The 144,179-nt window shown below is 33.9% G+C and overlaps 11 protein-coding genes and 1 long non-coding RNA gene across 16 annotated transcripts in view; 7 read left to right on the top strand and 5 right to left on the bottom strand.

Moving 5' to 3' along the window:
- Nucleotides 1-12,739: 12,739 nt before the first annotated feature.
- LOC144556962 (receptor-like protein 6) lies at nucleotides 12,740-15,442 on the bottom strand. The gene has a single exon (XM_078305475.1). The coding sequence runs from the start codon at nucleotides 15,404-15,406 to the stop codon at nucleotides 12,878-12,880; it is 2,529 nt and encodes an 842-aa protein (XP_078161601.1). The 5' UTR covers nucleotides 15,407-15,442; the 3' UTR covers nucleotides 12,740-12,877.
- Nucleotides 15,443-29,785: 14,343 nt separating this feature from the next.
- LOC144556644 (uncharacterized) lies at nucleotides 29,786-31,604 on the bottom strand. The gene has a single exon (XM_078305030.1). The coding sequence runs from the start codon at nucleotides 31,310-31,312 to the stop codon at nucleotides 29,786-29,788; it is 1,527 nt and encodes a 508-aa protein (XP_078161156.1). The 5' UTR covers nucleotides 31,313-31,604.
- A 7,143-nt stretch (nucleotides 31,605-38,747) lies between these two features.
- On the top strand, nucleotides 38,748-41,325 carry LOC144556643 (receptor-like protein 6). Its single transcript, XM_078305029.1, has one exon. The coding sequence runs from the start codon at nucleotides 38,776-38,778 to the stop codon at nucleotides 41,323-41,325; it is 2,550 nt and encodes an 849-aa protein (XP_078161155.1). The 5' UTR covers nucleotides 38,748-38,775.
- A 12,610-nt stretch (nucleotides 41,326-53,935) lies between these two features.
- On the bottom strand, nucleotides 53,936-65,173 carry LOC144556904 (Insulinase (Peptidase family M16) family protein). Its single transcript, XM_078305398.1, has 22 exons — nucleotides 64,790-65,173; nucleotides 64,450-64,696; nucleotides 63,982-64,229; nucleotides 63,093-63,291; nucleotides 62,911-62,958; nucleotides 62,491-62,598; nucleotides 61,554-62,036; nucleotides 61,359-61,460; nucleotides 61,139-61,273; nucleotides 60,692-60,916; nucleotides 59,740-59,943; nucleotides 59,241-59,411; nucleotides 58,231-58,380; nucleotides 57,946-58,083; nucleotides 57,262-57,489; nucleotides 56,807-56,965; nucleotides 56,578-56,701; nucleotides 56,136-56,229; nucleotides 55,840-56,041; nucleotides 55,456-55,560; nucleotides 55,155-55,308; nucleotides 53,936-54,193 (listed from the first exon to the last, which is right to left on the bottom strand). Exons 1-22 carry the CDS (start codon nucleotides 64,972-64,974, stop codon nucleotides 54,108-54,110), a joined length of 3,795 nt encoding a protein of 1,264 aa, XP_078161524.1. The 5' UTR covers nucleotides 64,975-65,173; the 3' UTR covers nucleotides 53,936-54,107.
- A 9,498-nt stretch (nucleotides 65,174-74,671) lies between these two features.
- On the bottom strand, nucleotides 74,672-83,729 carry LOC144557049 (uncharacterized). Of its 3 annotated transcripts, none has more exons than XM_078305597.1 (9): nucleotides 83,627-83,729; nucleotides 82,715-82,800; nucleotides 82,196-82,258; nucleotides 81,480-81,555; nucleotides 76,479-76,733; nucleotides 76,157-76,221; nucleotides 75,801-75,944; nucleotides 75,289-75,368; nucleotides 74,672-75,048 (listed from the first exon to the last, which is right to left on the bottom strand). In XM_078305597.1, exons 5-9 carry the CDS (start codon nucleotides 76,677-76,679, stop codon nucleotides 74,936-74,938), a joined length of 603 nt encoding a protein of 200 aa, XP_078161723.1. In that variant the 5' UTR covers nucleotides 76,680-76,733; nucleotides 81,480-81,555; nucleotides 82,196-82,258; nucleotides 82,715-82,800; nucleotides 83,627-83,729; the 3' UTR covers nucleotides 74,672-74,935. The 3 variants fall into 3 exon arrangements, with proteins under 3 accessions (XP_078161723.1, XP_078161724.1, XP_078161725.1); XM_078305598.1 differs by having other exon boundaries at nucleotides 74,672-75,021; XM_078305599.1 differs by lacking the exons at nucleotides 74,672-75,048; nucleotides 75,289-75,368 and adding an exon at nucleotides 75,404-75,673.
- An 886-nt stretch (nucleotides 83,730-84,615) lies between these two features.
- Nucleotides 84,616-89,011, top strand: LOC144556728 (aminopeptidase M1-B-like). The gene is made up of 16 exons (XM_078305136.1): nucleotides 84,616-85,335; nucleotides 85,439-85,532; nucleotides 85,627-85,780; nucleotides 85,877-85,981; nucleotides 86,088-86,204; nucleotides 86,306-86,419; nucleotides 86,544-86,726; nucleotides 86,828-87,113; nucleotides 87,233-87,354; nucleotides 87,467-87,564; nucleotides 87,664-87,841; nucleotides 87,916-88,030; nucleotides 88,129-88,196; nucleotides 88,331-88,405; nucleotides 88,593-88,670; nucleotides 88,771-89,011. Exons 1-16 carry the CDS (start codon nucleotides 84,669-84,671, stop codon nucleotides 88,951-88,953), a joined length of 2,637 nt encoding a protein of 878 aa, XP_078161262.1. The 5' UTR covers nucleotides 84,616-84,668; the 3' UTR covers nucleotides 88,954-89,011.
- Nucleotides 89,012-90,956: 1,945 nt separating this feature from the next.
- Nucleotides 90,957-92,254, top strand: LOC144556984 (CSL zinc finger domain-containing protein). Its single transcript, XM_078305504.1, has 2 exons — nucleotides 90,957-91,298; nucleotides 92,023-92,254. Exon 1 carries the CDS (start codon nucleotides 91,045-91,047, stop codon nucleotides 91,285-91,287), a length of 243 nt encoding a protein of 80 aa, XP_078161630.1. The 5' UTR covers nucleotides 90,957-91,044; the 3' UTR covers nucleotides 91,288-91,298; nucleotides 92,023-92,254.
- A 1,232-nt stretch (nucleotides 92,255-93,486) lies between these two features.
- On the bottom strand, nucleotides 93,487-98,315 carry LOC144557425 (uncharacterized). Its single transcript, XM_078305992.1, has 5 exons — nucleotides 98,066-98,315; nucleotides 96,353-96,456; nucleotides 95,934-96,110; nucleotides 93,964-95,354; nucleotides 93,487-93,874 (listed from the first exon to the last, which is right to left on the bottom strand). Exons 1-5 carry the CDS (start codon nucleotides 98,209-98,211, stop codon nucleotides 93,731-93,733), a joined length of 1,962 nt encoding a protein of 653 aa, XP_078162118.1. The 5' UTR covers nucleotides 98,212-98,315; the 3' UTR covers nucleotides 93,487-93,730.
- Nucleotides 98,316-113,107: 14,792 nt separating this feature from the next.
- Nucleotides 113,108-116,394, top strand: LOC144557534 (cation transporter HKT1;5-like). 2 transcript variants are annotated; one of them, XM_078306115.1, is made up of 4 exons: nucleotides 113,111-113,696; nucleotides 113,787-114,305; nucleotides 114,520-114,753; nucleotides 115,945-116,394. In XM_078306115.1, the coding sequence occupies exons 1-4, from the start codon at nucleotides 113,131-113,133 to the stop codon at nucleotides 116,141-116,143; spliced, it is 1,518 nt and encodes a 505-aa protein (XP_078162241.1). In that variant the 5' UTR covers nucleotides 113,111-113,130; the 3' UTR covers nucleotides 116,144-116,394. The 2 variants fall into 2 exon arrangements, with proteins under 2 accessions (XP_078162240.1, XP_078162241.1); XM_078306114.1 differs by having other exon boundaries at nucleotides 113,108-114,305.
- A 2,627-nt stretch (nucleotides 116,395-119,021) lies between these two features.
- Nucleotides 119,022-120,879, top strand: LOC144556641 (cation transporter HKT1;3-like). The gene is given in 7 exon segments (XM_078305027.1): nucleotides 119,022-119,065; nucleotides 119,397-119,901; nucleotides 119,903-120,180; nucleotides 120,261-120,459; nucleotides 120,461-120,495; nucleotides 120,694-120,785; nucleotides 120,788-120,879. Coding segments are annotated over 7 exon segments (1,245 nt in total).
- A 1,004-nt stretch (nucleotides 120,880-121,883) lies between these two features.
- LOC144557532 (cation transporter HKT1;5-like) lies at nucleotides 121,884-129,997 on the top strand. Its single transcript, XM_078306113.1, has 3 exons — nucleotides 121,884-123,205; nucleotides 123,428-123,661; nucleotides 129,621-129,997. Exons 1-3 carry the CDS (start codon nucleotides 122,031-122,033, stop codon nucleotides 129,817-129,819), a joined length of 1,608 nt encoding a protein of 535 aa, XP_078162239.1. The 5' UTR covers nucleotides 121,884-122,030; the 3' UTR covers nucleotides 129,820-129,997.
- A 12,540-nt stretch (nucleotides 129,998-142,537) lies between these two features.
- LOC144557270 (uncharacterized) overlaps nucleotides 142,538-144,179 on the top strand; it is a 3,298-nt gene continuing 1,656 nt past the window's right edge. The window contains exons 1-2 of one of the 2 annotated variants that reach the window (XR_013512585.1): nucleotides 142,538-142,956; nucleotides 143,819-144,179. The exon at nucleotides 143,819-144,179 is cut by the window's right edge and continues 766 nt beyond it. This is a non-coding gene — a long non-coding RNA (uncharacterized LOC144557270). The remainder of the gene's footprint in view (nucleotides 142,957-143,818) is intronic. The other variant, XR_013512584.1, reaches the window with a different exon arrangement.

Here is a 144,179-nt window from a genome sequence, read left to right as displayed (position 1 = left end):
GTATTCGAGGCATTGACAAATTCAAATCTCAGATGAAAGGTTTATTTAGCATGAGTGATCTTGGATTACTTAGCTATTATTTGGGGATTGAAGTGTGTCAGACTCCAACAAGAATCACCTTAAAGCAATCGGGTTTTGCAAAGAAGGTGCTGGAGAAATGTGGGATGAAGGACTGTAACTCAACACAGATTCCTATGGAGCCTCGTCTAAAATTGAACAAGGACAGCCTTGAACCTCCTGTAGATGTAACTTTGTATCGAAGTATCGTTGGCAGTTTGAGATACTTGCTGCACACACGTCCAGACTTGGCGTTTGCTGTTGGAATGGTAAGCCGATTTATGGAGAAACCCACGCTGGAACACATGGCAGCAGTAAAGCACATACTAAGGTACGTGAAGGGAACATTGAACTTTGGTTTTGTGTACGAGAAGAAAGAAGGAGATTTGGAGCTGATCGGGTTTTCGGACAGTGATCTGGCTGGTGACAATAATGACAGAAAAAGCACTTCAGGATTGATATTCTTTCTTGGGGCAAATCCGATCAGCTGGTGTTCACAAAAGCAGAAAGTGGTGGCGCTGTCTTCATGCGAAGCAGAATATATTGCTGGTTGTGCGGCAGCGTGTCAAGGTGTGTGGCTGAGTCGATTGCTAAGAGAATTGTTGAAGACTGAGCCTAAGGAAGTGGTGCTAAACATAGACAATCAATCCGCAATTGCTCTAACCAAGAACTCAGTTTATCATGAGAGGAGTAAACATATTGATACTCGGTTTCATTACATTAGAGACTGTGTGGAATCGGGATTGATTAAAGTTCAGCATGTTCGCACTGAAGATCAGTGTGCTGATATTCTTACAAAGTCACTGGCAAGGATGAAGTTTCAAGAGATGAGAGGAAAGATTGGTGTACTGGACATCAGTAAAGAACAACAAGCTTAAGGAGGAGAATGATAGAATTAATCTTGTTGTTATGTTTCAGTTTGTTTTGTTTATGTTTTGTTTTAATTCTAGCAGAGTTTAAGTTTTCTGTTTTAGATAAAAGTGTGCTGTCAGAGTAATCCTAGCGGATGGCTAAGAATAGAGTAGATGTTATTTTTAGTGAGCAGTTATTTAGATTCCAGTTTTTATTTAGTGGATGTAACCTTTCATATAGCAGTTATGATTTTGTATGTGTTTCTATATATATAAGAAAACCAGAAAATGATGCAGCAAGTTAAGCATCACAAATCTCCTCTGTTCTAAGTTGCATTGTTTCTTTTCTGTGTGATTGTGTTACTGGCCGTAAGAAGAAACAACATCCGCATCTCTGTTGGTTGTGCACGATGCTAGAAGCCAAGTAGCACTGACAACTTGGCCCGAGCACCAAGCACCAAGCACAAACCCTCCCCGCTGTCTCTCTCTCTAAGGACCGATCATCTACCAGTTCGCTGCACTCTCTCTCTAGGTATGTTATTTTGCTTCAATAGTTACTTGATTTTTCTTGTGCGAAATTTGTGAAATATTTTTCTTGTGTGAAATTTGTGAAATATTTTTGTGAATTTTGTGAATTAAGGGTTAGGAACTTAGGATTAAGCTGCTGTACAATACTACGGTAAATTTCTGGACTTAATTCACATTTGGTTTGTCTCCTGAACCTTTGCTGGACAAGGTAAAGTATTTGCTTTCTACTAGGTGTGATTTGTGCAATTTGCGAAATTTGATCTAATTTGCATAGATAAACGTTAGCTACGCAATAATGCCTCATTTATTATCTATTTGTCCTCAACTTACCATAATTCATCATTGAAGCATGAAACAAGTCAGTAAACAGTAAAATGTCAATCCTTAGCTCTTCTTACACATCTTCATTATCTCATAAAAGAAGTCTTTGGTGCTTGGCTCTGGTGCATACTTGTAGGATGAGAAGATGCCTGAGAGTTCTATACATGATCTGGCACTTGATCTAGTCCTTGCTCTCCAGTAAGTACATCTGTTCGGGTACATTTACTGTTGAAACTTTATTTTATGGGGATTTGTAGGATCACAATATGGCTTTAAAGTATAGTACAATCTGAACTTCTTAGGATTGATTTGTTGTTTTGGATTTTGATTCGGGCCGTCTGATCCTTTTGTTTCTGAAGGTCTAGTATTTTCATACAGATACAAGGTCTAGTATTTTCATTGTTAATTTCTTAAATGAGATCATATTTTTGTTTTGTTCTTCTAGGGTTTCAGCTATCTTGACTACCCTGATCCTGAGAAGGTAATTAAATTGTAAAGGTCGCGGGCCACTCTTATCTTTCTGTAGATCAGGTGCTTTAAACCCCTCTCTCTGATTCTTTAGACTTGACCTGGTCTCTCTCACTCCAGTAGCAGATTTCTTGTTTATTTGCAAAATAACAGTACTAGATTCAAAATTAAAAAATTACCTAAGTCCAATATCTTAAAATAACAGTACTAGATTCATCTTATCCCATAGTCGAGTTTTTTAATACTACACTTAGGTAAATTGTAAATATTTGACTATTCAGGTCGGTTTTCCTTCAGCTTTAATCTATAGATTTCAATTTGGATGGTAGAGGACTATCAATTGGAGAAAAGAAAATTGTAAATATACCATGAGGTAGAAATGTACTACTTAACATTTACTGGGAGGTTCTTATTTTAGCCTAGTTCAGAGTGCTTGTGTTTTGTTACTCTTTTTGTGGTCTGAAGACCATGTAGTTGTTCATCTTTATATTTGCTTTCTATTTATAGTGGAATTTTGTACACTGCCATCTGTTTTAATTTATTCCTTTATCCTCTGATAGCAATTGGTAATATACATCAAGATTGTGCTAACGTGAAAGTTTTTGAATCAGTCTGTTACTGGAAGTATAGGATACTGGTACAGCATATTGCCTAAATACAACAAATACTGGTACAGCATATTTCGCCGAGAAAGGTATATTTTCTTGTAGTGGCGATACATTGATCAAAAAGTTGAATTAGTGGTATGGGGTTTGAATATTTATTATTCTATTTTTGTTACATTTAACTATTCAATTTTTGTTTTCTGTTTGATTAAATGAATTTTCAGACTGGCACTAGTGGAATTTTCAGACTAGCAAGAAAAAAAAGAAGGCCCTGCAAGAGTTAGGCCGGCTGAAGCAGCACTATGGTAACCTTTTTTTCCATTTCTTTTGTAATTATTTGTTAAATTTCATGCGGAGAAATATAACAAATCTCTTGTTGCATACTTGTACTTTTTTGTCGAAGCGATGAATGTGAGTGACTTCTTAATTTTTTCACTGCTAGATGTGGTAATTGGTTTATTTATATGATAATTTGATGTGGTAATTGGTTTATTTTTTCACTGCTAGATGTGGTACTCGTAAGAATCAGTCGGTACTTGAAACCAGTTGGTACTTGTTGAAACCGTATCACTGGTACATAAACAGGGACAGTGAATCTGATCAATTGCTAGTATGGCGTGAGGAATCCCTCGTTCTAAGATTTCTGATATTTGCTTTTTTTCTTGTTATAATATGTAAATCTTTTTAAATATTTTTATGGATGATCATTTATTGCCTAATATAAATTCCGTTGCTAAGCAATGTTTTATAGTTGTGCTATGAAATATTGATGGTTTCTTTGATAATAATCCTGTGTAATATCTTTTTATCCTGATGTGTAATATTATTTTTTTTGGATTTAAATAGGCTATCAATATATAAATATCAATAATGCATTATATCTGGATTCACAAAATGATGGTTCTGCAAGAAAAAAGAAAAAGGAATCAGGATCGGTCAAAAATAACCACCGTTCTTAATACTTAAAATTTGGATCGTTCAAAAATTAATAGCCAATCGTAATGGTTGGTATTTAAAAAAAAAGTCCAAATAACCATTAGGATCGGTTGTTTAAAATTACCAATCCTAATAGTAGTAATTAGGATCGGTTTTTTGAAATAACTGATCCTAATTAGTACTATTATGATCGGTTATTTTAAACAACCGATCCAGATTAACACTCATTAGGATCGGTTGTTTAAAATAACAGATCCTAATAGTACTAATTTGGATCGGTTTTTACAAATAACCGATCCTAATTCAAACTTTTAGGATCGGTTGTTTAACCGATCCAGATTAGTTTTGTATTAGTATCGTTCAGATCAAGATCAGTTAAATTCCGATCCTCATGTGTGTAAATAAACGATCCTAATTTCAGTGTTTCCACTAGTGAGACACTCGTTTCAATTATAGAAAAAATAACACTTCGGCTCATCAAAAAGGAGAACGTGGACTTGTATGAGTTTATAGCCCAGTCCTCAAGCCAGGCAAAAATATTAGCAGCTTAGTCATCTCACGTCAACAAACAAATAATTGAGTTACAAAAAACACAAATTTAATAGCTAAAGCTATATATAATTATGTATTGTTCGTCAAAAATAAAAATGAATCAAAAGTAGTTTTTTTTTTGGGGAAAATTTCCAAATTTTTGAAATAGCCAATATACCCTTCAAATCACCATAATATTCAATATCCCATCAAAAATTAATTTACTTTCTTCAATCCCCTTTTATTTATTTTTTATTTTATTTAATCATTTAAAAAATTGAATTGACCATAATACCCTTTGAAAAATCTGTAAATTGAGATTTCTTTGCCTCTGACAGAATTCTTTTATCCTTAGAAATTTATCCTTCGAGTTACCAGTTGACTGACTCTGATTTTTGATTGACTCAGAAAGGATCAAGTAGCAAGAAAGAAGGCCTATGATGTTTATGGCAACAAATAAATTCATGTGCTTGTTTGATCAAAGTTATAGTGGAGATACTTTTTCAATTATTATAATCTTCTATAGAAGGAAGAAGACTTTGAGTCAAAAAATGTGTTTGATAAAAGTTATAATTAAGTGGAGACATAGGCGGACCCAAGGAGGGTTAGAGGATTCGAAAAAAAATTTAGATTCAGTGGTATGTTATATTTGTATCTACTTCTGGATTTAATTTACAGTTCAGTAGAAAAAAAATACACATAAAAGAAAGCCAGTCCAGACTGATTCGCATAAAAAAAGAAAGAAAGGAAAAGACAGTCCGATTCGCTACGTACTCCACTTAGAAGAATAGTTGATTTGTTAGGAGAAAAAAGAAGTTTGCTACGTACTAAGGATATAAATATGTGTTGTGACTAGTCACGTCGTTACTTAGATCACATGTCGTGTCATGACTAGATTTGAAAGGATGGTCATAGGAGGTGAATGGTCACAACATATTAATCACGCTGTGACCACACACGACGTGTCCAAACGTGACCAATCACATTTATCATGTTTAACTATTTTTTCATAATTTAGGTTAGTTTATTGAAGATTCATCATTCGATTAAGATCTAACGGTTCTAATTACACATGATTAATATGTGTTGTGCCGTGATTAAATCTTTTATGCAGTCTGCTCAGATCGATCCAGCTGCCCACATCTCTCTGAACCAAAAAGAACCACACTTTCATGGGTTTTTGTATGATTTATTTTTTTGTTTCAAAAAATGTTCAATCTAATTGAGTTTTTGCATCATTTATGTGATGAAGTATCTAGCTGACTGGATGACAATGTTCATTAACTGAATCAAAAAGATTATTTAGTTGAATTGATTGATTTTAGCTGAATCAAAAAGATTATTTAGTTGAATTTGATAAATCTGTAGATCTGATATTTATATTGTATTATCATTAATTTTTTAACTTAACAAGCAAATATGCATTTTGTAGTGATTGTATGGTCCTGTTTGATAAATTATGTCGAAAGATTTGGTCATTGTTTTAGATACCATAAATAAACGAGATATTATTTATCAAATTTTTTTTTAAGTTTTTGTATGCTCTAAATAAAAGTCTTGCTATAAATAAAGTTCTTGGGAATAAATATTGTTGATGATGCATGGGTTTATTTGTTTTTGATTTTATGGTTTGTTTTTTTATTTTATACAGAATCATTTGTAAAAAAATATTAAACTAACATACTTTACAACATAATAGTTCATATTTAAGATATAAGTATGAATACTTTTCTCATTACCTATCAATACGTACAAGCACCAAACATATTAATTAATTTAAGTTATTTTGCAACATACAAATTTATACTTGCACATGAAATATGAATATTTAAAATTTTAGATATTAATATTTTTATATAAATACTTGATATCTTAGATGTGAATACTTGCTATGTTATATATTAATACTTGCGCACATGGGTATTCATATTTGTATGCAGTTTTTTTAGAAATATTTTAGAAATATATTACGTAAAAAAAATTAAACTAAGATATTTTTCAACGTTACAATTCATATTTTAGCTATAAGCATAAATACTTACATTATGAGATATTAATACTTACAATATTTGATATTAATACTTTCAAACGTCATCTAATACCACAAGGAAAAAAAAAAGAATATGTTAGATACAAACACTTGATACACGAATTATTCACACTTGTATGATAATGTATGAATATTTGCAATACTTGATATTAATACTTTTAGATATCATCCAGTGTCATATGAAAAAAAAAAATAGAATTTGTTAGATACATATACTTGATACATTAACTATTTACACTTACATGAGAAGGTATGAATACTTACATACTTTATATTAGTAGTCAAACGTCATCTGATACCATAAGAAAAGCTGTTGAAAATATTTTAGATAAAACTCTTGATACATAAACTATTAACATTTGCATGACAATGTATGAATACTTGCAATATTTGAAATTAATACTTTCATACATCATCCCATGCCATATGAAAATGAAAATAAAAATAAAAATTTCATAAATTATGTTAGGTACAAACACTTCAGAAATGAATTATATACAAATGCATTACGATATATGAATACTTGCTCAACAAGATATGAATACTTACACAACAAAGTATTCACGACGATGTATGAATACTTGCACGATGAACAACCCGAAAGTACGTCATCATGGATCTCATTTGAAAGAGAAAATTACATAGAAGACGTCCATAGTTTTAGATTTGCATATTTTCTCACAGATCGTCAGAAATATTGACGAAATTGAACGGAGAAAAAAAAACTCAACTCTAAAAACGTGTAAAAGAGATGTGTGTGATGTGTCCAGTTTTTTTTCGAAATACTTGGTATCTTAGGTATGAATAATTTATATATTATATATTAACACTTGCGCGCATAGATATTCATATTTGCATGCGTTAGTTATAAAATCTATCAAATATTAGGTGGTCCCCAAGTAATTAATGAAGTACAGTTAGTTAACGGTCCCTACAAGTAGTTATTGACTGGGGGATGAATGAGAGAAATTGACTGGGAAATAGTTAGTCAATCCTTTTTAATACATGGCAGTTGAAAATGCGCTAGCAACTTTCTAGAAAATGGTTCCGATAAAAAATTGTTAGTTGAGAAATTTGATCGGAGATTTAAGTCTTGAAAAAAACATGTCCATAGTGTTTGTAAATAGTGGGTACATTTCCGTTAAAGCCTTCAAGGCCCAACAAGCAAGAAAGGATATCACTCAGACTTGTGGCTTTTACAGAGCCCAAAGTAATTGTCACCTCACCTGGACATAAAAGGGAAACAGAGTAGGTCCGATGGACATCGGACCTACTTTGGTTTCAATGGGTTCACTCACCGTCGGATTGGCTTTAGGATTCGCGCCAGAACTTTCGCGTTTGCTTTAATATTCATGTGCACAAATCCTGAAGCAAATTAGACGGTAGATCTGTTCATCAGAACCAAACTAGGTCCGATGGACATCGGACCTACACCTTTCCCACATAAAAGACATAAAAGACTAGGTCCAGGTGAGAATCAGACCAATCTCTACTCTACTCTGCCTCTCTTAAATTCAGATCCAGTGAAGTCACTCAATTTTTGGGTTTTAAATCGGAACCGTCTGATTCGAATCCACGACAATCCATTCCGAAGTGGAGTGCACACATCCCGAGTGACGGAATCTAATCGGACGGTCCCGATCCAAAATCCAAAAATTGAGTTACTTTAGGAGATCCAGACCCGCCTCTCTCTTCTCCCTGTTCTCTGCCATGGTAGTGAGGAGAATTATGGCATTGATAAGATCAATATTTTGCCTGATGATGTTCGCACACATATCCTATCTTTTCTTGCTACAAAAGAGGTTGTGCAGACATGCATCTTGTTCAAAAGATGGATAAAAACATGAGCTTCTGTGCCGGATCTGAAATTTGACATTAAAGAGTTTGGGTTGCCAGCGTTTATTGATGATGAAATGGCAGTAGAATTTGTGAACAAATTCGAACAACCTGTGAAAAATGTGTTGGAGAAACGAGAGACATTATGTGTTAACATATTTCGACTTTGGTTGGATTCTAGGGTTTGCTGACCTTGCACTCAAGCTATTGCCGATTGTATTGGTGATGTGTTGAAGTTGGAGCCTCGAGAGTGTTTAGTCGAAATGGATTTATGTGAAAGTTTGAATTTAAACACTGGTCTCATTTTCACTTGTTCATCACTAAAATATCTCCAGCTGTGGTTCTTTATAAACTTTGATCCTTTTGTAGCTATAGAATCCAACTCAGTAAATCTTCCTTGCCTTAAAACCCTTAACCTTTATGGTGTTATAATGAGCAATGAATCTTTCAATAAGATTTTATTGGGGCGTTCTATGCTTGAAGAATTAGCAGCAGAAAGTTTTTATATCCGCATCATTGAGATATGTTCTAACATTTTGAAAAAAATTGTTTCTTCGTTGTAGTGATTTTATCGGAATGAGATCACAGATTTCCGCACCTAATCTCCTTTATTTGGATATCTACTATGTTGCTAAATATGCCATCGCTAGTTGATGCCTCTCTCTCTTTCTCTCGGTAGAAAAATTCAAATTTTATCGAATATAAAAATGACAAGTTTCGAGTATTTATGGTCAATAGATAATATTATAAATGGACTAGATATGATAGTTAACAAGATAGTCAAGGCTGTGTAATACTAGCCTACTAGGTGATGTTCATACTAACACTCTCAATTAAGCCCTTGTTGGATTTAAAGCCACTAATCTTCAAAAAAAAAATTAAGCCCTTGTCAAAAGGGAAATAAATCTGCTGTTATTCCATTGGAATAACAGGTTCCTGTTATTCAAGTCCCAACCATTGCAAGGTTTCCATGAGCAAATCTAAAAAAAAAAAAAAAAATCTTTTCATGCACGGATCTCAATAAAGTTGAATGGTTGGGATCAAAATAATGGAAACCTGAACAACAAATTTATTTCCTGTCAAAAGATCTATTATCAATGAGACATATGTAACTTGTTTTGTTACTATTGAAGGGAATAGCCATGGAATTTGTTACTATTGAAGGCAATAGCCAGCGGGAGTTCCTTAAGACAGTTAGAATTTTAAATTTTAAAAATGATAATGGATTTGTTGATCAACTGGTCAACAAGTTGCTTGTTCATGTTAAGATTATTGGTGAAATTATTGTTTAAATTCAGTCTTTCATCTTGTTTATTGATAGCTTAGGGGAGTTTTCATTTATGACTAAGATGTATGACTAAGTTGTAACATTTATTAATATCATCTAATATGTAACATGTTGTGGGTGTATGACTAAGTTGTTTTTAATATTATCTAATGTAACACCGATCCTTGTTGTCTGAAGTTCACTCATATTTGTAATGTTTTGTGAGTGAGAGTATGGCACAATGCATAGTGTATATTAACATGCTATATGGACTGGTCAATTCGAACTGTTCAACATAATCTCCGTATGAAAATATACTTGCATACCAAATTTTATATTTTTGTTCAAATCGAAGTCTGTACAAGGTTTGCTAATGTAACATCCTTGTGACCTAAAGTTCTCCATTTATTCATTTATAGTATGTTTTGGTCTTCAATAATTCTCAGAAAGCATACATAAAGTTTAAAGGGAGACAAATAAATAAGAAAATACAGCAGGCTAAGTGATTCTGTCCTCAATTAAATAAACAATTACATGCGTTTTTAATAGTTAAGTTTTTCAGACTAAATGGGTGTTTTCTTTGACAAATGTAAGTGAGGTATCAATGGTACCATCATACTCTGCCAAACTATTTTATTTTGCAGTGCAATTAATGAACAGGAAAAAGAAGAATATACAAAACTGCCAAGACAAGAACACAACTCGGTCTAAACGGACGTTTTATTTTGCCAAACTATTTTATTTTGCATTACCATCATACTCGGTCTAAACGGACGTTTTTTACAACACTGCCATAAATCAAGCAACACAACACATAAATTATTTCATACACACTCCTCTGAGTCCTCTCTCCCTTCTCAGTGTAATAAAACGTGGTCTATACGGCCGCATATGCGTATTCAGCTGCAATCCGCATAGAAATCTATATGCGGTCAATATATGCTATTCCGCATATCCGGCTGTATATTCGGCCATATATTACTACCGCATATTCGGCCGCATATTATTACCTCATATTCAACCGCATATTTATTTGTATGATACTGAATTCTACTGCATTTTACCGTATATTACCGCATATAAGAGCATATTACCGTATACTGCATATTACCGCATATGACCGTATATGGCCGCATATTACCGCACACTTGTTTATATTTATATCAATTCTCATTTTAAAATCCGCATATATATGCCCGCATAAAAATCCGCATATGCAGCCGCATACCGTATATACGGTATGCAGTGGCCTTCCGCATACTGTATAGGAACTGCATTTAATAACATTGCTCCCTTTTAACACCCTTTTGTCGTTTACCTTGGAATTTGGTGAATATCTATTGTAACAATCCGAAATTTTTATTAATACATCCTCAAGAGGAAAACAAATTCAAAGTTTTATTCACTTTTTAAATTAATATAGTGAAAAGGAATAAAGCGTTGCGCCAGTGCGCCTTCCAACCGAGTAAAATATTACAAAAGAAAGACGGAGACGCAAGTCCCCGGTGCACCTTCCAACCGAGTAAAACAAAATTATATTTAAATTAATAAACCGTTGCGCAACTTCCGTGAAGTAGACCTTCAAAAAAATATAAAATATATAAAGAAGTTAGTGATTAGATGACTGACTAATGCTAGAAGAATATAACGACTCTAGATTCGAGATGTTGATGTCCCATCCAACGTACCTAACAATAAAAATAAAGTAGTGATTACATGACTGACTAATACTATAGGAATGTGAAAATATTAGAGGAATGTCGAATTAAATAAAATAGAAAAATAGAGATTTCTACTCGTCCAGGAACTATCTACGAATAATAAACAACATAAATTATATATATTTTCCAGTCTTCTGTTTGTATAACATGTGTACAGCTAGCGTGAGAGCGTGTGAGAACGTGAACGAATTTTCTTATGAACTTGCCGAGTTATATAAATCCATTTTATGTTCTCAATATCAATACACAAATTAAATCCATTTTATTCATTCTTCGTTCCATCAACCTACGTTGCAAAAAAAAAAAATAAATAAATAATACGGAGTCAGCTACAAAGTTCAGTAACCGGTTATTTAACGACGTTTCTTTATAATTGTTTTAATTAAACAACTATTCAAACAAACTGGATTAATCCATACAAATTATTGTTCATTATCCAATTTTCAAATAATTTCTTTTATCAGTGAAATTTGTACTTCCCGTCAAATCCTATTATTGAATTTAATATATATATATGTGTGTGGATTAATTGTTGATGCTATTAAGTCAATTATAGAGATGTTGGAGCAGTCAACTAATCCCAAAAAAATAAAACAAAAGAACGTTCAAAGGGCCAGAACTTCAATTTGACATATTCGACGAGTAAATTAAAACAAAATTAGATTTAAATTAATAGGAGGTTGCCACTTCCGTGATGGTAATCAGACCGATCTCTGCTCTACTCGCTCTGCCTCTCTCGAATTCAGATTCAGATCAAGTGAAGTAACTCAATTTTTGAGTTTTAGATCACGACCGTCCAATTCGAATCCGCAATAACCTATTTCTAAGTGAAGTGCACACATCCCGAGCGACGGAATCGAATTGGATGGTCCCGATCTAAAATCCAAAAATTGAGTTACTTTAGGAGATCCGGACCCGCCTCTCTCTCCTCCCTCTTCTCTGCATGGTAGTGAGGAGAATTATGGCATTGATAAGATCAATAGTTTGCCTGATGATGTTCGCACGTATATCCTATCTTTTCTTACTACAAAAGAGGCTGTGTAGACATGCATCTTGTCCAAAGATGGATAAAAATATGGACTTCTGTGTCAGATCTGAAATTTGACATTAAAGAGTTTGGGTTGCCAGAGATTATTGATGATGAAATGGCAGCATAATTTGTGAAAAAATTCGAACAACTTGTGAAAAATGTGTTGGAGAAACGAGAGACATTATGTGTTAACATATTTCGACTTTGGTTAGATTATGGAGTTTACTGGCCTTGTAATTCCTCAACAGAGCACAAGGCATTTTTTGTTTTCTTTGATTCACGTTTCCAAAAGGCCGCCTGTAACAATTTAATTTAATTCTCCTTGTAAGCCCCAAAGAAAAGCAAGCCACATTTGATTTGTTAATTCTAGTAAGTCCGAAAACCCAGTTTAAAGTTCTTTAAACTTTACGGCTAACTAAAAGCAATTCTTATGTTCATAGACAGATAATTATCACCTCAACGGTTAGCTCAATCAAGCAATTCTTTTGTTTAATATATATATGTGGTACCATTTAGACGAAATCCAAATATAACAGATAATTATACAAGTTCCAACCATACATCATGTGCCCTTTGTGGATTAAAAAATGGTATTTCATAGACAAGCACACACACTCAAGAAAATAGATAGTGATTCATACCCATTTATTAATACAAAAGCTCTTAGATATATCCATTAATGAAAATGTCGAAAGTAAAACTTATCGATAATTAAATTAAACCACCTTCTTCCATTCTCCCATGATATCGTAGCCCAAATTACAAAGGCAAACCCCACACCTAACCCCAATCCTATAGAACCAAAGAGCTCAATTATGTCAATAGAAACCTTTGAAGGCAAACCTTTATCAAACCCATGATTTGAAGAAGTTGTTGCACACTGCATTGATAAAGGATTACCACACAATCCGGGGTTACCCAAGTAAGAAGCATTTGAAAAGGTTGAGAACTGATGGGCTTTGGGTATATCTCCAACCAAATTGTTGTAAGAGAGATTTAGTGAAGCAAGAGCAGTGAGAGAGCCGAGTTCTTGAGGGATGTGTCCGGAAAGGTAGTTGGAGGAGAGATCTAGTGACTCAAGTTGCACCAAATTACCAAATTCCGTTGGAATTATACCAGTCAAGGCATTATGTGATAGGTTAAGCACATGAAGGGACTTGAGTTGCCCGATATCTTCGGGTATTTCGCCCCAAAATTTATTGTTTGCCAGATCAAAGGAACAGAATATGTGAAGTGAATTCTGCATCTCCATTTCTTGTCCTTTTGATGTGACCGTAATTGAATCCTCATAATACCACTCATAACTACGATCAAATTCACTAAAATCATCATAAGGCACCAAAGCCTTCATGTTTTCAAAAACAATTTTGGGGATGATGCCTTTGAAACGATTTGAAGAAAGATCAAGAACCTGTAGCTTAGCGAAATAGGAATTATTGATTTTTGCTTTGGCTTCCACATTTGAAATTGTGCCATAAAATTTATTTGATCCTAAGACAAGTACTCTTAGGTATCTGAGATTTCCGAACCAAAAGGGAAATCTATCGACTATTTGATTATTTCCAACATCCATGACCTCTAAGGTGTGGCAGTTCATTAGTGACTTGGGCAAACTTCCATTTATTCTATTTCCACTCAAATTTATTGTTCTAAATTTGCATCCTTCACTAATATTTCGTGGCAGTGGCCCACTTAATTTGTTACTTCTCAGGTAAAGAACTTCGCGAGATTTAGCAGCTTCAAGAAGGCAAGGTGGCATTGTACCAGTTAAATTGTTATATGAAAGAACAAGCACTCGAATTGGCACATTACAAATGGAAAGGGGGATCTCTCCCGCGAGGCTATTATTTGAGAGGTCTAATTTGTAAATTTTTGTTTGGAAACTTAGAAAAGAAGGGAACTTTTTTAAATTACATGATGCCGACAAAATTGTTGTCATTTGGGGGAAAGAAGCATAGAATGAGTCGTTATGGTTTTTGCCTTCTATAATTGACAAATTGTTGTATGAGAGAGACAAAATATCAAGCATCTTATTGTGCTTGATGATATCTAAGTTGAATGTACCATTAAAGTTATTTGATTCAAGATTTAACTCAAAGAGGTGGGGGGATTTGAATATGGAAATTGGCAACTGTCCTTGAAGATTATTGTAGTAAAGGTAAATAGTTTCCAAAACTGATGATCCATTTGAGAACTCAGCTAGACATCCTGACAATTGGTTATTATTTAGATACAATGATTCCAAAGAAGGATGAGAAAACAATGACATGGGTATTGTACCTGTGAATCTATTTGAACTAAAGTCCAAATATTGGAGTCTTGTAAGGTTTGCTATTGAAGGTGGAATTTCTCCATAGAAGTCAGAGTCGGTAAGAAAAAATTCCAACAAATATTGTAGATTTTCAAATGAATTTGGAATTGGACCAGTCAAATTTGTACCTATAAGGAACATATATTGCAAAAAGCTTTGCTTCGTGAGTTCTAGCAGTTTACCTGTCAACATTGAGTTGAATGATAAATCAAGATATGTAAGATTTGTAAAGTAGAATATTTCATCCGGCAAATTTCCTCTTAATCCACAATTTTGCATGGATAGGGATACAAGAGTTGTGCCTACTTGAGAAACTGCGTCACCCCACTCAGATCCGTTGAGTGAAATGTCAACCCCATCCAACCAAAGACCTTGGAGCTTGGTGAGATTGCCGAGTAAGGTTTTTAGGTTTGTGTCATGAAGATACAAGATATTATCTGATAAGTCAAGTGAGATGAGGTGTTTGAGGGAAGAAATGCCAATAGGAATTTCACCGGCAAATCCAGAATATGATAAGTCGAGGTCAGTTAAATTACCGAGTCGCTCAAACCCGGTTTGTGGAAGGGTAATATTATAGTTGTTCCAAGAAAGGTCGAGGTACTGAAGAGAGCTGAGATTGAACAAAGCCGGGTTGAGTTCACCTGAGATGGACATGTAAGCAAGGTTGATTGCAGTCACCATACCAGTTTGATCATTGCATTCGATGCCATCCCATGTGCAACAGTCGGTACTTGAATTCCATGAATGGAGTTGAGTTTTGTTATTGAAACCATGCTTGAATTGAATCAAGGCATCCCGTTGGTCAGAAAGGCATTGTGCTTGTGATAGAGTGGTGGTTTTGATGGATAAGGAGATGAGAAGAAGTGATATGGAAAGGAGTGCAACAAATGTCATTGCAGGAGAGAAAAAGAGTAAACAACACAATTTGGAGTGGTGCTTGATTGAAATAATTGAGTATCCTTTCATATATATAAGACCATGCATAAGAATTTTTTAAAAAAAGGGCAAAATTAGTCATTTGTTCCTTTGATTTAATTAGTACCCACTATTTACAAACACTCGGTTGCTATTTGGTACTTTAACGGGAATGTACCCACTATTTACAAACACTATGGACATATGGTTTATTGACAAAGATATTCCCTTGAAGGATAGGTTATTGGTAAAATTACTTAGAGGAGCTGTGTTATGGTCAGTATGGTTAGCTAGAAATAAGTTATGTTTCTAAGGGATTACAACAAATTCCAAATTAGTAGGGGCTCAAATTATAGCTTTAGCGTATTTTTGGGTGAAGAATAAGTGTTCTGGTTCACTATTGAAGTTATCTTTATTGCTTCCTACTAATATTGATCAAATGGTGGTATATTATGTGAATACATCATTGCAGGTGGGGCAGCATGGGCAGGAAGAGGTAATCAAGGGTTTGCTGCCTATCGTTGGATCCGACCAAAACATGCATCAAAGTGAAGTAACAGAAGAGTAGCCTCAGTTTGGTTTTGATTTTGGTGACTTATAAAGAGTTGTTTTGCAATATTATAGTTTTGTGTGTTTAGTTGGAGATCTTTTTTTTTCTAGGTTAGATGCTATGTTGCTATTGGTATTGTTTTAGATGTATGTTTTACATTTGTAGCTTTTTTCTTACAGAATCTGGTACCAGAGGTTTGGTACCAACTCCTATGACATTGTAAGTTTCTTTATATAAAAAATCGGTGGTTTATCACTTTTATAAAAAAAAAAAAAAAACAAACAAACACTATGGACATGTTTTTTTTCAAGACTTAATCTCCGATTAAATTTCTCAACTAACAATTTTTGACCGGAACCATTTTCTAGAAAGTTGCTAGCGCATTTTCAGCTGACATGTATTAAAAAAAAATACACAGCTTTTGATTAAATTTTATTTTTGACGAACAATACACAATTATATATATAGCTTTAGCTATTATATTTGTGTTTTTTCTAACTCAATTATTCGTTTGTTGATGTGAGAAGACTAAGCTGCTAATATTTTTGTCTGGCTTGAGGACTGGGCTATAAAGTCATACAAGTCCACGTTCTCCTTTTTGATGAGCCGAAGTTTTATTTTTTCTATAATTGAAAGGAGTGCCTCCAATTATATTGCAGCTAAAGAGGACTAGAATTAATTCTAACTTTGATCAAACAAGCACATGCAGTTCTTAATTTGTTGCTGATTCAAGGTCTCCCTTTTTCTTTCTATCAACGAGTATAATATTTATGTTCACTCAGGGGCGGATTTAGGATTTGATCAGAAGTAGGAACAAAATATTGATAACACTTTTTTCTCCCAACGAATCAGAGCGGAGTAGTGGATAAGGATCTTAAAAAATTATGTCACGATCGAATATGTCACGACATATGTGCCGGTTACGTGACGTGATCATCTTTCAAAATTTTTGCACAATAAGGCACATCACACAAAAGATTTGATCATGGCACGACACATGGTCACGTGTAATTAGGACTGTTAGATCTTGATCGAATGATGAATCTTAAATAAACTAACCTAAATTATGAAAAAATAGTTAAACATGATAAATGTGACCAGTCACGTTTGGACACGTCGTGTGTGGTCACAACGTGATTAATATATTGTGACTGTTCACAACATCCTTTCAAATTTAGTCATGACACGACATGTGATCTATGTAACGGTGTGACTAGTCACAACCCATATTTATATCCTTAGTACGTAGCAAACTTCTTTTCTCTCCTAACAAATCAACTATTTTTCTAAGTGGAGTAACGAATTGGACTACATCTTTTCCTTTCTTTCTTTTTTTACGCGAATCAGTCTGGACTGACTTTCTTTTCTACGTAATTTTTTTTTACTGAACCGTAAATTAAATCCAAAAGTAGATACAAATATAACATAACACTAAATCTAAATAAAATTTCGAATCCAAAACTAGACACTGGTCTACCTCTACCCTTCTTGGGTCCGCCTATGTCTCCACTTAATTATAACTTTGATCAGGTACACGCATTTTTTGACTCAAAGTCTTCTTCCTTCTATAGAAGATTATAATAATTGAATAAGTATCTCCACTTAATTATAACTTTGCTCAAACAAGCACATGAATTTATTTGTTGCTATCAACATCATAGGCCATCTTTCTTGCTACTTGATGCTTTCTATGTCAATCAAAAAATCAGAGTCAGTCAACTGGTAACTCGAAGGATAAATTTCTAAGGATAAAATAATTCGGCCAGAGGCAAAGAAATCTCAATTTACAGATTTTTGAAAGCGTATTATGGTCAATTCAATTTTTTAAATGATTAAATAAAAAATAAATAAATAAAAGGGGATTGAAGAATGTAAATTAATTTTTGATGGGGATATTGGATATTATGGTGATTTCATGGGTATATTGGCTATTTCAAAATTTTGAAAATTTTCCTAAAAAAAATATACTTTTGATTCATTTTTTAATTTTGACGAACAATACACAATTATATATATATAGCTTTAGCTATTAAATTTTTGTTTTTTGTAACTCAATTATTCGTTTGTTGACGTGAGAAGACTAAGCTGCCAATATTTTACTTGGCTTGAGGACTGGGCTATAAAGTCATACAAGTCCACGTTCTCTTTTTGATGAGCCGAAGTCTTATTTTTTTTCTATAATTGAAAGGAGTGTCTCCAATTATATTGTAGCTAAAGAGGACTACAATTAATTATAATTTCGATCAAAGCAGTGTCTCCAATTATATTGCAGTTCTTAATTTGTTGCTGATTCAAAGTCTCCTTTTTTTTCTTTTTATCAATGAGTATAATATTTATGTTCACTCAGGAGCAGATTCAGGATTTGATCAGAAGTAGGCACAAAATATTAATAAAAATAAAAATATTTTTGTCAACCAACGAGTCAATATATGGTTCTGTCACAACATGTGCATTGGTTACGTGATGTGACCATCTTTCAAAATTTTGGCACAATAAGGCACGTCACACAAAAGATTTGATCACGGCACAACACATCGTCATGTGTAATTAGGACCGTTAGATCTTGATCGAATGATGAATCTTAAATAAACTAATCTAAATTATGAAAAAATAGTTAAACATGTTAAATGTGACCGGTCACGTTTGGACACGTCGTGTGGGTCACATTCACAACACATTAATCAAAATTATGTTTTTATTTAAATACATATCAGCTGAAAATGCGCTAGCAACAAAAATCGTTAGTTGAGAAATTTGACTGGAGATTGAGTTTGAAAAAACACGTCCCTAGCAACAATAAATGAGTAGGCATTTATGCGTGAGGAACAGTAGCCCCGTGCCTCCCCTCAGAAAATGCGTGAGGTGATGAATTTAAATGACTAATTAAATCAAAGGAACAAATGACTAATTTTGCCCCTTTTTTTTTTTTTTTGCAAATTATTATGCATGGTCTCTATAGCGCTACAATTAATCGCTACTTAAAATCTTTGCTCTAAGTAGCGCGCTATAGCAGTGCTATAGCGCTTTATAGTTAGGTTATGTGACAAGATGGGCTTGATGGATATCTTTTGCCTATCTTAAGGGGAGTGTTGAGATTTATTGTATGTTTACGCATTTATAGAAACTATAGGGACATTTTGGTAAGAAAAGATTATAGAGAATTATAGGAACTCGTATGTAAGATATAACACCTATATAAGCAAAAGAGAACAAGGAATAAAATACAACTCATTTTTCTGAAATTCAAAAGAGAACAAGGAATAAAATACAACTCATTTTTTTGAAATTTCACTCTTTCAAATTAATTTAGTATAAAGTCAAGCGGTCAAAATTAGAAGGTTAATAAATTAATTTTAATGCATTATTTTTTTTATGTTTTTTTACCACTTGACTTTATGCAAAATTAGTTTTAAAATTTAAATTTTTTGCAAGTAGATGCATCACTAATAAGGTAGACGGGTTTCAATAGTTCGGATTTATCATTTGAAACCGATTCGATGAGTTTTAGACTTGAGTTCACAAAGGACTTGGTGAACTTATAAGAACACCCTAGTTCTACTCTAATATTATATATGAAAGCTCCCCCCAAGTTATCAAGAACATCCAAACATTAAACAAGATAAAAGGAGAATTTAAACAATTATTTCACCAATGATCTTAACATGTACAAGCAACTTGTTAATTAGCCGATCAACAAATTCATTATCATTTTCAAATCCTACAATTCTAATAGTCATAAGGAACTCTCGCTGACTAATGCATCTCTCAGTCCCTCCTGAGTTGTCTCCTCATCTAAAATATTTCTGATGAATTTCTACGGTAGTAACAAAACCAGTTACGTACATATCCTTCTACAAGGACTTAATTGAGGGGGCTAATATAGAAAACACCCGGTATTACATGGCTTGTACTATATAGTTAACTTCCTGATCTAAGTCCATTTCTAGTAAATCTATTTATTGACTGTAAATACTCGAAGCTAGTCAAATTTTTTATTCAATAAATTTAGTGGCTTTATATGGTTGTCACCTCCATCAATTGATTGAGGCATCGAAAAAGAATTTACTAGTAGCAACATCGATCGATTGATCAAGAGAGAGAGAGAGATTACATGCTTTTTCTTATAGTGAGCTCTTGCAGTTTAGGTGAGTGAGGAGGAAATATGGTTCAAGACCAAAGACAGAGAAACTCCAACTTGCAAGTTCCAGGCACTTTAAGTTGTTGAAGACTGGGCAACTAGAAAAATCCTTCTTCTGTATTTATTTTCATTACCAAGTAAAATAAAAACTATGCTCCAGAGAAAAAACAAAAATGAAAATCACAAAGCTAATTAAAATGAAAGTCATGCGAGTTAGTAATAAATGCCCTAATAAACAATTATGTACTGGGCTTGGGTAAACATTGAAGTACATATAACAGGAGCAAGGTTTTGTTTAATTCTGAACTACCTAAAATAAGGCCAACAAAAGGACATATGCAAAAGTAGAATCATTGCAGATTTTTTGTTTCCATATTTTGCAAAGAGAAAATACCTTCCGCATATAGGGGCAACCCAAATCAAGTCGTAAGCTTTCGACATTTGAAAGGCTGTGAATAAGCTCGGGCCCCCTAGTAACATATTGATCCCGATCATACCAATCAGGAAGAAAGATGGAGGCATGAACTAGCAATGGCATATTTGTTAGCAACAGAGTATCCCTCATACCAAAATAAATATCCAAATAAAGGAGATTAGGTGCGAAAATCATTATGATTAAATCACTACAACGAAGAACCAATTTCTTCAAAGTGTTGGAACATATCTCAATGATGTCGATATAAAAACATTCTAGCACTAATTCTTCAAAGAGTTATCGCTGATTCCAACACCATTAAGGTTAAGGGTTTTAAGGTAAGGAATGTTTACTTAGTTGGGTTATATAGCTACAAAAGAATCAAAGTTTATAGAGAACCACAGCTGGAGATATATTAGTGATGCACAAGTGAAAATGAGATCAACGTTTAAATTCAAACTTTCACATAAATTTATTTCAACTAAACACTCGAGGATCCAACTTCAACACATCACCAATACAATCAGCAACAGCTTGAGTGCAAGGCCAGTAAACCCTAGAATCCAACCAAAGTCGAAATCTATTAACACATAATGTCTCTCGTTTCTCCAACACATTTTTCTCAAGTAGTTTGAATTTGTTCACAAATTCTACTGCCATTTTATCATCAATAATCTCTGGCAACACAAACTTTTTAATGTCAAATTTCTGATCCGACACAAAAGCCCATGTTTTTATCCTTCTTTTGGACAAGATGCATGTCTGCACAGCCTCTTTTCAATGCCATAATTATCCTCACTATAAACACACTCTTTCACTGCTAGAAATTATGTCGTTCTGGCTGGATCAATTCATTGTCGTTTGTATTATGATAAAAATGGAGATATTGTTGTCAGAAACCAAAAAAAGGAGACATTGTAGACTCAAATAAAGGATTGTTAAGATCTTCATATCCATATGCATATGGTGGCTGATAATGACCAGAATCGGATTCAAGTTTGGGTCTACATTTTCAGCATGTGCATAGTTTATACTCTATTTAATCAATCACAGGTTCAAATTTTCAGACGAATAATGACTAGAATTGGACCAGAATGAAATAAATTGGATGAAAAACACAAAATCCGCGAGTATCGAACCAATATCGGATCGGTCCCGGCCGATACCGATACGTATCAGCCGATCTGGATCGGTATCGGCCGATATTTACTTCTATGGATAGAACTGCCACTGCCATGTTGAGAGTGGAGAAAATAATTGTTATTGTATTATTATTGGATGTTGATCCTTGATTGAAGGTTATTACGAAAAAGAAATTTAAGAAATTAGCTGTTGTATTATTATTGGATGTTGCTCCTTGATTAAAGATTGATTATATTAATGGTGTATTGTCTTGTTGTCCTCACCTATTGGAGTTCGTTCAAGCTTATTGGATTTCTTTATAACTTGAATTAACATATTTTTGATATTTTGGAGAATTCTTATATATATATTTTTCTGTGGTAATTATTTATAAGACACTAGTGGAAAATATGGAATCAGGATCGGTTATATACGCATATTAGTATCGGAATACAACCGATCCTGATGAAGCCGATACTAATACTACACTAATCTGGATCGGTTATTAAATAACCGATCCTAATAGTATCAGGATCGGTTGTTTCAAACAACCGATCCTGATAGTTACTATCAGGATCAGTTGTTTCATAAACGACTGATCCTGATAGTGTAGTAACTATCAGGATCAGTTGTTTCATAAACAACCGATCCTGATAGTATACCTATCAGGATCGGTTGTTTGAAACAACCGATACTGATAGTAACTATCAGGATCAGTTGTTTGAAACAACCGATCCTGATGTTATATTGGATCTAAAAAAAAAAAAAATTTTATTTGGCCAGCTTCCATATATATTTGCTGGCCAGCATAAAATAGTTTTTTTCATTTACCATTGATTTATTGGAGCTCAAAACCAATTAAGAACACAAAATAAAATTCATGAAACACAAAAAGAAGTACAATAGTTGAAGAAATTTGGTGCAATAGCAAAATAAAATTCAGCCACATATATGGCACTCCCTCTTTTATCGTCTCCACCAGTGCAAACTTCAAAATGTGAACAAATATTTATATCATTAATTGCTTGCTTGTGCATCTTCGATACATGTATTATTTAAATTGAAAGACAAGAAAAACCTAGCTAGCATACCTCAAAGTGTACATCTTCACCGCCGATGGAATAATCTCAAAAGGCCTTGCTCAAATGAAAAAAAAAATTGAAACCATGAATGCAATTTAGTGTAAATTAAAAATACAAAAGATGCTCAAATGTACATAAGAGATTTGAGGAAATAAACAGTATGTACCTTAAGTATAATTTAAGGGCATAAGCCGGGGCATCATCCTTCATCTCATTCCATGAACTTGGAAGAGATGGATGGCACATTCTTGTCAGTTTTTGTCTTCTTCGCCTTTTTTTTGACATGATCGAGAGAGAGAGACGGACGAGTTGAGAGGCGGGTTTGATTTTTGCTAAGTTGAAAATGAGAGGCGTGAAATGAAAATAAGAACCCTAGAAGAGGGAGAGACTGAGACAGAGAGAGACGGAGGAGTTGAGAGGCGGGTTTGATTTTCGCTAAGTTGAAAATGAGAGGCGCGGAATGAAAATAAGAACCCTAGTGAGTTATCAGGATCGGTTGTGTGGGTACATTTCCGTTAAAGCCTTCAAGGCCCAACAAGCACACATCCCGAGTGAAGTAACTCAATTTTGTTACAAAAGATGGATAAAAACATGAGCTTCTGTGCCGGATCTTTGATCTTTGAAAGGAGTGTCTCCTTTTTTCTTTCTTTCAACGAGTTGATAGAAAAAAAATAAGACTTGAGGTAAGAGTTTCATAAAAAGGACTTGCTTTTGTGCCGTCTGTTCATATTTGGAACCATTTTACAATCTAAAACTGTCCAAATCCCGACAATTTTCGGAGATTATCTTTTGTTACTTTGTTAGTATCACCGACCAACTTTGCAAATTTGTACCTTGCCATGATCTTTGCAAGTAAATATTATAGAAGGCCAACAATTCTGTTAATTTCATTGTTATATTGACTCTCGTTTCTGTTGCTCAATCTTATGTAATAAAAATTACTAATGTAATCGTTAAAAATAATTAAAAATTACTCTTGAGCCTCAATTTTCGGTGAAATCGGCCGAATCACTGCAAATTTGGTTGAGTTTTTCATTAATTTTTTTTCAAAAATAGAAAAAAATAATGGAAGAGTAGAATGATCTGACGGTGTAACCACAATGAACTTATTATTTTTTTGTCAAAGGAATGTACCAAATTCTTTTATAATGAAATGAATGGAACTTAAATATAAAGCATAAGTTATTTTCTATGATTTAATTATTCAAAAATAGGTCGAACTTCAAAAGAGGAGTCTTATAAATTATACTCTAATGGACTATGCTCAAGTAAAATTTAATATTTTAATAGATTGAATCAATTTTTTTTTTTTTATCTTGACATATTTTTTCTAAATTTTTTGAGTTTTATCTGATTCATCCAATTTCTACTAATTCACTCGATTCCGATTTCATCATTAACTCATAATTAACATACAAATTTTGCTTCCGATGAAAATATAACAATATATTAATAAATAAATAAAATAAGATAACAAATAATAATAATAATATCTATCCTCATAAAAATCTGACTATATAATAGTAAAGTTTTACCTAAAAGAAATCCGATATTTTCATTGATTTTAATCCAACACGTCTTGAATTCTACCATTCTTAATTAAGGAAAACCTTCCCTTTCATCTTAATTTGTTGAGCTAACCAGTTTAATTCATACGGGTATTAGCAATGCCTACGAGTCACTTCATAGATTAAAAAAATGTTTATTTTTGGAATTTAGTCCAAATTATTCAAAAATTGATGCAAAATCAGTGGAAACCGCACCGATAATTTTAGAGATTGTTAAGTGGAGATGACAATTTTCATGGCTTCTCTCTCTGTTGGATTTTTTTTTTTTTTAAATGCAATCCCCAAGGACAGCTGACAAGTTTCATTTTCCAACTACCTAAGAGCATTTGCATAAGTTAATTTGCTCGTACATGATTATTAATTTATTTTTGGAATTTTGAAAATTTGAAAACGTGTTGACTGATACATGATTGCCTTCCAACAAGTTTTCTTCAGTTTTTTTTAATATTTTGGGTATCATTTTATCAATCACCACCAACCCACAAGGCCACGCCTGTGACGAATTCGGATCAGACAAGAATTAGATTAGATCCGAATCATTCAATACAAGTTGCACGAATCTTAAAGTGAGACCTTTATAATTAAATTAAGTCCGAAAGTCTTATGGTTCACTTGAGACTTCTAATATGTCCAGTCTGATATTTGTTGTTTAAAAAAAAATTAAATATACAGTTCACCGAATACTAATAATTGAATTTTCTCTTAATTATGAAGAAAAAAGTATTTTTAATTATTGTTTATTTAACTTAATGTATTGGTTAACAAAAAAAAAACACATAATCTATCTTTAGTCCAGTAATAAAGAACAATTGAAACATTACATCTATAAAATCCTGATAAGAAATATCACTCGTAAGATAAATCACTCGTAAGGTAAAAGAATTTTAACGGTTTGGATTTATCGTTTGAAATCAATCCGATAGGTATTAGAGTTGAGTTCACAAAAGAGCTTGGTGAACTTATTAGGATCACCCTAGTTCTCTCTCTCTCTCTCTGTCTATATATATATATATATATATATATATATATATATTATAGAGTATGGCTAAATTGCTACCGGTACCACTTCGACCTATGTGCTTACGGGGTCCAATTTTAGTATTTGATGTTCAAACAACAAATCCAAACCGTTAGATGTTCAATCTATATTAAAATGTGCTTGGAGACCAAATTTTACATTTTTTGAAATTTTTTTACTATTTATTAAGCTGGTCTGAAAACCGTTATTTTTCAGTGCTGCATAACTATTAAATATTTGGGTGTATAAATTGATAAATCTCGTTGAGCGTACAACTATATTAAACTGTGAAGGAAGGTTTAATTTTAGAGCTACTTTGTTAGAGAAGAAGAAACTGATGTAATGTAATTGCAATTGGAAATAAAATATGTGGGCAAAATTGAGGAGAGACTTGATTGCAATTGGAAAGAAATTGGTGCATGTATTTATTCCTTTTTTAAATGTAATTATTTAGAACTTTTTAGTTATAATAGAAATTTTAGACCCTTCAGTGCAAAAAGGTTCAATTTAAAAAAAAAAAAAATTAATAAATATAAAGTTTTTTAAATGTTGACTACTAGCTAATTTTTTTATGGGATCATATTATTCTTTATTCTCTATTCCGTTTAGCAACCCCATTATATGGAGTCAATATAAAGTGCAGCACGACTCTCTGCTTTTTGGCAAATTTTTCCATACGGCAAGAATTTTGGGGATATGATTGATTGATTTTCCATTACAACGACACCAGGACAGTGGCTCCTTGATCTTTCTCACCTTCACCGTGTTTATCCACATAAAAGATGTGAATATCTAACAAACATATATAATTAAACTAATAATAATTAAGATGATTTGATGCAGTCATCACAACTATGGTCTGTTTCTTCACATGCATTATCTATACCATGCAGATCCACGGTTCTTAATTAGCTTCTTATATATATACGTTATACTTGATAAAATAGATATATTATCCCTGTTCTATGTGCGAGTTTTGCCCGACTGCATGCATGCACATGCATGTTTGATCAAGTTATTGATTCTAGCTTGGGCCCAGTCTTCAAGTCAGGGAATTGTATATGACAGGATATTGTGACGCAAAGCGGTCCCGATACGATCTTGCCCGTTAAGCTCACGTAGTCGGTTTAATGATAGTAGAGAAGAGTTTTACCAATTGACACAAAATGGTCCCGATACTATCTTGCCCGATAAGCTCAAGTACTCGGTTTTATGGTAAAAGAGAAGAGTAAAGAGTCACAAAGAATACAATCAACAAAACACTCAACTTTTCTATTCAATAATCAACTGTCTTACAACCAAATACCCGTACCAATTTATAACCAAAGATTACTTAGTCCCTAAGAAATATTATTAAAAGCTATTTAATTAAAAACTCAAAACCCAACATGACCTTGTCGTCCAAGGCAGATATTAAATACTATTTATTATAATTTAAGTAAAACAATAAAAGTTTAATGCTTATAACATCCATCCAGTCAAAGCAATAAAATTGCACTCTTGGAAGACCGTCCATGCATGTATCCATATCCAGTCGGTAACTTAATTGCTTCTTGTAGTCCGCCAAATGACTCTTTGATTTCCTCCATCCAGTCAACATAATAAAACTGTGTAATTATTTAGAAGACAGCACCCATGCAGTTTTAATTATATGGTTCATATTTCAAGTTGCACATATAATTCTTTGATCGGTATGGATTTGTTGTGGCCATCGTTTACATCCGAATCTGAATCGGATATGTCTTCGATACGCACTGCGTCAGGCTCCCCGGGTTGGTTGAAGCTTGACCTCAAGCTTGCATCTTCTTCATAGTACTTGTGGAGATGACTAACATTGAACGTGTTGGATATATGCAAATCATCAGGTAATTTCACGCGGTAAGCATTTTCTCCAAATTTCTCCAGAATCTCACATGGCCCAACTTTTCTTTTTTTAAGCTTGTGATATTCACCACGTGGGAACCGTTCCTTCGGTAAATAGACCCAAACTAGTTCTCCCACTTCAAATTGTACGTCACGGCGCTTTTCATCTGCTTTAGCCTTGTATTTAGAGTAAGATTGCTCTAAATTTTCACGCACCGTTTTATGTAATTCCCTCAAATCTTCCAGCCTTTCCTCCACCCTTTGAACCTTAGACTTTGGCCCTTCAATAGAAAGAGTATCAAGAGGGCCTCGGGGAATATACCCGTACACGATTTTGAAAGGTGCGAATCCCGTAGAGCGGTTTACCGAACAATTATATTCAAACTCAATTTTCGGTAGCAAAGTATCCCACATGCCGAATGTTGTAACTTGTGCACGTAGCATGTTTCCAAGGCTTCTGTTTACGACTTCGGTTTGGCCATCTGTTTGAGGATGGAAAGTGGAGCTAAACTTCAAATTGGTCTTTAACTTTTTCCAAAGTTCCATCCAGAATTTGCTCAAAAATTTTGTGTCACGGTCAGAAACAATGGTACTTGGCAAGCCATGATGCCGAACAACTTCATTGAAGTAAAGTTCAGCTACTTTTGGTGCATCCACAGTGGTTTTGCACGCAATGAAGATAGCCATTTTGCTAAAACGGTCAACAACTACCATGATGTTATCGTTCTTTCTTCTTGTCATTGGTAATCCGGTCACGAAGTCCATTGAAATGTCACGCCAAATACCAAATGGAAGAGGCAATGGATTGTAGAGACCCTGATTTGTGTTGGTGCCTTTAGAAGTTTGACACACTTGGCAAGCTCGAACAAAGTGCTTAACATCCCGCCATAGACTTGGCCAAAAGAACCTCTCCCGTACCAAATGCAAAGTCTTTTCCAACCCGAAATGACCTTGGTTATGCATTTCCTTGATGATGAGATGTCGTAGAGAAGTTGCTGGGATACAAAGTGCAAGACCCCGAAATAAGTACCCGTTATGTAACAAGTAGTCATCCCGTGCCTTTTTCTTCACGTCTTCTAGTATTTGTCCGAAGTCGGGATCCTCCTTAAGAATCTCAGGTACGTGTTCAAACCCGAGAGTGTAGGTTGACATTGCCGAGAGCAGTGCATGCCGTCGGCTTAGAGCATCAGCGACTTTGTTGCTTGATCCTGCTTTGTGTACAATGGAGAAAGTGTACTCTTGGAGCGAAGTAACCCACTTGGCATGTCGGGAGCTTAATTTGTTTTGATATTGCACAAATTTCAGCGCTTGGTGGTCTGTGTATAGCACAAATTCACGAGATAAAAGGTAATGCCGCCAATGTTGCAAAGCTTTTACTATGGCGTACAACTCAAGGTCATACACCGGATAATTGGTTTTAGCTCCGCCAAGTTTCTCGCTAAAATATGCTACAGGTTTCTTTTCTTGAGAAAGTACGGCACCAATACCCACTTTTGAAGCATCGCATTCCACTTCAAAAATTTTATCGAAATCCGGCAAAGCTAACACGGGTGCATGTGTTAAACAATGCTTGAGTTTCTCAAAAGCTTGTTGTGCATTTTCACTCCATTCAAAGTTCTTTAGCTTGAGTAGCTCAGTGATTGGTGCAGAGATACTGCTGAAACCTTTGATGAAACGCCGATAAAACCCTGCTAACCCGAGAAATGATCGAACCTCAGTGAAAGAAGAGGGTTTCGGCCATTCTTGGATTGCTTGAATTTTGTCTTCTTCGGGTAGGATACCACTAGCAGAAATCTTAAACCCCAAAAATATTAATGTTGGAGTCATCCAGACGCACTTCTTCGGGTTTGCAAAAAGGCTATTGTTGTGGAGCGCTTCAAGAATTTCTCGCAAGTGTTGCATATGCTCTTCTTGGTTTCGGCTATATATAAGAATGTCGTCAAAATAGACAACAACAAACTTGTTAAGGAAAGGCCGCAAAACTTGGTTCATCACACGCATGAAAGTGCTAGGAGCATTAGAGAGGCCGAAAGGCATGACGACCCACTCAAAAAGACCTTCTTTTGTTTTGAAAGCAGTTTTCCATTCGTCTCCCAGCTTGATACGGATTTGGTGATAACCACTTTTAAGATCAATTTTAGAGAATACCTTGGCGCCACTTAGTTGATCAAGCATGTCTTCAAGTCGCGGAATCGGAAACCGGTACCTTACAGTGATGCGATTTATTGCACGGCTATCCACACACATGCGAAAACTTCCGTCCTTCTTCGGCACCAAAAGAGCTGGCACGGCACAAGGACTTATGCTTTCTCGCACGAATCCTTTGTCAAGTAGCTCTTGTACCTGACGCTTCAATTCTTCATGCTGTTGCGGGGTCATGCGGTAATGAGCCTTGTTGGGAAGACTAACCCCTGGTACTAAGTCAATTTGGTGTTGAATATCGCGAAGTGGGGGCAGCCCATCGGGAAGTTCGTCAGGAAGCACATGCATGAATTCGGCCAATAGGGGTTGCACCTTTTCAGGTATATTTTGCTCGGTTTCTGTTTTGCTGGAGTCGCATGAGGTAAGTGCGAAACAAATTTCAGCACCTTCCAATTCCTTCTCAAATTCTTTTCGAGGTACGCAAAACACCGTATTGGCTTCTTTCATTTCTTCTTGAACCGGGTTTATGCGTACCTTTTTTCGCACCAACATGAATGGTATATGTGTGCTTCCTTCCATCATAGACGGCTTGATTGTCATATTGCCATGGTCGACCGAGGATCAGATGTGAGGCATCCATTGGAACCACATCGGCATAAATAGTGGTAGTGTAATGCGGCCCGAGTGTGAGTTGAAAGTGACACCTTTTGTTGACATGAATTTCAGCCCCTTTGTTCACCCACCCGAGTTTGTAAGGATTTGTATGGTTGGTGGTGTTAAGCTGAAGTTTTCGAACTGCCTCTTCCGAAATCACATTCTCCCAACTACCTGAATCGATTATTACGAAACACTTCTTGTTCTCAATAACACACATGGTTTTAAAAATGGCATGTCGTCTCCAATCTTCTGTTGACTTCGGCCCCAAGCAAAGCCTTCTCATAACTAAGCTTTCTGCCGAGAGGTCTTCGGGATTGACCTCATGAATTTCTTCCTCTTCATACCCATTTTCATTCCACTCTTCCTCTTCCTCAAAACCTTCGTTGGCATATAAATGAGGTCGAACCTTTGGGCACTCTCTTGCATAATGGCCCATTTCACAGCAATTGTTACAGCGAATATTGGCCTTAGAGTTTTCTGGGAAATTCTGGTTTGGTTTAGGTGGAGATGGGAGTAAATGGGGTCGGTTGGAATTTGTAGTGTTATTTGGAGCGGGGCGAAAAGGAGAAGAGTTAGAGTTAGAAGAAAAATTACCACGGTTGAAGTTGCGGCTTTTCGTGAGCTGTTTTTCGACGGCTTTTGCCTTGGATTGAGCCTCGCCCACATTGTTGAAAGTGTGAACCACCAGCATATCTTGAATATTCATCCGAAGGCCATGCAAATATCGTGCAACCCTCAAATCTTCGGTCTCATTGATTTGGTTTCGTGCCTCAAGTTTATAAAACTCAAGAGTGTATTCCTCCACACTTTTCGCACCTTGAGAGAGAGATTGAAATTGTTGAAAAAGTGTCTGCCGGTAGTTAAGAGGGAGAAACTCACGGTTCATTTCGCGCTTCAAATCGAGCCAGTCATTGAGAGGAGGAAGGCTGTCGAGATAGCGGCGATACTTGAATGATTGCCACCATGCTGCTGCTCTATCTCGGAACCGTATTGTCACCAATGGCACGCGTTTTTCAAGCGGCACATCCTTCAATTCAAAAACCTCTTCCACGGTGTTGGTCCAGTCAAGGAACTCTTCGGGTTTGAGACTTCCTGAGAAATCTGGAATCTCTACTCTGAGACCACCATCCCAGTTTCGATCACGTTCACGCACTGGAGGATTAACTTGGTCTCGATTTTGGGGACCTTGTTCTCGGTTGTTGTTGTTCGGGTTTAATTGTTCCATGAGTGTGGTGATAAGTTGGGTTTGATTGTTGTCCATTCGCTCGAGTAGTGCGGTTTGATTTTGTTGCATTTGTTCAAGGATGGCGAGAAGGTTAGGGTCGGCCATGAAGGTTGGTGATGCTTGTAATAGGGGGAAATAGTGTGGGGTTTGTCGATGGAGGTGAATTTGGCGGTTGTCGAAGATACAACTTCACGCAAGTGCGAAGGTGGTTGTCGAACCTCGCTCTGATACCAATTGACGCAAAGCGGTCCCGATACGATCTTGCCCGTTAAGCTCACGTAGTCGGTTTAATGATAGTAGAGAAGAGTTTTACCAATTGACACAAAATGGTCCCGATACTATCTTGCCCGATAAGCTCAAGTACTCGGTTTTATGGTAAAAGAGAAGAGTAAAGAGTCACAAAGAATACAATCAACAAAACACTCAACTTTTCTATTCAATAATCAACTGTCTTACAACCAAATACCCGTACCAATTTATAACCAAAGATTACTTAGTCCCTAAGAAATATTATTAAAAGCTATTTAATTAAAAACTCAAAACCCAATAATCAACTGTCTTACAACCAAATACCCGTACCAATTTATAACCAAAGATTACTTAGTCCCTAAGAAATATTATTAAAAGCTATTTAATTAAAAACTCAAAACCCAACATGACCTTGTCGTCCAAGGCAGATATTAAATACTATTTATTATAATTTAAGTAAAACAATAAAAGTTTAATGCTTATAACATCCATCCAGTCAAAGCAATAAAATTGCACTCTTGGAAGACCGTCCATGCATGTATCCATATCCAGTCGGTAACTTAATTGCTTCTTGTAGTCCGCCAAATGACTCTTTGATTTCCTCCATCCAGTCAACATAATAAAACTGTGTAATTATTTAGAAGACAGCACCCATGCAGTTTTAATTATATGGTTCATATTTCAAGTTGCACATATAATTCTTTGATCGGTATGGATTTGTTGTGGCCATCGTTTACATCCGAATCTGAATCGGATATGTCTTCGATACGCACTGCGTCATATTGGTGGCAGCATAATCTTCTCAGGGTAACAACCAAAAATTTAATTCAATGAAAAATGTTGAACATGTTTTGCTAATGTTTTTTATAGTGTTGTTTGTCAAATATAAAAGAATCACATTTTGGGAATTCTTTCTTCTTTTTTTCTTTCACATGATCGAGGTCATTGATATTTATTTCTCTCTTATTAAAAGGTTAATAAACTTATATGAAATTTATTATTAGATACATTTTTTGTCAAAATTTGTAGTAATATAAGAACTATAATTATTTCCAAATATATATATTTTTAATTTTTTCAAATATATAATTAAATTATAACAAGTGTCACATACGACATTGAATAAATATTTAAATAAAAAATTAAATAAATTTGGATGGTAAATCAAATTAGACTCCTCTCACTCTCCTTAAACTAAACATGCAAAATTTTCTTGTAAGATCAATTTCAAACAAAGACTTACAATAATTCTTTGTAAGTCAAATTCGTGGGGCACACATAGTCAAGTTTTCAAGAGCCAATATTAGAAAATTCTGATTATTTTATTCAATTTATCTATTTAGGTTATAAACCTTCATCATTTTGCCTATGTATGTATAAAAACAACGAGCCTGATACACTAAAATCCAAAAAAAAATTGAAAAATAAAACGGAATAGAAAAACTATGTTATGATTTTTTTCAAATATAATACCAATATTCTTTACAGCGTTTATTAATTGATTTTCTCTGATTTCCAATTAAAATTTGATTAAGATGAAAACAAATATTTTTGTTAGATAATTGTTTTTTTTTGTTAAATTTAATATTAAAAGCATGTAAATATTTGCAATATCATTTTAGCACTTTTCACATAGATAATGAACTATATATAATTAGTTAGATTCACAGAATTGAAGAGCTATTTAAATACAAAATCATGTAACTTTTGCATGATACAACATACTAAACCTTTTTCCCTCTCTCACTCCACATACAAAATTAAAATTTGACGTTAATGATGACTTATAAAAACTTATTTAAATGAATATTTTAAGTACACACATGCTAGATCGCTTCACTAAAATAAATCAATAAATTGAAATAATTTTAAAAACCAGAAAAAAATATTTAATGAGAAATCAATTAAACTAAATGCGTTAGGGTTCGAGCATATTGTTTGTGGTTAATCCCACCAAGCATGCATGCTATGATAAATAACTTCTAAAATTATATATTTAGCAATACAATTATGTTCAATAAAATGAATATTAGAGTGAAATTTATATGGAAATACATAATTAATAAATCAATGCGGTTATTATTTAGAAGAATACGGATATGAAGTTTGTACCGAACATTAGATAATATAATTAAAAGAAGTTTCCACTTATGAGGCTTTTTAAACTGGATATATTTATAAGTATTGAGATTAAAACAAATTCTTATGCTATTCTAATTTTTTCACATGTGGGTATCCTGAGAAGGGCATTTGGGAAATTGTTAATAAAACATTACAAGAATTGTTTACTAATATTCTAAATTAAGCTAGAATATATGATCTTGCTATCGACAAGTGCATAACTTTACCAAATATTTATTTTTTTTGTAATTTGTTTATTAAAAATTTTCATTGATTTTCTCTAATGTCTCACTAAATGATTCTTCTATCAAATGTTATATTTTCATTGATTTTTCGGTAAATGTAATATTAAAAAGTAAAACTGCAAAGTATTTGCCCATATTTTTTTTTAACTCTTTTCACATAGATAATAAGTCAAAATTAGTTTCATTCACGGAAATTAAAGAGATATATTAATAACGAAGCAAATAACATTTGCATGATAGGTCACATTAAACTTACCTCTCTTTTTCTATGACGACATGCAAAATTTCTTATAACATCAATTTCAAATGAACACATCCAAAAATTGTCTTCAAGTCAAATATAAGTCAAATTTCAGTTATATGTGTGTTAGATCGACTCACTTAATGAGTACTTTAATTGAAAATTATTACAAAATCAAAATTCACTTTAAAAAGAATCAATTTGTGAAGAGACCAGTTTTAGAGAAAAATGTTTTATTATTTTTAATGAATTTATCTCTTTAATTTAATGAACCTTCAATCCTTCATGCATTTAATATTTATTTGTACGCATGCATAAGAACAATTTTCGCCACACAAACACCACGATCCAATGATTTCCTATTGAATTTATACTGAATTGTAAACTTTTTCAAGGAAGAGAATATGTGGTATACAGTGCAGTGGGTATAACTGAAGTTGGTATTCGTTTGTGTCATCACGTTAGTAAAATTACTGTTGCATCAGAAAAACGGTGGCCTTTTGCCTGGGTTTGTTGTGTGTTATACTATATATGTTAGTCGGATACTCCAGATTGGAGTCCGTACCCATGTCGGATACGTATTGGATACCGATACGTACCCGATGATATGTATTCAATACGCCAGCTGGCGTATCGGCCTACGTGACGTATCCTTACTCAGCCGATATGGTCACCGATACTCCGTTGAAACTTCTGAATACGGCTGGATACCCGCAGATAAAAAAAGGGAAGTGCATAACTCATATGAATTCAATTTGAGAGGAGATAAAAAAATTAGGTGATTTTTCATTATTTGAACATTTATATTTTAGAAAATGTCTCAAAATCTCATTTCCATCTAATTATACTTCAATGATTCATGCCAGCCAGATGTTTTTATTTGCTCTTCAGAACCAAAAAAATGTTTACTAATATGGTTCATGGATTCACATTGAATGCATCACTGTCAAAGCTTAAAAAAGAGAGGTATAATAAGTAAAACAAAAAAACAAAAAAAGTATAATAAGGTTTATGATTATTATATCAAGCAAAATATTCCAAAAGGAAGACGGAGACTAAAGTCCCCCGTGCGCCTTCCAACCGAGTAAAACAAAATTATATTTAAATTAATAAAGCGTTGCGCAACTTCCGGGAAGTAGACCTTCAAAAAATAAAAGAGAAGAAGTTAGTGATTAGATGACTGACGTCTAATGCTAGAATTAAGAATATAACGACTCTAGATTGGAGACGTTGATGTCCCATCCAACATACCTAACAACAAAAATATAAAGAAGTTAGTGATATATATATTCATACAATATCCCTAGTCTGAGCTTTGTTGCATCTAAATAAGGGCCTGTTGGTACAGTACCTTGGTGGTGTGGTACCTTTAAAGAAGCTTGCCTATTATGCCTCAATATTAAGGTGGCTATCAAGATACAGTAATACTGACTCTGGACCTGACCTGCTAACTATTGATACAAGGGATCATTCTGTTTTACAATTAATACAATGGATTGGTGTTGCAATTTTCCAAATTTGGACGCTTTTTGGATGCAGGTTTTGTATTGGTTTTTTCTTATTGTGGCTTTTCTATTGAAAATTTGGCGAACTGATAGTTTAAATTTGGTTATTAAAATAAAAATCAAGTGTAGACAGTTTTGGTTGGATGGATGAGTCTGTATCCCCCCAGGTACCTGAGGTGCAATTTAAATAAATGGACAGCCCAATTAATCCCAACCGGATCAAACTCAATCCGGTGCCTATAGAAACTATAGGGGGTCCACTTTGATATTCGTGCCAACTAAAAAGAATGGTTCAGATTTACTTATTGCACCTCAGGTACCCGGGGGGATCCAAATTTGGATGGACTGGATGGACCCAATAGACATGTTGAGTAGGGTCAGCAACTTCTACAAACTTTTTCTGCAAGACATGACTGGTACTATTTCTGGTTTTTGGTATACTTGAGACTGATTAGGGTTCTTAAACAGACAATGAGCTTGAGTTGTCAACGGAAGATTTAATGAAGCTGTTAGTAGAGAAAGAAGAGTTGCTAGAACAAAAACAAAAGGAGTTTGAAACAATGAAAGATAAACTCATAGTACCTGTTCGGCAGCACGGATTAAAGCTCCTTAGCCTTCCTTAATGTCTTAAGTGGGCCAAACAGTGGTTCCTTAGACAGGCTTAAAGCCCGTCTCCTTAGAGCTCCTTAGATCAAAACGTTAAGTCGAGCATCTGCCTTCCTTAAGAAAATGACCTCCTTAGGGCTCATTTTAATCCTTTTTTTTACTGTTTTACCCCGCATCTTTCAATTGTTTATATTTTCTATCGTCTCTCTCTTCTCCTTTCTTGCACGCTTCCCTAGTCACGCAAAAACGAAAATCGTTTCTCCCGGCCTCCTTCGCAATCTCACCGGCAATGAACTCATTATTTTGATACCACAGGGAGCTTCACATTAAGGTGATCTTCAAATTGAGATCCATTTTGATTACTTTCGTTGCACCTTTCGCATTTTCGTTGGACAACTTGGTGTAGGAGGCAGAGACGAGACAGAGCCACCACCCCTTGCTCTGCCGTCTGCTTGTGAACTCCGAGGTTGGTCAGTATGTGAGTTAATTTATATATGCAAGGCTTGCTGCCTTTTGTATTGTTCTGTCAACGATCGCTTGATGAATGCAATTTCCTTGCTTTGAATGAAATTTAAATGTGCAATTTCCTTGTTTTTTGTTGTTTTGTGAATGATTGCTGCCTCTTCGGTTTGAATGAATTGAAATGAAGACATGGTTTCATGGCCAAATTAGCTTGATTTTCTTTGCTTTTTAGGTTGTCTTGTTTGATCGATAAGTTGAGGGACTGTAGAAATCTTGTACCAGGCCGGTACTAACCTTGTTTGGATTCTGGTATCATTTTTGTAGTGTCAGGGGCCAATTTGCGAAATGCAAAAAATTATCATCAGATTTTCATTTCATACTTTAAATTTCTCAATGATTTTTTTCCTTAAGAATTTGGTTATTATGCAATATTCAAACTCAGTTTCTTAAGTTTGTAACCTCAGATTTTTATATAAGAAGGTATTTCACTGGTTGTATGAACAAACAAAGAAGTTGAGGATAATTTAGTCTTTTTGTTTATTTTATAGTAAAGTACATTTTTTATTCACACATTCTACATGCTTAATCCAGTGTGTTGTTGCCGAACACTCACTCCTTAGTGAGGCTTAAATTGTTAAGCTTCAATGTCTTAATCCATGCTGCCGAACACCCTCATACGGGGTTATGCTGAGATGGAGAATGTGATGAGCCGGACTAAAAGAGAGGCTGAGAATTCTAAGAAATTTGCCATTCAGGTTCTCTCTCTTTAGGATTTATATTTCTATTTTCTTATTTTAATTTTTTGAATAACTTTTACTGTGTTTGCTTTCAATCGTTGCAAGTGTGACTAGCATTCCCTGTTCTTTGAGATGCTTGCCAAGGGGCAGCTTTATATATTATGATCCGTAATTAGATTTTAATAATTTTATACTACCTTTAGTGAAGCGTGTTTTCCCTCCTTTTTTGGTCTCAAGTGGGATTGATCTGAAAACCAAGCTAGAATGATTTAAGATGTTGCCTTGAATTTGAGGTTTCTCTACTGTTTATTAAGCTATTTACTGAAAGCTAATGCCAAAATGATGGGGGCAAGATTTTTTTCCTTTTCAGAAAAAAATGTGTTCTGCCAGTTTTTTTCACAATTGAAAATGAGCCAGAAAAGTTTTGACTGTTACTTGTACATACAAGAATTGGTGATTGATATATGATACTATGTAGAAATTTTGAAACTGCAACACCCAGTTGGAAACAGTCAACTGTGTATATATATTGATTAAAAAATATTTTTCAATTACAAATTTTCTTCATCATTATGATTCTATTCTGGGTATGGAAGATTTAATATTGTTCTGTTGGACGGCATTCTTAAATTGTAGAGCTTTGAAAAGAGCTTATTAGACTCCGTATTTTTTTTTTTTTTTTTTTTTTTTTTTAGGTGTGTTGGATGGGACATCAACGTCTCCAATCTAGAGTCGTTATATTCTTAATTCTAGCATTAGACGTCAGTCCTCTCAAAAAAACAAGTCAGTCATCTAATCACTAACTTCTTTATATTTTGATAAAGGATTTGTTGATCAACTAACTTCTCCATTTATCCATTTATTCCTTTCATGGTCTTTTATATATATATATATATATATATAGGAATATGCTATCATGCTATGAATAGCATAGAGCCCCTCCATGCAACGCCTTGGATTTTGACTTTTCAAAATACTAACGGTCGATCCGAACCATTCATCTTGTTCTCCATATTAATACGTATTTGGAGACCAAATTTTAAATTTTTTAGAATTTTTTTACTATTTCTTTAGATTTATTGAAAATCGCTGTTTTTTTATGGTCCAGATTTGCTGAAAACAGCGATTTTCAATAAATCTAAAGAAATAGTAAAAAAATTTCAAAAAATGTAAAATTTGGTCCCCAAACATATATTAATATGGAGAACAAGATGAACGGTTCGGATCGACCGTTAGGATTTTGAAAAGTCGAAATCCAAGGCGTTGCATGGAGGGGCTCTATGCTATGCATAGCATGCTAGCATATTCCTATATATATATATATATATATATGAAAGGATACTCAATTATTTCAATCAAGCACCACTCCAAATTGTGTTGTTTACTCTTTTTCTCCCCTGCAATGACATTTGTTGCACTCCTTTCCATATCACTTCTTCTCTTCTCCTTGTCCATCAAAACCACCACTCTATCACAAGCACAATGCCTTTCTGACCAACGGGATGCCTTGATTCAATTCAAGCATGGTTTCAATAAAAAAAATCAACTCCACTCATGGAATTCAAGTACCGACTGTTGCATATGGGACGGCATCAAATGCGATGATCAAACTGGTATGGTGACTGCAATCAGCCTTGCTGACATGTCCATCTCAGGTGAACTCAACCCGGCTTTGTTCAATCTCAGCTCTCTTCAGTACCTCGACCTTTCTTTCAACAACTTCTATAATATTACCCTTCCACAAACCGGGTTTGAGCGACTGGGTAATTTAACTCACCTTGACTTATCCTATTCTGGATTTGCCGGTGAAATTCCGATCGGCATTTCTTCCCTCAAACACCTCATCTCACTTGACTTATCAGATAATCACTATGGTGACTCTAATACCTTGTATCTTCATGGAACAAACCTAAAAACCTTACTCAGCAATCTCACCAAACTCCAAGGTCTTCGGTTGGATGGGGTTGACATTTCACTCAACGGATCTGAGTGGGGTGACGCAGTTTCTCAAGTAGGCACAACTCTTGTATACCTATACATGGTAAATTGTGGATTAAGAGGAATTTTGCCGAATGAAATATTCTACTTTACAAATCTTACACATCTTGATTTATCATTCAACTCAATGTTGACAGGTAAACTGCCAGAACTCACGAAGCAAAGCTTTTTGCAATATATGTTCCTTTCAAGTACAAATTTGACTGGTCCATTTCCAAATTCATTTGAAAATCTACAATATTTGTTGGAATTTCGTCTTTCCGACTCTGACTTCTATGGAGAAATTCCACCTTCAATAGCAAACCTTACAAGACTCTTAAATTTGGATTTTAGTTCAAATAGATTGACAGGTACAATACCCATGTCATTGTTTTCTCACCCTTCTTTGGAATTATTGAATCTAAATGATAACCAATTGTCAGGATGTCTACATGAGTTCTCAAATGGATCATCAGTTTTGGAATCTATTGACCTTAACTCCAATAATCTTCAAGGACAGTTGCCAATTTCCATCTTCAAATCCCTGAACCTCGTTAACTTAAATCTTGAATCAAATCACTTTAATGGTACATTCAACTTAGATATCATCAAGCACAATAAGAAACTTGATGTTTTGTATCTCTCAAACAACAATTTGTCAATTATAGAAGGCAAAAATCATAACGACTCATTCTATGCTTCTTTCCCCCAAATGAAGACAATTTTGTTGGCATCATGCAATTTAAAAAAGTTTCCTTCTTTTCTGAGTTTCCAAACAAAAATTGACAACTTAGACCTCTCAAATAATAGCCTCGCGGGAGACATCCCCCTTTCCATTTGTAATGTGCCAATTCGAGTGCTTGTTCTTTCATATAACAATTTAACTGGTACAATACCACCTTGCCTTCTTGAAGCTGCTGAATCTCGCGAAGTTCTTAACCTGAGAAGTAACAAATTAAGTGGGACATTGCCACGAAATATTAGTGAAGTATGCAAATTTAGAACAATAAATTTGAGTCGAAATAGAATAAATGGAAGTTTGCCCAAGTTACTAATGAACTGCCACACCCTAGAGGTCATGGATGTTGGAAATAATCAAATAGTCGATAGATTTCCCTTTTGGTTCGGAAATCTCGGATACTTGAGAGTACTTGTCTTAGAATCAAATAAATTTTATGGCACAATGTCAAATATGGAGGCCAAAGCAAAAACAAATAATTCCTATTTCGCTAAGCTACAGGTTCTTGATCTTTCTTCAAATCGTTTCAAAGGCATCATCCCCAAAATTGTTTTTGAAAACATGAAGGCTTTGGTTCCTTATGACGATTTTAGTGAATTTGATCCAAGTGATGAGTACGGGTATTATGAGGATTCAATTACGGTCACATCAAAAGGACAAGAAATGGAGATGCAGAATTCACTTGACATATTCTGTTCCTTTGATCTGGCAAACAATAAATTTTGGGGCGAAATACCCGAAGAGATTGGGCAACTCAAGTCCCTTCTTGTGCTTAACCTATCACATAATGCCTTGACTGGTATAATTCCAACGGAATTTGGTAATTTGGTGCAGCTTGAGTCACTAGATCTCTCCTCCAACCTACTTTCCGGACACATCCCTCAAGAACTCAGCTCTCTCACTGCTCTTTCTTCACTAAATCTCTCTTACAACAATTTGGTTGGAGATATACCCAAAGCCCATCAGTTCTCAACCTTTTCAAACGTTTCTTACTTGGGTAACCCCGGATTATGTGGTAGTCCTTTATCAGTGTTGTGTGCAGCTTCTTCAAATCATGGGTTTGATAAATGTTTGCCTTCAAAGCTTTCTAATGACATAATTGAGCTCTCTGTTTCTATAGGATTGGGGTTAGGTGTGGGGTTTACCTTTGTAATTTGGACTACAATATCATGGGAGAATGGAAGAAGGTGGTTTAATTTAATTATAGATAAATTTTACTTTCGATATTTTTATTGATGGATATATCTAAGAGCTTTTCTACTAATAAATCGGTATGAATCACTGTGTATTTTCTTGAATGTGTGTGCTTGTCTATGAAATTCCTTTTTTTTATCCACAAAGGGCACATAATGTATAATTATGTGTTATATTTGGATTTCGTCTAAATGGTACCACATATATTAAACATAAGAATTGCTAACCGTTGAGGTGATAATTATCTGTCTATGAACATAAGAATTGCTTTGAGTTAGCTGTAAACTTTAAAGAACTTTAAACCATAGTTATGAAACTCGGAATTGGAATCGGAATTGGATGAATTGACCGGAATCGGAAGAATTGGATCGGTAGCTCGGATTTTTTTTGGCTGAAACTTGCTTTTTAGCCAAAATGTAGGAAAAAAATTTGATAAAAATAATTTGTAAAAAAACTATGAAAAGACAAAACATTGCACTCAAATAATCCATTAATTATATAATGTAATACAACATTACAAATATAACACACCTTTTATTGCCAGAAGCTATGCCGAACTGGCTGAATCATCTCATCGTCCTCTGTATTAAAATTATAATTTTGAAGTTCTCCTAGGTAACAATATAATACAAACATTATAACTAAAATAGATAACATTAAATAAACAAATAGTTTTTTAGGCAGATGAATAAGAAAATTTAGTTAATTTAAAATTAAATAGGATAAAAAATTATTTGAAAATCGATTTGTCTAAAAATAAAGTACATATGAAATAGTTAGAAATAAATGTTGAAGGTTAGAATTTATACGAGATAGACATGTTAGAAAATTTATACTCGAAATTTTTTAATCTTTTTTTACTTAATTGGGACTGATTTACAAAACCTTAAAATTTAAAGGTTGAAATTGTAAAAAAGTAAATTTTAATGAGACAGGTGGGACCCGAAGTCCCCATTCATATCCTTTCTTCCATCTCTCCCGTAAATTACTAGAAAATTAGAAAGAAAAGGATCTGTACTGGATCTTAGAGTAAATTAGAAAGAAAACCGCATTATAAAATCATATAATAGACTGGATCTTAGAGTAAAATTGCAAATAGTAAAATAGTTAAATGAGGAGGGTTGGATTGTAATTTTCCCTTTTACCCCTTTTTCATTTCCTTCTCCGATTAAAATCGAATGGGACTCGGATTCCTGCGCCAACTGAAATTTAAGCCGAATTTTTATTAATAGAAAATAAATTAATAAAATATCAAAATAGGAGATAACTTTCGAGTTTTGTCAAGAAATAAGAAGAACGGGTTTATTTATCCCATCCAACGGACAAGACTAATTATCCCGTCCGGTTAATCCCTAATCAACGGCCCCCCCTTAATCAAACTCAGCGGAGAATGAAAGAAAAAAAAAAAAAAAAAAAAAAAACTGGACGGTAAAGTAAGACCCCTCCAGGATAAAAAAATCCGGACGGAATAGTTAAACCCATCCGAGCACATAATGAAGTTTTAACCGTTCACGCCTTAATTGAAGTATTGCTCATACAATCAAGTGTCAACATGAATCATGTCAGTATTAAACCCTTGTATATAAATAAGTGTTATTTTGGCATCTAGATTGAATTTTCGTAATCTTCTAGTTCCACACCTATCTCTTCTTTCCTTTAACACTTTCAATTTGAATATTTATACTTCCAATTAGGGCTGGCAAAAAAATTTGTAGTTCGTGATTCGATTCGGGTTTGATTCGAGTTTAATTCGATTCGAAATGGGTTCGAATTGAAACGAACCAAACCATGTTCGGTTCGAAATTAATTCAAACTAAACTCAAACCTAGCCTGGTTCGATCGAAATGGGTTCACGAACTTTTATGGTTCGAATCTCATAATAACATCAACCGTTCATTTACCTGATAAAATTAAAACCCAAGATAGAAAGTCGTAATTTAACTTAGCCGACGCTCCATCGCTCTCAAATCTCAATAACCTAGTTCTCTCTCCGCCTCTCCCTTTCGCTCTAAAACCTAGCCGACGCTCTCAGCGACTGGCTGTCTCTCCGGCCGTCACTCCTCTCTCCGGCCTAGACAGCTGTCTCTCCTCTCTCTTCGACCGTCTCTCCTCCGCCTTCTCTACCTTTCAGATTCTCACTTCATTAGATGGTCCGAACGAGGGTTTGATAGAGTAAGCACTCGAGGTACGATTACTTGTTTTACTACATATTTCAGTTCTTGTACTTAATCCTCTTTTTACGATTATTTGTTGTGATGTATTTTTTCATAAACAATTTTTCAACTTAAAAACACTCATTTCATACATGTAAAAGGAAGCCATGTGAATTTTGTCCCATGAGAAAAAATTAATGTATAAACTGCCGGTATAACTAGGGCTGCTAAAAAATAATTTAGTTTGTGATTCGATTCGAAAAATATATAGTTCGCAATTAATTCGATTCGAAATGGGTTCGATTCGAAACAAATCAAACCAGGTTCGGTTCGAATCTAATTCAAACCAAACTCAAACCTAAGGTAAGTTCGATTCGGTTCGATTCATTGCCACCCCTACTTCCAATTAATCAAGAAAGCCATTTAGAACGAGATAATCAAGTCAGGATATAGTTTGTGTTTAACTAAACTAATTCTGCCTTTTTTATCTAGGAGTATTTCAGGCTATATGGGTACAAATTTAAGGTGGTTGTTTTGTTTAAAGAGGAGGATTCAAATGCCTCCATGTTTTTGTGCCTTCATCATGCCTCCATCTCTCTCCATCATTTTCAAAGTTCAAACAGTCGATCCGAACCGCTCAACCTAACCTCACTACTACAGAATAAGTGATTGTACACGGACATAAATAGGAGAGCTACACGGATTTCCTACCGTGTGGAATGTGAGGGTTTAGAAATCCCTGAATATTTACACACGGATATTTACCCGTGTGCGATTATCGAGAGCTACACGGATTATTACATAAATAACCGTGTACAAACGCTTGCCAGCGTCGCTCTCAAAATAACCGAGCTACACGGATATTTACATAAACAGCCGTGTATGATTACTCTTTCTACACGGACATTTAGCTAAATGTCCGTGTACAATTACTCTTTCTACACGGATATTTAGCTAAATGTCCGTGTAGCTCTCTTATTTTTTTTATATGTTTAAATACCTTTCTACACGGACATTTAGCTAAATGTCTGTGTACAATTACTCTTTCTACACGGATATTTAGCTAAATGTCCGTGTAGCTCTCTTATTTTTTTTATATGTTTAAATGCCTTTCTACACGGACATTTAGCTAAATGTCCGTGTACAATTACTCTTTCTACACGGATATTTAGCTAAATGTCTGTGTAGCTCTTTTATTTTTTTTATATGTTTAAATACATTTCTACACGGACTTTAGTTAAATGTCCGTGTAGAATTGTTTTTTTTTTAATTTTTTTAATGTTTAAATACCTTTCTATACGGACTTTAGTTAAATGTCCATGTAGAATTGTTCTTTTTTCCCATTTTTTTTGTGGCTAGCTTCCAATTTTGTTAGCCATTTAAAATTAGAATTCCAAAACAGAGAAACATTAAACAGAGGTCTTTTAAACTCATAATTCCAAAACTATACAACAGTATAAATAATTTATGTACACTAAATTATACAAAATTATACAAATCCATATTGAGCATTACAAAATTTAAATTGAAACTGCCTTGTCCACATACATCTGACATCGTCAATTTGCTCCTTGATGTAACACTTTTGCTTTGGTCCATACTACAATTATAATTTGGTATTAGTTAGTAACAAGAAAAGGTAGAAGATTACAATTCATGCAACATATATATATACAAAGCCTTTTGTACATGCAATCTCATGTGATAAAACATAACATATACTCCTCAGGATCCAATACAATGTTTGTATAAAAGTTATATCCTTACCACTTAGTAATCACATGATCAAGCTTTGGCCCAAAATTCGTTAAGTTGGGCTCAAATTGCCAAAACTCTTGGTTATGATCTAGTTTGGACCAAAATCTCATACAAACTAAGGCGTATTAGATCCAACATATCAAAAAAGGAGCTCACATGTGATCCATGACATGATGTCTCTTGGTTAAAGGTCTCCAACATATTGCATCTCCAATAAGAATCCATTGATCAACATATATGTGCATACATAATAGGGAATAAAAATTCTCCTTTAAAATTTTCATCCAAAATTATAAGAAAATATTTATATATAAAATTAGTTGAATCTGTCTAGCTTTTATACGAACCATTGAAAATCAATTTCGTAAAAAAAAATTATTGCATCTTATATGAATTTACGATGGCTCTGATACCAAATGATAGTCTTAATAATTCATGACATGTTTTGCAATTAAAAAAACACAAGCAATCTAGAATCTGTAAATTCAAAATAAAATAGCAAAGTAATTTAAATCTTACAGTTCTGAAGTGCAGACATCTTTAGGCGGAAGCGTTAGTACTGATCTTCAACGGTTTTTCTCAGATCTGATGATGGAGACTTTAGGCGTTTTCTTTACTTCTCACTTTCAAAAAATGGTCCACATTACACTAATTATTTACATTATCTTAACAAATCAAGCATGCATGCATTAATTAATAATTGACCTAAATAAGCAATAATAAGCTAGTAACAGAAAAGAGAAATATATATATATACATGACTAAGCTTAGCAAGATAGAGAGGAGAAATACAAATTAACTTCAAAGATCTCAGATCCTAGCTCTTTGTGCACAGAAATCATAATGACACTTCTGGAAGGAGAGAGAGAGAGTGTTAATTGATCAAAACGGCGCTGCTAGAAGGAGGTCTTTTATATAACCAAAACCCTAGAATAACCTTTCTACACGGATTTTTTACTTAAAAATCCGTGTAGCTCTCTCAAGGTTTTCTATACTGTTATTTAAACAAAAAATCGTGTACAATTTTCACCTTTCTACACGGTTATTTATTAAACGTCCGTGTTGCTCTCTCAAGTTTTCTACACTGCTATTTAAACAAACATCCGTGTACAATTCTTACCTTTCTACTCGATTCTTTAATAAATATCCGTGTAGCTCTCTTAAAGCTTTCTACACTGTTATTTAAATAATAATCCGTGTACAATTCCTAATAAACGTCCGTGTAGCTCTCTCAAGGCTTTCTACACTGATTCTTTAATAAACATCCGTGTAGAGATCCCACAGATATTTCGGGCTTCCAAAAAATTACAATTTCTCCACGGTTTTTAGGTAAAATTATCAAATCCGTGTACACTGTGCAGTGTACAATGACCATTTTTGTAGTAGTGTCTCCATACTAAAATATGTTTGGAGACCAAATTTTACTATTTTTTTAGATAGGTACAAAATCAGTAAATCTGAACCATCTAAAAACAGTATTTTTGTACCTATCTAAAAAAATAGTAAAAAAATTCCTAAAAATATAAAATTTGGTCTCCAAACATATATTAGTATGGAGGTTAGATTGAGCAGTTCGAATCGACTGTTTGAACTTTGAAAATGATAGAGAGAGATTGAGGCATGATGGAGACACATAAACATAGAGGCATTTGAACCCTCCTCTTGTTTAAAATACAAAGCACAAAGGCAACATAGCTCTTATTGGGCAATGAATAGCACCTTTTAAGTGGAAAAGTCTCAGCATGTAATTTTGGCTTAAATATCCGCAGTGTTATAAAATGCGGTTTCTATGCGGTATGCGGAAGACCACCACATACCGCATATACGGTATACGGCCGCATATGCGGATTTTTATGCGGATTTATATATGCGGATTAAAAAGAGTGATAAAATAAAGGGAAAATTGTGAAAATGCCACTCCAAAACCTTCAAATTGTGAAAATGCCACTCTAAACTTTGAAATTGTAAAAATGCCACTCCAAACTTCATTAATTTGTAATTTTGCCATTTATACTCAATTCTTATATTGTTTTTATTAAAAATTAATTGGAAAAATACTGTTTTGAAATACGTATTTCTGTACCGGGTTGTGCAATTTTGAAATACGTATTTCAAAACAATATTTTTCAGTTAATTTTTAATAAAAATAGTATAAGAATTGAGTATAAATGGCAAAATTACAAATTAATGAAGTTTGGAGTGGCATTTTCACAATTTCAAAGTTTAGAGTGGCATTTTCACAATTTCAAAGTTTAGAGTGGCATTTTCACAATTTGAAGGTTTTGGAGTGGCATTTTCATAATTTTCCCTAAAATAAAATATAACATAATATCTCATAATATTATAGATATAATAGAAAATACAAAAATATATAAGCCTGCAAATGTGAAAATTATACAAAATTCCTGAAGCATTTTATTTGAGTGAAGTGCTCTGTTAGCATTATGTTAAAAGCACTCAAAATCATTAGTGGGGTATTTTGAAGTATGGCCCAAAAATTTATTAAATCAAATAGAATTGCATTGGTTGGCCCAAAATACTAATCATTCAATCTATTGTGTCCTCTTGGGCCTGACGTCACTAAGCAAAAAAGCAACACAGGCACAGCCACGGGAAAGAAATTTTAACTATTCCATCTGGATTTTTTTTTTTTTTTTTACCCCGGATGGGTCTTAACTTTACCGTCCGGCTTTTTCTATCTTTTTTTTTCCTCCACTGAGTTTGGTTAAGGGGCCATTGATTAGGGATTAACCGGACGGGATAATTAGTCATGTCCGCTGGATGGGATAAGTAAACCCGTTCTTCTTATTTCTCGACAAAAATCAAAAGTTATCCCCTATTTCGATATTTTATTAATTTATTTTCTATTAATAAAAAATTTGAATGGGACTCAGACTCCTGCGCCAACTGAAATTTCTGCACCGATTGAAATCGAATGGACAGCACAGCGCCGCCGATTGCTCGACCTACTATAGCACAGCCGACTCGGTCCAGGTTAGTGTGACTCGGCCGGAATCGGCTCAACTCAGCTTGACTCGGCCGGAAAATCGGAAAATCGGCCGAGTCAAGCACTGTTCATCCGAGTTTTGCTGAGAAACTCGCCTAGGCCCGAGATTCGGGTAAAACTCGGCCCGGTCCCGTCCGATTCCGAGTTGACTCGGAATCGGCCGATTTTTCGAACTAGGTTTTTGGACTTAGCTAGAATTAACAAATCAAATGTGGCTTGCTTTTCTTTGGGGCTTACAAGGAGAATCAAATTAAATTGTTATAGGCGGCCTTTTGGAAACGTGAATCAAAGAAAAAAGAAAAAAAAAATACTTTGTGCTCTCTGTTGAGGAATTACAAGGCCAGTAAACCCCATAATCCAACCAAAGTCGAAATATGTGAACATGCACATAATGTCTTTCGTTTCTCCAACACATTTTTCACAAGTTATTCGAATTTGTTCACAAATTCTACTGCCATTTCATCATCAATAATCTCTAGCAACTCAAACTCTTTAATGTCAAATTTCAGATCTGACACAGAAACCTATATTTTTATCCATTTTTTGAACAAGATGCATGTCTGCACAACCTCTTTTGTAGTAAGAAAAGATAGGATATGCGTGTGAACATCATCAGGCAAACTATTGAGCTTATCAATGCCATAATTAATTCTCCTCACTACCATGGCAAAGAAGAGGGAGGAGAGAGAGGTGGTTCCGGATCTCCTAAAGTAACCAATTTTTTGAATTTTGGATCAGGATCATGCATCCGATTCAATTCCGTCGCTCGGAATGTGTGCACTTCACTTAGAAATAGATTATTGCGGATTTGAATCGGACGGTGCTGATCTAAAACTCAAAAATTGAGTTACTTCACTTGATCTCAATCTGAATTCGAGAGAGGCAGAGCAGAGATCGGTCTGATTACCATCACTTAATTTAAATCTAATTTTGTTTTACTCGTGGAATATGTCAAATTGAAGTTCTTTTGTTTTATTTTTTTGGGCTTAGTTAACTGCTCCAACATCTCTATAATTGACTTAATAGCATTACCAACTTGTAGAACATAAACTAGTCACACGGAAATTCACATGGACTAATGGTACCAGGTTTGCACTTCTAGATAGGGTACTGTCTACAGTAGCTTGGGATCTTACATATCCATCTAGTCAAATTTTAGATTTAAATAGTATAGGATCATATCACTGTCCTTTGTTGATTAATTCCAATAGTCTAAAACCTCAAAAAACATCTATATTTAGATTTGACCCCTTATGGCTGGCTCAAGAAGACTTTGTACAATTATTGCATAAGTGGTGGGATGAAATTCCATTATCACAACCAGATATTGCTTCCAGTTGGAGTAAAAAACTGAAAAAAATTAGACAACGAATAAAAGGATGGGCAAAAAATTTTTATGGTAAAAAGAAAAAGGAAAAAACAATGATCAAACAAATATTACATGATTTGGAAGCAATAAAGGAAATTAGACAGTTCACCACAGTAGAGGAAGAAAATTGGATTTTTTATACTAATAGGCTAGAGGAAATTCTCCAAGAAGAAGAGACTTCTTGGCAATTGCGATCTAAGCAACTTTGGTTAGAAGCAGGGGATGCCAATACTAAGTTTTTCCATACAATTGCCACACATAGGTCTAAAAAAAACCAAATACATAGCTTAGAAATTAATGGTTCTCTAAATAATAATATCGTAGATATTAGGAAACATATACTCTCTTACTATAAAGAACTATTAGGAACAACAGGTTGTAAATATGGGCATTTAGAACAGAATTTTTGGACTGAAGATGAAAAGTTGACCGAATTTGAAAAATGGAATCTAGAGCGACCTTTTACGGAAATAGAAGTTAAACAAGCTGTATTTGCTTCTGAACCAAACGGAACACCCGGGCCGGATGGTTTCACATTCCAGTTCTACCAAGTTTTTTGGGACGTAGTTAAGGTAGATTTAATGTTGCTTACACATTTCTTTTATGATAACCAACTAAACTTACATAAGATCAACAAATCATGTATTTGTCTTATACCAAAGGAAAAAGATGCAACTAAAATAAAAAAGTTTAGACCAATAAGCTTAGTTAATTGTAGCTTTAAGATTATCTCTAAAATTCTTACCATTAGATTAGAGCAAATTATGGATAGGTTAATAGATACTAGCCAGTCAGCCTTTATCAAACATAGGTATATTTTGGACAACATGATCTTAAGTCAAGAAATTCTCCATTCTAGCTTTGTAAACAAACAACCAGGAGTAGTGATTAAGATAGACTTTGAAAAAGCCTACGATAAGATACATTGGGATTACTTAATAGAGGTATTAACAAGTAGAAATTTTGGAACAAAATGGATTCAATGGATCACACAATGGCTGTATAGCTCACAGTCTTGCATCATTGTAAATGGAGAACTCACTGATTATTTCTATTGCAAAAGGGGGGTACGTCAAGGGGATCCTTTGTCACCTTTTTTGTATATTTTAGCAGCCGATACACTTAGTAAACTTTTTGCAAAAGGTAGAAGAGCTAATTTAGTTCGAGGCTTAGGACCACCATGTATAGAGAACACAGCTATAACTAACTGTCACTATGCAGACGACACAATTCTATTCTTAGAAGCACAGGAAAGAAATGTGGAGGTTGCATGGTGGACTATGCTTGCTTTTGAAGCCATCTCGGGTATCAAAATGAATTATGATAAAACAGAATTGTATTCACTTAATATCGATGTAGACAGTGCTATAACATTACAACAAATATTTAGATGTCAAGGGGGGGATTTTCCGATAAAATATCTAGGTTTACCTCTACATTATAAAAAATTGCAAGTAACAGATTGGGCGTTTTTAGTAGATAAAGTAGGCAGTAGGTTAAAACATTGGAAAGGGTCCATGTTATCAATAGGTGGTAGATTAACTCTTTTAAATTATGTTCTTACATCTATACCTTTGTATTCCCTTTCAGTCTATAGAATCCCAATTACAGTAATCAAACAACTTGATAAAATTAGGAGGAGATTTCTTTGGCAAGGTAACTCGAGGAAAAAAAAGTATATACTAATAGATTGGTATACATCTTGTTTAGCCAAACAATTTGGAGGCTTAGGCATTCTTAATCTTAGGCAAATGAATATATCTCTTTTACTTAAATGGTGGTGGAAATTGAAGAATAATGAATATTCTAGCCCTTGGAAAGCATTAGTTACATATAAATATATTTCTCACAATTCAGCTTCTGTTTCCACATTTTGGTCTGCATTGCTAAAATATAGTCATATAGGTGATATGAGTGTCTCACACACACCAGGGGTAAATACCCAGATAAAATTCTGGACAGACCATTGGTATCAAAACTGTGCATTAGCTATTAAGTATTATACCTTGTATACAAAATGTAGTAACAAAGAAGTCTTGTTAGCTGATGTAATTCATTCACAAGGGCAAATAGTTAGGTTTAGGGTTGACTTAGTAGGAGTAGACTATCAGGAATGGGCGGATCTGCTACATATTATTAGCACAACTTCTTTCACTCTCCCCCATGACTACATTGAGTGGAAATGGGAAGCTTCAGGGCAGTTTTCTACACACTCAATATATGCATTTCTTAATTTTGGGGGGTTAAAACCTAAAGAATCAATGATATGGTGGAAATTACCGGTTCCCCCAAAAATCAGAATTTTTATGTGGCTAGTATCACACAACACAATACTGACCAAGGATAATCTTAGCTTAAAAGGGTGGATAGGAGACCAAACTTGTCATTTTTGTACTGAAAACGAATCTATTGATCATTTATTCATCAAATGCCCTCTAGCACAACAAATATGGTTCTATTTAGGTAAAAGCCAATGGGTAATGCATAATTGGAATACATGGGATGATTTTTTACATTTTGCCCAATCACTTGATTATGAAAACAGAACTGGTTTCCTGATTGTACTTAGTGCAGTAGTTTGGAGTCTTTGGAAACATAGAAATGAAGTTTGCTTTACCAATTGTGATGTTAAAACTGCTAGAACTTTGATTTTACTAATTAAAACATTGTGTGGTTATTGGGCAGGTAATGTGAAGAAAAAAATCAAAGATGCAATTGGAGAGTGGCTTCCCGTCATAGAAGATGCCATACCCTTAGCTCAATTCATGCCGATGGAGATAGTTGCTTATCAGCCCCTTGATGGCTCTGGAGGGGAGGCACCAGAGTTGCCCTAGTGAATCATGAAGCACGAACCACAATTTTGTCATTTAGATATAAGTAGCCTTAACCCACTACTTAGTGGCCTAATATTAGCTACGTTAATATACTTTTGGAGTATTGCGAGTATTAGACTTTGGTTATTGTATGCCTTGCTTAGTGGCGTTTTGTTGATTTCTATGACTTCTAAGAACTTGGCTGGTTATGGCTATGGTTAACATAGTCCAGACAGATAACATTTTTGCTGTAATTATCTATATTCCAATCAATGGAATGGGCTGAATAGCCTCTTTTAAAAAAAAAAAAATTGACTTAATAGCATCAACAATTAATCCACACACACATATATATATCAAATTCAATAATCGGATTTGACGGGAAGTACAAATTTCATTGATAAAAGAAATTATTTGAAAATTGGATAATGAACAATAATTTGTATGAATTAATTCAGTTTATTTGAATACTTATTTAATTAAAACAATTATAAAGAAACACCATTAAATAATCAGTTACTAAACTTTGTAATGACTCCGTATTATTTTTTTTATTTTTTATTTTTTTTTTAGCAATGTAGGTTGATGGAACAAAGAATGGATACAATAGATTTAATTTGTGTATTGATATTGAGAAGATAAAATGGATTTATATAACTCGGCAAGTTCATAAGAAAATTTGTTCACGCTAGCTGTACACATGTTACAAACAAAAGACTAGGAAAAAATATATAATTTATGTTGTTTATTATTCGTAGATAGCTCCTGAACGAGTAGAAATCTCTATTTTACTATTTTATTTAATTCGACATTCCTCTAATATTTTCACATTCCTATCATTAGTCAGTCATCTAATCACTAACTTCTTTATATATTTTTTTTGAGACAGTTAGAATTTTAGATTTTAAAAATGATAAAGGATTTGTTGATCAACTGATCAAGAAGTTGCTTGTCCATGTTAAGTTCATTGGTGAAATTATTGTTTAAATTCAGTCTTTCATCTTGTTTATTGATAGCTTAGGGGAGTTTCATTTATGACTTGGATGTATTAATATCATCTAATATGTAATATGTTGTGGGTGTATGATTAAGTTGTTTTTAGTATTATCTAATGCAACACCGATCCTTGTTGTGAAGTTCACTCATATTTGTAATATTTTGTGAGTGAGAGTATGGTACTATGCATAGTGTATATTAACAAGCGCTATGGACTGGTCAGTTCGAACTGTTCAACATGATCTCCGTATGAAAATATACTTGCATATCAAATTTTATATTTTTTTCAAATCGAAGTCTGTGCAAGGTTTGCTAATGTAACATCCTTGTGGCCTAAAGTTCTCCATTTATTCATTTATAGTATGTTTTGGTCTTTAATAATTCTCAAAGCATACATAAAGTTTAAAGGGTGACAAATAAATAAGAATATACAGCAAGCCAAGTGATTCTATCCTCAATTAAATAAACAATTACATGTGTTTTTAATAGTTAAGTTTTTTAGATTAGATGGGCATCTTCTTTGACAAATGTAAGTGTGGTATCACTGGTACCATCATACTCTGCCAAACTATTTTATTTTGCAGTGCAATGAACAGAAAAAAGAAGAATATACAAAACTGCCTAGACATGAAATCAGAACCTAGAAATAATATTTGAACAATTACTTGTATTATTCAGTAAAAAGCTAAAAAAAAATCCTAAAAAAATTAAACCTCGTAATAATTTATTTAAGTAGTAGGTCTTGTCATGGTCGATCGACCTCGGCCAGTTGGTATTGTCCCATTATGTTCCATCTCTACTTCATCCTCTACAACTGCAAAATAAAAGTCAAAATTGTAACCTTGGAATTTTTATATTATGAAACAGGAGGAGGGATCAAGTTACAACACTTGAAAGTTACAACAAAGTTACAGCATCTATTTGTTTTATTTTCAAAGTCCAAATCGTCGATCCAAACCGTTAGATATTCAATCTATATTAAAATGTACTTGGGGACCAAATTTTACATTTTTTGAAATTTTTTTGCTATTTATTAAGATGGGTACAAAATCGCTGTTTTTTAATGGTGCAGAATTTTAATAAAAACAGCGATTTTGTACCCATCTTAATAAATAGCAAAAAAATTTCAAAAAATGTAAAATTTGGTCCCCAAGTACATTTTAATATAGATTGAATATCTAACGGTTTGGATCGACGATTTGGACTTTGAAAATGAAACAAATAGATGTTGTAACTTTGTTGTAACTTTCAAGTGTTGTAACTTGATCCCTCCTCATGAAACAGTTACCCAACATTTGGCAATTTGTTGTGTACCATCCAACTATCCGAGTCAACGGTTAAGTAAAAAATAGCCGATTTTTGTATTGATAACACCAAAAAAATAAAGAAAAATCCACCCATCCCATCTTTTTCAGCAAATTTTGATTTGTACCGAAATTTGTGTTATCATTTCAAATAATACCGGCTCTCTCATAAATCAGATTTCAACAGCTGAAAAATTCAACGGTCTTGGTATAAATCGGAATTTGCTGAAAAAGATGGTATGGATGGAATTTTGTTTTTATGCTACGGATGAAAAAAAGGAAAAATTAGCTATATAAATACCAAAAATCTCCATGACCTTTGTTAGAATGTAGTTCAGAGCCCTTGCCATATATCTCAAACAATGTTGAGTGCCAGATACAAACATTAAAAACATACTTCGTGCTATTTGCAAAAATAGATTATATTGGGGTGTTATGTGCAAAAAAACAAACAAAGGTCAGAAGACATACCAGGTATATCAATGTCAGGTTGGTTGGCACCAGAGATGCCGATGCATGCAAACAAAGAGGATTCGTCGATTCCAAGATGCGTGTATGCCAAGTTGATATCATCTATGGTTGCCCTTTCATACAGACTGCTCAACTCCCTTATACATGATACATCCTGTTTTTTGTTTTTTGTTTTTTTTTTTTAAATGGATACAGTCAGATAAAACAATCATGATAAATTATGCAGGTATCAAATTGGGTCCCGGGTTAGCATAATCCAAAGACACAACTAAGATAAAATAGAGAAATGGAGGATTTAGACCTTTCGAGGAACAGATTTAGCCTGCAAGTGGGCCATCAAAGCAAGCCAGTACACGTTATTTGACTTGCAGTCTTGATTATGCTTCATCAATAGTGTCTTCTTTGCCTGTATCAAGAAATGTAGATAACATAAACTGTTACTGTTTACAGTCCTATTGTAATATCACGTGGACTAAACGCATGTCAAGGACTATTATGTCAATTTCAAAGTTCAGCCATTTTATTTTTAAAATTAATTTCAGATGAAACAGAGAATAAATAAGATCCCATTTCTAGCAAACTAAAAAAAACACAACCAATATACACCATTTAATAATATGTTACACTAATATACACTAATATTCACTAATATATACGAGTAAATTAGTAAAAGAAGTGGCATTACCCGATCGAGTTCACGTTGGGAAATTCTGTTGTGGTCGAGACCTCTGAGAACAGCCTTGCATGCATCAACAGCCTTTTGAACCTTTTCAGGAGTAGAGGTTACTGAAATAACGTACCACCCGAGGCCTAATTTGTCAAAAAGGTTCACTTCAAATGACACATCATATGTTAACCCGAGGGAGTCCCTCACAGTTGTGAACAACCTGTCAATAGAAAATAATCATGTATAAATAAAACAGAAGGGAAATTTAGTGAAATAAGAGAAAAAAAACAGAGGTTTTGGGTTCCAGTTAATACCTAGAATTGATGATCTCACCGAGCAAACCCAAAGTGACACCGAAGAAAAGAGGGTGGTTACGAATATTCCCATCTGGCAACTGTGATTCTTCCCCTGAAATGCATAAATCCATCAGAGAAAGGTGCATGAAAAATGCACAACAACAATAATAACAACAGGACAAGAAAGTTTTAGGCCTCGGTAAAATCACCATTTATCCAACACAAATCGCGAGGCAATTTTAGAAAAGATCATCTGGTATTGAAAGAATACAACCTGCTGAAAAATATGCAAAAATACATTCCCACTGCTACCCCACAACACCATTCAATCATCATCTGGAAAAACTAAAACTATTTCTTTAATAAAGTAGCATTTTCCTGAGTTACTCATACCAGCCTTCTTAGTAACTAGGATAAAATAACTACTAGTAATGACACCAAATGTAAATTTTAAAAATACCATTTGAAGAAGAGTCCTTAATCACATGAAAGAGATCCTTCCCATCATGTGTAAATCCCCAGCGATTAGGAGCTGGGCCTGCAATATACGCGCAGGCCCTCTCATCTGTATCATTTATCCGTATCTAAATGATATATGAAAGTCAAGTAAGGACAAAAGTATGTATAGAGAAGACAAATGTGTATATATATTGAGAGAGAGAGAGAGAGAGATAGGGATGACTACATACTTGTTGAAAGTGGTAATCGGAAGGAGAAGGCCGGAACACAATAGGATCAATGAGTTCTAGGTTTTTCAAATTTGAATTTTGAGTTGCGCGAACTGTACCCAGATAATCCAAAATGCAAGACTCTAACTCCTCCTCGGTGAAATCTCCAGCTACGCTCAACTGCCATTTTATAGCTTTGATGTTAGTGTAATTGTACAAGCGAGATATTTGAGTTTGTAATTATAGTTTTCTCTACGAAAGAATATCATATTTTTATCTAAATGTACAAGTATAAAACTATTAATACAAATGTTCAACTACCTTTATGTTAATAAAGTGATAGTCTAATTCAGAAATAGAAGTTTTCACATACAAAATATTCGGATTTGGTGCCATAGGTGCAACAAATCCAAAAGAAATATAGGTGTTATAGATGGTTAATATAATTTAAATTATATAAATGGTATGATAGGCACCTCCATATTGTCCCCAACGAAGTGACTCATGACGGCATCCTTGACAGACTCCATAGTGAGCTCCTGGAGGGATTCAGGTGTGGGCTCCACAAAGCGCTCGTCGCCATTCAACATGGCTTTCATGAGCTTGTGAGCCGTAGACCGCTCTAAGCTACTAGGGATAGTACGGTAAAATGACAGGTATAGCTGCCTCGCTCGATCAAATGCATCCTCTAACCACACATTGTGCTGTCATTCCATATAGAAAACATTACAAATATACCAAAAAAACTGTTCATGCATACCATATAGACCAGAAAGAATCAATAAACATATCCTAATACCTTCTTAAGTTTCTTTCAGTTGATATACAAACAAATCTCTTTCTATATATAAAAAAAAAAAAAACCTAATTAATCTAGGTACAAAAATTAGAACTTCGGATAAGATGGGATAGGGAGGGTTCCAAGGTGACTTCATATGTTCTAGAGTACTACAGTAGTAGTTTCATATATTTTACAAACTGCACATTCTATTATGAGATTAGCACATTTCACCAGATATTACATACTAGGTATAGCACAATGCTTGCTCTTGAGGAAAATCACAAGCTACGACCAAATAACATAAAAAAAATTGCAAATCTAAATGAGCTCAATAGTAGTCTTTGCCAAAGTTTGATTATTTATTTGCCAGAATAAGTACCTCAAGAACCATATGAAGAAGTTGAAAGGCCGCACGCATGCCATTGTCACGAAGCGAAAATCTGAATTCAATATAGATACACTCCTCAGTGCACTCTAGCGAGCAGTTTATCAAATTGTTCACACAGAACAGCTCTACCTGCACCCATCACAACACATCAATAAATTAGCATCACAATTCTTTCTCTTAAAGGAATAAAAAAATTAAGGTATTTCAAGGGGCACCAATGAAATTGAAAGAAAATTAGGTTTTTATTATTACTAGAAGAGAAACATTAACAAATACCTGTTCTCTAGAGAAATTACCAACACAACCTCCTTCACTTAGAGCACGTATTCCTACAATAACTGAGCCTTTTGAGTCGGCCGTTTCAGTTGCCCGCCCTCCACAGACAATGAGTCGCATGACACCAACATTCTTCTCAAAAGGCGTTATCTACATGCAGAAGGACAATACTTGTATAAGTATATTTAGAAAGGGAAAAAGATAAAATCCTTTATTTTTGGCAAAATAAATTAAAATAAATAATAAGGAACACGATTTGTTTCTTCAATGCCCCAAGATTCCAAATGTAAAGTAACAAAATGATAAAAATTATATGAATCGAAACATGTTCAACATTCATATCTGAAATAAACCATGGAGGTTAATTAAAATGCCAGAGTCTAAATTGTTATCGAGTAAGAATTAACAGGTCTTGAGACCAACTTATAGTAGGGACTAAATCTTCTATATGTCAATGGACAGCTGAGCAAATGCTCAAAAGATGGGGGGTTTTCTCCTATTTCCTGACAATATAGGACTTCTTTTATTATGTCCAAAGACTACGTGGGGTAAGATTTAATATCAAAACAATACTAGAGCAGGATTCAAATGACTAGTGTCTTTCACGCCTAAATCGTGCCTCACATTCTCTCCGTTTTCAAAGTCCAAACAGTCGATCCGAACCACTCAACATGATGTCCATATCAAAAAGTGTTTGGAGAAGAAATTATATATTTTTTGGAAATTCTTTACTATTTTTTTAGATAGGTACAAAATCACTGATTTTCAGAAGATTCTGGACCATCCAAAAACAGTGATTTTGTAACCTATCTAAAAAAATAGTAAAAATAGTTCCAAATAATATAAAATTTGGCCTCCAAGCACATTTTAATTAATAAATCATGTTAAGCGGTTCAAATCAACTGTTTAGACTTGAAAAATGGAAATAAGGATGTGAGGCACAATTGAGGCATGAAACACATGAGGTATTTGAACCCTTGCTCATAAGACTAATAAAGGAACCAAATTACCTTGTAGTTGATGGAAATCCCGTTAGCAAGCCTCCGTTGCACTATACCAGTCTCCTTATCAAACAATTTTGTGGAGTTATCTTTCTCATTCAATGCGACAAAGGATGGTTTGTGCTCAAGTTTCATTTGCTCCAGCTGTTCAGTGCTTATAAGCTCTGTCGGCACCTCAAGCTATCATAAATGAATTCCACAAACAAAATAACAAATTATATACTGTAGGACATAGAGACTTAACTTTAATTGCACTCCAAATTAAGGTTTACAACTGTAACGCCCCTAGCATAATAAACAATGATAGTCCCAAAGTATTATAGAATCTTTACTGATTCAAGCATTTGATTAAATGATAATAACAGTTGCAAAATTAATAATGTAGGTGATGTTAACCACCAAATACACAGAAGAATCAACAAAAAAAAAAAAAATGAACAGTCAATATTTGGTGATTTGGTGATTCAATTTTGCTATACATTCAATTTAGTTGGGTCTCATAAAGTACCTCAGGCTCGGGATAAATAGGTTCCTGGAGCCCTTCTTTAATGGAATTAGTGATTTCTTCCACAGTAATCACAAAATCGGTTTCTCCGACACCGTCAACATGGACCTTCTTCGGGACACAAGCAACAATAGCAGTAGGAGGTGGGGCCAAGGGCTGGTCATAGTCTGAAATGAACTCCAACATTTGTTTACCCACTGTATTGACCTAATCATAAGAAATAAGGGAGACAAATATTGAAAGGTTACAAAATGCTGTAACAGAACAGCTCATGTCAGTATAGTTTGCATTCCCATAATGTATGACTATTCGAGAAAACAAGAAACACATCTTAAGCCCTTATGCAAAACTTGGAAATATCATATCTTCCCCTACTTCCGTTTATTTTTTTTTTTTTAAATCCATAAAAAACTTCTCTTTTGTGGCTCATTTGAATAGAGATAAAGGTAACAAAGGAGACACATATAATTGAGAAGTGAAGCATATAATATTTCCAGTTTAATGGGCGCCTGTGTGATATTTCCTATGTTTCTAGGCAATGGATGATATATCTTATATTGCATATTAAACAATGAAAAAAAAAAACGATTTTTGTAGCATTCATCACTGATTTAACATCCTTTGAGATAATTGTGAATAAAAACCCTGCTCTCAATCTATTATGGATTTATGATAAAAAGCAGTAAGTTTCATTAAAAAAATAACAAATCTACCAATGGATTTACTAGTGTCTTTTTACCAAGTTCAAATTGGACTACAAGCAGATCTGGAGGTTGGTATCCAATTTCATATGAAGAGATGTAATAGTTTTTTGAGTTCGACTACCAGTGGGACCATGCAAATAACAGTTGAAGCATTAGGTTTTAATTGCAAAAGAAGGATTTGCAATTAAAATAAAAAATAAAAAATTGGGGAAAAAAATAGTACATAGTAAAAGATCAGGAGGAACATATACCTCGTCTAGGGTTACAGTTTCAGCTACAGCAATCAAACACTCGTAACCCTGCGTTTGATCCATTACGGTATGACCTAATGCATCACTCTCCATTATAAAATCCAAATTATCTACCGATGGTATATTGTCAATCATGGAAGCCAATTGTTCACTATCTTTAATTAAAGCACCCATGTATCGGGTCATCTCTCCCTTTGTTACACCAAATTCTTTCAGTCTTCGGACCTAAAATCCAAAAGTCAGAATAACATCAAGTTTCAAGCCTAGATTAAATTGCATAAATCAAAAGCCAAAGATTCTGGGATCTCACTTTTACACCTACAAGTGCATCTAGTGTGCCATATTGTGCAGAGTCCCAAATTTCTATATTTGTTTTTGAAGGCATGGTATGAAAATGCAAAATACATGCAAACAAAATACAGAGACAAACGGAAAACAAGAAAAAACCTCATGAACAGCAACTTTGATAGCGTCACGCCAGCTCTTCGGTTCAGAAGTAATTGTAAGTGTGGTTACTGCACATCCTTCTCTCCCAGAATCACTGTGGTCCAGGTCTATGGAGGTGAATCGTGGATTTGAGCTCTACCATCCATGCAAAAATACATTTCATAAATAATAAAAACCTTGGATCAAAAGCAAATGTAATGAAATTTTCATAAGTAACAACCTTGTATCGGGTATTGATACGAAAATGTAGAGCAGAAACAAAAATTCTCTTCATCAACATCTCTCTCAAGTCTCGGTACGTTAATCCCTTAGTGATAGGAACCTGTCAGCAAAATCACAAAGTATTGATCGTAAGTTGTTTTAATAACTTTTAAAAACTTAACCCATTAAATAACAATCAGACATTACCAAATACCTTTGCAAACATGTTCAGAGAGAAATTTGGGATCATCTCATGCTGGAAAATCTGAGGCGGTTTAGGCGTTCGATTTAAGCCAGGCAAAGACCACTCATGCTCCACTGGTGGCCTAACCGCTTGTCTCTCCCTCTTCACTGCATTGCTATTTTCGAGCGCTTTAGATTTTGCTGCATTCTCTCTTTCTTTCGATAAGCTGGCACCCATAAAGTTGTTAGCAAAAAGCTTAGCCATGGGATTCTGAAGGGGTGAGAGAGAAGATGGAGGAGGGGAAGAGTTCTTGTCGAAAACGGCCTCGATTTGATGAATGGCGTCAGAGACAGAGGGGATGTCACCTACAAGGTAGAGGGTGGCATTGGCAGGGTAGTACCAGTGCTCATGGAATCGTTGGATTGTGTCCGGGTCCCACTTCTTAATCTGCTCCTCTAGTCCGATTGGGAACCGCTGACTCAGCTTGTTGTCAGCATGCAAATGTTGCAACAACTGAATCCCCCAGTAAATAAAAATTAGTAAATTAGTAAATAACTGGTACAATATTTTCTTTATTAAATGTATTACAAAGAGCTGTTTCTATGTGCTTTTCGGGCCTGTGTAGAATTTTGGAACTGCTTTGGTGATCTTTCTTTTCGATTTAATATTTTGAGGTCATTTTCAACTAATGTAAATTAGTAACCATATCCTTCTGCTCCATTATGTCATAAAATAACCAGTATATATTATGACAGAAAAACTCTCATTTTGATTTGGCATTTGCTTCAATTGCTTTGATCACTAGAGAGTAATATAGCATCTAGGCATATATTTTTTTGGTTGGTACCAGTTTAATCCATCCATATGCTGTAACTATCACAGAATAGTGACTAAAGGAATTCTCTGATTTTAATTGATTGACATGATAAAAAAATGAGTACTTCAAAAAAGAGAAGAATGTGCTTGCCTGACAATCAATGCGATATTCAATTGTGTTCATCATTTGGAGTTCAGATAGTATAGCTTTTCTTTCCTTCTCCACACGAGAAGGAAGAAATTTGGGATCAAATGCAATCTGCCAAAAAAGTTGCAAAATAAAATATTTTTAACCAAAACAATGACCATTAAACACCTTGTTCATCTTTTCTATATTATACCAAAACATGATTTTGTTATCACCAATAATACTTGTGTTTTTAACCAAAACACAAGGCTTTTCTAAATTATAACAAGGCTTTTCAATATCACTTTTAAACAAAAAAAACCTCGTCTTTTTGCGAATATTCCAAACAGTGTTCTATCATGAGCATGTTGAACAATATTCCTGGACATGTTTAAGATACACAATAACTATACAAAATAGAGAGAGAGAGAGAGTCAGACGCACCTCATTTAAGGCATCAAGAACCGAAGGAAGCAAGTATTCACCAGATTCCTGCCAACAAATGATATTAGATTTCATTTTCTACAATCTATACCCAATATTCTCAAGTATTTACAAGAAACAGTAACATTTTCATATTTGCCACAAAGGGAAAGAAAAGGTATGAAAGTTTAATTAATTAGCACCTTGGAATAGGTGGGGGAGTGGATGTGAAAGACGGTATGGTGGAAGTCGGTATAAGCATTTGACCTGGCGCCGGTACCAAGAAGCTTCTCTCTCTTCTTGCTCCCAAGGAAAGTGACGTGCTCTATCATATGTGCTATTCCCTGCTCGTCCTCCTCTTCATCAACTGACCCCACATGCACCTCCATGTGTGCCTCAAACCTTAAAGCATAATTACACCAAGCATCTTAGCAAAGAGATACAGAAATAACCCCACTTTTTCACTTGTTTTAGTGCAAATAACGTGTCTTAACTTCTTTTATGAAATACACTATGAATCTTTCTTCTTTTGGCAGGGTTACTTGAGATCTTTTGACATTGAAAGAGTATTTTTTTAGTTGTACCAACCATGATATTTGCCAAAAAGACCACAACATATCACAAACATTTCAATTAAAAATCAAGGTTCAGTCAAACAAAAATGAATAAATTGCCCCTCAGTATTCATAATTTTACCTCAACATAATAGCTTTATAGTATCATGCTAACACAAGAGTTGGTGCTAAAATTTTACTTCACTTCGATCTATAATTCTATATTAATAGAGAGGCTCAGAGAAAATTGACCATCCTAAGGTGCAAGGAAACATTTATTGAAAAAACCCTTGTTCAACAACTAAAGAAAATTGCCATAATTTCCCAAAGTTTCTACAACCAAATAAACCCACACCATAGGACTATAATGAACAACAAATTGGCAACACATAAATTTATTTTGCCTAGTTTTCATGAAATTTTTAATCAATTCAAGTGGACTTAGATGAGAGCTAAAACTAAGGTTGGATACTTATTGCACATAGAAAAACTTATAAAATAAATAATCTCTATGAAATGCAATCTGTACAAATGATACCTATCTGCGGGATTTTTATTAGGGAGAATAAAGTAGCGAAGGCCATTCTTCAATTCTCCTCTGAGCAGTTTCGGGTGAGATGGAAGTGGATAATTTAACAACCTCTCCAACTCCGCCTTCTCTAATTCCTGGTCCTGGTCCATATAGTTCAGGCCTGGTTTCTCAAGTAATGGATCAGACAGTGCCGGGCTTGCTGCATGGGGCTCGTCAGGCCCAACACTAGCACGTGTCAGATGAGAATCCCTCCCCTGAAAAAATAATTTAACAATTTAAAAAATATATATATAGGAATCACAACCATTGGTTGTTTAGTTATCCAATTCTCAATTACTTGGCTGATAGTACCAACCTTAGAAGAGCATTCTGATAGAGGTTATAAATTGGCAATATGCAGGAAACTCAAATACTGCTTTCAAACAATTTAAACTCATATGAACAAATTTCAAACTATTCCATGCATGCACTTACAGCTAGCCTAGCACCGATAAAACTGCTACGTAAAGGGAAGGTTGACTTGTCAGAGAATGCTCTGGGTGCTCCAGGTGTGAACCTTCTAAGATTTGACAACCCGGCAGTGACTCTACCATGGCTTCTAAAGCAAGAAAGGCAGCTACTTTCTGTACCAGTTACACTGGTACCATCTTTCCATGAACTGTGCAGCCTTGATACTGGTATAGAACCAGACCGGTTTCTTAGACCAGCATTTGACAGCAACCTAAATAAATTAAAAAAAGTTATAATATTTCTTCTCAGTGTCAGCTACTGGTAAATGAGAACCCATGAAAAAGATTGGGATTTTAGATTCGACCTGTGTTGGAGAAGTGCAGAGGAGCGCTGAGAACGCTTCAAACGGAGACAAGGAGCAGCTCCTGTAAAGGCGGCGGAGGCAGGGAGAGACACTAACGAGCGCCGCCGTTGAGATCTGCGGTGGTGGGTCCCGCTTGTCGAAGGGTAGAATTGCGGGACTGAGGTTGCCAGAGAAGAAGTCGCCATTAGAGAGGGCTTTGGAAAAAAAAAAAAAAATTGAAAAAGAAAAATGAAAAAGAGATAGAGAGAGAGGTGGAGGAGAGAGGAGAAGAAGAGAGAAAGAGAAGAGGGATCTTTTTTGTGCCTAGACCGGGTTCAATTCTGGTTTTAACAGAGAAGAAAGATAGTGAAGAAAGAAATGAAAATATCTCTTTGCAAATGAAACAAGTAAAGATTGTGGACCATAACAAGCCAAGTTTTAATAAATTTCTGAATATCTTCTGTGCCATCCCATGTGTTGTCATCCGTGTACAACTTTGTTATTTACATGTAAGCATAGTGACAAATGAATTATTCATGTTCGGTTTTACAGGGTCAAATATTCATAATTCAGATAGTGACAAATGAATTATTCGTGTTCGGATTGACAGGATCAAATATTCATAATTCAGGTATAATTTAGGTATAATTCGTGAATAACTTGAAAAGTTCGGGAAAATGTTCGTAAAATTAGTGAATAATTTGATAAAAGTTTGATCAACTGAATATTTCATCAGTACAAAAAAAAACGAATTATTTGTGAATTTTATCACTATGTATATAAGCATATAACAAATAGTATTATACTCTAATTATTGTTTTTAATTTTATTCCAAATTTACCTAGTTTTTTTTTTTATCTGTTGTGTATAAATATCAATATTTTAAGTTCTGTATATTATGTGAATTATAAAACACTGAACTATTAATTAATTATATTTATATTATATTTGAATTATTTTCAACTTTTAAACCTGTCACTGTGGATTCAAGAACTCGAAATTAATTAAAATTAATGAACTAACAATTGAATTTAGATTCGCAATTTATTTTTAAAATTTGTTAGAAAGTTGGTTTGAAATTGCAAAAACAGCACCTAGTATTGTATACTATTCAATGGTTTAAATAGCGTTTATCGCGAAATAGCGTACGGGTTAAAAAAATCGCGCTATGCTCAAATAGCGGCGCTATAGCGCGGAATAGCGCGCTATAGCGGCGCTATGTGGGCATAGCGCCATAGCTTTTTTGATCGGAAAACGCTATAGCGGTGCTATAGCGCCGCTATAGCGCGCTATTTAAAACACTGATACTATTTAACTGAACTTTCAACATTGTATAATTCTGAGTCAGAGAAGGAGACAATTAGTTAAAAGAAAGGACCGAAATTTTTTCACTTACCACCTCATACTTTAAATATTCGTACTTTATCATTAATTGTCTAAAAATTCATATTTTGTCACGTGCACGGACTATGTTTTTTTTCAAGAATTCTGTACCTGTTCAGTTGTACAAAAATATGAACTTTTGGTGCGGAGACTCAGTCTGCACACGTGACAAGAGATGAATTTTTGACAAATTAGTGATAATGTTATAATTTTGAAATATTGAGGTGGTAATTAAAAAAATTTGGGAAGAAAGCAAAATGCATGAAATATTATTTCTTTTAAAGAGAAGAAAAGACATGAGAAATTGTCATTTAGTTTGAATGATCTTGAAATGCTAGGGAGCTTCTAATTGTCTCTGATTTGTTCGAATAGGATTTTTTTTTTTTTGTAATTATTTATTGTTTGGACTCTTGGAGTAATATTTGAGCAATTATTGTCGTTTAGTTATATTTGAATGGGTTAGATTTGAATACTGAGGTTTTACTATTCAAGTTGCTAACACAGTCCCATTGCTTAATAGGAAAGAAATATTTATTTTTTTTATTATTTTTTCATTGCGGTCAACAATAGTGGTCTGAAACAGTGTTATCAGAACCGGACTGGAATGGCCGATTCGGCAAGAAAAAACCGGAACCGATCACCTGTCCGGTTCGATCCCTTTCAAATATTGCCTATGTTGTTTTATCGGTTAAAAACGGTTTAAGCTGCTAGTTCATATCAAAAATTCGCTGGAGAAAACCAGATTAAACCACGGTTCAAATTAAAATTTGATATATCTCGAAGCGATAATTTTGCGTTCTTCCAATTTCGCTATTTCTGTCTTTTCTCCACACGATGAGATGGAAAGAAATGAGAACTTTGCTCTCCTTTCTCCTTCAATCTGGCTTTCCGACTCTGAAACAAGTGATCCCCAAATTTTTTTTTATTTACCATCTTAATAATTCAAATTTTTTTGAGGTTTTTTATTTAATTTTAACTTAATTTGTTCATACTTTAGGATTAGGTTTAGGTTTATTGCTTAGAGTTAGTTAAATTGAACCTAAATTGCCTGAAAATTGCACCAGATTAGACCAAATTTGTACCAATAATTCTTAAAAAAAAAACAAATTATACCAGCCTTGATAATTTATCATATTTGAACAACCATAGTCTTGATAATTTTATTCATAAGCTCTATAACAGTACACCTGTGCCATATGAATCATGTATCAGAATTGAAAATCAAAGAATACATGAACCAGTAAAACCCCAAAAACAACAATATGAAATAGAATTAAAAAAACATATCAATAAGACTAATATAGTATAATTTAATGAAGTACACACGTTCATACAAAATTTACCATTTTAGGATTAACAGATAATTTAAAATTAATTTCTCAATCTCATTTGTTGATAATAAACAAAATGTCAACTTTATGGTCAACAGTCGAAGTAAAAATTGAAAATTAATTAAAACAAAAATAAACAAAATGAATTATCTAAATGTAAACCCATTAAAGACTAATGGTAAGCCAAAATGAAGAATTAAAATTCTCATATTATTGCAAAATTGTACCAAAACAACGGTTGACCAACATTATATTTATATATCCACTGGTTTGGGTAACTCTTTGAGGAAAAATATTGTTTATCACATATTTTTATATAATATAATATATATATTTCACATTGGACCCTGTTCTCCTCAATTCAATACTGAGAACTAATAGACATTGCTGATTTGTATCTACGGTTTACCCCATTTTCTGAGCTATCCCTTTTATCCAAATATTTATATGGAAAAAAAATTTAGTGTACCTATAATTTTTTTTTTTAATTTAATATTCAATATACCCATAAAAATTTAACATTCTTTTCTTTTTTTCCTTTCTATTCATTAAATTTGATTTTTCTATTCATTAAATTTCACGTATACCCCTCAAAAACTTCAAAGTTATGTATTTTTCCCATCTAAATTTTGAAATTACGTATTTCCCCCTCTAAACTTCAAAAACTCACATATGTACCCATTTTATTGTCTTTTATATTAAAACTCATTCTAAATTTATAAAATACCTACTTTACCCTTCATTAAAGTATAAAACATTCCATCAAAATCAAATTTGAATTTGGAGGGTTCCTCTACTGTCCGATCTGGACGCATCACAATAAGATTATTGCGTGTTTGCTTTAATATTCGTGCTAATCTAGCATGCACGAATCTCAAAGCATTTTTATTTGTGTGCATCGCATTAAGATGTGCATGTTGCTTCATTATTCGTGTGTATTCGCTTCAACATTTGTGCTGGTCTAGCACACACTGATCTTAAAGCAATTCGGACAATAGAGGAACCTTCAGATTCAAATTGGAATCAGATGGGCGTTTATGTTTTTTTAATAAAAGGATAAAATAGGTATGTTATAAATTTAGAATGTGTTTTAATATAAAAGGCAATAAAATGGGTAAATATATGAGTTTTTGCAATTTAAAAGAGGGAATACGTAATATTAAAATTTAGAAGAAGAAATACGTAATTTTGAAGTTTTTAAGGGGTATACGTGAAATTTTTCCCTTAAATTAGCAACAAAATTGAATTGACCTAGAGAGAAAATAAAAGAGTCGTTTCATCTTCTTCACTGATTTGTCTCTTTAAATTAGCAACAAAATTGATTTGTCCTTATTCAAAAAATAATAAAGTAATCTAAATCTATAAATTTTATTTTATAGTAAGATTTTGATTTATATATTACGTACTATGAACAGATTAAAACTACTATTGAGTTTCGGTTAACAAATTTAAGCTGAAGTATGAGTTTCATTATAGTTGTTTTAAGTGAAGAAAAGTTACTACGAAAAGTTTTAATAATTTATGAAAAATATGATTCGTTATTATCTTTCTTTCATAAATGATTTCATAAAATGTGACAAATTCTCACACAAATTACTTTATAAATTATAACACGGTTTTACCTTCCGAAACAATAAAAATTATGTCGATATCATATTTTCTTTAACAAATTATAGTTATCACAATTAAATCAAAATTTGTTATGTGATGATACCAACGATTAATTTTACAAGAGGTTGGAATATTCAGCGTTCAATTTAGGTCTTTTGAAATTTCACATTTCTTTAAAAATTTATATTAATTTTAGCACATGTTCAGGCAAACTAATTATAATCAAATATTTACAAACAAAAGTTTATTAAGTTTATTGATCAAATACTAAAGCATGTAAATAGAAAAGAAAATAAAATATTATAATGTTAAAAACTTATATATTAATTTTAGCACATGTTCAGACAAACGAATTATTCGTTTTTTTTTGTGATGGCGAACTGAATGCCGAATTATTCGGTTGACCAAACTTTGACCAAATTATTTGCTAATTCGTGAATTTTACGAACTTTTTCCGAATTTTACGAATTATTCCTGAATTTTTTTCTAGAACATTTTTTCCTCCCTTGTGGGACTGAGATCTCTGATCCAGATTATATCTGAATTATTTCCCAATCACGAATTTTGACCCGCCGAACCAAACCCGAATAATTAATTTGCCGAACCAAACCCGAATAATTAATTTGTCACTGTAGTCTCAGTGAATTCATATTTGAATTTGCTGGTATTTTTTTTTTTTGTTTGTTTTCTTGTTCTTATGTGTAGCTTATGAATTTGCAGATTGCTATGAAGCAGCCCTCTTTTTTTTATCTTAATGATATATACTTGCAAATATCAATTAATGAAATAAAAAAAAGTAATTCCACACATGGCTAGGCTTAAATTTAATTGAGTTTATTAGGCTTTTATTAGAATAGGGTTAACATCTAGAATTTATGAAAATCTAATTCAGGTAGCTGATTGCACAAGCTTCTAAGATTTGGTTGTATTTTGTAAAGGCTGAAATTGATGCACTTATATATTGTAAATGTACTTGTAGTCTATATTATTCATCAATATCTCTATTTTTAAAGTCCAAATAATCGATCTTAACCGTTCAATATAATCTTTATTTGAAAATATACTTGTACATCAAATTTTACATTTTTCAAAATTTTGTTTACTATTTTTCTTAAATAAAAAAAATTCACTTTATCTAAAGGAATATCTCCATTTGAAAGGAAATGATATATTTGTCTAAAAAACAAATATAATAAATAGATTGAGATAAAAAAAATGTTAATTTCTATGTGAATGTTGAATATTAAGATAGTTCCATGAGTACACTACAAATTGTCTCTATTTTTATTCTAAAAATAAATAAATATAACAAGAAAATCTAATTTGAGTTGCTTTCGTATATGTAGCATAAATATATATAGTATATCCAATCAAAATATGAACAATAAAATAAGAAAATAGAATGATAATTTTAGGCAAATAGAAAAAAAAAAAAAGCATAACACATTACTGCTTTTAATTTGGGTGACCAAATTAAGCGTTACTAAATAACAAAATTCACATAAATAGATTTCAGATTTATCGGAAATAAAATCTTCCTCACAAAAAGCCTCGCACCAAAAACCAAAACAGCCTCAATGGTTCCTTTGTTCCCTCTTTCTTTGATCTTCCTCTTGATCATAAACACTACTTCTAGCTTGACGCACCATGTCATTAACATCAATTCCTCCACCCTCCAATTTTCGAGTCTAGCATGGGACGCAACCGCGCGTCACTTTGTTGTTGGATCTGCGATGGACCCCGTTGTTTATGCCATTTCTGATGGAGGCACGATCAAGTGCCTCCTTTCAGAACATTCTTCCAATAGTAATGGTGTCTTTGTCACCGCTCTCGCTGTTGATCAGATACGACTCCGTCTGATTGTTACCTTCTCAAATCCTTCCTCTGTCTCTGCTTATGATTTGAAATCATACAGGAGAATTTATGCAATGCCTTTGCCACAGTTGGACGGTGCTCCTAGTGGGGCCGTGGTGGATTTGGAGAGCGGAGAGGTGTTTGTTAGCAGCGCCAGTAGAGGGGTTTTGTTGAAGGTGGGGCCCTGCGGAGATACACTACAAGAAATTGTTTTGTCCGCGCAAATAAAATTGCTTAACAATGTCAGTAATCTTGCGGATACTTCTGTCGGTAATAACCATACCCTCGGCAAGAGAATAATTTCTGAATTAAAAAATTTCGATGATGAAGGACTCGGTGGGATCATGTATCTCAGTCATGGATACATCCTTGTTCTACAGGTATGGAATAGATTATGTATAGAGATTGTTGCAAATGCTTGTCAAATTTAAAATTTATCAATCCATTTATCAATTTTTTCTTGATAAATTGGTGCAAAGGAGCACTACTTTTTTTTCTTTTTTCCTTTGTAATCCTTGTAGCAAGAACAAAAGGAAAAATCATCAACACACAAATTCTAAATTTATATATATTTTTCTCCCTTTACAGAAAACAACAGGAAAGATCTTCAAAGTGGATACGATTGACGGCACAGTGACAGAGGTATTACATAGAGATAGCTCAATACCGTTAGCACCATCCGGCCACGCCATGTCGTTGCAAACTGAGAAATCAATAGTTGTTGCTACAAATCAGAGTCTTCTGTTAATAGAAAGTGATGACAATAGGTGGGCACGAGCGGCTACTATCCGAAACAAGATGAATATGGAAGAGGGGGAAATGGTTGTAGCAATAGCAATGCAAGAAGGAGAGAAAGAGAATGTGCATGTGTTGGTGAAGTCAAAGAAGGGGTACAGAATAGAGGAGGTGATTTGGAGAGAGTCTAATTATGTTTCATGGTGCCTTGTCTTGGGTTTATGCATTTTTCTTCTCCTTTGGTTTATGTGGATTGAATACTTTAATGATAAGCCATTTTATGGTAACTGGGATTGGAAGGGGTACGATCATGAAAATGTTACATGGTGCCTTGTTTTGGGCGGCTTTTTATGGGTTTTGGTTCTCCTTTGGTTTTATTTGGGACGCATTCTTTAATGATAAAATTAAAGCCATTTTATGGCAAGAAATTTGTTTTTGGTTTCAGAAAAGGTGATAGTAAACTTAAACAAACAGAGCTAGTCATTGTACGTTTTATTTTTATGAAGTGTTTTGTTTTTAATATATTTATGATTTTTTTTGGTAAAACACACTTGAACGCTTCTTGTGTTTTATGTTTGGTTTTATGAGTAAGGCTTGGATGCTATGGATAGCATAAGGTCATCCCGTGCTACGGTCTCAAAAACTTATCGTATAACCTTCAAACTTCAATTTAAATAGCTCAATAAATTGGTTATATAATAAGCTTGTAGAATACTAATTTTTACTATTTTTGAATTTTTTTTACTATTTATTATGATTTATGAAAGATGGCCAAAAATGAATAGGAAAATAAAAGAAAATTTAGGCCATTTTTGACCATCTTTCGTAAATCATAATAAATAGTAAAAAAATTTCAAAAATAGTAAAAATTAGCATTCTACAAGTTTATTATATAACTAATTTATTGAGATATTTAAATCGAAGTTTAAAGGTTATACGATAGGTTTTTGAGACCGTAGTAAGGGATGGTCTTATGCTATCCATAGCACCCAAGCCTTACTATTCTTTTATTATGCATCTACAAAGCTTGATATGTGCTATCTTGTACCAATTCCAGTAAAATCAACAACTGCGTACAATACCCCAAGTTACCCTTAAGGAGCTATATTGAAGGTACTGGTACATTAACAGTATTGTTCTAGGATATAAACATATAAACTATGTTTCCTCTCATTTATATAAGAGTAAAAAAAAAGGCACTATCAATAGCTCCCTGAAACACGGTTTAAACTAAATGGCAATTTTTCACAATTTATTCTTCCAATAAATAAAGTACAATTGATACAAACTGAGGCAGACACGTTCAACAGGCTGACATAGGTGCCAGCGTACTAGGAAAAGGAGATGTAAACAATGGAACTGTTACGTGATTGGTACAGTCTGCTGGCCGGTACGAATGGTCGCACACTGGTACAGAACTCATTCTATTGACTGGTAAGGAAGGCATGTTCATACAAGTGATACAGATGCTTTGGAGATTCTTTGAACTGCACAGAGGCTCAAAGAGACACCTACAAAATTGATTTTAAAGGAGAGTAGGTACAGTCCTAGTCAGCTTATGGTCTACTAATTATGCATCTTAGTCCTTGTATTTTTTTTTTTACAATTATGGCAGTGAGCTTATATGGTGATGGAATCAAGTCCATCCATAATATTTATTGCTTTGCCAAATAATTTTATGCACAAGTGACCTCATATTTATCATTATTCATATATTTTTATTATTCAATGACAAATTGTCAAGTTTACACTATACAAATACATGATGTCTCTTCAAAGACATCTACCACAATTGAACATCTACTAACCCTACTACGTACTAAAACAAAAGTAAAAAAAAAAAAAAAAAAAATTCAACAAACTTTCTCTGAGAGGATCTCTTTCTACTAATCACTTTTTTCCATATGATAAATTGGTACTCTTCCTAAAACAAAGCAATTCTCAAACTACTGTTGCAAAGAGTAAGGTACTATAATCAGAAATGGCTCAGAGTTTGAAATGAAATGGTGGATTTAATCAGATAGTCAACATATGAAACTATTTATTTAGAAACAATTGACAGAAGAAAAGCTGGACTATTGATATATTGTAGGCGAATAAAAATTGTCCCATCTCTATATTTAACTATAAAAAGCTAAAAGGCAAAAATAAATTATTCCATGATTTACATCAAAATATTAAAGCCTTCAGAATAATAAGCATGGGGTGGTGCGATGACGTTTCTTTCTATCAAATACAAACCCAATTCATGATTCGTTGATTTGAAGAAAGAATGAATGTGATATATCAACAAATAAATATGATAAATATGATGTATAAGAAACTAATAGGTTTATTTCTAATTGGTTTTCAAATTATCTTATTTTTTAAATAGCATGTTATGTTTGTTTTCTAAGTTATAGCGCACCATTTGGAACCACTAAATCTTAAGTGGATTATAATATTTTTTTATTATTAATGTAAGTTGTGCGTCTCCAATATTAATTTTTTATATACCCTTCAACTCTTGTTTTTTTTTTCTTATTTACCCTATAAGACTTCAATATTATATCTCTTCTCTATTTCATCTCCTTCAACTAAAGCAAATGAGAAGTAAAATGCAGAAGAGTCATGAATCATGATGATGTAGCTCCAACAATGAGTAGGGGTGGATCCAATAAGGTCCTAAGAGAAACAACTCTCCTGAATTTTGAAATTTGTAAAACAAATTGATGGAAAGATGAATATTCTGAATTTACAAACAAAAAATCCGATAAGCTATTTGAATCTGATTAATTATAATTGTACTAATTCAATGCTTGTTTTCTTTAAATTACAAATAACAACCAGCCATACTATTCACTTCACAGGAATGGCTATTTTAAAATGGCGATTTAAAATAACATTTGTATATTTGTACTACTACAATGTTTCTAAATTGCTAGGGTTTAGGGTTATATAACGTGTGTTTTTTACAGTTTTATGGTATAATAATAACTATAATTTTTGCAACACCATAAAATAGGAATTTTTTTTTTTAAAAAACATATCGTCATAGAGACACCATAAAATAAATCCTAGCTAAGCCCTAAAATCCAGAACACAGCAACATCCTATCTCTATTTATTACAATTGCAAACAAGCAACACAATTCAAGTACAAACATTAGTACTTGCCACTGCTACCTTCCCTTTCCCCTTCCCCTTCTAGAGTAGCCACCGCAGACCCAAAACCGCCATGTTGTCCCATATGTGGCCAAGATGCACCAGCACAGCTAGTGCTTTGGTTCCCAAGCATCCCAACCATTTTGCTGTGGAGTGCTTTCATTTACATTTGCAGCCTCGCCATTTGCCTCCCAAGCTGAGTTAGAGTTGCTGTTAGTGACATCTACAGGACAATTCAAATATTGTCAGCTTTTAACAGAGCAAAATGTCGGACGCCTTGTGTAGTAAAGTGAGGTCTCAGGTCCAGCCAAATCTTTAATTTTTTTTTTTTTATCAACTACTTTTTTGTTTTCTTGCTACTGTTCCATACTCTTGCCCATGTGACTTACTAAGGTAACCAGGCTAAAGCCTGAAGCTCGAAAATAACTAAAAAGATTCACTAAGAATAAAGCAAATTCTTTACCTGGAGACATGAATCGGGGTTGACCAGGTATCAAATGGCCTGGTAGGGACTGTTGAGTGCCATTTCCTGGGCAAGCTTTCCTGAATAAGAAACTTACTATATTTAGCATGACCAACTACTCCGGGTAATTGTACCACTTTGAACCAATAGTACCAGTATCTGATTGGGACACAAAACACTTTATAATTCTAGATAATTATGCTCCTCAGAATGCAACACAAATTTTGGGACTCTTGCTTGAGAAAGAAATAAATTTTATATCGAAATCAGATGTAGACAAAAAGTTTTAATAAAACTAACTAGAGGAGTTGTTGCAGCTGGATATTTTCGTCTTTCATTTATTGTAACTGGTCTTTCATCAACCATCAGCTTTAATTTCTTTTTCCTATACAAGAGATATGATGACTATACCCAATTTCACAAATTAATTCATTTGCCATTGGAAACTCAGGTGTTACCAGAAAATAAATAAATGACAAAAAACAAATATTCATGTGGTAAGAGAAGACTACTTGGGGCTAGTGGGTATTTGCACTTCCTTCTGCTCTCTCTTTAACCCGGTCTCCTCTGGTAATGGCCTCTTCCTCACCTCCTTTATTTTCTTCTCAGTTGCAACAGCTTTCTTCTTTCTTTTCTTAATAAAATCACCCTCAACTCTGGAAAACAAAAATAAGAATGACAATTTTTTAACCAAGCAGAATTAAATTAGAGAATGCATCAAGCTGTACATTATTTTGTCCAGATCTCTGAAAATTGAGGTTGGCTGAAATCCGGGAATGGTAAATCAACCTCAACTCTGGATAACAAAAATAAGAATGACAATTTTTTAACCAAGCAGAATTAAATTAGAGAATGCATCAAACTGTACATTATTTTGTCCAGATCTCTGAAAATTGAGGTTGGCTGAAATCCGGGAATGATAGTTTCCTTCAACTGCACTCAAAAGAAACAAGTGTTAGTTCCTGAACATGTATGTTGCAAAGCAAATTGTTGTAACCACATAAAAAGGAGACATTTTTCAAATTCAAAAGGAACAATCAAAGAGCCCAGTAGTTTATCTCAAACCGCAAGGAATGTGATCACAGGAATGATTCCTGGTGAGATCAGAACATGACAGATGCACAGATTGTGTAAAGGCCAAACTTTTCAACAATCGCACTATAAGCACATTAATATTAAGATAAACCAACCTTGAGAATAGGGCCATGACTGGAAGTGCACCTGAGGCCCAAATGGTCACAGATGTCCTGAAAAAACTCGCTGACGGTATTCTTATTGGCGTGGATTAACACCATGATCCTATGAGCCCCCTTCATCTTCTGTTCCTTGGTCGTCACGAAATGATCGAACAGCAGTTGAACCCTACGTGGCGGCTTCTTTATTCCCTCCATTGTTGTCGGGTAAGCGAGAATCGAGATGACAAAATGTACTAATGTCTTCAATTTCTACAGCATAAATAATAAAACTAAAAATTGAGTTTACCAAGCTGTAAGGGATGACAACAACTAGTGAGAACAATCAAGAACACGTCAATAGAAATGAAGTCTTATGCAATAAAACTGTAAAAAAAAAGGATGTGAGAAGGGCTAAAATGTAACTCTTTCATGTGCCCCCTGTCAAATCAAATTCCATCTCTTCAAAATCAGAAAAGTTGGTCAACTCGGTGGATAAACAACATATCAATCGCAAAAAATAACGGTGGCAGTAGAGAGGAGACTTATCCGGCAGTAGAGAGGAGACAGACGGCGGAAGAGAGAGTGAGAGACGGCCGGAGACTCGGTGGATAAACAATATATCAATCGCAAAAAATAACGCAGTAGAGAGGAGACAGACGGCGGAAGAGAGACGGCCGGAGATAAGAGACGGAGAGGAGGAGAGAGAAAACCTTACTTAGGCTTCGTAGCTCACAGCAGAGTGGAGACGGAGAGGAAAGAGTTCATTTTTCAGCTTCGTAGGGACAACCTATGGACCGAGCTTGGATCGGACTGGACCACACTGTTTTCAGTATAAACTATTTATTATCCTCAACAACCACTCAACCAGCCATAATATTCACTCCAGAAGGAAACAGCCAGTGAGACTGGCGGTGTTTTAAACACTGATACTGTCCAAAAAAAAAAAAAAAAGAAGCTACCTAGTATATCGTTAGCCTTTCAAATTTATCTATTTATCTATTGGGCTATGTAATAAATAATATCAATATCTTATTGGGCTTCCATTTTTAGTTTCATTTGGGCCAGGAAGATCGGTTAAAAGTAAAGACACAGGAGGTGTCCTCTGATTAGAGGACAATAGTTTATTTTTATGAACACATTGATCATTCACAGCTTTCTTAATATACATGCTTTTAAATTGAACATTATGGACTTAATGTAGACTCTGTCTCCCCCCCCCCCCCCCCCCCCCGGTATCTGAGGTGTAATTTAAAAAAAAACTGATGGCCCAGATTAATCTCGGTTGGACTAAATTGATCAATCCGGTGCCTATTAAAATTATACAATCTGTTTTGAGCATGCCAAGTTCAAAGAACGGTCCAAATTTATCATTTGCACCTCAGATACGATACGAGGGGTGATACGGATTTCTTAATTTACAGCAAATTTACTTTTGTTTTCATTTTCATTATGTTTGTATAGAACTTGGTTTCAGAGATTGTTTTAGGTTATGCTACAATTTAGCTTTGGTTGTCTAACTATGCAAGCTAGACTTGTTTCTCTTTTAAAGGTATTTGAGTCCGTATCCCCAAAATAACCCAATTTTTGAGTTTTGACCGGACAGTCCGAACAGAAATTCGGGTCAATCCAGCCAGCCAGTGATGGAACGTGCGGGGCCCCTTTAATGTTCATGTTTGAGCAGAACGGACAGTCTGGATCAAGACACAAAAATTATGTTACTTTAGGTGATCCGAATTCCTGTTGTTTGGTATTGACCTAATTACTCTTCGGTTTCAATTTGACATGGTACTTACTTGAACCATTTCAATATTGGTAATAGGTGAAAGAATAGTTCGCTCAATGCTCACCATGCAGCTCGATGCCTTTTCTTTGACAACAAGCAAGGTTCATTTATAGAACTCGATCCAGTAGAGCGCGGAAGCAGGACAGAAACAAATGTGGAACTAAATGCCGCTTAATTAATTATTCACTCATTAAGAAGCCGGTTACGGTGGCCTCCATATACATTAATTAATTATATACTAGCCGGAGGCCTCGCTTTGCTTCGGCAATTGCTTTTTAAGGCATGAATAATTGTAATAAAAAAGTTTATATATAAGTACATTTGAACTCAAAAAGTTTATATATAAGTACATTGAAATAATTTCCAAATAGCTTCATGTGAAGTTATGTATCTACAATCTAAATATACTTTTATTTCATTTATTTCTTCAGATTCATTTTCTTTATTTCTCTTTGATTTTAATAGGCTAGTTAGTTCTGCAATTGTTCTGTCATTTCCTTTGCATATATATTTGAACAAATATTTGATAAGTCTTGATATATGACATTTTTCAACATTTATGTAAGCTTGGTATCTGACTATTAAATCAATGTTATGAGGAACAACAAAACGATTATCTAATTTTAGTCCTTTTTTCTCTACAAAGAATTCTGTTTTACGTCTTCTATAAGTAACTATTCCATCTTCATTTATAGTGGTTCTATCATTGTATTTCTTAGGGAAACTTTTCGAGCATGATCAATTTTTTAGGCACCCAGTTTCTAATGCACCGCCACTACATGGTCCATGTATCATGAACTTAGCAACTGCATCATATGCAATTGGGTCTGATGTTGGATCGGGTATTTCTGCTGATATGTATTGGTCAATGTCTTGTGGTGTTTTTAGTTTATTGTGGTGTGCCATCCACAATATCATGTGAACATGTGGAAGACCTTTTTTTTTGAAATTCAATTGTATATACATATGTTCATTAGTTAACAATTGTTAGAAGAAATAGATTGAAATATGTTGTTATAACTATTATTGAATAAGAAAATTTATGAAGAGTGGGAATTGCACTTACATGTAATGACTTCGCCGAAGTGCTTATTATCTTTGATATCTTGTAACAATTTTTTCAGTTTCATCTTGAAAATACGTGCAACAATATCTGGTCTATCTTCAGGTTTTTGGTATGGTAATAACATTTTGTATATTTCTTGCCATTGTGGATTGCATGTGAATGTGATAAAAAGATCTGGCATTCCTAATTGCCTACATATTGCCATTGCATCGTGATAGTTTTGGAGCATATATCGGGGACTTCCAACATGAGTTGCTGGTAATATTATTCTTTTGCCTATATTTCTACCTATTGTGTGACCTTGTTGTATTACATTTTGAATGTTGTTGTAATTTTCTGATCTAAGAAATTCTTGATTCTTTTGTATGAATGATAGCCTATCTAATTCAACTGATAGATATGCATCGACAATAATTTGTTAAAATAATCGTCCTGATTTGAAAATTGTGAGGGCATCACCATCACGGGCATGAAATCGATATGCATAAAATTCAGCCATTGTAACATATTCACGATTTATATTGGTTATCTACCATTTGTTTCAACATATTTTATTTTTGGGTGGTAACCATCCTCACCATATGGAAAAAGGAGTGGATATTGTAATGCCATGTAACTTGGATGATCAGGATGAATCCGTTGTAATCCATTTGTACGATGGTCAACAATGACATCACAATAATTTTTCTTTCCAGAAATATCTCCTACTATTAAACCAACAACTTCGCTTGCCTTTGGCATATAATACTGTGAAAATTTGGTTGATCAAGTACTTGTTAGTTTAAGGCTGAATTTTTGCATATCTGATTCAAGAAAGCGTTCTTTGAACATTCTAAAACACTGAACTATGACATTGTTTTCATTTAACATTTGCATCAATTCTGACACAATATCTGGACGTAGTTCATGCGATTTGTCTTCACTATGAAAATTGTCTAATCTATTTTTTAGTTCATTTGTTGTATCGTACATGTATAGTTGTGCATGTATTGGTTTACATTCTTCAGGAGGAAGAAGAGATCCTATTCGATGATAATTTTGACCTGAAACTCTAAAAACATATGGTCCATGTCCATCATTTATTTTATTATCTATGTTGACTCCCATCAATGTAAGGAAAAAAGTGAATTGTATGTTCTAATATTTTCTCTAAAATGATTTGATCTAGGATCTATAGAAAGATTTAATAAGTTTTCTAATAAATCTGGAGATTTTTTTAAAGGTGGTATCATAACTCTTCCTTTTCTGCAACAAAGATTGTACTGTGTTCTGCTTTTTTTTTCAGCAATCCAATAGTACGCTCCACAATAGTTACACATACAATTTGGAGCTCCCAAGTCTAGTGGGCACGTATATTTTCCTGGTAAATAATTTAGAATTTATGTTTGTAACATGAGCATGATGATAATTACAAAGTTAATATAATAAGTTTGTAATAGATATTTTATTTAATTCTGTAGTAATATTATAAATATGTAACTTTAAAAAATGAACAGAAAATAATATTTAGATAAGTGTTATGAAATTTACTTACTTTTTTGTAATTGGTTGTGAGAATGATGTTGATTTTTTTGTAGAGGTGTTTGTTCTTGATGTGACGGAGCTGCAAGATTTCTTGTTGTGTCTATATTAGAAAATCTCGATTCCGTTTCAGACAATGCTGAACTGGATGGTAATGACTCTTGGTCTGTTTTCAAAGTATGATATATTTTAACAAATTTTTGCACATAAAGAAATGTATTATTCTAAATTAGAATATGTCGATTTCTATAATTGTATAATGCTAATATACAATATATTCGATACTTACCTATTAGACATCCTGTAGAATAGATCTTCTGTTGTGACGTTTCTATATCGTTTGATAAATTTACTCCACTAACAGAATTATAGGGATCCGTTATGTGCATTCCAACACATCTTCGGAGCAAAGCTGAAGAATTATGTCGCACTCTTTTTTTTCTTCTAATATCTATTGGTTCATTTCTTTCCTCGTTACTCATGACCTAAATTAGTGTGGTGTAAATTTGATGAAAAAAATTGAAATGTTGTGTCTAAGAGCAAATATATCCTGCTGCCTATTATCAGTAAAGTTTCTAATGTTGTGGAACAAATTATAAAGAAAAAAAATTAAAAGTAACAAGTAAATAAAGGATTAACGGAATACCTGAACAGCTGTAGAAAGAGCAGTTTGCGAAGTTGAAATGCAAGTAACGAAGGAGTGGAGACCTTACGATAGATAGCTGTGTTGAGACTAATTGAATTAGTAATTATGAATAAATATATGGAGATATATTTTTACCAATTAAAAGAAAATTTAACAAAAGCTATAATCGGGCTCTGGAAATGAAAGTAATAAATTTATTTGATATAGGAATATAAATATGGGTTTTGATTCAAAAAACCAAGGAAATTATAAGAAAAGTAGAATAAGTAGAATTCATTGTGAAATTGTTGTGCGTATTGTTTTTACATTATCTACCATATTGTTTATTAATCAAAAGAATTAAGCTTTTATACTTGACAATTAAAGAAGAAAGAAAATGAGGACTTAGTTAAATAAAAAATTGTCAGAAAATGAATCATGCAAATTTGGAAACAGATACTTGTCAAAATCAATCATTAAAATTGTCTAAATGTTACATTATTAAACAGATACTCTTATTTGAACATTTATATTCAGGCAAAAAACCAGTGACAAACCTCTCTATGTCAGATTGTTAGAATATGCTGTAAGAAATTATTTGTGTCAATATATTACAGTTCCGGCAATAAGAAGTAAAGAAAAATTTATATTTAGAATTTAAGAGAAGAAAAATTTGATTTTAAGAACAATACAAAATCTAAATGAACTGTCCAAAAAATAAGAATAAAGAAAAGTACCTCAAAAGAGTTCCACGAACTACCATCTATCGCCTACTCAGTCAAAAAACCAGTCACAAACCTCTGTGTCAGATTGTTACAATATGATATAAGAAATCATTTGTGTCAATATATTAAAGTACCGGCAATAAGTGTTAGAGAAAAATTTATATTTGAAATATAAGAGAAAAAGAAAAATAGAATTTTGAGAACAGTAAGATAAAGGGTGCGATTTGAAAACTAAAATAACAATTATATTGATGAAAAGTACATATTTGGGTTTTGACTCTAGACAATGATGAAATACCAAATCTAATAAACCTTTTTTTCATCATTGTATAAATTCTTGTTAATAAACCTAATAAACTTTCCTTTATCATTGCAGGCTCAAGAATTTCTTATATTATACAACATCAACTTAATTAACTTGGATAAGAATAATTACCATAATAAGATTTATATTACATATATAGTATGTTTTAATAAGCATTTGCTAAAATCTAAATCAACTGTCCAGAAAATAAAAAGAAATGAAAGTACCTCAGAGTTCCAAGAATTGCTGTCTATTGCCTATTCAGTCGAAAAACCAGTTAGAAATCTCTTTGTATCACACTATTATATTTATCCTGTAATAAATCACTCGTGGCAGTATATTACAATATTGGCAATAAGAAATAGAGTAGAAATTATATTTAGAACTTAAGAAAAACAGAACATGCAGTTTTGAGAAGAGTAAGGTAAAGAATGTGATTTCAGAAATAAAATTACAATTGTATTGATGAAAAACAAAAATTTGGGTTTCGACTCCAGAGAAGGATGAAATACCAAAGCTAATAGTTTTTTTTCTTCTTTTCATTATTGTATACATTATAGTTAATGAACCTAATAAAGCCTCTTTCATCATTGTTGCCTCGGGAATTTCTTATATCATATATTATATAACAATAACTTAATCAACTTGGCTAAGAATAATTACAAAAGGATGTTCATTAAATTGATCATAAAGAAACTTCTTTTTTGTTCAAACACTTTTTAATTTGTATCAGATGTTGATTTATTTTGCATTTGCGTTGAGTTATTATAATAATGACATGTTGATGTTGGCATATGTCTTCAATAGCAGTTTCATTTTTTAGTTGTTTAAAGCGGTGTCAAAATCCTGGCTCATGTGAAAGGGTATTATGTGAAAGGGATGGTTGAACTGATGAAAGGGGATGTGCAAGAAAGAATTTTTGCAGGGTATATCGGGTTGACCTTTTTTCATTTTCTATTTTTAGCTTTGATTCAGTTAAATGGACAAAATTAATTGGGGTTGAGCGGAATGAAGAGGTGAAAATGGGTGGGAAGTGGAATCCAGCGAAAGGAGAATGAAGTAGAAGCCGGAAAACAATGAGATGTAAAATCGTAAGAAAAGAAGACGGAAAAAAAAGTAGAAAAGAGTTAATGGAAAACCTGCTTCCAGAAATCGAAGATAGCGAGTGAGAGTGAGTGACAGTGAAGAGAACAAAACAAAGTGGGAAATTTCTGGAATGAAGCGTTTGAGAGAAGCTAGAATGACGCCAAGGGTTTTCATTTGTAAAATAAAAATAATAAAAAAGAGACAAGTAGAACTTTCTAGCAACGCCAGCAAGGAAGAGAGAATAAATCTGATCTGACAATGGGACCTAACTGGAAGTCATACTATTCATTTTACTGTAGCACGCCATCAGAGATTAATTATATAGTAATAGATATTTTTTTTTTTTTTTTTGGGCAACGTTAAAAATGGGATTTAATTTGTAAATGAGAATGTTGCAAGGACAATTTTAATTAATTCATTCTATTCTCAACTCTCTCCTGAATGCGTATCCTCTCTATTAACTCGAAAGAGAATCTTTTGAATTGATGAATCTCAACCGTCTAATTTTAAACGGAGCTAATCTTATTTCTGTCTATAATATATGAGTCCTTTAATATTAGTGCAAATCTAGTCTGCGTGAATCTTAAAATAGTTCGGACGATTGAGATTCATTAATTCAAAAGATTCTCTTTTGAGTTAATGCAGAGAATACGCATTCAGAAGAGAGTTAATAAATCTCAACCATCTGATTTTAAACAGAGCTAATTCAGTTTTTGTCTATATTATATGAGCCTCTAATATTAGTGTAAATCTAATCTACACGAATTTTAAAATAGATCAGATGGTTGAGATTCATTAACTCAAAAGATTATCTTTTGAGAGGATACGCATTCATGAGAGAGTTAATGAATCTCAACAGTTTGATTTTAAACAGAGCCAATTTGATTTCTGTCTATAACATATGAGTCATTTAATATTAGTGCAAATTTAGTCTATACGAATTTTAAAACAGATCAGACGGCTGAAATTCATTAACTCAAAAGATTCCCTTTTGAGTAAATGCAGAGGATATGAATTCCTCTCTCCTTTTACTCGAAAGAAAGAAAGAAAGAAATCTTTTACTCGAAAGAAAGAAAGAAAGAAAGAAAGAAAGAAATGTGTGAGAAGCAAGAGAGCGGAGATTTCAGGGGGCAACCACGCCTGCCTCACTTCGCTGCTCCTCGCCGCTACGATCTCTTCCTCAACCCTGATTTATCGTCTTGCGAATTCTCGGGATCGGTGGCGATAACCGTTGACGTCATTTCTCCCACTCGATTTCTCGTCCTCAACTCCGCCGATCTCAGCATCGATGCCACTTCCGTGTCACTTGAGGGAAAAGCAATCTCTCCTTGTAAGACAGAATTGGTGGAGGATGACGAGATCTTGGTTCTGGAGTTCGATTCTCAGCTTCCCTTGGGAGAATCTGTTCTTCGGATTCGATTCACTGGTACACTCAATGATCAGATGAGGGGTTTCTACCGAAGTAAGTATGAGTACAAGGGGAATGTGGAAAACATGGCTGTCACGCAATTCGAGTCGGTTGATGCGAGACGGTGCTTCCCTTGTTGGGATGAACCTGGATTTAAGGCTCAATTTAAGATCACACTGGAGGTTCCATCTCAATTGGTGGCACTGTCAAACATGCCTATCTCAGAAGAAAAAATCAATGGGGATGATGGGGTGTTGAAAACCATCTCCTTTGAGGAATCTCCTCTCATGTCAACCTATCTTGTTGCTATAGTTATTGGCCATTTCGATTATATTCAAGGCATCACATCTGATGGTAATTTAATTTACTCATCAATTTTCATCTTACAAATTGCAAAATTTGTGATAATAAAAGTAAACAAAATTAACTACTTGTTTGAATCTGTATGTAAACAAAGGTATACAGGTTCGGGTCTACACTCAAGTTGGCATGACTGAACAAGGCAGGTTTGCCTTAGATGTTGCTCTCAAGTCCTTGAATTTATATAAAGAGTACGTACATCAAATCAATTCTTCCCTTTCCTTCCCCTCTTTTCTTTAAATCTTACCTTTGTACCATATTAATTTTTGACTGAAAAAATCAAAGTTATTTTGCGGTGCCGTACCCACTTCCTAAATTGGACATGGTTGCAATTCCTGATTTTGCTGCTGGAGCAATGGAGAACTACGGTTTAGTTACTTACCGGGAAAGTGAATTGCTTTACGATGAAAAATTATCGTCGGCTTCAAACAAACAAAATGTACATAATTCCTTTTCTCTCTAAATTTGTTTATGTTATATTTTACTTTGTAGAGGAAAGTAATGCCAATCGACTTGAAATATTTTTGTGTCTCAGGTGGCAATAACAGTAGCACATGAGTTGGCACACCAATGGTTTGGAAACCTTGTGACAATGGAGTGGTGGACCCACTTGTGGCTAAATGAGGGATTTGCCTCTTGGGTATGCATATATTCTTGTTTTTTGCTTTTTTTTTTATTCCAACTCTATCCTTGGTGCATCACACACCATTTGTGCTGTTAATGTGAGAATAGATTTTGACCAACAGATGAGCTACTTAGCTGTTGATGCAATATTCCCTGAATGGAAGATATGGACTCAATTTCTTGATGAGACGGCTTCTGGTATGAAGTTAGATGCACTCTCTGAATCCCATCCTATTGAGGTATTGATTTTACAATTTTTAAACAACCAACCTATACAAGTGTGATGAACCCTTAATTTGGGTAATTTTTGTTTTGTTTTTGAACTTGTGATAATCATAAGGTGGAGATAAAGCATGCAAGTGAGGTGGATGCAATATTTGACTCAATAAGCTATGACAAGGGAGCATCTGTTATCCGTATGCTCCAAAGCTACTTAGGTGCTGATTGCTTTCAGGTGGAACAAAAACTCTTCTTAGTTTTGTATATTCTCTACTTGGGAACTCAAGTATGATGGTAATGAACAGTGATGATTGAACAAGTCTTAGTTGTAGATGTCTCAATACTTTTTTTGCTTGTAGAAAGCACTGGCATCGTATATAAAGAAATATGCATATGGAAATGCAACAACAGATGATCTATGGGCCGTCCTGGAGGAAGAATCTGGTGAACCCGTGAAGGACCTGATGAACTCTTGGACCAAACAACAAGGTTATCCTGTTATCTTTATCAACATGGATTCCAACAAATTGCATCTTTACCAGGTCTATTCCTCCTCTCTCTTTATGTTTCCTTTTTCCTGTTCTATGTTCCCCTTGAGCTAGAAAATTTATGGAGAAGTATTTTTTATTTTTTTGTATTATAGGAACAATTTTTGTCAGATGGGTCCTCTGGCTCTGGCACATGGATTGTGCCTCTCACATTATGCTGTTCTTCTTATGATATTTCCAAGAAGTTCATTCTGAAATCGAAATCAGATGAGTTGGATGTGGACGATCTAATTTTACATAAAGAGGGGAGTCAAGAGACCTTTTGGATGAAGCTAAATACCGACCAGACTGGTTTCTATAGGGTAAAATATGATGATGAATTGGCATTGGGACTTAAATACGCGATTCAGGCTGATAAGCTTTCATTGATGGATAAGATTGGTAATTTCTGCAACTCTTTCTTACACTAAAAAATCTTTATCTGATATTTGTTCTAAAAAAGAATGTGGATATTTCTATGTAAAATATAATTTAAAGATATTTCTATGATCAAAATGCAGGCATAATAGATGATGCAAGTGCTCTGTCAGTTGCGTGCAAAGTGACATTGTCATCACTTCTTTCTCTCTTGGATGCCTATTCCACACAATCTCATTATACTGTGCTTTCTTGTGTCATCTCAGTATGTATTGCTTCATTCTTTTCCCCCCCCCCCTCTACAAAAATAGCATGCCATTGGTCACAAGTGCTAGTGAATTGTCTCAGTATCTCTTGCTTTATTTTGGATTTCTCAGGTGAGTCTTAAGATTGCAAATTTGGTGGATGAGGCCATTCCTGATTTATCTGATGACATCAAATTGTTCTTAATCAAACTTCTCAAGTCTCCAGCAGAGTAAGTTTTAGTATATTCCAGCCCTTTTGCTTCCTTCTATATGATATGTGTATTGGTTTCATATGTTGACTTTTCAATGTGTATATATATATGAAATAGGAAACTAGGTTGGGATGTAAAAGAAGGAGAGAGCCACCTTGACACAATGCTCAGAGCTGAAATACTGATGGCTCTTGTCAGACTTGGCAACAAAAGTACTGTCGATGAAGGAATAAGACGCTTTGCCATTTTCTTAAATGACAGGAACTCATCTGTTCTACTGCCTGATACCAGAAAGGTTTACTTGCTTTTTATCTTCTTTTCTCTTTTGGTTTTGCAAAAACAAAATAAAATTGATATTTTCTTTTGTAGGCTGCATATGTTGCGGTAATGCAACACTGCACCGTGTCTGATAAATCGGGGTATGAGTCCCTTCTGAAAATATACCGAGAGACCGATCAGAGCCAGGAAAAAGTGCGGGTTATAGGTTAGTCAACTCATAGATTGTATTTCGTAAGCTTTTGGTCTAAAAATATGAATTGATTTGGAAGCTTTGTTTATATATATATTCTTGTTTGTTTATAGGAAGTTTGGCATCCTGCCCTGATAAAGGCATTGTTCTTGATGCCTTGAACTTCTTATTAACTGATGAGGTTATCTTTCTTTATTTTTTTCTGTTAACTATTACTCTATGAATATCATCTCTAGTCTACTGTTTTGCTCATCTTTTTATCTTATTATAATTATTTGCTCACACCCGGAGCCCCTGCAATTTTCTCTACTTCAGGTTAGAAATCAGGATGCTGATTATGGACTGAATGTTTCCATTCAAGGGCGTGAAACTGCATGGGAATGGTTGAAGGTACATTCAACAGTGGCAATTCTTAATGTTATATAGCATAATTCTGAGGTTTTTAAGTTTTCTATCAAACAATATTTGACAGTGTCAGCAATGAAAAGCAAACTTGCAACAATAGGAAATTATACTACAAACTATCATGCTTATTTACAGAAGAAAATTTTTAAGTAATAAACTCTGATTTTGACAGGAAAATTGGGAATATATATCAAAGACATGGCCGTCAAGCAGCCTTATATCTAGCTTCGTCAGTTCTGTTGTGTCTCCGGTAATTAGTAACAGAAGCTCCTCTTTCTTTTGTAAGTTCTCTTTTGCTATACAATATTCGTCGACTTATTATTTTTGTTTCTGTTTACTTTCCACTGTAGTTTGCATCTTACGAGAAGAGTGAAGAGATTGAAAAGTTTTTCGCAAGTCGGATGAAACCATCATTTGAAAGGGCATTGAAGCAGAGCCTGGAGAAGGTTAAGATCAATGCACACTGGATCGAAGGTGTCAGGAACGACAAATCACTTGCTGAGGTGGTATCCCATTTGGTGCAGAAAGCATGAATTATGCGTAGAGGTGACTTGACCTTCACCAACGCAACACGTGCATTTATAGGAGAAACTGATAGTTGAATAATCATGTACTATAAAATGGCTTTTTATCATTAAAGTATTCCTCCCACATTAACCAAAGACAAAGAAAAAAAACATAAAGACCAAACCAAGACAAGGCACCATGAATCATGAATAGACTCTCCAAATCACCTCTATTCTGTACCCCTTCTTTGAGTTCACCAACACACACATTCTCTCTCTCTCCTTGCTTTGCTATTGCCACAACCATTTCCCCCTCTTCCATATTCATCTTGTTTCTTATAGTAGCCGCTCGTGCCCACCTATTGTCATCACTTTTGATTAAGAGAAGACTCTGATTTGTAGTAACAACTATTGATTTCTCAGTTTGTAACGACATGGTGTGGCCGGATGGTGCTAACGGTATTGAGCTATCTCTGGGTAATACCTCTGACATTGTGTCGTCAATTGTATCCACTTTGAAGATCTTTCCTGTTGTTGTCTGTAAAGGGAGAAAAATGTATATAAATTTAGAATTTGCTACAAGGATTACAAAGGAAAAAAAGAGAAAAGAGTAGTGCTCCTTTGCACCAATTTTTCAAGAAAAAGAATGATAAATGGATTGATAAATTTTAATTTTGACAAGCATTTGCCCCAATATCTATACATAATTTATTCCACACCTGTAGAACAAGGATGTATCCATGACTGAGATGCATGATCCCACCGAGTCCATCATCGAAATTTTTTAATTCAGAAATTATTATGAGGGTATGGTTATTACCGACAGAAGTATCTGCAAGATTATTGGCGTTGTTAAGCAATTTTATCTGTGGATAAAACAATTTCTTGTAGTGTATCTCCGCAGGGCCCCACCTTCAACAAAAACCCTCTACTGGCACTGCTAACAAACACCTCCCCACTCTCCAAATCCACCACGACCCCACTAGGAGAACTGTGACAAAGATGAGCAACAATCAGCACCTAAAGTGTCTACACTTAATTTGGTCACCCGAATTAAAAGCAGTAATGTTATGTTTTTTTTCTATTTGTCTAAAATTATCATTCTAGTTTCTTATTTTCTTGTTCATATTTTGATTGGATATACTATATATATATATATGCTACATATACGAAAGCAGCTCAAATTAGATTTTCTTGTTACATTTATTTATTTTTAGAATAAAAATAGAGACAATTTGTAGTGTACTAAATAAAACATGGAACAAGAAAACAAACAAAACAAAAACAATCAGCTGCAAATTCATATATGAATCCACTGAGACAAGATAAGCTGTCAGAATATAGATGGTAATTATAAGAAAAAGGAAGATAAATGGTTCGATTTCATCAATATCCGTGCAAAGAGCTCAAAACAAATGCCCAATAAAACATGAAATGCATCTCTAATCTTTTGAGTTAATGAATCTTGATCATTCAATCTGTTTTAAGATTCGTGTAGACTAAATCTGCACTAATATTAAAGGCCCTTATATCATAAGTAGGGACCGGATTTGCTTCATTTAAAATCAGACGGTTGAGATCCATTAACTCAAAAGATTCCTTTTTGAGTTAATGCAGAGGATATGTCTTGTCACTGGCTTCCTGTGAGGTTGGTCAAGAAAGGCTTCGCATTTACTGGTACTGTGGTACAATCTGTATGTATTTTAGAAGGAAATATGTAATTTCGACATTTTCGAAGGGCATATATGAAATTCCCGTTTTTATTAAACAATAAAATAATCTAACCGCCTCAAGTCCCCATCGTCAGCAATAACTCAAAAGAGCGTCTCGACCGTCTGATTTTAATCGGAGTCAATCCAACCGCAGTCTATAATTTAGACGCCCTTTGATATTAGTGTAGATCTAATCCGCACGAATCTTAAAGTAGATTGAACTGTCCAGACTTATTAACTAAAAAAATCTCTTTTGAGTTAATGCAGAGGATACAAATTCAATTTTCCTCCTCCGCTTCGTTTATTGTTTCCCGTCTCCGAAAGAACACCTACACGAAGCACCACCGCTAACTAAAACCCTATAACTCCGACCTAAAGAGAGAGAGAGAGAGAGAGAGAGAGAGAGATGTCGTACGACGATGTGGAGATAGAGGACATGGAATGGAAGGAGGAGTTGAAGGCGTACACCTACCCTTGTCCCTGTGGCGATCTCTTTCAAATCTCACTCGAGGACCTCCGACTCGGAGAGGAGATCGCGCGATGTCCCTCCTGTTCTCTCTTCATCACTGTTATTTACAACCCTGAGGATTTCTCTAAACACCCTCCTCCCCCTTCTCCTCCCGCCAACAAACCCATCCTTGTCGCTTGATTCCTTCTCAGGTTTCTTCTTCTTCTTTTTCTCAAGAAAGGGAGAATTTCATATATGCCCCTCAAAAATCTCGAAATTATGTATAATATCATATTTCTTCCTTAATGATTGAATAAAGAGTAAAATGAAAATTTATAAATTTAAAATGAATTTTAATGGAAAAGACAATAAACTAGGTAAATTTGTGAGATTTTGACATCCAGAGGGGTAAATATGATATTATAAATTTTAGAGGGGGGCAGCATGTAATTTCAAGGTTTTTGAGGGGTATACATGAAATTTCCCCCTTTTAAAAAAAAGGTGTATAATGGTAAATTTTGCCTTCTCTGTTTAAGTATATCTGAAGGTGAACATGCTTCAAAGTTCAAATAGATTTAGTTTTTGAGGCTTCAAATATTAGGACTTTTTATCTTTTCCCCCCTGGTTTAGCATACATGGCACCCAAATATGATATTTTTATACTTATTTGAGTTATTTATGACTTAAACAACAGCTAGGTGAAAAGCAATTGTTTCAAATATTTAATTTAATAGTATTGGAAACTGTGCTGATTGTGTACATACTGGTACTGCCTAATCAGGACATTTCTGGTAATCTTTGCCAGCACACTAAAATAAATATCCAATGCAACTATGCAATTCTCAAGTTTTATAGCATTCATTCACATCTTAAAAGTGAATTACACATTTTGCTTTGCTTTCTTTGATTGGAGTTGTTTTTTTTTTCATTGTGCAGCACATGAGAAAGCAGTTTTGAAGCTAACATATTTATGAATTCGGAGGAGGAAGTTTGCATATGATCCTCATAAAATCACTGTAGTAGAGTGTTCTACCACTTGTATTTTGTACTTTGAATATGTAAGATTTCGTAAAACATGCATGATATTCAGGATTTTACGAAACATTTGGATGGAAAGTGTTTTAAGTATTATTTTTGGCATTGCTCATATGATTAATGCCACTTTGTCTATTATACCTGATTTCAATACTTTATAATACATGTTTACGGTTAAGTTGAAGGTACATTTAGAGTTGTTGAAAGTTCCTTGTGGTGTCATATGTGATTAAGATATAACAGGGACTTTATTTGTGCATCTTTGTATATAATTGCCAAGTATTTACCAAACTGATCTGGTTAAAATGTCAGGCTAGGTCCCCTAGGTCTCTTGTAGTGTAGTTTCAAGGTCAAATCAGGGTGCATTTGGGTGCCAGAGGGTTAGCGATTATTCTACGTTTGGGTGAAAAAATAGCTATTTTCAATACTTGGGTTAGTCATTATTCCGCTAATCCATTGAAATGTTGGGTTACCAGTTATTCTGAATTCAGAGTTAGCATGTTATTCTCACTAATCTCATTCTCAATTCAAACGTACCCAAGGAAATGCTTTGGAGCTTTAATTTAAGAGTTCAGATCAAGTGTAATATGTGACTGTGTAGAATGAGATCTGAGCCGTCGGTTTTAATTTGGCACAAATGTTAAAGCAAATTTTTTATATTTTTAAACAAGCACTGAATTGATTTTGGTCTGGAAGGGAATTGTGAGATAAGTGCCTCTATCCTTTAGTAAAGATATTGACAGATCTGGTTTGGCTTCATGCAGCACACCAATCATATTTTTGTTTTCATCGTCTTGATTGATAGTGTGCTGCATGAAACAAAACTAACTCTGTCAATATCTTTACAATGTCAAGCTAGTGACAACGCCAAGAGCTACAATTCAGTTTCTTAATTGACTTTACAAGTTATAACCATGGATGCTGCAATCATATTTTTGTTTTCATTGTCTTGATTGATAGTGTGCTGCATGAAACAAAACTAACTCTGTCAATATCTTTACAATGTCAAGCTAATGACAACCACTACAACAAAGTAGACACTTTTTGCGAGGGAAAAAACGCATTTATGACAGTCATTCGTTGCAAAAAGAAAAAGCTGAACAATGAGAGTAGTCTGTCGCAAAAAATCACTTTTTTATCCTCGCGAAAAGTGTCTCATTCTTGTTGTGAACGTCAAGAGCTACAATTCAGTTTCTTAATTGACTTTACAAGTTATAACCATGGATTTTCAAAAAAGAAATTGAAAGTATATGCATGCTTCACATTCTTTTATCCAGCACGCGTTTATATAAAGAATGGTTAACACATATAAATTATAAAATTTGATATACAAAGAAGATTACGCTTGTTTATTTTAGGAGTAATAAAACAACTCGCAATTATTCTTCCAACACAACAACAAGCGTATTACAATATTTTCCTTGGGAAAATTTTGAAAACAACCAAATATATTTCATTTCTTTACATGTAACAATTGGCTATACAATCTGATAGCCTCTATCAAGATTTTTTAAAAAAAAATGGCTATACAATAATGAGGTATACACAACGGAAAAAAAAAAAAAAATAGGACTTCAAAATAGATAAAATAACTTGCATCAATCAAATCTTAAAATTCAGATAAGAAAATGCTGATTTTTCTCAGTTCCTCAAGAGCTGTCATTGCTCTTTCTTTCTTATCACATCCTTCCACTGTATCACCACTTATCTCTGAAATCAAATCTGTTCTTTGCTCAAATTCTGATTCAATTACCTACATGTACAAATATTTAATTTAATATACAAACCAAACATTTTGGGTTTTCTTTCAAAATAAAAGAAAGCAAGATAAAAGTTTCAAACCTGAATATTCTCTACCATTGATTGTCCAAGACTCCTTAATTTATCCATTCGTGCTTTATCGACCACTTCCATGTTACCACCTACCTCACAGTAGGGACAGTTATGACTGTCGGGTCCCACGCCATTTCTCATAATTTGGTTGTACAACTCTTCGATTCCCGAAAGGATACTTCTGTAATCTTCATTCTCTAATTCCACCTCATCTTCATTCTTCACATTCTCATCTTCATTCTCTAAGTTGCATGTAACTTGACTTGCGGTGATCTCATCATTCATACCGGGTACACCTTTTGTAACTGTATTATCATCAAACACCACATTCTCATCCAAAATAACACGCCTTATAGTGCTCCATCGATCCTTTTTAACATTGTCCTTGTTAATTTTGCTCTCGTCTTTTTCTCTCAAAAACCCCCATTTCAATTTCTCAATTACTGTCACCTTCTTTACTTTCTCAGTTATTAATCCATTGTCACTTTTCTTTTCATGTACGCTTTCATTTTCCTGAAATACCCTCCATTTTTCCTCCCAAAAATTAGAAGAGTTCAAAAAGCCCCCGCTCTTTCTCTTGCCCGGTTGATTCTCTGAAGTGAGATAAACATCAAGTGCAAACTCCTGTATTGACCTCGCTTTCTCAATTATTTTCTTAACATCTACATCACTTGGGAAATTCATAAGCCTCTGTAAGCAAGTTGTAGCATGTTCACTTGATAATAAAAGGGGTCTAAGGTATAAAAGCATTGCTACCCCCATAGATAAAATAATTAAGCCACGAGGGGATGAGCACAAAACCCTAGATATATGCTCCAAATCCCGTGTTAAGTAACCCTTTGGGGTTTCATTACTGTAAATGAAAATCTCATCCCAAATTGTTAAAAGATTATCTAAAGAGAACTCACGGCCGAATAAAACTCGAAGCCACCTCATTGCAAAATATTGAGGTTCCACCCCCAATTCACATAAATGTGAATGTAGAGAGGAGTCAACTAAAGATAAGAGGTGGTATAGTGAGAGAGCAGCCTCTCTAACAGGTGTCAAACCGGCATTTAAATCCGCTACGGAGATCATTGAGTAAAACTCTGCTATGGCAACAGGTCCATTCAAGCCGTGCATCACTGTGTCAAACATGGCAAAAGCATCATGCTCCATGAATTTATCCGAAAGGATAATTCCCAATTCGGCCTCTGCACCATAAGTGTCATTTAATAGGAAGAGTTCACGGATTTCAGGGTCTAGTATTCTAGGAGTAGGGGTATTTGTGTCCTTCTTTCGATGCGAGGAAGTGTTGAACTCAGTCAAGAAGTGTTTCTCATATAGGTTACGAATTTGAGAGAAGAATTCAAGGTCGATGTGAAGCACATATAACAAAGGGGCCAGTAGTTCGTGCATTCCTACAGAAAAAGGGAAATTCTTTTATTTATTTTTAAATTTCAATTGAAGTTTCTTTGGACATTTATAGAATCAAACAGAAATATATCATGCATTTCTACAGGGAACAGAAAAGTAAACTTAAGATCGATCGTGCAATTGAGGTCAAAACTGGGCTATATTTAGGATTAATTGAGGCAAAAAATGAAGGTTAACTTGAGGTTTGATAGCACAATTGAGATGCAACTGCTGCTTTATCTCATCATGTATGATTACTGAAACTTAATTGTCCAAACAATTATGATATCTACACTTTGAGGCTGCTATGGTACTATGCATAGCGCATAAGTAGTGATTTTCTACCTATCTAAAAAAATAGTAAAAGACTTAAAAAATATAAAATTTAGTTTGCAAGTATATTTTTATATAAAAATCATGATGAACAGTTCAGATCAACTATTTGGACTTTGGAAACAAAATTATTGATCTGTAGTACAAACCAATTTGCGCCATGCATAGTACCATAGCCTTACTCTAATGTTTATATGCCCTCTAATGTTTATATGCCTTTTTTCAGGGGTAAAAATGGTAAAAAAACTTGCCTTGGCGATATCCAAAATCAGGGTGTGTAAGGCACCAAACCAAGAGGATCCGACCAAGCATGGATTGACTCGAGTTATCATGGAAAAAATCACCAATTTCTGGATAAAGACGCGACAAATCTTGGTTTACTTCTTTCTCCAATTCAGCATTTCTGAAAAATTGGCCCCACGTGCTCTCTGTGTGTTAAAAAAAAAAAAGGAAATACAGATTCTTTATCATAAAGGCAAAATTTGTAATTTCCAAATTAAATCACAAAAACAAAGGTTTTTATGCTGGTATAGGTTCCTAGAGGATATGTACTGAACTGCGGTATCTTACTGTATTTTGTATTGGTTTTTGTTTTCTTGGTATATGTATACTATGAATTCTCTAGTAAATGTGAATTAAGGACATTTTATGGGGGTATATATGCATATACCTGGATTTTGAGAAAGAGGATTTTCAACAGCAGGATCTGGAATTATACTTTCATCCTTTGCAAGATGGGGATCAATTAAAAGCTGTCGCCTTAAATTCACATACCTACCAAAATGCAAATATTAGTATGGTATACAATACTATCAATTTTACCCCCTATAAAACCTAAATATATGGAAAACAACTGTTATTCACCCCTTCATCTGTTTTGCGATTCGTGTTTAAAAAAACAACTGTTCTTGAGATTCGTGCATTTCAAAAAATGAAGGGATAGATTCATTTCCATGCAAAAGATGAAAATCTCTCTGGGGATAAAGAATTTACTATGGTTTTAGCCAAGTCATTTATAATACTAGAGTTTTATTCTCATAATCAATCAATGAAGATCCCAAATCATTACAAAATTTGATTTTTTTCCTTTTTGTTATATAAAATTTCAGCAGTACCCAATAGAACCATAATTAAAAGCACTTAGAAAACCTTAATTAAAAGAACACCCCTGCATAAAAAGATACATTAAATTGGTTGTGGAGAATAATTTCATTTCATGTAGGGGTAAACCGAACATTTCCTATGGTTTTCTGCAACACCATAACAAACGAGTACCTATGGCTACTTTTTTTTTTTTTTTACAAAACCCTTATAGTGGCTATCACCTATGGCTATTTTTCATGGATATATTTCAAATGTGACCTCTAAAACCTAACCGGTAAAACTTTTGTACAAACATGAAATATGTCTACCTCTTTATATAGTATCGTCGAAAATTCTATGTTGCTATTTCCAATACAGCAGTAACTCATTAAAAGAAAACTTTATTCCCATAATAATTACAAAATCGAGAGCATAAATGTTTCATATGTACCCCTATGAAACAGGAATGTATTCAATTCATCTAAAGGGATCATAAGTGGAGAAAACGAGAAGAGAGAGGGACAGGAATTCATATCACCTAAGGTAACTCTAATTTTGAGTTTGCATCCGGACCGTCGGATCTGCTTTGACATGAATATTAAAGGGGCAGCATGCATTCCACCTCAGGCTGGATTGGCCCGGATTCTGATTGGTCCAAACTCAAAATTTGAGTTACTTGATAGAAGGTACATTTAATGGAATTGCCAAATGATCAAACTAAAAAAATTAAAGGGCCTTAACTAAACCAGACAATATTTCTAGGGCCTATTTTAGACTTTTCTCTTATTCTTACAAGAAAAATTCACAAACCTAAACAAAAATTACCTTATTTTTCCTAATGAAATTGGTAATACATAAAAGATTCGGTTATTTCGGTTTTGAAAATTTCCAAACCGAACCAAACCGAATTTATAATTCGGTTTTAAAAAACAAACCGAACAAAACCATTAAACTGAAAAAACTGGACCGTTTGGTCCAAACTAATTCGATTCGGTTCAAAACCGACTAAACCGGACCTAATTAACACCCCTAATTCTTACAAGAAAAATTCACAAACCTAAACAAAAATTACCTTATTTTTCCTAATGAAATTGGTAATACATAAAAGGTTTGGTTAACAGTTAAATTTTTGTATAGTCAAAATTTGCTTTTCCATTTTTATTTATTAAATTGTTACTTGCTCAATGTCTGGTTAATTGCAAAGTTGTGTAAAAGCTAGTTCTTGATTGATTCTCAGTTGAAGCAATAATTGCATGAAAATTGAAAAAAAAAAATTGTAAAAGCGTAGTAGCATTCTCACCTTCTCCTAGAATCAGCGGCCACTCTTCGAAATTCTTCAATTGAAGCAGGAGCACTTGGCAAAATGCCGAGATCAATTCTCCATCTGACCCCTCGAAGATTTGAAAATCTCTCTCTCGTAAAAGCTGGAGCTGTCATTTCTCCCATCAACAAGCTAAAAGGAGAACATGCAATTAAAAAAGATTGCAATTTTGACCTTTAGAGAAGGTGAAGAAGAACACAAGAAAAATTGCATTTTTGATCGGGCCAACAACTAAGAAGAAGAAATTCGAATCAATTCTCTAAGGTAACAGAACATTTATCTTTCTATGTGAACCGTTTGATTATTTCAATATTCGTGCAGATTCAGATCGAACGGTTCCGATCTAAATAGAAATATTATGTTACCTTAGGATATGAAGACATTTCGTAGACTTGCTTTGGGAAAGGCGGACTATGGTAACAGGAGGGAAACAAATTTCCGTTAGACCCCCTAAAAGTTAGAATTTACATATAAATGGGAGCGCGTATCCTCTGAGCTATTCTCCAAAAAGTCACGCAAAATATAAGATATCTCATAGGATGCGAATTCTATAAATGGTTGGCGCTTCAATACTCATAATCGGAAATAATCGGTCGATTAGTCCGAAAAATCCATAACAGTTTGATTACCGCTAACAACTAATCGGCCGATTAATCGATTAGTCCGTACTATAAATTAACTGGTTTTTTAGTTTTCAAAGTCTAACCAGTCGATTCAAATTATTAGATATGACCTCTAAATTAAAATATGTTTGGAGGCTAAATTTCACATTTTTTGAATTTCTTTTACTGTTTATCAAGTTAGTTTTAAAATTGCTGAATTTAATAAACAATGAATTTTTTTTATATAATTGAAAACATTGATTATAAAACTAGCATCATAAATAGTAAAAAAGTTTTAAAAAATGTAAAATTTGCTCTCTAAGCACATTTTAACATAGATTGGATGTTGAATAGTTTGAATTGACTGTTTAGACTTTAAAAGTGTAAAAACGAAACATTTGTTCCATTCCCTAATAATAAACATTTTGATATTAGCTAATCTCTCTCTATACATACATACATAGATACATACATATGAAAAAAATCTATTCATATGGTCATAATTCCAGTAAACATAAAAGTTCAATCTCCAAGCATTATTTCCCATATTGTGAGAATCTCCAAACATCTAATTATATTTTTTATATATTCATCCAGGGCTCAGAGCATAATCAGAAAATTGAGATTGAAAGATTGAATGAACAAGTATCATGTAATTTTATTTTATAAGGATGACTATAACATTATTTCCCATAAAATCATAATATCTAATATTTAGAGCACATCAATAAGAAATAAAAATAATAACATATTCAAATAACAAATCTAGAAGTCCAATACTTATAAGAAAATTATACATTTTATAAAATATATAAAACATTGTTTCTTAACGTAAATGTTCTCCTAAGCTAATGCAATAGGTAGAAAATGATAATGACTTTTGATTTTATATATATGATGCGTCTTCTAAGTAAAGCCTACGACTTCAAATACACGTCAAAAGAAATTGCTAACACGAGAAACATTACTCATATTTTTTCTGTATGAATAAAACTAATGTACTATGTTCTGGTGAGATAACAAAGAAATAATCAACATTATTTATTTGGAGCATGTCTAAATAATGAGAAATATATGTTTTACATGAATTTAAAAAATAGGTTGAGGAATTTTTGCTTCCCTTTACTCATCCGAAAAACATATTACCACATCTCAAATACACGATTGAACATATATATATAGATGCGCATTGGTGTGTGTTAAGTATGTTCATTTAGTATATATTAGTGCATATATAAGTTTTATTTTATTGATTACTTGTTCAAAGGAAACAATATGTCAATTTTTGTAGTAGTTCTTAGTCAAGTGGTTTAGAATTGATTAGTTTTTTAAATATATGCATTAATTAAGCTATATGGTCACGCCACAAGATATATGACACCATTAGTTGAGCGTCTCTATATAAATTAACCATCTACCTTGTTCCATATCTCATAAACATATTCAAACCTTCCAAGTCTCTATTGCCGTTGACCATATTTAAAATGACAATTTTATCTCATGCGTCACCCAATCTTCCTTCGATCGATGCTTGCATTTTCGTTGTTTTCCTCCACTGCGGCCGAGGAGCCATTGATGTCTGTGTATGAGAAATGGTTGAGCGACTTCGGCCGTGTCTACAAGAGTGATGCAGAAAAACTAGAGCGCTTCTCTGTGTTGAAGGCAAATTACCATTTTATTGAGTCCACGAATAGCAAGCCCCATCTTACATACACCGTGGGCTTAAATGAGTTTGCGGACCTCACTAATGAGGAGTTCCTTGCAAAGTATGCCGGGTTCAAGAGTGCGAGTGGGTCGAAGAAAACTACCCATTAATTTCACGGGTCCGTGTGGGACTAATCTTGATCATGCTGTGTTGGTAGTCGGATATGGCCCGTGTTCAACCGGGACAACCTATTGGATCGTGAAGAACCAATGGGGTACTTCTTGGGGCGAATCAGGCTACATGAGGATACAGAGAAACGTCGCTAGCACTGCGGGCTTGTGCGGTATCGCCATGTAGCCCTCCTATCCTATTATGTGATTTTCCAATAAATAAGTTATTTCACTGAAAATACGAGCTAACATTCAAGAGCAATTAATAAAGGCTTTGTCTCCATCTTTTTATGTACCAATTTCGAGTGTACTTGTGTTACAACGAAATAAAGCAACTGAAGAAATTATGCCTCAAAAACCAGATTGTAAATGCTGCAGTTTTTATGCATTGATTCTCACAAAATTTCCGTAAGTGACGGACATAGAATAATTAATAACACTAAGCACCCGCATCACTCTTACCATATTTCGTGATCACCGGTAGAGGTGCTACTTTTACCCGATTACCCAGATCCGATCCGGAACCGAACCGGATCCGACCCGGAACCGACCCGGATCCGATTAATTTGGATAGGGTATGGTTTAAAAAATATAACCGATTAAATTATAGGTATGGGTACAAAATTAATAATTTAATATCCGACCCGGATCCGAACCGGAACCAATACTGTAATGGGTAGGATATGGGTCTCATTTAATTATCCGACCCATAACTAGACCCGACCCGATACCCATATAAATACCCGATAAAATATATATTAATAACTCTGCATCAAGTTTTTGTGTTAGATAATATATTTCAGCTGAGCTATAATTTGATAAAACTTAACCAAATTTATGCTACTGTTTTACACTACCCTTTAATTACATCCTTAACTAGCCCTTTAATTACGCCCTTTAATTTTTGTTCTATATTATACACATGTGACACATGACACATGATTGTCAAATTTATTCTTCCATAACCAGCTTATTTTATACCTTTTTTCTTCTATTACATTCAATTCATATATTTTTTTGAATTATAAAAAAAGAAATCATCATCTCTAATATTTTACTTTCTAAAAAATATCTCCTCCATCCTCCTGAATTCAAAAGCTATTAACAAAAAATTGAATTCAATATTTTTTGTTACACCACGAGTACTCCAAACAACCAACAACCAACTAATAATTTAGAGTTATTATTTTTATTTTGCTATGTAGCATGATATATTTTATTATTTATGAACATGATTAATAGTATAATTTTTATTTTGCAGTAGTTTTTAATTTATATTGTAATGATTTATTATATGAGATGTTTAAGAAATTATAATTATATTTAAATGTAAATAATTTCTCGAATACTTTGGAGTTGTGACCTATACCCGCTCTGGATCCGGAACCGCCCCGTATCCGAACCGGACCCGATAATCCACAAACAAGTTACGGGTATCTATCTACCCGGAACCGAAAGACTGGACCCGAAATATCTAGGGGTAGATAGGTATCCGGATCCAGACCCGACCCGATTTGAAACAAATAATTATATGGATCGAAATTTGGACCCGAACACTTTTAGGGTCCGGGTCCAAATATAATAGTACCCGGACCCGACCCGACCCGACCCGATAGCACCTCTAATCACCGGACTTATTAATTTGGTTTTATTATACGGGACCAAATATAATATCATGATCAAGTTAGCTAAGTTTCTCATCGTATTTCTCCATAACCATACGTCGATAGACCATCCGTTGGTCGTAAATTGGGGTGTTTGTGCTGACATGAAATACAAATTTATGGATAATGGAAAAATGCAATGCGCTAATTTATTCTTTGAAGAAATGATCGATGACATGATCACATCTAGCACACAAGTCTTCTCTTAATTACCCGTTTCAAGAGTGAACGACGTAATTGCTATATTCATTTTATCAAACAAGTGAATTAAAGAACCACATTGATGACAACTCTGAATATAACTTTAAGTAATAGTGCTACAAGTGCTGTCCATTTAAGATAATCTTCTCAAACTTGGGAAATTTATCCATCACTTACGATGCTAAATTCAGCTTAGACCAGCAACTGTTCCCGGTTTTAACCGCACCAAAATTAGGTATTATTTTCATAAGTTTACTGAAATTCTTAGCACCTTCGATCAGCAAATGCCTTTTATTATTTGGACACTAGCACATTCATAAATTAATGAAAGATGCATTTATTACTATGGGGCACATGTAACGGTGAAATTGCTTCTCTCGAATTATTGTACGTGAGAAACTAGCACACTACGCATCTCAAATGAGCATTCGCGGAAACCTTTTTGTTTCAGGATTTGAAGCTGGCATTCAAAGTTGGTTAGTATGCGATCTTTGTGTGCCTCTTTGAAGATGTGAGACGTGTTGGCTCTGCTTCTCTTTCTTGCACCATTGGTAGAAATTAATTATGACACGATTAAGTTCTCTACTTCAACGGAAATTGTGTCGTCCGAATTTATGGTTGCACCGTGCTTCTTGTACGTTGTGTGCTTGGCCCTTGTTGTTCAATTTGTCAGATGATACTTAACCGTATATGATCAAAACAAAAGAAATTATCGAGGCGTGTCTACATTTCTCTAGTACAAGGGGCAATTATTTCTATAATGTTGAGTCCAAGAATCAAACTAATGTATTTGTTTAGAGCACATCGATAAGAAAGCTTGAGAAAGACAAACCGTTAGATGTTCTTATTTTCAAAGTCCAAACCGTTAGATGTTCAATCTAGATTAAAATGTGCTTGGTGACCACAATATTTTTTTTTTTTTGGAATTTTTTTACTATTTTTTGAAGATGGTTTGAAAATCATTGTTTTTCAATGGTGCAAAAATTTAATAAAAATAACGATTTTCAAACCATCTTAATAAATAGCAAAAATTACAAAAAAAATGTAAAATTTGGTCTCTAAGTACATTTTAATATAGATTGAACATCTAACGGTTTAGATCGACTATTTGGACTTTCAAAATTATAAAACCGAGTCGTTTGTTTCGGGGGCTAGGAAAAACCGTTTTGAGCTTAGCCAATCTCTATGTGTGTGTGTGTGTCTATATTTATATATATATATATATATATATATATATATATAGAGAGAGAGAGAGAGAGAGAGATGGGCTATGGTGCATTGCAATGCATGTGCACCCTTGTGCATTGGACCATAAATCACCGATTGAAAGTCCAAATGACCGATCCAAACCATTCATCTTGTTCTTCATATTAATATGTGCTTGGAGACCAAATTTTATATTTTTTGGAATTTTTTTGCTATTTATTAAGTCACTTTGAAAATCGCTGATCTGGTGGTCCAAAATTTTTTACTGTTTTTACAGTTCATTCGGATTTTCAGATTTTCAATAAATCTTAATAAATAGTAAAAAAATTCCAAAAAATGTAAAATTTGGTCTCCAAGCACATATTAATATGGAGAACAAGATGAACTGCTTGGATCGGTCATTTGGACTTTGAATCAGTGATTTATGGTCCAATGCACAAGGGGCCTATGCATTGCAATGCACCATAGCCCATCTCTCTCTCTCTCTCTCTCTCTCTATATATATATATATATATAGAGAGAGAGAGAGAGAGAGAGAGGGAGAGATAGGCTAATAAACAATCGATTGTTCTTAGCCTTCCGTGCAACCAAGTCGTTTTCTGATTTTTAAAGTCCAAATGATCAATCCAAACCGTTAAATGTGATCTCCATATTAAAATGTGCTACGAGACCAAATTTTACATTTTTTGGAATTTTTTTACTATTTATTAAGCCACTTTGAAAATCACTAATCCAACGGTGGCTTAACCAAACAGTAAAATCAGAAGCTACTGCTGGATCAACAATTTTCAAAGTGGCTTAATAAATACTAAAAAAAAAAATCCAAAAAATGTAAAATTTGGTCTCTTAGCACATTTTAATATGGAGATCACATTTAATGATTTGGATCGATCATTTGGACTTTAAAAATCAGAAAACGACTTGGTTGTACGGAAGGCTAGGAACAATCGATTGTTTATTAGCCTATCTCTCTCTCTCTCTCTCTCTATATATATATATAGAGTCCGGCTAATGTCATAACGTTATAATTTTAGCCTAAGTTATAACGAGTCAGTTCTTGAGATTTCTCCATATTAAAATGTGCTTGGAGGCCAAATTTTATATTTTTTGAGATTTTTTACAATTTTTTAAGATAGGCACAAAATCACTATTTTGGATGGTCGAGAATGATCTGAAAACAATGATTTTGTGCCAACACTATATATATATATATTTATATAAATATGTGCGTGCGCGCGCACGATTGAACACATGAGCTTCCACACGAGGTGTGAGCACCTATGTTTTTTAATTATTTTATTTTTGTGATGTTGGGATCACTGTTTGTTAACATAAATATTAGTAATTAAAATGATTAAAATAATAAATCTAGAGAATTAAAGTTGGAGTACTATATATAAAACGCTCTCCCAATTGATAACAAAATAGTTGGGTTTCTATATATTATACTAAACTAGGTTTAATTAAGTTAGATCAACTTGCTCTTAATAATTGATGGGTTGCATCATAAGCTAATCTTAATTGATATGTCAAAATACAAATAAAAGCAAAAAGAAAGGGAATGCAGATGTCTTAAAGCAGACAATTGAGTTTTTCGCACTGAAAAATGTAATGATAAGATTAACTAGTATATTATATAAACGAGATAATTTATTATATATTGGTGCATCTCCACAAATGCATTACTATATATTTAGAGTATTAAATAATATAGCACCAACTGTCAAAATCAAGAGTACTTTCAATAAAAGCAACCGTCACATCATATCTAACACCACTAGAAACGATATGAGAAGTAAGATCGAGATTAAAAGTACCGTATTCTTATTTTATTTAATTTGATTTGAGAAGTGGTGCAGTAACCGTTATATGTATATATTCCCCTTTCTTTATATATATATATATATATATATATACATGCTAAGGACTATAATCATTCAAATTATTTATTTTATTCACTAAATTAATATAAGATAGATAAGATGTTTCGTGGTTCTTTGGTATTGCTTTTAAAAGGCCTAGAACTATCATTTGATTAAAATTATGATTTTAAAATATAATTTTAATTTTAGGGAACATAAACAATATCAAAGAAATTATTTATTATAAGTTGTCCCTAGCTAGCTAGTTACGTTCAACATGTTGGTGATTGAGCACGAATAGAAAGATAGCTGAAACATATATATATATAACTATGGGACTATTTATGATAAGTAACAAATTAATAAATTGAACTATTTCAATATAAAAGAAAATACAAAGTGTCAAGTGGAAGAATAAGAAATATTCTGCTTACTCTGGTTGGATGAGAAGATGACGGAGACGGCCAAATTAATTAACCTCTGATATATATATACTTTTGTGTTTATCTTGGAATAATAGAGAGAATTAGAGACCCAAGGGAGGTAGAGAGAGACAGGGGTGGCGGGAGGAGGTAGGAGGAGGGAGAGGAATTCGGATCCTCTCCTCTCCAATACTTTTGTGCACGAATCTCAAAGCACAAATAATACTGACTCTCGATCTGCGCCATCCTGAATAGACATTGGCTGATATTATAATCTTTTATACATACCAGAGAGGATACTTGTTCGAGACAGAGATGGAAAAAACTAACAATATAGATTTTTCCCATCAATTAGGGATGGATCTACATATTTCTCTTACATAACGTACATAATTTTTTATTATATTTGTAAAAAGGTATAATGAAAACTTTATAAATTTAAAGTGAGTTTTAATAGAAAATACAATCTAATGAAGAGTACTATAAGTTTGTGAGTTTTTGCAATTTATAAAGGTAAATATTATATTATGAATCTTAGAAGAGGTAATACGTACGATAATTAATTTTGAGAATTTTGAAGGACATACATGAAATTTTTCCATAAATTATTTGTCTTAATTTTATAATGTTGATTTAAAAATGAAAATCTTTTTAATATTGACCGCCTGATCAAAATCGTGTTGCAACTGTTATTTCGTGCCATAGCATTTCATCATGTAGCACGTCAACGTGTGACATCACTTGACCGCATATATATACACTGAATTATTTAATCTTATCTTCAAAATTCGTAGAATATAATCTTCATTTTATATTTTTTTAAAAGATTATCTTACTTTTGTATTAATGTCAACTTCTAGATTTATCAGTAAACTATAAATAACTAATGAGTTTGACTAGTATAACATCAGTGTCATTTCAACCTACATAATACCAACTCTAAAATCTATCAAATCAATTTTAAACGGTAAATCCAAACCATTCAAACTGATCTACTTCATTAGTTGTACGTTTGCATGCAAAATTTATAACTTTTCGAATTTATTTAGTATTAAGTCAAGTGGTCAAATATGTGAGTTTTTAAGTTAATTTTAATCCATTAATTTTTCAATATTCTTTCCTCTTGATTTGATACTAAAATAACTCAAAAATATAAAAAAAAATTGTATGTAAACGCATCACACATAATGTAAATTGGTTTGAACGGTTTAAATTAGTCGTTTAAAGTCGATTTGATAGGTTTTAGAGTTGGTGTTATATAGACTAAAATGACACTGATGTTATACTAGCCAAACTCATAACTAATAATATCAGATGATCCCAACTAGAGTTTGCAAATCTTATCGGATCTTGATATATAATTGTCGAGCCGGGGGGGGGGGGGGGGGTTTCAAAATGAGAAAGAAAAAATATTCTTAATATCCAATAACCATGAATAAATGTATATACAAATATTGGAAATAAAATAATTTTGTTATGCTAATTTTAAGTTTAAATTTGGAGTATATATAACCGACGACAGTTTCTTGCACAACTTTCTAGAAGACCGTTAAATGTAGAATCATTACGTCTACTTTTTAGGGTTAATTTTTTATATATCCCTAAAGTCTTCTCTAATTAATTTCTTATATACCTCTAAACACTTCAATTTACCTCTGAACTCTTCAAACTCTTTCCTCTTTACCCATCACACAGTAACCATAGAGTTAACCATAGTTAAATCTCTGATTAATATAATAAAAAGACAAAAATACCCTTTTATGTCAAGAATTTGATCTTCAGCTCTGCGCCTCTGTCCCTCTTCAAACTCTTTCCTTTTTACCCATCACACAGTAACCATAGAGTTAACCATAATTAAATCTCTGATTAATATAATAAAAAGATAAAAATACCCTTTTATGTCAAGAATTTGATCTTAAGCTCTGTCCCTCTTCAAACTCTTTCCTCTTTACCCATCACACAGTAACCATAGAGTTAACCATAGTTAAATCTCTGATTAATATAATAAAAAGACAAAAATACCCTTTTATGTCAAGAATTTGATCTTCAGCTCTGCGCCTCTGTCCCTCTTCAAACTCTTTCCTTTTTACCCATCACACAGTAACCATAAAGTTAACCATAATTAAATCTCTGATTAATGTAATAAAAAGACAAAAATACCCTTTTATGTCAAGAATTTGATCTTAAGCTCTGCGCCTCTGTCCCTTGTTTTTCCGTCGTGCTTTTCATGACGCACCTCCGCCCCTTGCTCTCTCTTGCAGTTTCCCTGTTTTGCCCCCTCTACGTCTCTCTTGGCTCTTTCATAATCATGACTATATAGACCGAGATAAATAAGAAAAAGAAAATAAATAGCTGGAGAGCATGGCTTTGTCAACCCATGAGAATGCACATCCATAGTATTTACTAGGAACATAAATCATGTGCCATGAATTGCATTTTCTATTTTGTAAGATAGCAATCAGCGGAGATATCGATCACTGTCTCATTAATCCAGTGGCAATTTGCTGGTTGTTAGTTGTTACTTGCTTGATTTCTAGCTTGTTCTGTTGAGAGATTTACTCAATTTCTTTGCTTATCAGTTTTGAGATGAACCTTAAATTCTTACATCAGGTTCCTCATTGAATTCAAAGCCAGCAAAATCTCGGAATGCCTTCCTTCCACACTTACCAGACGTAACCTTTTCATCACATATAAAAGAGGGTGTTCCCAACAATCCAAGAGAATATCATACCCAACTCTGAACCGTACGAGCACGTCCTCTGTAATCCCCACTGCGCTTATGGATCTACCCCCAACCCAACTTGCTCTGGCTAGAGAAGACTTCTCCATTTCAGCGCAGATTCAATCGTTGCACCGTTCATCTTGATTTCATCCAGTTCATGTTCTTCTGCAATCGGCTCTAAGGTACTGCATTAAGTTTTCACAATTAAGAACTAAATCTGGGTGGTAAAAGTTTTTAAAATGAAATATTATTGATATTTTTTTAAAAGCAGGGATAAACCGAAAAAAAAAATAAGGTTCACTTCAATCCATTTGATACTTCCATAAAACGGTGTGCCAATCACGAGCTGTTGCTGGAGCAATCAAAATTATCCTTTCTTTCCTCTGTCATCCTGAGTATATAGCTGGTAGTGGTTCTGACTCGATAAAGGTTGTTCTGGTAAAGAGGGGACAGCTCCTTACCAGCAACAATCCCTCTGAGATTAATGTTATGGATTTGTTCATTTAAATTACATGAGAAGGATAAGGGTATGATGGGAAGAAATAATTAGACAATTATTTAATTGTGGATAATTAACTCAAAGGGTAAATAGGAAAGAAAAATAAAAGTTCAGAGATATATTAGATATAATTCAAAGTACAAGGGTAAATAGAAAACTGAAGAAGTTTTGAAGGACAAATAGAAAATTAACCCTACTTTTTATAGCACAAAAGAAAATATGTTTCTATTTCTCTACTTTTATGAGAAAAAGTTATAACTAATTTTTTAATAGAGAAATATTTCTCATCTCTCAAGTTATCATATCCGAGCGTGCTTCCCAACTAGTTTAACATAAAAAAAAACCTTCCAATTTTGTCTATTAATTTCCATTTTCAGCGCTCTTATCTAAGCATTTAAATCTCTATCTAAAAGCATTTAAATTCGAAATCTAATATAGTTTTAACTCCTAATTATTTTTTTCTTCAAGTCAAAAAAGAAAATATTTTTTTCACCCATATTTTTTTTATGTTTTCTATGATCATTCTCATATTTTTTTTCCAACGATCCGTGTTGAATTTTACGAATCTAAAAATACGAACATTTTCTATTCTATTTTATCTTTAAAAAAAGATCCATAAAGAAATATTTTTGAGTTATTTTCAAGTCATTTTTTTTAAAGTAAAGCTCGTGAGACCTTTAAATTTTTAAGTTTTCAAATCTCAGTTTACAACCACTTCAATTTTCAAGACTTTGTACATGAGGTTTATATGTTTTGTACATGAACTTTTTATATGAAGTGTTACTGTTGAGGTTTATATGCTTTGAAGTATTATTGTTGAGGTTTATATGGTTTGAAGTGTTATTGTTGAGGTTTAATATCTTTGTAAATGAGGTTTATCTGCTTTATTCTAGAGATTTGAAGCGTTATTAATGAGGTGCTTTGTACATAAGGTTTATACGAAAGATTTGAAGGCTTGTAAACAGAGGTATAAATGGTTTTGAAGCAAAATAAAATAAAAAACTGAAAGTCATAGAGATTTACAATGGTTAAAAAAAAATGACGACACAAATATAACTCGAAAATTATATATTCTTCTTGGATCTCATTTGACAAAGAAAATCGATTAAAAAACGTATATTTATATTTACAAAATTCATCATGGATCGTCGGAAAAATAAACGAGAATGATAAAGAAAAAAAATGAGTGAAAGGAATCATTTCTTTTTTGGCTTTAAAACAAAGTAGCTAGACGTTAAAACTACTCAGATTTACAATTTTAAATGCTTCTAGATAGAGGTTTAAAAGTTTTTCAGTACTATTATAAATATTATAAATAGAACTTTAAATGCTTGAAAATGAGCGTTGAAAATGAAAGTTAGATATCAAGTACTTGAGAGTACATTCGGAGATTTGTTTGGGGGTCAATTATCAGGCTCATTTTTTTATATTTATAATAATTATATGATTATATATGCCTTATCTTACAATTTTGTGATTTGGAAATCTAGCTAGAGCCTAGAGCGATTCAAATTTATTTGTCTTGAGGAAGGTCTTCAAGCAATATTTTAGTTCCTTCATGAATTAAATAATTGATCCAGGTTTTAGATCTTTTGAATTAACACTAAATGAACCGAAAGCATGCAGTATTTTAGCTCTTTCAAAATTTTATGTAATCAAACTTGTTATGATTAGGTTTCTTCCGTGAGATTAATTGATTGGTCACACTCGCAGGATTCTTTGTTGATTAAAAGCATGTCCGAAATTGTGCACGTTATATTCTTAGACAAGTAGCTAGTGGAGGACAGTATAAAGTTTAGCAAAGATTCATATATTTGTGCACATTAATTACTAATTGGACTGAGAGGACATTAATTGGTGTTGTCATGTCATGTCAATCAAGGTCCAAATGGAATTAATATATGTTTATCCACTAGGTCCCTTGCAAGCTAGTTATTGAAAATTATGTCATGAAAATTATTCTATATGGCTAAGGTCATGATTTTTGTGGAACATGCATACAGATCCCAAATTAACTAGATCCATCTATGGTTTCTGTGGAAGGGGGGGGGGGATTTTTTTGATAAATTATAATTAAGAAAATTATTTTTACTAATCCAGCATGATTGTTTTTTTTTCTTTTCAAAAACCAGAAGGACCGGAGGAGCTCTCCGGTCTCACTTTTTTCCTTTCCTCAAGACCGGAGGAGCCCTCCGGTCTCCCTATTTTTATTTCAAAATTTAACGGAAGCCACAGAAGATCCCACTAGTATATCTAACCAATTTTATTCTTCAAGACCGGAGCCTTGGTCCGGTCCCATTTTATTTTATTTTATTTTATTTTTACTTTTTTCACTTTTTTCCACTTTTTTCACTTTTTTCTGTGCGGCTATCTGTGTAGCATCTCTTATTTTATGTATATATAATATATGTATATGTGTATGTATAATATATGTATATATAATATATGTATAATGAGTAGGGTTCTAATGCCTCATCTTTCTCATACCTCATATTTTATATCTTCGCTTTCAAAGTTCAAATTGTCGATCCAAACCGTTCAACATAATATTTATGCTAAAATATGCATGTAGATAAAATTTTATATTTTTTGAAATTTTTTTACTATCTTTTAAGATGAGTACAAAATTCAACAGTATGAATATAGTGATTTTGATATATACACACATATATTATATATACATATATACTTATATACATATATTATATTATATTATATATACATATACATATACACATACACATACAAATACACATACACATATACATATACATAAACATATATTATATATACATATATTATATATACAAATATTATACATACACATATACATAAAAAATAGAGATGCTACACAGATCGCCGCACGGAAAAAAGTGGAAAAAGTAAAAAAAAAAAAAAAAAATATATATATATATATATATATATATATATATATATATATATATATATATTGAGACCGGATGGCTCCTCCGGTCTTGAGAAAAGGAAAAAAAGTGAGACCGGAGGAGCCCTCCGGTCTTTGTGGTTTTTGAAAAAAAAAAAAAGCAATCATGCGCGCTGGATTAGTAAAAATAATTTTCTTAATTATGGTTTATCAAAAAAATTCGGAAGGGGGTCTGCTTTGAGATTCATGCCAAGTAAAAATAACAGTTCATATTTAACACTTGCACCTCAGGTACCCCAATACGGATTCAGATATAACTCATATATATAAGCTGATTGTTTCAGCCAATTCGAGTGCGTACTATCCCACCACAAAATCTTAACTCTTTACAAGAAATATTTTATGAGGAGGGTTCAAATGCCTCCATGTTTTTGTGCCTCGATCATGCCTCCATCTCTCTTCATTATTTTCAAAGTTCAAACAGTCGATCCGAACCGCTCAACCTAACCTCCATACTAAAATATGTTTGGAGACCAAATTTTATATTTTTAGGAATTTTTTTACTATTTTTTTAGATAGGTACAAAATTAGTAAATCTGAACCATCTAAAAACAGTATTTTTGTACCTATCTAAAAAAATAGTAAAAAAATTCCTAAAAATATAAAATTTGGTCTCCAAACATATTTTAGTATGGAAGTTAGGTTGAGCGGTTCGGATCGACTGTTTGAACTTTTAAAATGATGAAGAAAGATGGAGGCATGATGGAGGCACAAAAACATGGAGGCATTTGAACCCTCCTCATATTTTATATCTGATGAAAGATTAACTTTCTAATTTTCATAGAAGTATTATTAGTATAATCTCCAACAAATTACTATACTGGGGAAATTAAAGAAATAACATATTAATTTAGTGAAACTAGATAAACATGCCATAATATAATTAATTAATCAAATCATCTAGGTCTCCTATTGTTAGTGTTGCTAGCTAGTTCCATTTCATATTAAACCTTTAAAAATATATATATATATATATATATATATATATATATATATATATATATATATAGCTAGTATAACCATTATGTGGGAGCTTTCTTCTCTGACTCCATATATATATATATATATATCTTGGCCTCCTCACCATCAATTCATATCCTCCATGCAATGCCATCTTTTAAGATAAAAGCTTCCTATTACAAGAATTCCTCGATGCAAAATGCGAATCATGCACAAAATCTTCTCGATCTCACACGATCAATGTACCATTCCCTGTTATTCCATGTGCATGCTCTTTGGATCCAGCTCTTTTACTTCATCTTTTTCTCTGTACTAGGTTTCTTATTATTGAAACTACTTCCCATGAGAGATTTTTCAAATCGCTCAAGCAACTTAGACCTATTTTTCACATCGATCTCAGCCACAACCGTGTCAAGCATGGATACAGTTCCACTTGAATCATTTTCAAACTCCCAACTCATAGTCATGACCCTTTTAATGCTTCTAGGAGGTGAGGTTTTCACCTCCATGCTTGGTTTACAGTTCCAAAATATCAGGATCAAGAAAGAACAAGAAATTATAGCTCAAAAACCACAAAGCCTAGATCTCACCATTAGTCATGACCCAACCTCTGATCTTCAAAATCAAATTGAAATGGGAACAGCAGATGTCAAATTGTTCAACATTCCACAAAATCCAATGTCCCAAAATCATATCAAACTGAACTCAGTAAGGTACTTGAACTTCTTAGTTTTAGGCTATCTCATTTTTGTGCACTTCACTGGTTACACATCGATTTTAATGTACCTAAACCTTTTTCCAAGTGCGAAGGCTATACTCAAGGAAAAAGGGATCAATCTGCAAACCTTTTCCTTCTTCACTGTGGTTTCATCTTTTTCGAATTGCGGTTTTATACCAACAAATGAAAACATGATAGTTTTCAAGGCTTGCTCCGGACTTTTGCTCATAGTTTCTGCTCAAATTCTTCTAGGGAACACTTTGTTTGCCTCAACTCTAAGATTTGTAATGTGGGTCTTTAAGAAAGTGACCAAGAGGCAAGAATTTGAATACATGTTAAGAAACCATGAAAGCATTGGTTACGATCATTTGTTACCTGCTTCCCGTGCACTCTCTGTGGCAGTCTGTGTGGTAGGTTTCATGTTGATACAGTTGGTGCTATTCTGCTCAATGGAATGGTGGTCTGAAGGTTTAGAGGGATTGGGGTCTTACCAGAAGCTTGTAGCCGGTTTATTTATGTCGGTTAATTCGCGGCATTCGGGCGAATCTGTGGTTGACCTATCAGTAGTCTCACCAGCAGTGTTGGTGCTTTATGTGGTTATGATGTAAGTGACCATTCTTATATATATATTTATAACACACGTTAGTATTTTTTTTTTTTTTGTGCACCACCCCAGTTTAATTTATTATGTTAACCTGTATTCTGACATACAGTAAAAATCAATTTAAAACGAAATTGAAATGCTCCATGCATGTTAACCATTTTTTTCTCTCATAGTGATTTCATTTTATATTCGGTATACTTGAATTTGTGTTTAGGTATCTGCCTCCTTACACATGCTTTCTTCCTTCGGAAGAGTCGCATAAAATTGAAAACAGTCCTCCTTTAGAAACTAAAAAGAAGAGAAGTGTTTGGAGGTGGCAAAATGTTCTCCTCTCTCAACTCTCTTACTTGGCAATTTTTGTGATCCTTGTTTGCATCACTGAGAGAAGACATCTGAAGGAAGATCCTCTAAACTTCAATGTATTGAATATTGTCATTGAAGTAACAAGGTGCGCATCTCGATCGATATTGTCCTTGAAATTTTAAATTTTAGTACGTATAACATACAATATATATATATATATATATTGCAAGAGCACGCCGGAGAATTTGTGTTGCGGTTGTCACTGAAAATATATAGTCATATTACTTAATTAACCTGTAGACTTTGTATTTTTTTTTTTTTGTTAAGGTAATAACTTCCATATTTTTACTCCATAAAACTAAGGGAGAATTTCATGCTAGCCATTTGAATATGGAAGAGATAATTAAGGCTAGTATGTTTCATCCACTAACTTACCAAATGAAAAAGAATAATTTCAAATTTTCAATCCATATAATCTTAATTATGATTTCAATTATAAAATAACCATAAACTTGAGCCAATCACGATCAATCTTTGTTCAAAAAAACTTTGACCCAACTTGGTTCGGTTTAGAGTTCTGAGAAAAATGATAAATATTAACTTTTTTCAATGTTATGCTTAAAAAAAATTAATTTGTTTCAATCCTGAACTTGGGTGGAACTAGCACTAAGTCTGACAAGTCTTATTCGTTCTGAATTTTCTGATGACTAATTGGACGATCATCTGCTAGTTATTCATCTTACAAAGCACTAACTTGACAGCCACTGTCAAGATTTTAAAAAAAAAAAAATTTTTTTACTAAGCACTAAGTCTGAAACTGCACTTTCATTAAATATATGATCTCTATTTGACTAATATAGGTATATGTTCCTCACATCTTTCCTTTTTTTTTTGCAACAAGGTCAACTAGTGTTACTTCACTTGTGTAGTGGTGGGTACCATGTCAGACACCAAAATAGAAAGCACTTTGATTAATCTTGAGTGTGTGTTATAATCATAAGTACCAAATTGATCTTGAAAAGTCCGAAAGGGGAGGTAGCACAATTGGCTAGGAATAAGTTCTAAAGTTGTTGTATCCAAAGGTCGAGAGTTCGATTCCCCTTCACGACTTCGCAGCTTCTGCGAAGATTTTCAAAAAAAAAAAAAATCTTGAAAAGTTCAAATTTTAAAATATTATTAATTTCTTGGCAAAATCTAAATGGCTTCACCCTATAAAAATATTGCAGTACAAATTAATGACCAGAACCTCCCCCACAGAGCATGAAATGGCCCTATCTGTTCTTACAATTTCACCAATTAAGCAGTTGATTCTAAATTAAACTACCATCAATTGCAGTGCTTATGGCAATGTGGGATACTCGACGGGATACAGCTGCCAACGAAAGCTGAATAATGACGGCATGTGTAAGGATGCATGGACGGGTTTTTCCGGGAGATGGAGTGGCGAAGGGAAGGTTGTGTTGATGGCAGTCATGTTTTTTGGCAGGCTCAAGAAATTTAGCTTTGATGGTGGCAAGGCATGGAAACTAGCATGAAAATGTATGACATGTGTCATGAATAGTGACTTGATCATGTTGTGGATTATATATATACAGGCTAATTAATAATTAATTATTAGAGTGCAAGTGCTGTTTGTGAGTGGTTTGAAACTTAGGTTAATTTAGGGGTGGTTGGTGAAGTGATTTCTTCTTCTTCTTCTTATTATTATTATTATTATTATTATTATTATTATTATTTGATGATGATGATGATGGTGATAATAAGAACTAGGGTATTCTTAAGCTCATCAAGAGACTTAGTGAGCTTAATTCAAAAACATATTGGATTGACTTCAAACGTTGAATCCAAATTGTTGACACCAATATACAAATATACAATTTTTCGAATTAATTTAGTATAAATCATGAGATTTTATAAGTTAAATTTAATGTGCTCAATTTTTATTATTTTTTAATTTCTTGATTTTATATTAAATTTTAGCAGAGAGAAGAATATAAGAAATTCTAGGGAGAGCAGAATCAAAATCTTTTCAAAAAGAAAGAGCTAGATATAATATATAATTTGTTTTCTTTTCAGACATATTTTACTTCTTCTTATATATATTTGGTGGAATATTATTTCGAATCAATTGGTAAAATAATATTATTTATCTTTATGTTTTGATTTATTTAAGTCTATCTAATTCCAAAATGAGACAAACTGTCCAACCACCGAGTTCAAGCAAATTAAAGGCTAATCCTAGCTTATAGCATTAATATTTATATACTCTTATCAAACTTTAATTAAAGTACTTCCACTGTGAAAAGATAAAGCATAATTAAAGCACATAAGTTGTCTTTTTAGATTAAGCATCAATACCTCATATTTAAGGTCTTGAAAAGGAAATTCAATGTTATTTTATTATTATTTCAGTCCAAATTAACCACGCATTAATTCTATACATTGGTCCAAATCTCTGCAATAGATATATAGGTAACATAGCACCTTTATATAGGGGTGAAAACGGGTCGGATATTGTCCAACCGAATCCGGATCCGTATTAAAAAATTAGATACCTATATCCAATATCCGAATATCGATCCATAAGTAAATAGTGGTAAAGATATTCTAATAGTAGATATATACAATATTTATTATAAAAATATTTAAATATATATCTACGGATATCCAATCTGTATCCGTATCTATCCGTCTAATATCCAATCCATATCCATATATGGAAAAAAAATGGATATAGATATGATTTTACGACTATCCGATCCGTTTTCACCCCTACCTTTATATGTTATATTTACAATTTACTCGCCATACATATCAGTAACCAGTCCACAAAACCTATTTCAGAGGATCTGGATTTATTCTATTTTTCTTTGAAGTTCTTCCTGGATTGATCAGATACTAATTTAATTACCAACATAAAGTCTACCATCATGCAATTCTAGCGTTGATTTGATCTCAAGTTGGTAAGCAAACCAAAAGAAAGGTATGAAATTATGTAAGGTAAGAGGAAATTAAAAAAAATAATAATAATAATAAAAAAAAAAGAATTGACTTTGCCACACTTGACTAAAAAAAATTAAAAATATATATTTATGTCACTATATTTTTTTTGTCATAATAGATTACAAAAATTCATTTGTTATTCAAATAATTATAAAATTATAAACCCATCATGAAAAAAAATTCCCACCCTATCACACTTCCGGGCTTCACTATACTAATTGGCTAATTGTAAGGTGATAAAGAAGAAGAAAATTGAAGAAAAAAATTATTAATCTCTCTCTCTCACTCTAGTTCCTCTCAATCTGAATGTTTTTATCTTTTTCTTGACGATCGATGTCGATCGTCATGTAACCAATCTCTCTTTCATGATCTTGTTTGTTCCGTTTCTGATGATCTCTTCTCAATCTCTCTTCGTTGGTTCTAATTACTATTCTGCTCTACCATGCACTCTTCTTGATCTTGTCAGCTTCTTCTTCGTCTTTTTTTGACGATCTCTCTCCGACCTCTTACCGGTGATTTCTTTTCATGATCTCTACATGTAGCTCTTAGTTATTACTACTTTTGTTCTATATATGTTTCAGCATGATTGTAATATATATGTTTCAGCATGAGTTATTACTACTATTGTTCTGAATTTATTCATACAGATATTTATATTTATCCGAATGTGTTATTTTGGACATTTATGTTACTATTGTTGCTCATTCAAGAAAAACAATTACAGTTACAATATGTGAACACCTGACTACACATGCATGTTTGTAAGATATAAGATCTTACATACCATTTATAACCTAGCTTAAGAATATTATAACTTAGCAAAATAGTTTTCATACTTAGTTACTTACCATGAAATGTAAACAGAGTAACTGGTTTCTGAGTGTTTTAAAGAATTATATAATGTATTTTGGAGTCTAATAACATTTTATAAAGATATTGCATGCTTAAAGGTAGGAATTGCAATTTGCATACTTTTGTTTTATCAGGTGAGCTAATATATCTGTCAAAAGGTTTCCAGCAAAACATATTGCTGGTAATATGATATCGCTAAAATACCACGTAGATGCCTGTTTTGCCAGAAAATTTTCTTAAAAAGAAAAAAAATGTCCTGATTCTTCAGGACCATATATATATTAAGTGGAAGAAGGTATTACATTCCCATATTTGGGAAATAATTTGTTCTTTTCTCTCCTGTAAATCAAAATATTCCTACCTAGACTTTGCAAAATCTTTTTTCTTTTCCTTTTTCTCAATAGCCAGGAAACAAATCAAACAATGACAGTGACTGAGTGCTCTCTCTCTCTGTGATCAATCTACATGTGTCTGTATATATATCTATATATATGTAAAGTAGCTTTTTATATGTTTTGATCTTAAAAAGGATCATTACCATCCAAAAATGACACAGAAATGTATAATTCTGAAGTCATTTATGTTTCCGAGGTTATGTTCTTGTACAAATTTCATCGTAAGCTACATGAAGTGCTTGTTTTGCTTTCTACAAAGCAACCCTTTTTGTACACAAGTAATATAATTCACATCTCTCTCCTTTGTTGGTCTTTTTGTCCTGAAGAAACTGGAATTCGTATCCTCTGCATTAACTCAAAAGGGAATCTTTTGAGTTAATGAATACTGACCATCCGATCTGCTTTAAGATTTGTGCAGACTAAATCTACACTAATATTAAAGAGCCCCTATATCGTAAGAAGGGGACGGATTGGCTCTGTTTAAAATCAGACGGTTGACATTCATTAACTCAAAAGATTCCTTTTTGAGTTAATGCAGAGGATATGCATTCAAGAAACTGGACCCCGTAAACCTAACAAAAGAACCTAAAGACTTGGATTTGTATTTTATGTCCGTTTCGGCAATAACCGTCTCTAGCATGTCCACTGTAGAAATGGAGAATTTCAAGGATGTACAGTTGTGGGTCTTGACCCTCTTAATGCTTTTCGGTTGCGAGGTTTTTACCTCCATGCTCGGTCTTCAGTTAATGAAGATAAAACTAAGTAGAGAGGATTCAATCAAGGGGAGATTTAAATCAAACGGATCAGTATCAATACTTCTCTATTTAATAGTCGTTAAAGAAGCAGGACATTTGTTAATTGCCAAGGGGATCAACCTTGTCACCTTCTCGGTATTTATGACAGTTTGTTCATTTGGCAACTGTGGCTTCACACCAGCAAATGAAAACATGATGCTGTTTCAGAAAAATGTGTTCCTTTTGCTAATTATGATTCCTCAAATTTTAGCCGGTAACACATTGTACCCTCCTTTCTTAAGATTTTTCAATTTGGGTTTTGAAGAAATTCACAAGAAAAGAAGAATTATATGGATATATACTTCGACACCCGAACAATGTTAGGTACAAGCATCTGTTTTCATCGAAGGCGTGTATCTACTTAAGTATGACAGTTTTGGGTTTTATTTTGGTTCAAACAATGGTTTTGTGTGGCTTAGAGTGGGATTCAGAAGTCATGAAAGGGATGAATTGGTGCCAAAAGATAGTTGCGCGCATTCATTTATCGAAACTTTCTTCGGCGGTTCTTGTGTTGTTTGTTTTTATGATGTACGTCTCTCTCTCTATCTCTATCTCTCTCAAGGACTATTAATTGTTCCAAAATTGATGATTCGGCATTTTTTTGTTAGGTACCTTCCTCCTTATACTTCATATGCACCAATAAGTAACAATGTCGAAACCTCTTCGGGAGCAAGCAACAAAGAAAATGAGATGAAAAGAAGGAAAATGGAGAATTTGATATTTTCTCAACTCATATATTTTTTAATATTTGTCATTTTGATTTGCCTAACCGAAAGAGAATCGATGCAAACCGATCCACTCAACTTAATTCAATGTCTTCAACATAGTCCTTGAAGTAATCAGGCAAGTTTTTGTTTTACATAAATTATTTTTTCAGTAGCAAATAGTTCTTCATAAAATTATTTTTTCAGTAGCTAGCAAATAGTTTTACATAAAATTATTTCTTCATAGCACCGTAGCCTTACTCATATATATATATATATATATATATATAGAGAGAGAGAGAGAGAGAGAGATATACTTGCAATTGTATATATGCAGTGCATATGGAAATGTGGGATTCTCAATTGGATACAGTTGCGAGAGATTATTAAAGATTGATCAGAGAATTAGTTGCAATGATGCATCCTATGGATTGGAAAGTGGAGTTCAAAAGGGAAGTTGGTACTAATTGGAAGGCTCAAAAAGTTTAATATGCAAGGAGGAAAAGCTTGGAAGCTCAGCTAGCATGTAATTAATTATTACACACATTGCACTGTAAATTCCACATAAATTTAACATATCCGGTATGTAACATATAATAGAGGTTATCTGTAAGTTAATTTTTGTCATTAATTTTATAATCATAATTGGAACCCAAATTCATTTAAAATAAAGGCATATGAACGCACTGTAAATTCATTTTAGAAATATTTTATGCCTAATATGTGAACCAAATAAATAGAGGGGAATTTCATGTATAGACAACTAACGATTCTCACTGACACTACTACAACTAACGATTGTCTGATTCCGATTTCATATATAGACAACTAAACGTTTCCAAGTCCAAGTTTCAGAACCATATCCAACAGTTCAACACCAATAAATCTTACTACAACTTAATTAGAACAGAATAGTATATCCATTATTTTCAACAGTTTTCTAATTACCTAAAGTTGTGAAATATCCTGAAAAAGGAATATTTTTCTTCAAATTCCCTTTTTGTAAGGGCAATTTCTTGTGTTGTTCGTTCTAATTTTGTGAATTGAACATGTAATTGATCATTCATACCAAGATATAAGGAGTCTGTGTCCCCCCAGGTACCTGAGATACAATCTAAAAAAACGGACGGCCCAGATTAATCTCATTTGGTCCAATTTGATCCGGGTTTTCTGAAATAAACTGTAGGGGCTCTGTTTGAGATTCGTGCCAAAGTAAAAAGAACGGTTCATATTTAACACTTGCACCTCAGGTACCTGGGGTGATTCGGATTCAAATATAAGTGGATTGTTTCAGCCAAATCGAGTGAGTACTGTCCCACCACAAAATCTTATCTCTTTACAAACAATATTTTATATCTGATGAAAGATTAACTATTTAATTTTTATAGACGTATTATTAGGTGAGTAGAGGCCTGAGAAAGACAGCTATGGTGCTAGCTAGTATAATCTTCAACTAACTATAATGGGGAAAGAAAAAAACATATTAATTTAGTGAAACTAGATAAACATGCCATAATATAATTAATTAATCCAATCATTTCCTGTTAGTGTTGCTAGTTCCATTTCATATTAAACCTTTAAAAAATATATGAGGGAGCTTTCTTCTCTTGACTATATATACACACACACACACATATCTTGGCCCCCTCACCATCAATTCATATCCTCCATGCAATGCCATCTTTTAAGATAAAAGCTTACTATTACAAGAACTCCTCAATGCAAATTGCGAATCATTCACGAAATCTTCTCGATCTCACACAGTCAATGTACCATTCCTGGTTATTCCATGTGCATGCTTTTTGGATCCAACTCATTTACTTCATCTTTTTCTCTGGACTAGGTTTCTTATTATTGAAACTACTTCCCATGAGAGATTTTGCAAATCGCTCGAGCAACTTAGATCTATTTTTCACATCTGTCTCGGCCACAACCGTGTCAAGCATGGATTCAGTTCCACTTGAATCATTTTCAATCTCCCAACTCATAGTCATAACCCTTTTAATGCTTCTAGGAGGTGAGGTTTTCACCTCCATGCTTGGTTTACAGTTCCAAAATATCAGGATCAAGAAAGAACTAGAAATAATAGCTCAAAAACCACAAAGCCTAGAACTCACCACTAGTCATGACCCAACCTCTGATCTTCAAAATCAAATTGAAATGGGAACAGCAGATGTCAAATTGTTCAACATTCCACAAAATCCAATGTCCCAAAATCATATCAAACAGAACTCAGTAAGGTACTTGAGCTTCTTAGTTTTAGGCTATCTCATTTTAGTGCACTTCACTGGTTACACGTCGATTTTAATGTACCTAAACCTTTTTCCAAGTGCGAAGGCTATACTTGAGGAAAAAGGGATCAATCTGCAAACCTTTTCCTTCTTCACTGTGGTTTCATCTTTTTCGAATTGCGGTTTTATACCAACAAATGAAAATATGATAGTTTTCAAGGCTTGCTCCGGGCTTTTGCTCATGGTTTCTGCTCAAGTGCTTCTAGGGAACACTATGTTTGCCTCAACTCTAAGATTTGTAATGTGGGTCTTTAAGAAAGTGACTAAGAGGCAAGAATTTGAATACATGTTAAGAAGTCATGAAAACATTGGTTACGATCATTTGTTACCTGCTTCCCGTGCACTCTCTGTGGCAGTCTGTATGGTAGGTTTCATGTTGATACAGTTGGTGCTATTCTGCTCAATGGAATGGTGGTCTGAAGGTTTAGAGGGATTGGGGTCTTACCAGAAGCTTGTAGCCGGTTTATTTATGTCGGTTAATTCGCGGCATGCGGGTGAATCTGTGGTTGACCTATCAGTAGTCTCACCAGCAGTGTTGGTGCTTTATGTGGTTATGATGTAAGTGACCATTCTTATATATATATTTATAACACACTTTTTTGTGCACCACCCCAGTTTATTATGTTAACCTGTATTCTGACATACAATATACATCAATTTAAAACGAAATTGAAATGATTCATGCATGTTAACCATCTTTTTCTCTCATAGTGATATCATTTTAAATTTGGTATACTTGAAAAAATTTATAACAGGTTATCATGTTAAATTTGTGTTTAGGTATCTACCTCCTTACACATGCTTTCTTCCTTCGGAAGAGTTGCATAAAATTGCAAACGGTCCTCATTTGGAAACTAAAAAGAAGAGAAGTGTTTGGAGGTGGCAAAATGTTCTCCTCTCTCAACTCTCTTACTTGGCCATTTTTGTGATTCTTGTTTGCATCACTGAGAGAAGGCATCTGCAGGAAGATCCTCTAAACTTCAATGTATTGAATATTGTCATTGAAGTAATAAGGTGCGCATCTCTATCAATCTTCTCCTTGAAATTTTAAAAATTAGTACATATAACATACAATGTATATATATTGCAAGAGCACGCTGGAGACTTTGCGTTGCGGTTGTCACTGAAAATATATAGTCATGTTATTACCTAATTAACCTGGAGACTTTGTATTTTTTTTTTGTTAAGATAATAACTTCCATGTTTTTACTCATTTCATAAAACAAAGGAAGAATATCAGGGCAGCCATTTGAATATGGAAGAGATAAGGCTAGTGTGTTTCATCACCAAATGAAAAAGAATATTCTAAATTTTCAATCCATATAAAAATCTGAATTCTGATTTCAATTATAAAATAACCATAAACTTAGTCAATCACGATCAGTATTTGTTCAAAAAAGCTTTGACCCAACTTCGTCCGGTTCAGACTTCTGAGAAAAATCATAAATATAAACTTTTTTTGTTTTTGTGCTTCAAAAAAGAATTAATTTGTTTCAATCCTGAATTTGGGTGGAACTAGCACTAAGTCTGACAATTCTTATTCGTTCTGAATTTTCTGATGACTAATTGATCGATCAACAGCTAGTTATTCAACTTACAAAGCACTAACTTGACAGCCACTGTCAAGATTTAAAAAAACAAATTTACAAAGCACTAAGTCTGACACTGGCACTCTCATTAAATATGTGATCTCTATTGGACTAATATAGGTATGTTCCTGACATCTGTTTTGTTTTTTGCAACAAGGCCAAGTAGTGTTACTTCACTTGTGTAGTGGATACATGTCAGACACCAAAATAGAATGCACTTTGATTAATCTGGAGTGTGTCTTATAACTCATAGGTACTAAAGAAGAATTTTTAATCTCTTGCTACAATAAGTTAAAAACACAACTTACATATATACCAAATTGACCTTAAAAAGTTCAAAATTTAAAATATTATTAATTTCTTGGCAAAATCTAAATGGCTTCACCCTATAAAAATATTTCAGTACAAATTAATGACCACAACCTCCCCCACAGAGCATGAAATGGCCCTATCTGTTCTTGCAATTTCACCAATTAAGCAGTTGATTCTAAATTAAACTACCATCAATTGCAGTGCTGTAAGATGTAAGCTGTTGTGCCCACAAGTCATCCGGGACGTAAACGGCACGCAACAGAGTCAAGAGTATTTTTAGTATTTCCTTTGATAATATTAGGTTTCCTTATTACAGAGATTTAGATAATAATCTGTGGATTTGTTTTTGCTTTCTTTCTTATTAAGTGTGTGGAAAATAAGAAACCACACGCTATTTTTAGTTAACATTGTATTAGAATATTTCTTACCATGTTTTGTTTTAAGTATTGAATAAAAGCTATGAGAAATCAGAAAATGGTGCGGCATCTTTGCACCACAAACTAGTCTACTTTGTTATCTGTCTTATTTCTTCCAACATTAAAATTACAATCTTTGGTTTGATTCCAACATTTGGTATCAGAGCCAGGTTGAAATCATGGCAGGGAGTGGAGAGAAAACGCTTCCTGAAGAGAAAACACAACCTAGAACGATTGCAAGAGTAGGTGTGCCAATTCAGTACCCTTTACTGAATGACACAAACTACGGGCTGTGGGCGGTGAAGATGAAGACAATCCTGGGAGCACTAGGTGTATGGGAAGCAGTGTCGGGCAACACACCTGTCGAAAAGGAAAAGGATCAGGGAGCCCTAGCCACCATTTTCCAAGCCGTGTCTGATGCCGTGATAATGGCAATAGCTGAAAAGGAGACAGCAAAAGAAGCATGGGAGACGATCAAGCAGATGAGTGTAGGGGAAGACCGTGTCAGGAAAGCAAGGGCACAGGTATTAAAACGACAGTTCGATCGGATGATTATGTCGGATGCTACTAGTATAGTAGAATTCTCTCAAAAATTAATAAGTGCAGTAGGAGAAATTAGATCTCTGGGGGTGGATCTGAAAGATAGTATTGTGGTAGAAAGGTTATTTAGTGCCGTACCTGATAAATTCTTACCAATTATTGGAACCATAGAACAGTGGGGTGACATATCTACGATGTCAGTGGCAGAAGCTGTAGGGCGGTTGAGAGTATTTGAGGAGAGTATAAAAGGAAGACAACAAAATAAAGAAGAAGATGAGAAACTAATGCTTACTCGTTCACAGTGGGAGGCACTATCCTTGCAAGAAAGGAAGAATGGAGAAGGATCTGACAGTAAAGAAAGATGGCAGAAAGGGGAATATGAGAAAAAACCATACAAGAAATTTGACAAGTCAAAGATTAAGTGTTTTAATTGCTCGATTTTCGGGCATTTTGCATCAGAGTGTCGTAAACCAAAGAAGGAAAGGGTGAATCTGATAGAGAAAGAAGAAGAGGAACCAGCCTTATTAATGCATGAGTTAATAAGAACTCAAGAAGTGAATTGTGGAACTGAGACGCTTACTGAAAGGTCTGAGGAATTGTATGTGGGGGTAAAGGTGAAAACTCAAGATAATATTTGGTATTTGGATTCAGGAGCTAGCAATCACATGACGGGTTGCATAGAAAATCTTACAGACCTTGACACAACAATTCGAGGAATAGTGAAGCTTGGAGATGGGTCAGAGGTACCTATAGGAGGGCGTGGCACTGTGGTAATCAAAGGGCGTACAGGAGAACACCGGGCGATAACTGATGTGTATTATATCCCAAGGCTGACTAGCAATATCATTAGTTTAGGGCAGCTTGAAGAAAGGGGGTGCAAGGTACAACTTGAAGGTGGTAGTTTAAAGGTGTTAGATAAAAATGGGAGGTTGATTATCCGTGTTCAAAGATCAAAAAACAGATTATATACTCTGAATCTCGAATTAGTGCAGTCTGTGTGTTTAAAAACAAGTGTTGAATCTGATACACGGAAATGGCATGCAAGATATGGGCACATTAATTTTCAATCTCTAAAGAAGATGTGTCAAGAAAATTTGGTAGAAGGGCTACCAAGAATTGAAGGCATAGAAGAAGCGTGTAGAGGATGTTTAATTGGCAAACAGCGCCGATTGTCTTTTCCACAAGAGGCAGGGTTCAGAGCAAGTGAGACACTAGAGTTAATTCACGGGGACTTGTGTGGACCTATTACCCCTCCCACTCCAGCCGGTAACAGATACTTCCTATTACTGGTAGATGATCACAGCAGATACATGTGGATTGTGTTGATAAAAACCAAAGACAAAGCCTTCTCCGCGTTCAAGGAAGTTAAGGAGGCAATCGAGGTAGAGAAGAATGCAAAGTTAAAGGCATTTAGAACTGATCGAGGAGGTGAGTTCAGATCAGCTGAATTTGTCGAGTATTGCAACAGAATGGGTATTAAGAGGTATCTGACTGCTCCATATTCCCCACAACAGAATGGAGTAGTCGAAAGGAGAAATCAAACCGTCATGGGAATGGCCCGAAGTATGATGAAAAGCATGTGTGTTCCATCAGAGTTCTGGGGAGAAGCCGTGACTACTGCTGTGTACATTCTGAATCGAGCATCAACTAAGAGTCTGACAGGGATGACTCCATATGAGGGATGGTACAAAAGAAAGCCTAAGGTAGATCATTTTCGTACTTTTGGGTGTCTGGTGCATGTGAAAGTAACAAACACCTATATGTCAAAGCTTGATGACAGGAGCTCTCTGATGGTGTTCATTGGATACGAAAAAGGGTCCAAAGCTTACAGGGTGTACAATCCTATTACTAGGAAAGTACATGTGACAAGAGATGCGATATTTGAGGAAGATAAGGCATGGGGCTGGGATACCGAAGAAAAGCACACAAACACTCAAACCAGTATTGGATTCAGACTAGAGAATGAACATGATGAGTTAGGCAGTGAGCCAGGTGATGAGCACCAGTATGACAGTGAAGATGGGAGAGAACAAACTCCAAACACAAGTGGACCAGTGGAAGGTACAAACCATGAGGGGCCTGGAAATTCAGAAGGAACACCAGTGAAATTTCGGAGCCTTGCTGAGATATACAGTGAAACTGAACCGATGCAGCTGAATTACTCTGACATGTGTTTGATTGGGATGGAGGAACCAAACAATTTCAATGATGCAGAAAAGGATAAGAACTGGAACCGTGCCATGATAGAAGAAATTGAAGCTATTCAAGACAACAAAACATGGAGTCTAGTAGAACCTGTTCAGGGACAGAAGGTTATCGGACTCAAGTGGGTGTTTAAATTAAAGAAAGATTCAGAAGGAAAAATTGCAAAGTACAAGGCTCGTCTTGTAGCAAAGGGATATGTGCAACAGCAAGGAGTCGATTTTGAGGAAGTGTTTGCTCCTGTGGCCAGAATGGAAACGGTGCGGATGATCATGGTGATAGCAGTGCAACAAGGATGGTTATTGCATCATATGGATGTCAAATCCGCATTTTTAAATGGAGAATTAAAAGAAGAGGTTTATGTCAAACAACCACCAGGATTCGAGATAAAAGGAAAGGAACACAAAGTGTTAAAATTGCACAAGGCACTTTATGGTTTAAAACAGGCTCCAAGAGCCTGGAATTTCAAGTTGGATAGCACATTGAGGTCAATGAATTTTGAAAGAAGGCAACTGGAGCATGCAGTCTATAGGAGAAAGCAAGGGGAAGGATGCACTTTAGTAGGAGTGTATGTGGATGATTTGCTAATTACAGGAACATGTGAATTAGAAATTGCAAGGTTTAAGTCAGAGATGATGGAAAAATTCAAGATGAGTGATTTAGGCTTATTAACCTATTATCTTGGCATAGAGGTTAAACAGACAACTAAAATGATTACCTTGTGTCAGGAAAGTTTTGCTCAGAAAATTTTGAAGGAATGTGGCATGGATGAGTGTAATCCAGCACAGGCACCCATGGAAGCCAGGCTCAAACTCAGTAAGAATAGTAGTTCTCCTCCAGTTGATCAAACCAGATATAGGAGTATTGTGGGCAGCCTTCGATACCTGTTGAACACTAGACCCGATCTAGCATTTTCCGTGGGGATTGTCAGTCGATTTATGGAATCTCCTTCAACTGAGCATATGGCAGCCGTGAAACACATACTAAGGTACGTAAGAGGGACAACTGGTATGGGTTGCTGTTATAAGAAAATGCCAGAAGAAAACATGAACTTTGTTGGTTTCTCTGATAGTGATATGGCCGGGGATTTGGATGACAGGAAAAGTACTACTGGTGTGATTTATTTCTTGGGAAGCAATCCAGTTAGTTGGTTTTCGAGGAAGCAAAAGGTAGTAGCCCTATCCTCTTGTGAAGCCGAGTACATAGCGGCTGCATCAGCAGCATGCCAGGGTGTCTGGTTAGAATCGTTGCGTGCAGACTTGTTGAGTCAGCTACCTCAGAAGATAAAGCTCAAAATTGATAATAAATCTGCAATCTCGCTATGCAAAAACTCGGTATACCATGATCGAAGTAAACACATTGATACTCGATATCACTTTATAAGAGAGTGTGTAGAAGAAGGGAGAATGGAGGTCGAACATATCGGGACCAACAACCAGCTTGCTGACATACTAACCAAACCATTGGGAAGAGTCAAATTTCTGGAGCTAAGGGAAAGAATAGGAGTGCAGACTATCAAGAGGTCACAAGCAGCTTAGGGGGGTGAATGTAAGATGTAAGCTGTTGTGCCCACAAGTCATCCGGGACGTAAACGGCACGCAACAGAGTCAAGAGTATTTTTAGTATTTCCTTTGATAATATTAGGTTTCCTTATTACAGAGATTTAGATAATAATCTGTGGATTTGTTTTTGCTTTCTTTCTTATTAAGTGTGTGGAAAATAAGAAACCACACGCTATTTTTAGTTAACATTGTATTAGAATATTTCTTACCATGTTTTGTTTTAAGTATTGAATAAAAGCTATGAGAAATCAGAAAATGGTGCGGCATCTTTGCACCACAAACTAGTCTACTTTGTTATCTGTCTTATTTCTTCCAACATTAAAATTACAATCTTTGGTTTGATTCCAACAAGTGCTTATGGCAATGTGGGATATTCGACGGGATACAGCTGCAAACGAAAGCTGAATAACGATGGCATGTGTAAGGATGCGTGGACGGGTTTTTCCGGGAGATGGAGTGGCGAAGGGAAGGTTGTGTTGATGGCAGTCATGTTTTTTGGCAGGCTCAAGAAATTTAGCTTTGATGGTGGCAAGGCATGGAAACTAGCATGAAAATGTATGACATGTGTCATGAATAGTGACTTGATCATGTTGTGGATTATATATATACAGGCTAATTAATAATTAATTATTAGAGTGCAAGTGCTGTTTGTGAGTGGTTTGAAACTTAGGTTAATTTAGGGTTTGGTGAAGTGACTTCTTCTTATTATTTGATGATGATGATGATGATAACAAGAACTAGGGTATTCTTAAGTTCATCAAGAAACTTAGTGAGCTTAACTCAAAAATATATTGAATTGACTTCAAACGTTGAATCCAAATTGTTGACACCAATATACAAATATACAAATTTTTGAATTAATTTAGTATAAAGTCATGCAACCAGGAGATTTAATAAGTTAAAATTTTAATGTGGTATTTTTTAATTGCTTAATTTTAGATTAAATTTTAGCAGAGAGAAGAATATAAAGCAGAATCAAAATCTTTTCAAAAAGAAAGAGCTAGATATAACATATAATTTGTTTTCTTTTCAGGCATATTTTACTTTTTCTTATATATATTTGGTGGAATATTATTTCGAATCAATTGGTAAAATAATATTATTTATCTTTATGTTTTAATTTATTTAAGGCTATCTAATTCCAAAATGAGACAATCCAACCACTGAGTTCAAACAAATTAAAGGCTAATCCTAGCTTATAGCATTAATATTTATATCTTCTTATCAAACTTTAATTAAAGTACTTCCACTGTGAGAAGATAAAGCATAATTAAAGCACATAAGTTGTCTTTTTAGATTAAGCATCAATACCTCATATTTAAGGTCTTGAAAGGCAAATTAAATGTTCTTTTATTTCAGTCCAAATTAACCACATATGCATTAATTCTATGCATTGGCAGGGACGGATCTACTGTAGCACGGGGGGCAGCCGCCCCTCCTGGATTTCAAGTTTTAGTAGTGATCTATTGGTACCGATCAACTTTACCCCTCCCTGGAAATTTTTTTGCCCCCCTCTGGATGTTTGATTTGTAATATTAATTATAAGTTATTATTCATAAATTATAAGTTATTGGAAAATATAAGTCAAAACATTATTTTTTATCGAGTACCCAATTAGTTAATGGGTTTAAACACTAGTGGAAAATATGGAATCAGGATCGGTTATATACACATATCAGTATCGGAATCCAACCGATCCTGTTGAAGGTGATACTGATACTATCAGGATCGGTTTTATATTTTTTAAAGAACCGATCCAAATAGAAACTATTAGGATCGGTTTTTTACCAAAACCGATCTTAATAGTTGTTATCTAGATCGGTTTTTGACTAAGAACCGATCCCGATACGTACTATCAAGATCGGTTTTTATCTAAAAACCGATCTTGATAGTATTTTCGAATTTAAAAAAAAAAAATTACATATCAAGATCGGTTTTTATATAAAAACCGATCCAGATACGTACTATCAAGATCGGTTTTTATATAAAAACCGATCTTGATAGTTTTTTCGAATTTTTTTTTAATTAAAAATTACATATCAAGATCGGTTTTTATATAAAAACCGATCTTGATAATATTTTCGATTTTTTTGTTTTTATTAAAAATTACATATCAAGATCGGTTTTTGAATAAAAACCGATCCAGATACGTACTATCAAGATCGGTTTTTATATAAAACCGATCCTGATAGTATTTTCGGATTTTTTTTTTTAAAAATTACACATTTAGATCGGTTTTTGAATAAGAACCGATCCAGATGTTTGGTTGAATGTAAAAAATGAATTTTAATTATTTGGCCAGCTTCCATTTATATATATATGCTGGCCCAATTAATATGCTACCGATACAAATCACAGATTGATAAATATATATGCATGCAAATCACAAATAGATATCAAACACATCATACAAATTAAGTTTACACATCCTAAATTAAGTTTACATATACAAATCACATACGAATCCTAAATTAAATATCATAGACATACACATCCTACAGATTAAGTTTACACATCCTAAATTGTTGTACTTCTTCTTGTCGACTTTACCTCATTTAGGAAATATTGAACCCACATTTTTCATAAGTCGCTCAAGCGTTGTACAGTATGTTTAGCGAGAATGTCCTGCATTTTTTAAAAGATAGAAGAGCATGCACAATTAATTGTGTATTTTATTATATTTGAAGCAAAAATGGTTAATTACTTTTTGAAAAATATATAAATGCATACCTTTAAGTTCGGAAAAATATCAATGTGTTCGTTTATTATGTCTTGCACGAGCAACATGACATAATATGCACATTCCCAGCCAGCCGGTTATTGTGGGCACTACATAACAAGTTTGAAAAAATTGAAATGTATGTTAATGAGCATACAAATGGCTTATATGTCTAAATATTCACAATTTTTTCCAACTAGGTCCTTATAATCATATATCTCAATAGAAACTATTACCTTGCAATCATTATGAATCGTCAAAGAAGTACCCATTACCCTGATGAAGACACTGTTGAAATATGAACACAATGCCTTGGTACCAAGTACACTTGAGTAACTAGGGTTAACAAACAAGGTTTAACAATTTCTAATAAGCAACAATTTCTAATTAGCAACAAGTCTTAACAATTTGTAATAAACCGAATTAGCAACAATTTGTAATAAACCGAATTAGCAACAATTTGTAATAAACCGAATTAATTAGCAAAAATTTCTAATCCGAATTAAAAACAATTTCTAATCCGAATTGCTAACAATTTCTAAAAAATTCCTAATAAACCGATTTTAGAGAGGGAGAGGGAGAGGGAGAGGGGACTTACCCGAGTTTGAGAGAGAGGGCCGGGTTTGAGAGGGAGATCTAGGGAGGTGGGGCCACCGAGCCGACGGAGAGGGAGGAGTGGAATGGAAGGCTTTCACGGAGGAGGAGAGGGAGGAGCAACGAGAGAGGCCACGGAGGAGGAGAGGGAGGAGCCGACGGACTAGGGGTTTGAGGAGGAGAGGGAGAGGCTAGGTCACGGTTTGAGTTTGAGTGAGTTTGAGTGAGGTTTTTTCAATTTTTGCTAAGTATAAGATGGCGCCCAACGACACTATCTGGATCGGTTTTAGTATAATAACCGATCCAGATAGTATCTGGATCGGTTATTATACTAAAACCGATCCAGATAGTATCTGAATCGGTTATTATACTAAAACCGATCCAGATAGTTCATTAGGCCATTGTTTTATAATGAAAAACAATCTGGATCGGTTCTTTAGTATTTAACCGATCCAGATACTTAATTTTAATTTTATTGGAATGAAAATATAAAAATTAAATAAGAAAATTTATAAAACAATTTATAAAATAATTTATATAACAATTTCTAAAATAATTTTTGTATCTTAATAAATAACTGTATAAAAATGTGTATGTGTATATATATGTGTAAAAAAAAAAACAATGACCTAATGAACTAAAACCTTCTTTATGTATGTGTATGTGTATGTAAAAAAAAAAAAAAAAATGTGTATGTGTATGTGTATATATATGTGTATACTAAAACCTTCTTTATGTATAAAAAAAAACATATTAAAACAATTTTACATAATAAATTTTTATATGTTATTTGCTTTTAAATTTTTTCAAATTGAAAGGAAAATGGAAATTTACTTTTTTTAATATGAATACTCTCTGGTTTGGCCCACTCATGAAAATTGAAAAAAAAAATTATCATACTCATACTAATTATTCGGTCCTCCAATTTCAATTTGGCATCTTTCAGTGATACCATGATTGGGCAATAGATAAGGTTATCAAAAGCAGTCTAATGCACACTGTTCAACTGCAAACATCAGGCACAGGCTTCATCACTTAGTCAAGCACCTGGTTCAACTAAAAGTCTAAAACAGTAAAACTCACAAACAGACGAGCACCTCGCAAACAGACGAGCACACTTGTCCGACCGAATCCGGATCCGTATTCAAAAATTAGATACAAATATCCGTGAATAATAGTACAGATATGATTTTGAATTTTAATTATTTGTATCCGAATAATAGATATATGCTATATATATATATATATAGGACTTGGCTACGGTGCTATGGGTAGCTAAGAGGCCTCCCGTGCTACGGCTCAATATTCGACTTTTCAAAATTCTAACGGTCGATCCAAACCGTTCATCTTGTTCTCCATATTAATATGTGCTTGGAGACCAAATTTTACATTTTTTGGAAATTTTTTACTATTGTTTTAGATTTATTGAAAATCTGAAAATCCGGATGAACAGTAAAAACAGTAAAAATTTCTGGACCACCGGATCGGCGATTTTCAAAGTGGCTTAATAAATAGTAAAAAAATTCCAAAAAATGTAAATTTGGTCTCCAAGCACGTATTAATATGGAGAACAATATGAACGGTTTGGATCGGTTATTTGGACTTTCAATCGGTGATTTATAGTCCAATGCACAAGAGTGTCTATGCATTGCAATGCACCATAGCCCATCTCCACATATATATATATATATATATATATATATATACTAGTAATCGTGTCCGTGCACAGCAACGGAAGCAAATTATGTAGTAGAAAACATTAAGCTCCATAATAAGGAGGACAGATAATTTAAATCAAATTTGTAGAAAACAATAGTTAAATACTATATTTATCTACAAGATAACACATGTGAACTCTAGTGTAGTGGTAAGAATTTTGGCACCAATAGAACCCAACTGGGCTTGAATCCCGCCTTCAGCAGAAAAAAGAAAAAGAAAAAGGGTGCGCGGTGCACAAGCTCGGTCCGCAGGTGCCGTGCGTAGAGTTGCTGTCGGGTCGGGTCCGGGTATTATTATATTTGGACCCGTACCCTAAAAGTGTTCGGGTCCGAACTTCGATCCATATACTTATTTGTTTCAAATCGGGACGGGTCCGGATCCGGATACCTATCTACCCGTAGATATTTCGGGTCCAGTCTTTCGGTTCCGGGTAGATAGATACCCATAACTTGTTTGTGAATTATCGGGTCCGGTTCGGATACGGGGCGATTCTGGATCCGGAGCGGGTATATGTCACAACTCCAAAGCATTTGAGAAATTATTTACATTTAAATATAATTATAATTTCTTAAACATCTCATATAATAAATCATTACAATATAAATTAAAAACTGCTACAAAATAAAAATTACACTATTAATCTTATTCATAAATAATAAAATATATCATGCTACATAGCAAAATAAAAATAATAACTCTAAATTATTAGTTATCTATCTAAATTAAAAAAATACTATCCTATTGATTCATCATTTGCAAGTACATTATCTCAATTACTATTTTGCCAATCGTTGTAACAAATGAGAGCTTCAATTGTTGATGCCTTCAAACTTGCTCGTTTGTCATCAATTACTCTGTTACCTGTGCTAAAAGTGGATACTGAAGCTCATGTGTTTATAAACATAGCAAATTGAATTGGAAGTATTATATATTAGATTAGTCATATGAGCAGATTTTTTTTATATTAGTAAAATATAGCACAGAAGAACCGAGCTTGTTAAGGTCGTAATTAAAAAACTAGTGTAAAACAACAGCATAAACCTGGTTAAGTTTTACCAAGCTATAGCACAGCTGAAATATATTATCTAACACAAAAACTTGATGCAGAGTTATTAATATATATTTTATCGGGTATTTATACGGGTATCGGGTCGGGTTCGGTTATGGGTCGGATAATTAAATGATACCCATATCCTACCCATTACACTATCAGTTCTGATTCGGATTCGGGTCGGATATTAAATTATTAATTTTGTAATTGTACTCATAATTTAACCGGTTATATTTTTTAAACCATACCCTATCCAAATCAATCGGATCTGGGTCGGTTTTGGATCGGTTTTGGGTCAGATCCGGTTCGGTTCCGAATTGGATCCGAGTAATTGGGTAAAAGTAGCACCTCTAGCCGTGCGTGGTTCAGAGCCGCGGTCTACGGGCACTGGGATCATATGCGGCACGACCAATGCATACTTAAAGTGTTGAAGCTCATAATTTGGAAAATTCATCTATGTGCGATCTGGAAATTCAACGGCTGAGCATCATTCCGAAAAAAAACAGTAAATCAGGACCCTTGCAGGATCTAGACATTAAGCTCCTTAATAAGGAGGAGAGATATATATTAGAGAGAGAGAGAGGAGGGTTCCAATGTCTCATTTTTTTTATTCCTCAACATACCTCATATTTTATATCTTAATTTTTTTCATATTCAAAGTCTAAATTGTCGATCCGAACCGTTCAACATGATATCCATACTAAAATATGGTTAGGGATGAAATTTTATAATTTTTAGAAATTTTTTACTATTTTTTAAGATGGGTAGAAAATCACTGTTTTTTGAACGGTTCAAAAAACAGTGATTTTGTACCTATCTTAAAAAATAGCAAAAAAAGTTAAAATTTCATCTCTATGCATATTTTAGTATAAATATTTTATTGAATTGTTCAGATCGACAATTTGGACTTTGAAAACGAAAATATAAAATATGAGGTATGATGAGGTATGAAAAAAATGAGGCATTGGAACCCTCCTCATATATATATAGAGGTTGGTTAAGATCAAAGTGGTAGTTCTTGAGCTTTGGTGCTACCAATTCGTTTTTCAATTTTCAAAGTTCAAAACATAGATCCGAACTGTTCAAGTTGATCTCTATATTAAAATGTGCTTGGAGACCAAATTTTACATTTTTTTTTGAATTTTTTTATTATTTATTAAGCCACTTTGAAAATCGCTGATCCAACGGTGGCTTAACAAAACAGTAAGCCACCGTTGGATCAACGATTTTCAAAATGGCTTAATAAATAGTAAAAAAATTCAGAAAAATGTAAAATTTGCTCTCCAAGCACATTTTAATATAGAGACCAACTTGAACGGTTTGGATCGACGTTTTGAACTTTGAAAATTGAAAAACGAATTGGTAGTACCAAAGCTCAGGAACTACCACTTTGATCTTAGCCAACCTCTATATAACGAAAATATTTATGTATATATCTACGGATATCTGATATACGATCCATATCCATATGTATCCGTTTAATATCCAATCTGTATTCATATTTGGAAAAAAAAAAAAAAAAAAACAGTTATAGATATAATTTTACCACTATCCGATCCGTTTTCACCCCTACCTTTATATGTTATATTTACAATTTACTCGCCATACATATCAGTAACCAGTCCACAAAACCTATTTCTGAGGATCTGGATTTATTCTATTTTTCTTTGAAGTTCTGCTTGGATTGATCAGATACTAATTTAATTACCAACATAAAGTCTACCATCATGCAATTCTAGCGTTGATTTGATCTCAAGTTGGTAAGCAAACCAAAAGCACGGTATAAAATTATGTAATGCAAGAGGAAAAAAAAAAAAACAGAATTGACTAATTACCAGTCTTGACTAAAAAAAATTAAAAATATATATTTATGTCACTATATTTTTTTTAAGAAAGTTAAATTTTGAATGAAATCATAATTGTATGGATATTTTAGTTTGGTTAATTTTGCAGGCCCTTTTGCCCTTCTCCTGTAAGTTAAGGCAAACATGTTCCCTACTATTCTGTTCTTTTTTATTTATTTTTATACTTTTTAAGAAGATTTTTGTAGATAAAAAATTAATATATTCAAGAAACACAGTTACAGTATGTGAACACCTGACTACACATGCATGTTTGCAAGATAAGGTCTTAAATACCATTTATAACCTAGCTTGCGAATATTCACTAGTGGAAAATATGGAATCAGGATCGGTTATATACGCATATCAGTATCGGAATACAACCGATTTTGATGAAGGTGATACTGATACTACAATAATCTAGATCGGTTAAATAACCGATCCAAATAGAAACTATCAGGATCGGTTGTTTAAACAACCGATTCTGATACTATTTTTTTTTTTCAAAGTTGGTTCTGCAAAAAAAAAAAAAAAAAAAAAAAGTATCAGGATCGGTTATTAATAAACAACCGATCCTAATACTATTTTTTTTTTGTTGGTTCTGCAAAATTGCAATATTATTCTTTTAGGATTTATGGTACCCAAAGAATTGAAACCGGATTGATTTGATAAAACAGAATACCATCTCATGTAATTTCAATCCAAAACTAAACTAGCCGAATTGATTTAAATGAAACCGAATTGATTTGAAACCGAATTGAATTGATTTGATAATTTGAAATTACTTAAACTAGCAAAACTAATCTAGCAAATTTACCTAAACTGAGAGGCGAGCGGACTGAGAGGAGAGGGCCGAGAACCAAGCACCGAGCACCGAGCACCGAGCGAGTGAGTGGATTTATTGCGCCGAGCACACTTGCGTTGAGCACCGAGCACTCTTTTTATTGAGCCGATCGGACTGAGAGGAGACGGCAAGATGGAGGGAGAGGAGGAGACTTGCGGCTAGAGGAGACAAGGAGTTGAGAGGGTTGTAATTTTGAATAATGGAGAGACGCAAGGAGAGAAGGGATGAGCGCGGAAAAATAAAAACCTAAAATGGACTATCTGGATCGGTTTTTTGAAACAACCGATCCTGATACTATTTTTTTTTTTTCAAAGTTGGTTCTGCAAAAAAAAAAAAAAAAAAAAAAAAAAAAAAAAAAATATATATATATATCAGGAACGGTTGTTTATAAACAACCGTTCCTGATACCTTTTTTTTTTTTTTTGCAAAGTTGGTTCTGCAAAAAAAAAAAAGTATCAGGAACGGTTGTTTATAAACAACCGATCCTGATACTATTATTATTATTTTTTTTTTGCAGAACCATCTTTGAAAAAAAAAAGTATCAGGATCGGTTCTTATATAGGAACCGATCTAGATAGTATCTGGATCGGTTCTAAGCTAAGAACCGATCCTAATTATCAAGTATTAGGATCGGTTCTTAACTAGGAACCGATCCAATTAGTTCATGTGATGTGTTTTCATTAGCTTTTAGTATCGGTTTTATTGATAAAACCAATCCAGATAGGTATTAGTATCGGTTAGTTCATACAGCCAATCCAAATAGGCCGATCCTGATTTCAGTTTTTCCACTAGTGATTATAACTTAGCAAAAATAGTTTTCATACTTGCCATGAAATGTAAACAGAGTAACTGGTTTGTGAGTGTTTTTAAAAATTATATAATGTATTTTGGAGTCTAATAACATTTTATAAAGGTATTGCATTCTTAAAGGTAGGAATTGCAATTTGCATACTTTTGTTGTATCAGGCGAGCTAATATATCTGTCAAAAAGGTTTCCAGCAGAACATTGCGGGTAATATGATATCGCTAAATGCCACGTAGAGGCCTGTTTTGCCAGAAAAGTTTCTTGAAAAGAAAAAAATAATGTCCTGATTCTTCAGGACCATATATAATAAGTGGAAGAAGGTATTACATTCCCATATTTGGGAAAGAATTTGTTCTTCTCTCCTGTAAATCAAAATATTCCTACCTAGATTTTGGAAAATATTTGTTTCTTTTCCTTTTTCCAAATAGCCAGGAAACAATGATAGTGACTGAGTGCTATCTCTCTCTGTGATCAATCTATATGTGTCTGTATCTCCATTCTATTATTAAGCACGTTGGGTGTCCGATCCGTCAACGGCTACAATTGAGAGATGAAACTTTGGATTTGATCTCAACTCTCCAATTACATAATTTGTCTTATTTTGATTAAATCCATCTCTTTTATGTATAGAAGTCTAAATTTAGTTAAAAACATACCCATCACATGTGCTGTCACATGATACGTTACAATTTAAAATGAACAAATTCTGAAATTTAGCTATATATTTATTTGTTTCCTTATTCCTTTATTTCCATACACTACTAGAATTCACTCTTTTTTCATGCTCCCGAAAATGGCTTTTTCCAAGGAATTACCCTTGAAAAAAGCCCAAAAATCGCCATTTTCAAGCGCTACCCTTGAAAATACTACCGTTGATAATAGCCTCCTTGGAAATAGTCAGTATTTCCAAGGGGACCGTTGGAAATACTCTTTTCTAACTTTTTTCAAGAGACTACCCTTGGAAAAAGGACCGTTGGAAATACTTTCAAATTTGGCCACTGTCTACATTATTTTCAAGGGGATCATCATGGAGCCCACCAGATTATTTTCAAGGAGAGGGAAGATGGGTCCCACTTGAACATTTCCAAGGGTGACACCCCTGGGACCCACTTGAGTATTTACCACTTGAGTATTTTCAAGGGTAGTTTACGAGGGACCCACCCCAGCATTTTTTCCATGGATATACCTCTGGAAATTTTTTTGTACCAAAATACTTTCATTGGATAATTCTCCCGATACCAACCCAATATTCCTTTACAATCCCCAATTCACATTCAAACTGATAACACATCTTACAAATCAATAGAAAACACATTGAGAAAAGAGATTGCAAAGCATTTAATAAGCATAAATCATTAATATAATCAACACATTGTATCAAAAGAAGATGAAAAACCCTTTATTCATTAATCAACACATTGTTCCCTGCTCGATTCTTCCAGTCACGACGGTACCACGTCCCTCTATTCATTAAAAAAATAGTATACAACTAAATTAAATATAATTTGCTGGTAATTCATTAATAAAATCAAATTTAAGGTTGTTTATTTAAACTTTATTGTTCGAGATTCAATTTAAGCCTTGAACCATGCAAAAGAAGAACAACGGCAGTTAATCAAGCACATTGATAGGAATATACACTACACATCAATGATACAATTTCAAAATTGTCAATCTGATATCTTGGTGGCATACACTTTGGAATGTGTTATACATGAAATACTCAACAGAAGAAAATAAGAAAATACTTGAACAGAGAAGAACCAAGTCCTCTCAAAATAACCAAGTCCTTCTAAAATTAAACTCAAGAACCAAATGTGTCCTTGTCAACCAAAATTATTTTTTCATCTACAAAAGGAATGCTTAACAAAGGAAAGGGCCAGAACTTGCTTAACAACGAATGCTTAACAAAGGAAATTGAGCTAGAAGAACATACACAGCATGCACAATCCCAAATTTGTTGAACTTTCAATCCCAAACTACATGAATTTTAGCTTATAGACAAAAAATTAGTAGTACCGAAACGACGGTGCTGGAACCCTAGCTCTGAACCCTAGGTCAGTAGAAGACTTCCAATCGACGGAGCTACGCCTTGGTGCTGGAATCCTAGCTCCGAACCTTAGCTCGACAGACGACTTCCAATCGACGGAGCAGCTACTCGGTGCCAGAACCCTAGCTCCGAAGCCCGTCCAGTGCTGGATTTCATTTTGAAGAGAAGCAGGTTTGAGAGAACACGGATAGAGAGAGAGGACATGAGTGAGATGTTTGGTAACTAGCGAGAAGCGAAAATTGAGGAGGAGGGAATCCAATTTTTGGTAAAAAAAATTTAAGAGGTAAGTTCAAATTTAGGTCAATTTTTGATAGAGAGGCGCTGAAGAGAAATGGAGACGGATGAAAAAAACTCGTATGCTCTAAAAAAATCTCCAAGTCCAGAGAGGCTGAGTGAGAGGAGAAAGGCGTGACTCTATCCACAAACTCATATGCTCTAAGGTAGTATAATATTTGTGTTTTGATCGGAGCCGTCTGATTATTATTTTGCACGAGTATTAAAGGATCGTGTGCATTATCTAGGGTAGAATCTAAACTGAAATTTTATGTTACCTCAGAGAATAGGGATTCCCTACTCACAACCATTCAAACTTAATAAGGCCCTGTTCGGCCAGATCACTATTCACGTGGGAAAAAAAAAATTCAGTTCAACTGAATTTTTTTTTTCCCACGGGAACAGTGTTTTTCAGTTCAAATCCCGTGCCCGCGCCCATTCCCATTTGTCGGCCGAACAGGCCCTAAATCAGCACCGTCCTTCACTTATCCGATGGCATGGAATCTGTTGAAGTGCTAATAATTTAAACATAATCTTGATATTTACTAGTCATCTAATGTATGTATACATATAAAAAAATGAAATTATTTTTTTTACATCTTATATGGCCAAATAATACTTATATATGTCATTTTTATAGACTTTTGTCATTATATGCCACATCAAATTTAAAAAACATTTTAGGACCGTTCATTTTCACACAGGAAATCAACGGTCGATCTGCGATAAAATCATTCCAAATTTGTTTTGAAATGATCAAGAGAAAACATTGAACATAACCAACATAAAAATTATGAAGTTTGATTGTGTCTGAGTTTCGATCCAATGTGAAGTGTGTATGACCCTTTGATCTTTCAATATTCTGTCGGCTTGATGGATGGGTGAATAAAAATAAAATTTCACCAAACTTCGCTGCAAGAAAATAAATTCAGTGCTATTTAATTTCAACGGTTCCGATCGACCAACAGACGACGCGTTTACGTGCGCCTTCATTAACTCACAAAGCAAGAGTTTATGTTCTATGTTTCATAAACTCTTGCTTTGTGAGTTAATGAAGGCGCACGTAAACGCGTCGTCTGTTGGTCGATCGGAACCGTTGAAATTAAAGAGCACTGAATTTATTTTCCTACAGCAATGTTTGGTGAAATTTTATTTTTATTCACCCATCCATCAAGCCGACAGAATATTGAAAGATCGAAGGGCTATACACACTTCAAATCTGAACCGTTTGATAGATGATGTGTTGTTCTAATTACTAATGGACACCTCCAATTTAATAATACTGTGTCACAAACTAGGGCACCCACTTTTCTATACCAAATTTTTTTTCTCAGCCCTCTCTGTTAAAACCATCTCTTCTCCTATTTTTTTTTTCTTTTTTTTCTCTGAACTCAGAGAGGTCTGGATGGTCCTTTGGTTCGATGACTGAATGACCATTCGATATAAACTAAGATGCGTGCACTCTACTTCAATATCCGTGCATGAATATTCAATTTTCGTGCGCACATATCTTAATGCAGATCGAACGGTTCTTAATCTTATTGGACTCAAAAGTTCCGCCTCCCTTCATTCCTCCTCTTCCTATCTTCTGCCTCCGCCAAACTTCCCTTTTCCTCTCCGCTTTCTCTCTCCTCCGCCCTCCGCATGTCTTCTCCCGTTACTTAAGTTCTAATTCGCCTGATCTTTACTCTTTCGCCCGTTCCTCCGATCTCTCTTCTTCTCTGTCTCTTTCTTTTCTTCTCCAGTTACGACGGAGGAAAGAAAAGCCCAACCGTACTCTGAAAGCAATTAGGTACGTCTATTTCCCAATTAATTTTTCAATTTCTCTCAATTATTTGCAAATTTTTTTTAATTTCTCCCAATTTTTAAGTAGTATGGACTGTAATTCATTTCTATGATCTTGATTTTGCCTCTGTGAATTGTTCATGCTTGTCTGTACCAGTTTAATACCAGAACCGGTACCATTCTATACATTGATATGGGTGTGCTACTGACCTAATGAATTTACAGTTCATGCAGGCCACAAGTGAGCCAGCACATGGCATGCATGACAAAAACTTAAATGGAAAAAAAATATTACTCTCACATGCATTCTAAAAAGAAAAAGGAATATTTGTGGGTAAAAATGAAAAATTGTCTAATTTCAAAAAGTTAGCAAGAAGAAATAACTAATACCTTTGCATCTATGCTACTGGATTAAGTATGAAACTGATCATAGTAAGTTCATGTCAATTCACAGTGCAAAAGCAACATGTACTATGGGTCAGTTTGTAATGTCCTTGATGCTCAATTTGATGATTTTATCACAAAATGTATGCACAACTTACTCAAAGACCTTCATACAACCTGTGTGCATGTTTTCCTTAATTTTTTCAATATTTTTAACAATTTATTTCATCACTTTTCAGTCTGTGAGATGCAGTTTGGTTCATTCTGACATGCTGTTTTGTAATTTTTGTGTAGAACAAACCATAGATCCAAATTGGATGTTTTTTGTGTCTAAAATTTCAGGAAGTCATGATCTGCACCCACAATTAATTGCAACTCATTGTATTGCCTAGAGCTATGCCAAACTTAAGTTTTTCTCAATATCAGTTTTGGTTCTGTACCAGTTTTTTTATTTTCTGACAACCAGTTTTTTATAATTTTCACAGGAAAAACTACAACTCCAAATTGAGTTTTCTTGGTACCAAAATTCTCAGGATATTAAGATCTTTCACCATGATTTATTTCACTTTTTTATGGATTTTCTAAATGAGTTGAATTTGAGGTTTCGTACAAAGAAGTACTGCAACAGCAGCACTATTGTACCAGTTTTTGATTCACCTCAATCACAAGGTAAGTTAAGGTTGTTTTAGAAGGTTCTGACAGGGCATGAATAAAGAGAGAACACAAATCCTTTGGGAAGCTAAGAATCATTTCACCAGTTCTCTTGTCCCCTTCTATTGAGATATCTTTTCGGCTGGTGATGTTTTCCAATTACACCCTTACATTCCAACAATTTGCAAATTTTTC

Source organism: Carex rostrata, chromosome 7 (genome assembly GCF_964058835.1).
Source record: "Carex rostrata chromosome 7, lpCarRost1.2, whole genome shotgun sequence".
Lineage (NCBI taxonomy): Eukaryota > Viridiplantae > Streptophyta > Magnoliopsida > Poales > Cyperaceae > Carex > Carex rostrata.
Note: the sequence above shows the minus strand (reverse complement) of the source record. Positions and strands in the feature narration are given on the sequence as shown.

Excerpts from the sequence above, each read along its gene's own strand:
- LOC144556962 (XM_078305475.1), bottom strand. The coding sequence starts at position 15,406 with ATGACATTTGTTGCACTCCTTTCCATATCACTTCTTCTCATCTCCTTA.
- LOC144556644 (XM_078305030.1), bottom strand. The coding sequence starts at position 31,312 with ATGGCCGACCCTAACCTTCTCGCCATCCTTGAACAAATGCAACAAAAT.
- LOC144556643 (XM_078305029.1), top strand. The coding sequence starts at position 38,776 with ATGACATTTGTTGCACTCCTTTCCATATCACTTCTTCTCTTCTCCTTG.
- LOC144556904 (XM_078305398.1), bottom strand. The coding sequence starts at position 64,974 with ATGGCGACTTCTTCTCTGGCAACCTCAGTCCCGCAATTCTACCCTTCG. Across the intron at positions 58,084-58,230 it reads GTAATTTCTCTAGAGAACAG|GTAGAGCTGTTCTGTGTGAA; the intron begins GTATTTGTTAAT and ends TGATGGGTGCAG. Across the intron at positions 56,966-57,261 it reads TCGTTGGGGACAATATGGAG|TTGAGCGTAGCTGGAGATTT; the intron begins GTGCCTATCATA and ends ATAAAATGGCAG.
- LOC144557049 (XM_078305597.1), bottom strand. The coding sequence starts at position 76,679 with ATGGAGGGAATAAAGAAGCCGCCACGTAGGGTTCAACTGCTGTTCGAT. Across the intron at positions 75,945-76,156 it reads AGAGATCTGGACAAAATAAT|AGTTGAGGGTGATTTTATTA; the intron begins GTACAGTTTGAT and ends TTTGTTTTCCAG. Across the intron at positions 75,049-75,288 it reads ACCCCGATTCATGTCTCCAG|ATGTCACTAACAGCAACTCT; the intron begins GTAAAGAATTTG and ends ATTGTCCTGTAG.
- LOC144556728 (XM_078305136.1), top strand. The coding sequence starts at position 84,669 with ATGTGTGAGAAGCAAGAGAGCGGAGATTTCAGGGGGCAACCACGCCTG. Across the intron at positions 85,336-85,438 it reads TCAAGGCATCACATCTGATG|GTATACAGGTTCGGGTCTAC; the intron begins GTAATTTAATTT and ends ATGTAAACAAAG. Across the intron at positions 85,982-86,087 it reads ATGAGGGATTTGCCTCTTGG|ATGAGCTACTTAGCTGTTGA; the intron begins GTATGCATATAT and ends TTTGACCAACAG.
- LOC144556984 (XM_078305504.1), top strand. The coding sequence starts at position 91,045 with ATGTCGTACGACGATGTGGAGATAGAGGACATGGAATGGAAGGAGGAG.
- LOC144557425 (XM_078305992.1), bottom strand. The coding sequence starts at position 98,211 with ATGGGAGAAATGACAGCTCCAGCTTTTACGAGAGAGAGATTTTCAAAT. Across the intron at positions 96,457-98,065 it reads GCCGCTGATTCTAGGAGAAG|GTATGTGAATTTAAGGCGAC; the intron begins GTGAGAATGCTA and ends GCATTTTGGTAG. Across the intron at positions 93,875-93,963 it reads CAATGGTAGAGAATATTCAG|GTAATTGAATCAGAATTTGA; the intron begins GTTTGAAACTTT and ends TTGTACATGTAG.
- LOC144557534 (XM_078306114.1), top strand. The coding sequence starts at position 113,131 with ATGCCATCTTTTAAGATAAAAGCTTCCTATTACAAGAATTCCTCGATG. Across the intron at positions 114,306-114,519 it reads GTGCTTTATGTGGTTATGAT|GTATCTGCCTCCTTACACAT; the intron begins GTAAGTGACCAT and ends ATTTGTGTTTAG. Across the intron at positions 114,754-115,944 it reads ATTGTCATTGAAGTAACAAG|TGCTTATGGCAATGTGGGAT; the intron begins GTGCGCATCTCG and ends CATCAATTGCAG.
- LOC144557532 (XM_078306113.1), top strand. The coding sequence starts at position 122,031 with ATGCCATCTTTTAAGATAAAAGCTTACTATTACAAGAACTCCTCAATG. Across the intron at positions 123,206-123,427 it reads GTGCTTTATGTGGTTATGAT|GTATCTACCTCCTTACACAT; the intron begins GTAAGTGACCAT and ends ATTTGTGTTTAG. Across the intron at positions 123,662-129,620 it reads ATTGTCATTGAAGTAATAAG|TGCTTATGGCAATGTGGGAT; the intron begins GTGCGCATCTCT and ends GATTCCAACAAG.